We start from the raw sequence: 103091 nt of genomic DNA, 5'->3' as shown, positions 1-103091 counted from the left end.
TAACATCAGCAAACTCTGCTTATAACCAAGGAAAATGTTCTCCACTAGGGGGCGATATGGGAAAAATATGTCAGGTTCTTTTATGGAAGGATCAGGATCTGGATTTTATTAGGATTGTTTCTTCAGATTATTTTTAGACTATTTGACCTTCAAATAACATTTTGGCCCAAAATATTTACTATTCTGCATTCTAAACTAATTATATGCACTTTTTAATTTCAATTGATTAAATTATTTATTTATTTTTACCTTTTCTGCATTTTGCAATTCTAAACCCCAACTGAGACACTCTTACAAATGCAACAACAAAACAGACTTACTATTGGAACAATTTGCTATAAATAATTTAACACACAAATAAAACTTAAATAATGACAAAGTAAAAGGCTCCTGTGTTACAGTTAAAATGAAAGTGCAAAGGTGGGTTTTATGTGGGATACAAAACTGGGGAGAAATATTTTAATTTTTTTTGTGCTCTTGACAGAAAATGTAAAAGTGCTCGTAAATTAGAACATAACTCAATTCAGTGCTGTTATTCACTGTGATAAAAGCTGAGAAGGACCCAGGCCATGATGGCTCCTAGGCCTGCTTTCAGTCGTGCCTGATGTAAGCGGTGACTTTTCCCCCACACAAACTGTTTCTCACTGTCTTGTAATAACCAAACTTTGAATAACTTTTCAGAAACAATCATTTTTTATTTAGACAGCCTTGTTGTTTTTGAAGTTTATAAACAGACAGCAGAGTTTATTTCAGTTTTGTTTAAACCTCCTTAATAGAGCTATAAATATGACTATTTAAGGCTATGAAATATGACAGGAACAGAGTGGCTGTGGCTAAGTGGAGTGGGTAGTCTCTCAATCAGAAGGTCAAGGGTTTGATCCCAGGCAAGTGTCCTTGGGCAGGGCTTAACCCCACAATGCCCTTGATGTGTGAATGTGGCATGGTCAGTAGTTCCACTGGGGGGTGCTACACACCAATACCCAAAGTGTAAAAGATATTTCAACCAGTGTTCTCCAACTGAGTTCTGCCCATGTCTGAACACCCAAAGCTGCCTGGGAGAACGCTTTTCAATTAATTTTCTTTTTCAAATATTACTGTTAACATCTGTGGATGTATTGGTACTTATAATAATGGGACTAATCCTTTAATTGTTGAAACTTGGTAGAAATGTTATATTAAATACCATGACACCAACAGAAATGCAAACTGCACGTTTGCAAATATCTAACGTTAGTTTAAAGCAGATTTTTGTTGTGATTTTTGTACCAACCCTTTTTTTTTACTGTCCCACTAACTGCAGACCACTTAAATTAAGTCTTGTCATTTGCTGAGAGAAACAGTCATCTGTCTGTAATTAGGAAAGTGCTGTGGAGTTTTTTTTCTTTTCTTTTTTTTTCTTTTCTTTTCTTTTCTTTTCTTTTCTTTTCTTTTCTTTTCTTTTCTTTTCTTTCTTCTCATCTTATTTTTTTAACTGAGGACATGGGGGATGTACACATGGACAGTTTCTGATACTCACGTCAACACAGAGACCTTAGAGTTTCCAAAGACATATAATGTGAGAGGATTTTGAGTTGGAATGGACAAGAACCGATACCAGGTATCGGTATTGGGCCGATACCAGCCTTTTTTCAAGGTATCTGTACTCATGAAGGCTGTTGATACCAGTTGCCGATACTCAAGGCAAGAAAATCTTTCGTTGAGCAAGTCCTCTTCACCACTAGTTGCTGCTAATTGCTGCAGTTTAACACCACAGCAAATGTGCGTCAGGTCCTGTTCAGACAACATGATTGAACCAGGGACAGCTAACAGTTAAACTGTTTTATTTTGCATTTCAGATTTACTTTAGAAATACTTAAACTCTGACAGTTTTTAGATTTATTGTGCACTTTTAATATTTTTTTTTAATATTTATCAAAACAAATCATACACTCAGATAGATTTATTTGTGTTTTATTTTAGACCTAATGGCAGAGTGACTGTGCTGTCTTTGATCAAAATGATGTGTCACTGTTAATTGAAGTTTTATATATCAAAAGTACCAGTGGTACTTTCTCACTACTCGTACTGATATCAGTCTGCAAAAAAGTGGTATTGAACATCCCTAATTTTGAGTGGTCAAAAGAGAGAAAGGGCCTTATTAACAGTCCGTTTACTCAAAGGTCAAATTTATGTAGCTTTTTCTTTGCTACCCATGTGTCCATTAGCACGACTCTTGATATTTGGACTCAGTGTGGTTAAGTGGGCTTCTTCTGGGTGGACACAGCCACGGTATAACAGTTTTGGGCACTCCTCTAGCCCCACTTACAGTAGCAAGATGCCCCCTGTCATACACATTCATCTATTTGTCTAAAAATCATCATAGTTTATATTTTCCCTGATGAAATGTACTTGTTTTGGTTTATCAAACTATATTTAGAGTACAGTCATACTCAAATTACTATTTAGATATCAGGCCACCGAAAACAGGATGCGATTCATATTGTCAACACATGGTGGCGGTAACAACCAGTCTACTGGTTAGTTCTTCGTTAGTTCTCTTTCATCAGCTCTGAACAGAAAGATGGTGCTGCTGAGCATCCTTCAAACAAAGCAATATTTTCCATCTTTTATTATTTTATTAGAGAGTAAACAACAACTGTGAATAAAAACTAGGTGACATTATTTTCCAGACACAGACTTCGAACCAACACGCGAAATGCCCTGCCAATTCTGCCAGGGCTGAGTAGATGGAGTCTGTGCTGCTGTGCCACTTTTTTTTAAGACCACTCTGTTATTGGCAGAGGTCCATACATCTAATGATGAAGCATAAAATCCTAAATGTGTTCCACTTGAACTCTGTCCCCTTCCATCTTTTTCACTTCAGTCCTTTTGACATGGGCGCAAAGTCACTTTGAGATCGGATCATAAAGCAAAAGAGAAAGAGAGGAAAGAAGGAGCTGGATTATGTTGATATTTTTAAGCTCTAATATATTCTGAAAAACTGAAATCCAAGCAAGTGCTTATGTCTTATTTTTTAAATGTGTCTATTAGACTGAATATGAGACATATTCACCTGACTGGTGCAGAAAGGTGTCTAATCTTAAGCTATTGGTTGCCGATTGGTATGAAAGCATTTCTAGCATCTTGAAATAAGGATATTTTCCTATTTAAAGAAACTGCAAAGGTCATTTCTTCTTCATATTACTCATTACAAGCAATACAGGCTGTATTTTGACTTATGATATCTTGAAATTAGACATTTTTCTGGACCTGTCAGGTGAATCCAGCTTGAACAAGGCCTTTCTGACATTTCTCATTAGACATGAAACACAAACACTTGATAAGTTTTGACTCAGTGCAGTGTTAGCACAGAGCCAGGAGTCAGTCCCTGTGATGTAGTCCTGGTTTCTTACAGTAGCCGTCCTTGTATGGTGTTGTGTCCGGTATCACAGACCAGCTCTGGAACATCTTCAGACAGAAGATCTGTGAGTGATCTGGTAGCTTGTATCGTCACGTGTGCTGTGTGAGAAACATCATTCAATACGCACACCAAACCTGACAACTGATGCATCAGTGTCAACCTATAAGAGTCACATTTTTCTGTGGTAACCAATGAAGGCTGTTGTCATTAATCTGAGTTAAATCAAATTAAGCTAAGACTGCAATCTGACTTTCCTAGAAACCACGCAGAGTACTGAGTCAGACCACTGCTGAGCAAAGACATCAGTTCCTTCCATTCTTATTTGGAACAGTAAAATAGATGAGCTCACAGTTTTCATCACACAATAGTCTTTTCTTTGTCCATCTATAACAGCTTCTGCCTGGGAAGTCATAACACGTCACAAACAGCCTGCAAACTCACAAAAACTACCCTCTCCTTTGACGAGAAGCGGCCTGTAAGTGTGGCCCTAAAAATTCCTCAGAGAGATGGTCGGAAATATGCTCTGAGTAAACAACCATCTCTGGTTCATCACAGCCAAGACGCTCATCCGGCGCTCTGACCATCTAGGTAGAATATTTGCACTTGGTCCAAGATGACAAGTGTGAGGCCGGGGAGTAGTCAAACAAATCTCCTTCTGTTGAAGTCTGTGTACAGACAGTTGAATAAAAAGATTACAGTACTGTTAAATAGATTTTATTACAACATAAATGTTTATGATTCACATTAAAGGTCTATAAAAGCATCAAGATAAGCACAAGTTATAAATCTAACCACACTCAGAAAAAGTCATTTACATAATTCATCTGTGTTTATCTGTGTGGATGGTTCATTTTTGTTTGATGAAGATAGTTTTCAGAAAATTCCAGTGACTTAAATCAACTTATTAGTCCCTTAAGAAAGACATTCATTAAAGCTATGACTCTTAATCGTCAGCTACTAATGAGCATGCTCCATAACCTCGATCAGATGACGATGAAACAGTAGTTGCAGTTTTTCTTAGTCAGGGTTTAAATTCCTGTGTGGTATGACGCAAAATATAAGCACTGAGCATAAGATGGTTAAAAGTGATAAACAAGGATCCAGGCATCAATGCGTTGTTGCAAAATGTGAATAAAATTGTGCATTTGATTATGTGGTTGCTGTACAGAAAGAAGGTTCCTTGTCTGATTCCCTGGCTGGGAAGTTGTCTTTCTGTGTGCATGTTCACCTTGTGCATATATGCTGGGTATGGTATCAACTAATAAGCAAGCTTTGTAGAAAGTAGAAGCGTGCATCTGTTTGTGATGGAGGATGCTGTGGGCTAATGCCATGTCATGAAGGTGGAGACAGAGGCAGGATTTTGACACAGGTCATAGGTGGACCTTGGATGCTGAAGCTGCTTTTGGTAGTTGCAACAAAAGGTTGCCAAAAGACCCTTAGCTAACAGTATCGCCATTTTGTAAGCTGTGGGACTCGATGATGTGCCCAGGTCTACTGGATGTAGATGGTGTGTGGTAGAAGTCCAAAAGGCAAAAGACAAAACCTCTACTGACAGAAAAACAACAGGAATGAGCTTCACAACACATGAAGGCTGGCTCCTCTAAAGTGAGTGTTAGGGAACCCTAGAAGGGGCATCTGGTTAGATTTCAAGTAGCCATGCCACTCCATTTGAACTGCTATTTACACAAGGCAGTGTCATGTTTGTTGATAATGAACTTGTTGGTCCTCTTCAGGGTAAGGATGGTGTTGAAGAGAATTCTGAGAGCTACTGCACAATTTCCTACTATGGTGGAAATGACGTTTTTGCATTTAGAGTCTGTAATTACTTAACGTCTCATTTGTTGGCCACATTCCTCTACCCTATTTGTTTGTTTGTTTTCTGTTTGTTTGTTTGTTTTTTCTATTTTTGTTCCGTTGTGTGTCCGGGATCCTACAAATAACCATGGTCACACTGTTTGGACACAAGATCAGCTGTTAGCAGCCTGTAGCATGACAATACTAATAGGTGCTAGGCCCAATGTTCCCCACTAGTAGAGGGGAAGGAGGTGTGGACAATGTGTGGGCACTGGGGTGTGAGCTAAGAAGAGACAGCAGCACCAGAGGAAATACTAGCTGAGTAGCATCAGAGACAATATCAGAGAGACATGGCTAACAGTGCTAACAGCGGATATAGAAGTAAAGGAGAGCAAGACTGAACAGTCTTCTGAAGAGAACCAGCTCAGTCTTTAACTGCCCGCTGGACTCAGTGGAGGCGGAGACTGGGTTGATGGCCAAGTTGTCGTCTCTGATGCACCTTTCTGTTGTGCTTAATATGTAAACATATTTTTTCTTAGTTACTCTTATTGTTCTAATTGGTATATTTTTTTTCTAGTGTTTCTCACTGTACACGTTCTTCTACGCTTCTGTATCTCTGTAAATTTCCCAGCTGTGGGACTAATAAAAGTGAATTTTATCGTATCTTATGACAAACAGCCAAAGTGCAGAAGGCGAAAGTGTTCATGCAAATCAATGTACATGCCTTGTGTTATTCCTAAGAGTGGTTCTTTTAAAAAAAAAACAAAAAAAACAAATAGGGTTGTGAGGAGTATCATATGGTATAAAGTCATCCACACTGAGTCATCCACAGATAGGAATTACTGGCTGAACTCCCATTTCTAGTCTTAAATTCCTGTGGGCGTGATTTGTCCAAGTTTTTGTCTACAGTGTCCAGGAGGGTGAGACAGGCATCCTCCACCCCCTTTTTTACCTTGTAAGCCAACTGGAGAGGGTCAAGCCTACCTGCCACCATAAGTGGCGAGGTGATGAGTCCCCACACTCTCCATACACTTACAGAGTAGAGATGGAAACGCCACTGGTCCTGAAGTCCTCCATCATGGTGACATATCAGAGGAGGCAGACTCATTAAGAAAACACAGGTTGACTAATTTTCTACACATCAATATCTCAGAGAATTTTTTTTAGTTTGACTTGGGAAAAGGCAAATGAATCAGATGTGGACATGAAAAACGAGGCTCCACTTCTAAATATCTAGTCTGTTTGAATAGAGTCAAGATGTGCTGGTCTCAATTGGTCTGTTTTGATTGATGGAATCACACCCTGCCAGTGAACTATATTTTTGGGAGCACTTAGAAAACCTCATTGACTCAAAAAGTGTCTCTTCCGCTTGACATATATTTTCCCTGACATACCCGCTCATCATTACCTGCCTCACTGACACTATTAATAAACTTCCTGGTCCCTGTGAAGCCTTCTAGAGATCTATGCTTCCAAATGGTGCGAGCTGAACATCTGTATTTTTCACTTTGCACATTTTTGCTCACTGATCCTGCAGTCCTGGTCCTGTCAAGACGCCTGAATCACTCCCTGGAGCTTTGCATGAGGCCACACTCAGACCCATATTGGAGCCATTTCCTGTCTCTGGAGTGGGCAAAGGGGTTGACCCTCGGTGCCCCTGCCTATATAAAAGCACAAGAGCAAACTCCCACACACATGCACACACTCTTTAAAGACAACACCCCCACTGAGAGGACTCTGGGAGTCACTTTCCGTCTCAGTGCTGTAAGTGAATTACTGAATCTTTCAATTTGCCGCTACACAACATCCCACTAGAGACTAATGGCAGAGAAAATATAATTACATTTAACAGCTTGTGATACTCCAAAGCCCATGTGGATGCCAGAAGTCTGAGAAAAAGCAGAGTCTCAAATTTTGGGATTGCATGAAAACGGCGTGAAATTGAATATCTTATCCATTTTCTCACACTTGTTAGAAGAAGATGAAACAAGATAGGAAAATAGGCCAAACCGTGTGCAAATAACTGGAAAACCAAAGGTCACATCTGCAAATCTCTGCTTTTTCATGTCTCTATTTGGAGCTGGAGAGAAACAGAAGCAAGGTTTGATTATGATCACGGCACATCCAAGGGCATGCTAGATCAGAGGTCTGTGCGCCACAGTGAGGAAACTGAAAGAAAGAAATTACAGAGAAAAGAAAGAAAGAGCAGATAAATGATCATTTCAACATCTGCTCAAACACTGAACAATTACAGGAAGCGCTTAGCCTTCGCCCCATTCACAGTGACATGAATAATAAACACAACAATGAGGCCAAGCATGGACATGTACAGTTTATGAGTCCATCCAGAGCAGAGTGATTTCACGTCATGTCAGAGGCTTGAATTCATGTGCTGATAGGCTCATATCTGGGGCGGAGATCAAGCCATGGGCTGAGGAAGTCTTTTATCACGTGTGTTTGGCTGAATAAAGTCATTGTTTGAGAATCAGACACAAATAGAAAATAAACACTGGAAAGATGAATTTTCGCTTGTTGGGGAAATCTTGTTTAACATAACCGAACAATGAAAGCTCTGTCCGACACCACAGTTTGATTTGTATACACAGAGACTGGTTTTAACTGCACTTTGATTCATCACAGCTTGTGTGAAACAGTTGAAACCAGAGTTGTCCTGAGAAAATATATCGAGTGACACTTTGAAAACTGTGTGACAGCGAAAGGAAGGTGGAAAGGGAAAAAAACCTTCAAAGGTATTTGTCTTAAGAAAAACTGGACCACACAGCTTCATCTACTCACACTTTAAAAAGACAGGCCACCACACTATCATTTTCACTGGGTTTTCAGAGCTGTAGATCATTACTTCATTCATTTATGTTGTTTGTTTGTTTGTTTGCTCATTTTTGGGGTAATGGTATTTTGGAAAATGATAAGGTATCTTGATAAGACATCTTTTTTGGGGGGACTTTCACTTATATTCATTAATTTTTTTAAGTGTAGAATTTTATTTAACAATGAGGGCAACACAGACAATCAAGCAATACATAAATTTTGAGTCTTAGTAAAATTAATATATAACAAATACAGTATTATTCATAACTTTTAATCATAATGCATCCGTATTGAATGGGAAAATAACATTAAATGAAAATAAGATTACATAAAAATACAATGCATAGGATCATGATAAGACATCAGCCAGTATTTTAATTTACTATCAACATCAGGGACAGAGCCGGGATTTCAGTTTTGGGTGGGCCAAACAAATTCTGGCTTGACCTCAAATCACAAAAGTTGGTGGCTTGCTATTTAATTCATAAAAACAACTGGCTACCACTGTGACTATGTGGTTTCTTTTTGCTTCTTTGATTTGATTCTATCTTATAAAAGTTGTTGTTCATTGGACAAATCTACCTGTGATCCCTCTACATGGTACTGACCAAAGAGTAGGGCTCTACCACCACAGTGGACTTCACCACTACAGCTTTCCATTTATTAAGAGTTTTAATTGCCTGAAGATTAATCATAATATTATTAAAAGTTAAAGAAAGGACAAAAAATCAACAGTCTTTTCCAAAATCAGTCCCCACTCATGTGACATGAATGCTTCATAACGAAATATGTTGATCTGTTTGTTTCCTAACGGACTAAAAAGATTGTCAAACCCAGATTGGCAAAAACAAACTTGAATTGACAAAATAATTGAAGTATCTCTTTAAAAAACAAACAAACAAACAAAAATAAAATCAAAGAAAAGTTTTGAGGTGGCCTGTTGAAAGTGGGAGGGACTGTAAGGCCCACCCATAAGACCGCCCCTGGTTGCCATCATGTAGTTTTGTGATACGGCTGTTTCAAAGTCTTTTTCTCTTCAAAGACTTTTGACAACATTATAACAGAGGATTTTTATTGTGAAGCATTTTTATTGTTTAAAAGTTTGTCAGAAATTAAATGTTTGTCATCAGATTAGCTTGGCTACAGCTGGGAGTGAAGATATTTATAGCTTCAGCGCCATCTCACTCATCTCGGACTTTAGATACTGAGTTGAAACATGTCCAAGCAGACAGACCTGTTGTGACAGAGGTTACAGAAGTTAGCAAAGTAAGGAGCAGCTGCTGTTTCATGCACGTCTCTGCTCTTTAGTGTCACAGCCTTCCCATCAAGGGTCCGATGTATGCTTTGTACTGTATATTTATCTGATGGAGGAGGCATGTCTCTGTTTATGTGCCCACTTTTTCATCATTGGCCTTTAAACAGAAATACATAGTTACACACTGATATTTAAGAATGACCCGTGTCTCATATGTGGCAAAAGGAAAGGCCTAATAGACTGAAGTTGGTCACAAAGTGGAGCTCTAGATGTTCATGGCTCCACTTCTGTATAAGTTGTGTGATCAGTTTTTTAAAGTCTATAGTCCCACCATGCAGTAAATTTCCCGAGAATTCACTGTTACTTTTCTAATTACCTTTTCTCACCAGCAGCAGGCAATAGTAACCAAGTGTACACTTTCAACCCAGCATCAAATAGCAACTGTGTGTCGGCGCAAACATAATGGAGCATTTAGCAGCAAGAGTGAAAGATTTTGAAGAAGAAATGAAGAAGTTGGTGGAAACCAAAAACAGAACTGAATCTTGGACTTGTGTAGACACTCTGTTCATCAGTTGACCAATAGGCTACATCCAACTTCAGCGTTAGTATTAAATTTAAGTTACAGAAGCAATTAATAAGTCAGAGCAGTGAGAAGGACTGTGCTTTGATAAACACTGTGCAGATTCTAACTCAGACCTAAAAACAGAAGAAAAAGTCTGTGGTTTCTTAATAGTCTACCCGTATTTCTGGGTAAATCTGAAAATGTTGTTTTCCTATTTAGCCTCCAGATTTTTATGTTTTGGGTTTTGATCCTCCCTTTCCTCTGTTCCCCCTTGCTAGACTCCTACAGGAAACCTTTAACAATGGGCCCTCTCCAGAGGTTCAGAGACCCAGCTGTAAGAAAGTCGACACACATTTCAGAGACACACATGTGACCTCATTTATACTTTCACATTTAACGTATACACACATCTACGGTCTGCAAAGAGAAAGTCAACACACAGCCATCCATTATCATGAACATTAAATATAACCCTCCTCTGTTGGTGAGATAAAACCAGAGAGCTGACAGCAGGCCAACATTGTTCAGGCTGGAGACTCCTGATTAGCGTGTAGAGACCAGGAACAAGTGATGAACCTGCAGCTGACCCCAGAGCGAACATTTGGTTTATTTACTCTGCAGAAGTGATGGAGTATCCCCGACACCCCAAAGTAAATGAGCCAGTGGCTGGGAGTTAATATAAATACACACATTCACAACATTAGTTACAGTTTGAGGCTCTTTCTTGCAGCTCTCTACTTTTGATATACCACACTGGTCCAGCCACAGGAGTATCTACCATTAATTACCCTTCATATCCTCTTTTTTTAATTTGTACATGAAAAAGTATATATATTTACCTTAGGTGTAAAGCTCTGTAACAATCTGGGGGAGGAATTTAAGCATTGTCTAAATATTAACCAGTTCAAAAAAACTGTACAAAAAAATGGTACTTTGAGGGTACAGTGGCTAAGGAGCATTCATGATTATTATCAATAATGAAATGATATTGCATGGGGATGGGAAGCAGAGAAGTCAGTTTGAATGTGGGTATGTATGTGTGTATACATGTGGGTGTATTTAGGTGCATGCTTTTGTGTATGTATATATTAACATATATTATTTATGAGTAGCTAAAGGGGTAAGAGCTAACAAGCTATGCTTCTGCTCACTCCTTTTGGAATATGTAATTTACTTATTTTGTTCTTTTACTTTTTTTTTTTTTTTTTTTTTTTTTTTTTTTTTTAGTTTTAGGCTTCTTTAATTTTCATTTATATATTACATTGTGTAAACAAATAGTTGGAACTGGGTATTGCATATTCAAAATAAATAAAATAATAAAATATAATAAAATATAATAATAATAATAATAATAATAATAATAATAATAATAATAATAATAATAATAATAATAATAATAATAATAATAATAAATAAATAAAATGAAAAAATAATAAAATAAATTTAAAAATAATAAAATAAATTTAAAGATAATAAAATAAATAGATTAAAATAAAATAAAATAAATAAATTAAAATAAAATAAAATAAAATCAACAGTACAATAAAATAACCAGTAAAATACAACATACTTTCACTTTTTGTTTGTATCTCAACTGAAATATTGCATATTGCATGAACAAAATCCTAATTTCATTCAATCGTTTCATTTTACTGCAAAAGAGATACTTTGGATACTTTAACTTTGTTGCCAGATTTTTCCATCTTTAGAATCTGGACTACAAACATTGGCATGCAGCAGAAGACTTATCTTTAAAGGTAGGGTCTGCAGGAATTTTTGTTACTTGTTAGTTAACACAACGTTCAAACCGTCTCCTTCTCCTTGGATCAGTGCCAGCAGCAGCACACACCCACAGTCTCCGACAGAAGCTTTGTGAACATGCTCACTAGCCCAGCAACCACCTGTAGCATGGTGTTTCTATGTGGGAGAGACTTGAGAGTCATGCACCTGACTTGGCATGTTAGCACAAGCTAATAACATGAATTTGTCACATAACTGGTTAGCAAAAAGCCAACACGCCCTTCTTCATCCCGTACTGCTCTCCAAGTGGCCAAAGCGAGTGAAAGTCAAGCCCAGCTTCACCATCGTTTAGAAAAAAGCTGTTTGGCGTTTTGTTTCACTTTGGTTATTTTTGTTGCTCCGTGCCATCGAAGCCGTTCAAATAGCTTCTTCCACTGGCTAATCAACTCACAAAGTCACTTCCACACTGGGAGTGTTGTGATTGGTTGAAGTAATCACACTTACTCTCTGCCCAGAAACCTCCTGATATGACCAAAACATCAACATACAGTCAGGGGAAGGGGTTGAGGCAGACACAGACACTGACACACATGTATAGAGGCTCAGAAGTGACAATTGAGCAGGATTATTCCTGTAAAAATTTACATTTTATCTTTTAGGAAAGTTATAATTTTAGCAGCAATTTTAACTTCAAGATGCAAGAAAAACTTCAAAAAATAAATGCGGAACAAACTGTGAAGTAGCTTTGCAGAATAATGAGAGTAATGAATAAATAAATAGTTAAGTGTCATATAAAGAACCAAACCAAAAAGATGCCTTTCTCCTGCTGACTTCAGACTGAACCATGTGTTGCCAGCTAATAATCCTCACCAGATGATTCTTCTGCCGTTCACGTCTTGAAGTCAGAGGCCGACCACAAAACACGGCAATTGTGGTTAAAGAAGTCAAGTGAAAAGTGAACGTGATGAGGAGGCAGGAGACCTTGTGATCTTAATCATCATCTGGTGACTCAGAGCAGGAACGGGTCAAACACACATGATATTCCCGCTGAGCAGCACAGCTCCTACCTGAGGAGATCTGACCCCCTCGAGGGCCTGAACTGGAGCTCTGCTGCCCTCTAAACCCCCTTAATTCATATTCACAGCAGGAGAGCTGTCACCACAACTAAATCTATCACAAATTAACTCCCTCACTGTTATGACAGGAGTATTCATAAACTAAGGGAAACTGGCAGCCCTCAGGACACAGTTTAACCATCGGAGACTGAATTAGAATCTCCTGTTAGGGGGCTGCACCTGTGACAACCAAACAGAAAACACATTTTCTGACAGATGGACAACAAAAAAAAGAGCAAATTTATAAAACTCTGACATATCATTGAGGATGACAACACTGACATAAGGCTGGTTGAAGTATTTGACAAACTGCTGATCTAATGGGATTTTCACCCACAACCATCTCTAGGGTTTACACCCCAATAGGAGGAAATACCCATTGAGCAACAGTTCTCTGGGACTTAACGCCTTGTTGATGCCAGAGGTCAGAGGAGAGTGGACAGACTTGTTGGAGCTGATAGAAAGACAACAGTAACTCAAATAACCACTGGTTACAACCGAGGTCTGCAGAAGAGCATCTCTGAACACACAACACGTCCAACCTTGAGGCAGATGGGCTACAGCAGCAGAAGACCACACCGGGTGACCCTCCTGTCAGCTAAGAACAGGAAACTGAGGCTACAATTCACACAGCAACACCAAAACTGGACAATAGAAGATTGGAAAAACGTTGCCAGTTCTGATGAGTCTGGATTTCTGCTCCACATTCGGATGGTAGGGTCAGAATTTGGCGTCAACAACATGAAAGCATGGATCCATCCTGCCTTGTATCAACGGTTCAGGCTGCTGCTGCTGGTGTAATGGTGTGGGGGAGATTTTCTTGGCTCACTTTGGGCCCCTTAGTACCAACTGAGCATGGTTTAAAGTCCACAGCCTACCTGAGTATTGTTGCTGACCATGTCCATCCCTTTATGAGCACAGTGTACCCATCTTCTGATGGATACTTCCAGCAGGATAACGCTCCATGTCATAAAGCTGGAATCATCTCAGACTGCTTTCTTCAACATGACAATGAGTTCCCTGTACTCAAATGTCCTCCACAGTCCCCAGATCTCAATCCAATAGAGCACCTTTAGGATGTGGTGGAACGGGAGATTCTCATCATGGATGTTCAGATGACAAATGATGCTATCAGGTCCATATGGAGCAAAATCTCTGAGGGGGTCCAGCATGGTACTAGCAAGGTGGACTTATTAAAGTAGTATGTGAGTCGAGTTTCTTGCATTATATAAGGAAATCTTTTTGATTCTATTGGCTTGCAATGTCTCTTTATATCTCTGGATATCAAGATCATATTGGAGTGGTGACTCTTCACAAGTTATTGTTAAGTTCCTGTGGGTTCAAGAAATTTCTTGGCCTGGAAGCTGTTTTCTAGATACTTGTGGTGGTTGAAAACTACTAAATTGTAAATGTAATGTCAACAACAATAACAGCATATCCAGTGTATATCTCTAACAGCTACTGGATATTTTCTTTTACTCTGAAGAGGCTCCTTGGAATTTCCCTGTCAACCCCTACAGCCCTGATTCTGTGTGGAAATACCATTTTCTAAAATAAGCCATCACTATAAAACAAGGTCTTAGTACTCTGGGATGGTCAGATGGAGAGGGCATTTTTTTTTATTTATTTATTTTTTTTTTAAATCATGAATTCCCTCTTTGTTCTTCTTTCTCTCAGAAGCAGAAAACATTGACAGGGCCTGGGGAAACTTTCACACCATCACTAGTTTGGATAGACTGAGATAAAAAATTAAATAATAAATCGGGAAAAAAATAAAAAGATGAATGAGCTAAATTATAGACATGTAATTAAAACAGTAGACAGCAACTAAAGGTCTGACTGACATCAACGTCTTAGCCTCTGTGTTCACAGCTCTCTTCAATATTTACCAAACTCTTTGAATAAATATGAAACGTTTCACCACTGAACAGAGCTCTTTGTGGACAAATTTGAAACAAAGATCCAGCTTTGTCTCCATTGATGTGATCTCACAGCACTTGAAAAGTCAATGACTGTATGGGTCAAAGGTCATCTTATTCAATATTCAGTAAACTGGAGCTCTCAGTTTTTTCCTGCCAACACAACTTTCAGGCGTGTCCTCCACTCAGCACCCCCCTTCACGTTCTCCTCCCGTGTCAGCCGTGCTGACCTGTCAGATGTCACGCCAAGAAATGACTGCACCCTGTTCAGAATATGATATCCTCTAATCACAATGGACGTGTGACACGCCAAGAATGTGATGTCACATGTCGCAAACAACTGTGGGTGCGTGTGCACATGTGTAGCTCGGTCTCACTGAAGATTACGCTGGAGGACGCCTGTTCACTGGGACAAAAGAGAAAGCCATTAAATGGATCCAGTCCTGGATTCTCACAGTACCAAGGGTCACATGCTGTAAATTTTTCAGAGAAGTAGATTGGTTCGACATTGCCTTCAGGGAGTGACTTTAGTCCAGTTTTGGCACCCATCATTATTAAAACAATCCCTCCACTGAGCAAAGCTCCAACAAATTTCCTGTATGCTGACACCAGGGTCCGGGGACAAACTTTGACAGAAGTCACATTCCTCTCATTGTTAGGCTCTCACAGTCACACACAGAGGGAAACCCAAAAATAAGAAGACTTCCTTCAACTCTTGACTCCAGTTTCACAACAATGCTGCTCAGTCTCAGCTGGCACAAGGGTCCCACCTCAAAGAGACACTTCATTTCAATCCATACTCATCTCAAACTTATGTCCTTTCTGTATTCTCTACCTTAGCACATGTGACATCAGTAACTGGCAGCTAGAAACAGATCTTCAAACCTCTGCATATCCTTATGTTGTAGAAGTCCCTGAATCTGTCTGTAGAGTGATCAGCACTCCAAAAGTCACCTGAAATCTTCACAAGAGATACTGAAATGATGAAGTCAATGCATACGAATCTCTTCTAACTGGTTCATGATACACTGAAGGGGCGGGTCTCAAACACCAAGGTCTGCCCCCATAGACAGCATAAAATATGGACACAGTCTTGGCTACGTCTCCTGTCTGTGCCTGATGCAGAAATGAAGTTCATCGTTGGAGAGGGCCACATTGGATGATGTGGACTTTGAGCTTCCTCCTTAGCAGCTACAGGGCTGTAAATCATTTAAAGTATGATAAAAAAGCTGTTTTTTTTAATGGTGGTTGCAAAAACAACTAATACTAAGAGTGTGGAAGATGGACTGTGCCCATTTTTGATCTGTGACTAGGAGACATGCTGAACATTCTGCATCTCGAGAAACAGGGAAAGTGTATTCAATGAGATTTGGGACCCTTTGCTCAACTTTCTCCGTGGCAAAGAATAATGTTATGTGGCGTAACTGAACCATTGTTGCAAGAGTGTGCCTTGTTTTTTTTCTCTCTCTTTTTTTTAAAATCATTAATTACTGTTTCCTTTTAGAATTTGATTTAAGAATTTGAATTTGATTTAATGTGTTGCTTTTGCAATAGACGTGCTTTCTTTGTTTCTTAGTTTGGTTTTTGTTTTGTTTTTTTTCCTTCCGGGTGGGGTTAGGGGAATAGTCTTTTTTTTTTTTTAAGTTTTGCCATTTTTTGTTTATTTGCATTTTCTTTGTCTATAAAAATCAATAAATATATTTTGCCTTAGCTGCCTCTATGATTGGACAAACTCGTGATCCAAATATCTTCTGAACAGCCAAGTTAGAAAAAAAAAACAACTTCCGTACAGTGCGTGTCGATAGTGGAATTGGTGTCTGAGACCAGAGACATTTTTTTAACCAGGCTGTTAACATGTTTTATAATTACATAAAAGTCTTTTTGTTGTTGTTGTTGTTTTGTTTTTTGATTGGTGTGTACCATAGACTGTATAAAACCTGGACGAAGCATACAGGACGTCATCCATCTGGTCCTGGAACCTTGAAATGAAGCCAATCTGTGGACACAGCCACACTCGCTTTTACGCCAGCTGTGAGTTCTTCCTTGAGCAGCTACAGGGCATCCGGCGGTCACATGACCTGAGCTGTGTCTCTGATTGAAAAATCAAGTGATCCTAATAATTTCTAAACTTAAGAGTTAAAAAAAATTCACTCACCGTACAGTGTGTGTTGATAGTGAAATCAGCCTTTTAGACTTAAGCCATTTTTTGAACCAGGCTGTAAATATGCTTTTTAGTGCCGTAAAAGTCCATATTTTTGGCTGGGGGTCTACGTGACTTCGGGTCTTTCTGCAGCCAGCCTCAAGCGGATTCTCGTTGAACAGCGACTTTTAGCACTTCTGCAAAGGCTTCATGTTGCACCTTGGTGTGGATGTGGATGGTCTTTCTGCAGCCAGACTGAAGTGATTTCTTAATAAACAGCAACTTTTCTATTTACATTGATGGGTCTAGACCTGTCAATGTTTTTGGAGTCTTGAGATAATGCTTGTTATGATTTGGCACTTAAAGATAGATTGATTTTAGCACTTTTGCATCGACTTCATTTTTCTTCTCAGATGTCTCTCCTTGTTGCTTACAGCATGTCTTCAGAGAACTGGCCAATCAGGGGAAAGGGGGTTTGTGGTGCAGGGAGCCTTAAAGAGAAAGCAGCTAAAACGAAGGGTTTCAGGGGCAGGTGCTTCTTCATCTTTTTTAGGTTGTAAATCATGTCAAGCTAATAGAGGGACAGAATACAGCCTTAAAACAGCACAACACCCCCTCTTTAACTAATATTTTGATTGGCCTTATTTAGTGTAAAGTAAACACTGGACTAAGTGATTGAGTGCCCTGTAATGTTTCAAATAAACAGCTGCTGAATGAGAGCCTTGGTATGATTGATGTGATACTTTGAAGATTTTTAGATTTATTCTTTAAGGTTGGTAGGCATTTGATAATGTGGGTTATATCGAGGGCATTGATTTAGTCAACAGCACAACTCTCGAGCGATCTCCTAAACTCAGCACAGAAGAAGGATCCAGGTGTTGCAGCAGAGGGCAGAGGTGCCCGCTGTGTCTGTGGGAGACAGAGAGGCAATGACCAGGCTTTAACCTCCGCTCTGACTCAGTGTTGACGGAGTCAAAGGGTCGAGACCCTCTGCAGAGTGAAGAGAAGCTCCAGGTCCTGTCAGCAGCACAGAGAGGAGGAGGCAGAGGAGAGCGCTAATCGATGCCCACATGTGTCAGCTTCTTGTTTTTGTCCGCCTCCAGGGAACGGAGGGCGACTTTGAAGATGTGTGCTGATTTGGACTCACATGCTTCCAGGCGGGCACCACAGTCTAAGAGTGAGGAACAAAGGAGAACAGTTTAAACCTTATTTTTGGACTTTGGCATCAGTTTTTAAAAGAGTTAAGAGATCTGAAAATTAGGATTAAAATGTTTTGAAGACATGCTCTCTTGCAGAGTTACATTTACAGGATATCCCTCTTTAATAGACAGAAGGAATTCAAAATGCAGATTATCATTTAGGTTTCCATCTGCTCCCTATTATGAGGCATTTCCTGTTTGTTGATGTCTCTGTGATCATTTGTCAGAGTCACATCCTCAGAACACGAAACGACAGAGAACACAAGACAAAATAAAAAGTCAACTCCTGACATTTTCGGTCTCCCACCAAGTTCTGGTTAATGTTGGAGTTCAAAACAAAGTCAAAAGCATCAAAGAGGAATACGTGAGGATGGATCTGCTTCCTCTCACACTGAGCTGACAGATGAGTTCATCCCCAGTGGGATTGCAAAGTCACGCAGGCGACTACCCGTGTTACAACCAGCAGCAGCAAAAACATGAGAAACGAGTCTTATCTCACACATTCGTTCCCTTTGCTGCTGCAGGGAGATTATAAAACAGAAGCAAATTTGGACAAATTCCCATACAACAGCAGAACAGAGACAACATGTCCTTTTAAAGCTGTGGCAGCGTTTTTATCATTAAGAAAAATACTCCTGAGAGCTGAGACAAAGACAGACATATCAGCTTTACTCTGTTCTGCTTTCATCTGTCGTTTAAATGAACATGAAGTTATCTGTGAAGACAAACTGAGTCATTAAACATGTAGTTTGGTTTCTGGAGACATCAAAAGTTGAAGCCTGTGGTTAGAGCTGTGTGGTCTTCAGCTCTGGCGAAGCTTTGCTCAGTCTGAGAAAAGAACTCCTGATGTTGTTATCAGGGTTTCTGCCGCTGGAGCCCAGAGAGGAATTTACAGCAGAAAACTCAGTTACAAGCTGGCATCAAGGCTGAAAAGTACACAGACATTTACCAGATCAGACAAACAAAATATGACTGAATTAAAGGAAATGTGGGATCACATGGCTCTGAGTCTTGTTATAGATTCGCCTTTTGCTGCTCTGAACTTCACCAATTTTAAAGACCTGCGAGAACAGATATTTTGGCCACTTATGGTCATTCATCAGAATATCTGATAGCGATGCACTTACGAGACATTTCAGTTCAAATACTTGGGCTGTGAGTATTGGCTTCCACAGAAAAACAATTTAAGAGAGTTTTATTAAAAGTGATGGCCTCACATACTGGGAAAAATGGACGCCATTCTTTACGATTTAGGATTAATCTTTTTTTAACTTAAACTATGACTAGGGATCAGATGGACTGCCCGTTTCATGGACCTCTGTACCTGGTTGATTCAATTTTAGAGAAAAACTTGCACCCACAGATCAAACCAGGCTTTATTTCATCCCTTTTTAAGAAAAAAATGTGACCACAAAGAGAGAAGTGAAACAATTTATCATCAAAGCAGGAAACAAATGCTTTTGAGCACCTCTTGTATCTAATTATTACCTATTGATTAATATTCTCAACAAACTCAAGATGGTACCAGATCCAATACGTCACAATATTTTGGTCAGGGGATGAACTTCTCATGTCTATGTATATAATATAACATAGGGGCTGTTTACACGACAACAGTTTTAGGGTGTAACGCAAACGTTTTGTTGCGTTTTTGGCATTTCAGACCTAAAACGCAAACTTTTGAAAACGGCCTCCAGAGAGGGATTTTTCTGATATGCTGCCGACACCGTTGCCGTGTAAACAGTAAGCTGGTGTTTTCAGTGGAAACGCTGACGTCACACCCAGCTTCGCTGGAGCACATACAATAGGACAACAGTACCGTTGTTACGATCAACACGAACTACCGTGTTGTGCATGTGCTGCTCAATCTGCCGTATCTGCTGACTGTCTTTATACAAAATGTGCATCTGTTGCTCCACTTTGCAGTTAGCATTCCCCAATACACCAGATGATCAGCTCAACTCTACTTCAGTGGAGACCTAGCAAAAACTGCTTCTGGACAAGACAGTTATAGCACCACCTGCAGGCCTGGCATGCTTAGTGCTTACTTCAAATTAATCGTTGTCATTTAAACGGGGCCTTAGTTATAGCTATTGTGTGTACGATACCCAAAGGACAATCTCCACTTAATGTAACATCTGTAAGAATGAAAAACACATAAAAACGATCTGTTCCTACAATTATCAATTCAGGCAGTAAGGGGTTGAATAAGGAAACACAGAAGGAAGAATAAGATCTTAAAACTCAAGATGTTAAAAACCAGTCAAATTAAAAGAAAAAAAAATAGCCTCTGTCTTTTTAAGGCTTCCCTCCACAAACCCCCTTTCCTCTGATTGGCTAGCCCTGGGGTTTAGCTAAGGACAGGCCTAGGTGTTTGAGGCCCACCCCTCCTACATGTCAGGAAACCATTAACAGATGCGATGACGACCTCATCGTTTCATTAAGGATCTGATCAGTTAGATTCAAGGATTTCTACAACATATAAATGTGAAGAGGTTCGGAAATCTGTGCTTTTAAGTCTGAACATCCAGGATTGTTACTTTGTTTCATGTTTGGCCTCATAGCATTATTGCTGAAAACATATTTCAAAGTTTTCAGAAAAGAAAAAAAGACACATTTTTGGATTAATTATTATTATTTTTTTGAATTACTTATTATAATACCTTATCTGTTGTTATCATTTACTTGTCTTTGACCTGGGCAATGGTGCCATGAGGCTAATAAATATAGCAGAATACCCTCTCTTTAAAAACCAACAGAATTACTTAAAAGATACTGAAAGTGAATGAAGAGACTTTAAATGGGTTTACTGTTGTCTCCCTTTCTGTTTATTTTGTTTTCTTTTAATTTTCTATTTTTTTAATTCCCTTTTTCCTCCATCAACCAAAGAAGGAAATCCTTTTAGGATGATCAGAAAAAAAAGAGCTTGAGAGAGAAACTTTTGTTTTTAGGTGATAAAATGCGAAACTGTATGAGGTCATGGAGCCACACAGCCACTCCTATTAAAGAAGGCTTTGTTGGCCGGCACAACCATTTTCTTGATAAAGGTCTGTGACCGAAACGTTGCATTACAGTTTTTCTCACTGGAAGTTGGCCAGTGTGCAAGATTTTTTTTCTTCTTCTTCATCCAACAGCCCGAGGAGTAGATGTGTGAAGATCTGTGCTGTTTACGAGGTCATTAATAAAACTAAGGTCTGGATTAAAAATCCCCCAATCAGTGGGGCATCAGTGAATTTTATCAGCTTTTGAAGCTGTTAAAGCTACATTTTGAAACATCAAAGTAACATAGAGGGTTAGCAGACTTTATCTGGGGGTCATGTTTTTGTCCACATGATAAATGCAAGAGAAAGAGTAGCTCTGTTTTTATCTCTGTTTTTGGTCTCCACCAACTCTCCATGTGAATCTGTAGCCATACAATGACACTTTGCTCTGTGTATTTCTGCAGTTTGATGCTTTGATTGTGGTTTATGATAAGTTTACAGAAAAGCTCCACTGGTTTATTTATGCTAGCTGATATTACTGAGTCGCCACACATTCCCATTTATTAGCTCAGCATTTAACATAATAACAGAGAATACCTTACATAGTATATGTTTACTGTGAGCTGCCACCTTTACACAGAAGCTCTATCCCTTTGTATACGTTACAGATTCCTGAGATGCTCACTGTAAATAGCTCTCACTGGACGGGAGGGGTTGTTATTGGAAGTGGAGGGTCTGCCGCTTTGGCTGTAGCATGACTCAATCATTGACTCAGTCTGCAACGAATATTGCTCTGAACAAAGCTAATTTCCTTCACTTAAAAGGATTTACTGGGCCTGGAAAACACAGTTCATCTTCATTAAATCCACCACAGAAAGAGCTCAGCAAAGCTTCAGTGATCAGAAAATATTAATGTTTGTTTCAAAAAAGAACATCTGTGATATTGATAGAAGATGCCTTTGACTCATTAGGGACCCTGAAAGCCTTGTATGCTTCTAGTGCTGTCATTATATCTGGATGTATACAAACATTTATGGGATGCAGAAGAAGAAAAACACATTAGAATAGACTTCCAGAGGAGTGTGGTGGGCCAGGATGAAAGGTGAATGACGGAGCGAGGGGAGGAAACCGCGTGAGGGTAAGAAATCAAAACACGGAGACCCACCTCTACACTCTCTATACATTGTTAACACAAAGAAAATAAGCATGTGAGCTGGCCGAAGTGTGTAAGAGGATGAGGAAAGAGAGGGGAGATGGATGGGGTGGGGTTTGAGGAAATACATGGAAACTAATCAGGGTCTTCCTGAGTCTCAGTCTGAGATATCTGCAGGGCTGAAGACAGGAAGGACTCCTGTAAACCGTCTCATTCACAGGGAGTTCCTGAGATCCCCGTCTGATACAGATGCATGTTTTCCTGTTGGTTTAAAGCGTGCACGTTTTGCATGTATGTGCATAGATCATTACGTAATGCGGAAAGCTACAACAGGATATATTGTAAGAAGCTCATTCTGCTCTGAAGCTTTTAAATGATCTGCATATTTGCTCTGCTTTGTATAGATACATTCATAATATTTACACTCAGACATGGAGAAGGATAACTGTGGCTCTACTGCTCAGCGATTGAAGAAATGGATACACACTGGCAGGTGTGTGTGTGGGTGCAGTGACATAATCCAATAACATTGTCTATTTGTAACTAATACTAGAGACAATCCCTGAGTCAAGAGCAATGAAATGTTTAGTAAAAGTGTTTAAAGTAACTCTACACTGAAAAAACAAAAGGAGGATAAAAAATTTTTTTTGAGTCTCTGAGGTAAAGTTAAACTGGATTTGTCATCTTCAGTTTTTTTTTTTTTTAGCTTCTTTCCAACCCAAATTGTTTCTCTTTTCTCTTTTAAATTATGACCATGATTATTCCACAGCCACAAATAGACGTTTGTCATCCTAACCAAGGCTGCAGACAGCAGACCAAACTATACCAACAATCATTTCAAACAGACCCGTGGTCTTTCCATAAACGTTACTAAAGCTGTCTTGTGCCTAAACTTAACCAAACCTTGAACCACAGATTGGCATTAATACTCAGATCTGGGAACCCTTCTGTCACGAGCTGGGGCTGGAAAACTTGAATTGTGCTGCAACTATTTATATTGTTGTCCAGTCTGAGTCATTTAATCTTATTAGTGAGGTACACACCGCAAAGCAGCAACCATATCCCTTATGTGAAATTACAATTCTAACATAAACTAAATGAGTTTAAAGAGGGGGACTGTGCTTTTTTAGTCCTTAGTCCCTCTGGTTCCTCTTGCAGTACATGAGTCGCAGTTTAAAAAAAAAACCTATTTTTCTCCAACTGGTGTTTTCAAAAGCATTTATATCAGCCTCTGTCTGAAACACTTTGTTTAAGCTGCTGTCTCTTTAAGGCTCCCTGCTCCACAAACCCCCTTCCTTCTGATTGGCCAGCCCTCTGGAGGCCTGTCAAGGGTGAAGCAACTGACAGACCTTAGTGTTTGAGGCCTGCCCCTCCTAAGTGTCATGGACCAATTAGAAGATCCTTGTGCCACAACATCATCATTTCAGAAAGTCTCATAGAGACCTCATGAAAACCAAACAGAGCAGAGCATCAGCAGATTTCTACAGCATACGATAATGTAGAAGTTTGGAAATCTGCACAAGTTTAATCTGAACATCCAGCATTGTTACTCTTTACCAACGTCATTTGGGGAAAAAAAAATCTCTTTAAAGTGATACTCCGGGATGGAACAAGTTGGGTCCTATCACAAGGTTTAGGGCAGAAATTACCCCTACAGCAGTGTTTTTGTGCAGCAGAAGCCCAGAGCGCTCGCACCAAACACCCCCTCCCTGCTCCTCTGCAGGTTTCCTCTGCATTCAGACGGGGCCATTTTTTACTTGACCAAAAACACAAATTAACAGACTCCCACCAAAAAAGTCTGATATTGGTCTGCATTCACGCTTGATGTAGAGAATTTTTAGCGAGTTACTTTCACACAAAAACACCTCTAAATAAGGCTCTAGTTCTCATCGTGTCTCTTCGTCCTAGCAGACTGCCTTCGTTTGTTTAAATCTAGCATGCCAGATACAAGGATACTGATACACTAAGCGGCGAGCGCCTCGTAGCCAGCTGTGGCTCTGCAGCCGAGGTAGCGCCGTTTTACGACACAATGAGAACTAGAGCCTTATTTAGCTGTGTTTTTGTGTGAAAGTAATGCCCTGAAAATTCTCTAAATAAAGCGTGAATGCAGAGCGATATCAGATTTTTTCGGTGGGAGTCCGTTTATTTGTGTTTTTGGTCAAGTAAAATATGGCCCCATCTGAGTGCAGAGGAAACCGGCAGAGGAGCAGGGAGGGGGTGTTTGGTGCGAGCGCTCTGGGCTTCTGCTGCATAAAATCACTGCTGTAGGGGTAATTTCTGCCCTAAACCTTGTGATAGGACCCAACTTGTTCCATCCCGGAGTATCACTTTAAAAAAGCCTGACATGCAGTTTTTGCCATCAGGTAAATGAGAAAAAAAAGGTAAAGAGATGCAAACTATTGTTGAACCAGGCTGTAAATATGTTTAATCTGCTGTTTTATGAGCACCAATGGGGTTTCTTTGTCTTTTAGAGACAGCCTCTAGTGGACACACAAGGAACTGCAGTCTTTTGCACTTTCAGAGCAGAGGTATAATTGTTTAACCCTAAAGGTGGCAACGGCATCATAACAAAGACAAGCTGCAAAGCAAACTCTGCAAACGTAAATAAAACTCAGATGTAAACACAAGATATTGCTCAAATGAGACAAAAACAAAGACCCTAAACAGCCAGATAATACCAAAAAGAGAGAAGAGAATATGTTAAAAAAAACATCAGTGCCAGAAATATCTTCATTCACCCCTTACGCTAGACATACCGCTTGATGCTCGCTGCAGTCTGGGCTTCTGCAGAAACCCTCTTGGGAGATAGAGCTCTATTCACTGAGTCCTTCTGAAGTGATTACCAGTCCAGGATGTCAGGAGACATTTATTAGTTAAATACTGTGGAATACTCAGGTGTCACAATGTTGTTTCCATATGGCAGTGAAAGTCCAGCATTTGTTTTATCCACAGCAGTTAGATGTACGGCACACCTGCTGTCAGGGGGTTTGAACGCTCTACTTATTCACTGTCTCAAGGTAATTTTGATAATGACATCAAAATAGCTGCAATTCAGATAATTTTACACCTTCATTATGTGATCACTGCGAGTGTCTGCAGAAATGGTGTCCAGAGTATCACATAGAAGCAGATCTATGAACTCTTACGCTTTAAGCCCAGTTTGTTGTACTCAGACAGCTCCGTTGGCCCCCTTGAACAAATTTTTGCCCACACCCTTCCTCCAATAATCCCTCGATAATCTTCAGAGGATTTTCCTCCAGCGGGGTCTCTGAAATTGGGAGCACTTTTTGGGCTATTTGTAACCCTGTGTTTCTTACAGCAGTGTCAGTCACCAGGGGCTGAGTTTGGGTTTGAATGGAGCTACTGGGTAAAGACAAACCTCTTCAAACAAAACTGAGACATCTTAAAACTAAAACTAAAACATGCCAAAACTGTCATGTGGTGTTTTTGCTACCTTTTTGGTTCCAGTTTTGGGATTTGTTTTGCATTTTCCTTTTTTTTGGATTCCAGGAAGTTTTTGTTTGATATCCTGGTTCAATTTAATGAACATCTTATCTTATTTTATTTGCACTTGGGTCCTTCTTCATCTTCTGTTTTTGCCTGGTCATAACAAAAAAGACTCTCAGGTGAGTAGTTTTATAGATTTAAATAATCTTTGAATAATTTTCATTTCCTAACTTGTTATCTGCCAAAAGACAAAGAGTGTTGTAAATGTGGAGATATTGCAATTTTGTTAAAGAAAAACACATTTTAGCAACAATTAGCTGCATCCAAACAAGAGCTAAGGTTAATTTTCAGCAACCTCTCAGCTAGCTAGCTCGGACCTGGAAACTGCTAAATGCTAAAATTGTCCTTGTTGGGTTGACAAGATACAGAAGTGCTGATTTTGGAGATGTGTATATTTTTTAATATCTATCATTTCTTAAGCACTGTGAAAAGTTTAAGTAATGCGTTTTGTGTGATTAAAAGTAACTACGTACCTGTCTACATTACAAATGCTAGCATGCTTCTGTTGCCTATTCAGTGATTTTGTCGCTGTGTTTAATAAGTTTTCAGACCCCTCTGGCAACTTTTTTTTTTTTTTTAAAAAAAGCAGTGACCCTGTTCCAAACAACAGATAAGTGCTCTTTGCTCACGGGCAGTCCCTCCCAGCTGCAGCCAGAGCGGGACACTGAGTGCAAATGATTCGCGCATGTACTCTGTCACTCTATCTCTTTTTGAGTAAATGAGGGGGGATATTATGTTGACATAAAAATAAGAAAGAATAGACAGTAAAAAGTTGATTTGTAGAGCTTAACATCTAATTTATTTGATTTTTTAATAAACTTCACTCTGCCAGTGTATGTGACAACAACAGGCAAAAAAGAGTTATGGAAATTGGGTAGTGGCATCATTTAGTCAAAGCCAATAGCTGCTTTCTTTATTGATGAGTTAGCAACATTTATTTTCCATCTTTAGTTATGCGAAACACAAAGTGCTTATTTCATGACAGTGGAGTGGAGATTTTCATTTATAGTCACTAAAATATGTCACTTCCTTTCAGATTTTGATGTCCTTGGACTTTTCAATCGATGACAAATGTTCTAATTTTTATAGTTGATTTAAATTGACTCAACACTGCAGCAAAGAAATTTACCAGCATCTGAACTTCCATATCAAAAGAAACATTAATTTCCTGTGATGTGAGAATGGTAAGTGTAAACACCTCCCTAATCATCAGAGAAAAGACCAAGACATACTGCAGAGCTTCTGGGAAATGATTCAAAGTAATTCTTCATCTGGCTGATGAAAAATGTCTCCCAGGTGTTTGTAACTAAGGTGGTAGATGACATCTTTTGAATAAAGTACAGTGGCCCCAACTTTCAACACGAAACCACAGCTGGGGGAGAAGTGTGGACCCCTGGGAAATAAAGACCAGGTCCTTATATGGAAGCTGAGAGGGGCTTTTGAAGAACTTTACAGAATTCATCTGAGAGGAAAACCCATAGTGTCAATGTTTGACACTCATTTACAGCTCACCCCTGAATATTTTCATTTGAAAATTCATGTATGGCCCGTCTTAAAAAATGAAAATTCTATGTGTTAATAGTAGAAACAAGTATTTTCCCTCCACGATTTAACGCATTGACTTTCATGACTTGGGCAAATTTGCGCATTTTCGCCTCTTTCCTCACCTCTCTGAAACTGTTCTGATCTCACTGTAACTGGTCTGTGATACTTCAATAAGCCATCCCATTATACAAAAATAGCTATAAATAGATAAAGTAAGCGCATGATCAGCTGTTCCAGGCTGAAATCTGCGTATTATAACCAAACCATTCCGGTCTAACAGTTTAATCGCTGACAGACACAGACATCACTGCGCTGAAGTTATTTTTACTGCTCACATTTTCCCATGAACCGCCGGACCAAGCCCCCGCAAACGTAGCATATAAGGTCCTGTGCATGAGTGAACTTACAACGCTCCCTCCCGCCTTCCTCCTCCTCCTCCTCCTCCTCCTCTTGCCTCCTCCTTGTTTCTGTCTGTCCCGCACTGCTCAGCACACTCAGCTGTACGCAGTGGAGATCTCATCCCGAGCCGTGGAGTCACTTTGAGTCGGGAGCTCAGGCAGTTAAAGTGTGGATGCTGCTGCTGTTAAACAGGAAATGCCTTGTGGACTGTTGTTTGACATTTAGCGATTCTACTTCTCTGGGGATCTCTTGTTTATTCCTGCAGAGAGCGTGAAACGGAGAAGACCGGGTAACTGAAGCTCTACCACGCGTGAGGATGCTCGGGATAAGACAGCATTTCACTTTGACTTCAGCTGCAGTTCTTGGTGAGTGAATTGCCCTCAAGGACTGTGTTTATTTTTCTGTGAAATTTCACTCATGACGGTTTGAAAGAGCAGCCGTTTCCCCCAGCGTCAAGGTCCCCGGCGCGCATTTTGCGCACACGCTTGACAGCAGCTCACGACAAAAAGCATCCGTTAGGTGTGTCGCTCACGTTGCCTGCACGCCCATTATGAGCTGGTGGCACCACTGTGTCCTCGTAAACTGACCTTAAATACTTTCCACACTGCTTTTGCCCAGCTGTTATTCATTCTGACTGCGGGGAACCAAAGAACACGTAATTGTTTCTACGTTACAGAAACGTGCTCGTAGAAGCATGGCATCGCCTCATAAAACAGACACATTACAGACACTCAAATTACTCTATGGGGCTCTAATTGGATGTTGCATGATGGGGTTTGCAGTGAAGTGCCAAAGCACACAGGGGGAGTATGTTTTACTGCTTCTAAGGGAACGTTTCTGCAGTGTCATGTAATCTAATTTCGTCATGTTGCTGCAGAAATTTGGTATTTTGCAAAAGCATGAGTCACATCCTGAACCAAAACATGCCCTCAAATGAAACTTGGTGGGGTTTCATCTGTGATAATTAGATTTAATTTTAAGAGGGTTAAAGTGAAGTGAATATTATCTTCCCACCAGCTTTTGGAGGCAGAGAGGCTCTGTTTTAGTAATGGATATGGAGAAGTGTTGGTGTTGTGGAGTCCCTTTGGTGAGGCTCAGGTTTGGCTCCGGAGCAGAGGAGCTGAATTAACTCTTGGGTCATGTCCAAGTGGTTCAAACATGATGGAAAGTACCGGTGAAGTTGAGTGAAAGAAGAGAGAAGAGGAGTCTCTCAGATTTCTACGCTTACATGTGACGCTGGCTTGTGACAGTCATTAGAGAACTGAGCTGGAAAAGGAGATGAATGTATGTGTGTGTGTGTGTGTGTGTGTGCATGTGTGTGTGTGTGGTGTGTGTGCGCACAGCAGACCCTGAAGAAGTCAGGTTTACTCACTGGATCCAGTCTGCACTTTCCTCCCCTCTCACTCTGATTGTCTGTGAATGACCTGGTGCTCCGTGTGTCTCATGTCACACACTCACACCAGCGCTCATGGAGCTAATGTAATGTAGTCTGAGTTGTAGCCGACCATGACCTCAGCTGGGTTACACAGGGGGAGAAGCTATCTGTTTGGAGACCTTAGTGGGAGATCCCGTGTTGTGCTTTGGGAGCTGGCCCTGCCCGCCTCAGAGGCCCACATGTGGTTATTGTAGTGGCAGCATTTAATCTGGCTAAATTCCTAACGGAGATGGGGCTACAGGTGGTTTGAGTTTGGTGCTGCTGAGGAGGAGGTGGAGGAGGGCATCTGGCTTCAATCAGCGTGAGCCGGACCGGAGTGACCGAGCTTAGGAGGGACGTGAATGGCATCAGCATGCAGAGGAGTGCTGCAGCTAATGGTTATCACAGAGCTGGTTGATACGCTTGTGTTGGTGGCTATTGATTGATTGATCACTAACTCATTAAAGAGATTGGAGAGTGTTTGCCAAAGACCTACTGTAACAAGACAAGCCTGAATTTTTAATCCTCGCAAACATGGTGTGGATCCTGCCTCCTACATGTCAGGATTTACCTGTTTCATCTTCTGTGTACCACATGCAAACATTTCTGAATATTGGACCACTCGTCTGACATTTTCAGACACTGCTGTTTCTGAAGAGTAGCATTGGACAGATATTCAGATGTACAGTAATTTGATATTTTCACTGATGGGCCTTTTTCAGACATATGTCATGAATCATGGTCAAACTATCAGATTTTTTGTCTGGTCTTTTTAACCTTACAGTTAATGATCTCAGAGCTGTCTGGAAAAGCTGAAGTTTAAGAAAATTGTTTTTTAAGTACCTCATATTCTTCATTTAAGTCGAGGGATGGGTATCTTTCACATTTGAAACGATACAGTACTAATGCTCGGTACCTGGCAATTGGTATCGATATCAATTTTCAAATCGCAAAGGCTGCAATAAAAAAAAAAAAAAAATTGAAATGCATTCAAAGAGTGAAATCCACACATTTTTACATATTTCAGTAGTTGAGCCAAAACTTTATTTATATTTCAGAGCTTTACTTTCTTTTTTGTTCCTGATGAGAGATCGACGATATTTTATATATTTGATATTTTGTCAGAGATTTGTTCTTATTTACATTTCTGAACTTTATTTAGTGAGATTCATTAGAGAGGGGATTCACATTTATTCTTCATATTATTGTTAACACCAGGTTACCAGGTTCTGCAGTAATTTGTTTCTTTCTGATTTTATTTAAGGTTGTTATTGATAATTATATTACACGTCTACAAGACTTGAAGTTCAATCAAACAGTCAGTATTCTACTGTGATTGTGATAGTTAGATAAATATACATTATCCACATCAATTCATCTTATTTCATTATAACATGCAGGCCTGGCCTACAGGAAAGGATAGTTTATATGTTAACAGTATTTTCTGTCATGTTAGTCAAACTATAGAACGATTTTTTGCTTGTGTTAAGTGAATAATGCAGAAGATACCCCCCCCCCCGAAAAACAGAAAAACAAAAAAACAAAAAAAAAAACAAAAACAACAAAACAAAAAACCTGACCTTACAGTCACAAGGATGGGTTTAGGTACTGAAACATGGTACTGTTTGATTTTACATGAATCGGTACTTGGTACTACAGACAGAAGTTGGTCGGTACCTATAAAAGTACCTAATATGTTACCTAGGGATGGGTACAGATACATTCATAATTTCTGTATAATTAAACAAATTGATGTATTTTTACAACACAAATGCACAAAAGTTCTGAAAATTGGTACCATTGCATACTGATACCAATTGCCAGGTACCAGACATCTGTATCATATTGTTTCAAATGTAAAAGGTGACCATCCCTACTGTAAATGAAGGCAGCTGTTGAGTCAGGTTGGGTACCAGTCCAAATTGATTTATCAATTCCTGACTCTGACTCCAGCGTTTTGGGGAGTAAAAATGATGAATATCACAAAATAAAATGTCAGCCTATCTTTATAGTTTGGACATTAAGGCTCCCAACGGTTGACCCTCACCTGTGACATGAGTTGTACTCACAAAGTCTCATCAGTTTTGGTTGGCTCCTAAGGTCTAACCCCTTCAGCACAAATCTCTCCCCTGCTCAGAGACTCTCCTTCACTTTCTCCTCATTCATCTCACCCTTCATCTCTAAGCTGAACAGAGTTTCTGCTCCCCGATGACTCGTAAGAAACCAGGGTCAAGGGTAAATCTCTGAACTCACCCCTTACAGAAATATATCTGAAATATTTGTAGACATGTTTTTCTTCTTTCTACCTCTTTATGAGTAGGATTGCGGGTTTCTTGCTGTGTTTTGTACCTGAGATGAGATGTTAGTGCAGCAGTGGTGGAGCGTTTTTATGAACAGGAGACGGTAGCACAGCAAAGACAGGGTGACACTGTGTTGAAGTTAAAGTCATAACGGCGTGCTTTCTCTTTTTCTGTCAGAATCAGTTTGAACGTAGCTTAGCCAAACATCAGATCAGCTGTTGTGGTCAGTCATCTGTTTTTTCACAGGTTTGATGACATAATGCTTCACATGTGACGTAGTGTTACGCCAAGGTAGCAGGTCCTGGCATAACAGAAGAACTTAGTGTACTGCTGAATTCTCACTGAGGTTTAATCCTGAAATATTCATGTGAAATGTAGTTCACAAAATCAAAGAAAGGCCCCGCACACTGTTTCACTATCAATCATAGTTTCATTTATTGTAATGTTTTGGTTGGTATTAAGGTCTGGCGTGTCTGATGAAGGTCACACCGACCAAAACGTTACATGAATAAAACTATGATTGAGAGTGAGTGTGGGATGCTTTCTTTGATTTTGAGGATTTTATATGCACCTGTGCCTTCAGGTGTGCTGTGATTCTGCTTTCACCCTGTTACATTTAATTGAAAAAAAAGTGCAGCATTGAGGCTGATTCATCCTGTTCAACAAAATTCAGCAAAGTCCCAACTTTTTGATGGCTAAAGGATGACCTCGCCAAATATTAGAATGAGTATAGCCAAGATTAGCTGTGGATGTCCTCTGTGGGATCTGGGACAAACAAAGGTCATTCAGGAAATAAGCTGACTGAAGGAAGAAGAACAACAAACACAGACAATAGTAAAGGATCAGCTGATGGATTTGAGGCAACAATACGAGTGTTTGTGTAAAATGTTTATGAAAAACTGAGGAAGTAGCTGCAGTAATGGATGTACAAGCTAGCTAAGCAAGTAGCAGTATTTAGCTTGACAACCAGCCACTCGTTAGCTTTGTTTGTTTTCTGTAAAGTCACGTCTGTCCATGAAATTTTTTGTGAGATTTCCAGTTTATAGACTCATTGTCAGTTTATCTATTCTTAGCATCCAGTAATAATTTGAAGCACTTCCTGAGACACTCTGTTTTCTCGTCCTCTCTGGTCTTAGTTGTCATAAGTGGTACATGGTGAAGCTGTGTGTGTGTGTGAGCCTGCCTCCGAGCTCTGAATGCATCACAGACGTCACACATGGTGTCTGAAAGCAGCTGCAGGACAGTGTGGAGTTCAGATGGTGATTTATTACATTAGATGAAGCTGCCTCGTCTGACAGTCAGGACATAAATCACCAGTCAGGATGTTTCCCTGAAGTTTGAAAATAGATTTGAACTCTATGTCGTTTTAATAATTTGTCTTCTTCTAGTTTCTGTGAACTGCCGCAGCAGAGAAATGCAGACGTGAAATCACTGAGTTAAGGTGTTGTAAGTCACGGGATGTGAAGTCAGTATAAACTCATGAACCTTTTGTGATTTGTCTTCCTCTGACCCCCCTCCTCCTCCTTTTCCTCCTGGACTATCTGTACTATCTTTCAAATGAATCAGCTCACTCCCTGAGTCACAGCAATCAGCGCTGATTGAAGCTAAACTGTCTGCTGGCACAGACAGGCGGATTTCCTGAAATGTTTCAGGAATTAAGATTTGATCGGGTCAGTTTGTTTTGGCCTTTTTGACGCATTAACCTGAGCGTCATTATTAGGGCGTGAGCTTGACCACAAGAGTTGAACCAATGAACCCTGTCCTTTATTATTACCATTCTCACATCATCTTTCTAGTTTCTGATCTGTCACCTTGTTTTTTTTTATTATTATTTTCAACACCAACACCACAGGGTAAATACAGACTGAAACTCTGCTCTCACACACATTTAGACCTTCACTTCTCTGTGAATCAGGGGGTGTAGAGTGAGAGGGTGTTGAAAAGATGTCAGTGAGATCTGAGCTCCAAATTCAGTCAGAACATCTCTTCCTGTGCTGATAGTTGAAGTCTAACCAACAGGAGAGCATTAATGTGAGAACAACACATGCTTCAGCTGAAGTTCCTGAATGTTTGAGTTTCCTCTCTGTTTTTATTTTGCACTTTGTACAGACGCTCCCTACATTTTTGGAATTTTCAGCATTCAAAAAATGCAAGTCTCAGTCTTGCAAAATTTAAGGTTTGCAAAATAAGATCACGTTTTCCCTCCAACACAAATATGTCTGATGATTCAGATGATGTCTGGTTGCCTCACAGCAGCATCATGTCCAATTTCAAGAAGTTCTAATGAACTCTTTTGTGAGAGGTGAAATGTTGCAGCAGAAGCACCAAACATAACCTGAAAGATCATATGGTAGAGAGAAACTTAAGGAGGGTACACACTACAGGATAACTGGGGATGGTTTTTGTACCGTTCTCCCCCTTACATTTAAAGGTACCATATTATACAACAATCACTTAATTAAGTCTTTTAGTGAAATTTGTGGGTCTTTGGCTTTCCTCCCAGCCCACAAAATGTGATATTTAATGACAAAACCTGTATTTAGTAGAGCTTTTGAATGTAAAATCCTGACCTAAAACTAGCTGTTTGGATTTTGGGGATTTGCTGACGTCAGCGATTCCCTTTTTCGACCAATCAGGAGCAAGTCTGACCTGATTGGTCCTCCAGAGCAGATACCCCCACCCCTGAAATGTGCCAGCTACACTCAGTAAAACTGTGCATGTGTGTGCTAGTCACTCAGTGACGCTGAAGAGCGGGGCGGTATCAGCGGTGGCTCATTTACATATGAAGGTCACGCCCACTAAATCAGAGCGTTCTGAACAGAGGGGCTATGAGAGCCTGGAAACAATGCTGCTGTGCTTGATTTATTGGCTCTTTGGACCAAAACATGTAACTACCATTTCATGAAGACATCAATGATCTATATTAAACTGGGGAAAAGGAGCAGAATATGGGACCTTCAAAGGCAGCAAAGGCCTGATTGTCTGATGTCTGCAAACAACACAGTGTATGATTTTCCTGTGTGAGGTGAATTAAGAGTAATTTTGTCTGGTTGGAACCGTTCAAAATGCCTCCCATTGGAAGATCATAGATAATGAACATGTTTAATATTTGCGACTAAAAATCCTGCAGTGTGTGGGGCGCTCTGAGAGGAGCCGAGCAGGTACAGTGTGTAATGTTGCGTGTACCGGAGCAAAGCCAATCAGGACGCAAGCTGACTCAGCTGACTGACCAAAGAGGAAGTAAGAAATTTTTCTGTGATACTTGAAGACTTTTGATAACCAACTCGCACCGTAGTGCATACAGCCCACATTCTCACTGTCTCCATGACTCTCCTGAATTGTCTTTCTTTTGCGTTATTAATCTAAGACGCTGAAACAACCATCACTTTTCCTCCAGTTCATCTGCCATGTTTGTTTACACCAAGGTCACACTTTACTACGCAACATTTGCAATGTTGAGCATGAAGAAGCTGATACTTTGCTGAAGAATCGGTTAGAGTGTGGTGTCCTCTGGTGTGAACACCACACACTATAGGATCAGATCTGTCTTTAGTTATCATCAAGTGTGTGGTCTCTAAATGTGTGAAGGTTTGAAGGATCCTGTCATGTGTGCCAGCCTTAACTCTTTCTTCTGTCTTTTGTCTTTTGAGGAGACCAAACACTTATCCCATAGTTTACATTTCCAGTTTTATTGTGTGACAACCTTCGAGTGTGGTTAACTGAGGTTAATGGGTCTCTGAGCTCTTCAGCTTCACCTTATTTACACAAATGTCAGAGAACGTGATAATGAGAAAACTGGAGAAGGTGGTGTTTGTTTTCATCTGTTTCATCAGGAATCTTTTCATTGAATGTCCTCAGGCTAAAGTAGCTCCTGAGTGAGTGCTTCACTTCTTTTTGGGGACCAGAGTTCAACCGTGTCCATATATTAGTCAGACATTTATTGGTCTACTGTAAGGGGTAACATTAAACAGCTACATATGTTTTACCTCTGTCAGCGAATTTCTTCTGTGAATGAACTAACATCAGTGAATCAGAGTTTATAAAATGTAGTTAATTCATGATGGTTAATAATGAACTCATCGCTGCATCCTGACAAAAGCGGTCTGAACAAAGAAAAGTATTATTTAACTGAAGACCTTTATTACATCATAATTTCTCTTTGGAAAGGAATAAGTCACTAAAAGCTGAGATATCACACTTTATTTACTGCCTTTCTACTGTTGTTCAATTGTTTGATGTTTATTTTCAGTGTAAAACTGTAAAATTAGCAGGTGTGTTTGCATTATTTTGGTAAAAATTGTTTTATTAGACTTGATTTGAGACACGTTTACCTGACAAGTTTAGGAAAAAATGTCTCAATGCTAGATATTTAAGACAAAAATGAAGCCTGAAAAATGCCACTTGTCAGGTATTTTGAAATAGAAAAAAGTCTGAGTACAAGAAAGTATACAAGTACACTTTTCTGTCCACGTTGGCAAATTTAGTTTATTTATTAATTTATTGCAAATGTATTTTTCAATTTATTTATCTATTTATTTATTTTAAATTCATTTTTTTATTTATTTATTTTAAATTCATTTATTTATAATAAATTTATTTATTTATTTATTTATAGTAAATGTATTTTCTTATCTAATTATTAATTTATTTTGACCATAGGAAATTATAATTTTTAAAAATTGTAATATCTTAGAATTAGAAATTTCCTAAGGTGAATGTGGCTCATATTAAGTCTAATAAGACTTTTTCTGTTATTAATAAAAAACAAACGATTGCAAAGATTTTTTTTTTCAGTTCAGTGATTGTTCGAACTCTTTGATACAGCAACTCTCAGAACAGTGTGTTGAGTTTTAGTGAAACTTTTGTGGTATTTCTACCAATTTGTGACACATTTATATCTCTTTTAGTTTCTCATGGACTTTGTAGGAGGTATGTTTAGAGTTTGTCAACCCCTCTTTGCCTCATGGTCCAGCCTGTCTATCCAGACTGAGCCATTAGGAGCTAGTTTTAGCCTGAGGATATTTAGTGAAGCTCTTCCCGCTGAAACAGACATAAAATAAACACCTACAGTTTTCTCATTAACACTTTCTCTGATGTATCTGTCAATATGGTGAAGTTGAAGAGCTCAGATACCCGTGAACCTCGGCTTTTCAGAGTCAGACTGTCACACGGTTAAACGGGAAATGAAAACTATGAGGTAAGTGTCAGATCTCAGATGAGAGGTGTGAAAGTGTGTATGTGAGCCACAGCACCAAAGATAAACCGAAAGATCAAATGAATGTGAGAAACTGACACCTTCTTTTTCTGTTTTGAGCTCTTTGAGAAGCGAGATCTGTTGTTTTCTTTCTCTGCCAAAAAGAATATGTTGGATTTATTTAGTAGTGGTCTGTTCTAACAAACAATAGTGATATGTAACTATTAAGTAATACTATTGTTGCTTTGCATCCTGGGAAAAGTTGTCTTGAAAAGAAGATCTGCTTTCCAAAACAAATGCGCGCCTTGGTAGGGGTCTTTGCAAAAGTGGGTGATGGTGCTTATGGGAAACGAAGTCTGTATCCTGGAAAAAGACTACAGCTTCTTCAATCAATGCAAACAGAAAGTCCTGAGAGTGTGGTGATATATGACACTCGATACAGTGAATTTAGCAAATAAATACCCATCGAAACCGCTCATCTTTTCTGTCTATCAGCTGTCAAAGGCACAGAGAGACTCATTCATGAAAAATGAAGTGATCTACTGTTACATTTTTCAGAATTGCCCTGATCTTCTAAGCTCAGTGTTTGACTTTGTTCCCCACCAGGAGAATTGACCTTTAAAGGAAAAGCTTCACTGGGAAATGTTAGCACCATTTTCTCCCCATGAAAAGATTCGTTGTCAGAAATCCTCCTCTGAGGATGACTTATTGCAGTGACTAAACACTCACAAGGAGGTGAAATGTGAGGGCATTTCTTCAGAGCTGCTGAGTTTTCTGCATTCTGCTGAAAGTTTTGTGAACCTGAGACAGGAGCCAGCGTACCACCCCGTACCACAAAGCGATCGGTCGATCCAAGCCCCGACAGCCTCTGACTGAGTTTGTGTCACTTCTATGGATCCCGATGGTGGAACACCGAAACTTGTGGTGTTTTTTGACTCCAAACATGTACTTGATGATAGAGTCTTTGTAAACTCTGACACCACCACAGCAGCCATCAGGCAGGAACTGAAACTGTGTGGTTCCCCAACTGCAAATACATGTGGTTGCTCCGGGTCAGTCAGTGCACGCTCGAATCTGCACCTACAATTACAAGTCTGTGTGTTAACATCCACTGGCTCTTACTTTTGGAAAACAGAGACGACAGTGATGATTAAAGACAACGCGGTCACATTCAGGGGCATAAAGAATATCGTGAAATGAGGAAATATTGAAAATGTTGGGCTTTTTCCAACATAAATTTTGGTTTGGTTTGACAGATTTTAATATGAGTATTCTCAAGGTCCAATCTGTGAAATGTGAGGAAGAAGTTTCAGCTTTTCTTTGCTTTAGTAGACTGAAAACTTTAGGTACAAAAGAGCAATCAAGACACTGAAATCAGTTGTATTTTGCAACAGTTCTTGTTTGTCTTTGACCCATGAAAGACTCTCTTCTGAATTTAGTCCTAACAGTTGTACATGTTTTTATTTTTGAAGGGAAAAGGTCAACATGTCATTTTGACCTTCAAAGAAGGACAAACAGCGTCAGAGGAAGTAAGACATGCAGCTAGCAGGGCTGGGTACTGAACTTTGGTTCTTTTATGGCACTGATCGAAATCATTGACTGTAAAAAAAATGGACGTCCTCTTGCTCAGTTCAAAGTGAGGTCCCCATGAAAACTGCTCCCCCTGGTGGCTGGCTGCAGTATAGGTCAAAAAATCGGACTCTCCAGTCATTCCAGATGGGCTGTGGTCAAACTTTAAAAAATTAATACACCTCGTAGAAAAGTTTCTCATGCCCAATTGTTATGTTGATTTGAAGATATAATTTGGCTGTCTTGTATTCAAGTCCTCTTTTTCTGAAAAGTTTCGTTTTCATTAGTTATACAAGGTTAAAAATGAGGCTTTACGTAACGTCTAATGATGATTGGCAGCTGCCATTCTTGTGTATTTTTTTCAGGGATTGTAAAATATGTCGGGAGGTAGAGTCAAGAAGTTATTAGACTCTCAAAAGAAAAAAAAAAAAACATATTATTTTTGCCACCTGGCTCCACTCAGATTCTCCCAGAATCCCTCACAGACTCTGGCTGCACAACTGCTGCCAATGGCTGCGCCTGTGACGGGGGAATTTGGCTTCAAAACCGTATAATGCTGTCCACTCTGCCAAGTTTTGGTACTTAAAGGGTCAATCACGTGATCAAAATCTGACAATGCCACCTAGGGACTGGCTGTTACACGTGGTTGCAGAATGCAGGTTGTCACCCCTTTAGTAGCTCAAGCAACATGGATTCAGCAACTTGTCAAACCCCTATGGTGTCTTTTTTTTGTGAAAAAAAAAAATGATTAGAAACATTTCCAGAGTCTGGAGACTGACCTGAAACTATATATTGATCCCCTGCACACGCTGCTTTTCAACGAGTAGCTCTGAGCGCATTGCTGAGCCCCTCCCCTATCAAAAACAGACGGACCTGTCCTCCTCACTGACACAGCAACTCCTCTCAGAGCACAGTCACACTGGCCATCCACACTGTGCCCAAGCGCACTTCAACTAAGCGGCAACCTCCGGTCTTAAAAAATGAGACAGTACTGAAGTGCTAAAACCTGCTGTTTCTTGAGTGACAGCTTGTGGCTGGCTCTGGAAGTACAGGAAGTCACATACACTCCAAGCCAAAAAATAATCCATAATTTCACTATCGGCACACACTGTACAGGAGGTGATTTTTTTTCTAACTTGGCAGTTCAGAGGATATTAAGATCTCAAACTTGCCCAATCAGAGGCACAGCTCAGGTCACGTGACTGACGGGCACCCTTTAGCTGTACGCGAAGCCCTTGCCACTTCCAATATGGCTGTGATAGCTGATCTGCTTCGTTTTCCGTTTCAGAAACAGATGGATGAAGTCAGGGAGACTACGTCCATGTTTTATACAGTGTATGGCTTTAACCCTAAAGTCCAGTTCGTTTGACCAGTGTGACCGCAAGTGTGCCGTGCTCAGGCACAGTTCACTTCTCTGCTTTGGCACGCTTCAGAGAGGTGAGCTTAAACGTGGTACTCTTTCATGAACGAGCACAAGCAGCGAGCGTGTATGATCAATAACGTATGCTGCAGCCTGAGAAGACAAATGCGTGCAAATAAATTGTGCTTACTCTTGGCTCTTTTGGACATTTTTGGCCATCCCAACCCCGGATAAAGGAGGAGGATTGTTTTTTTGTTTGTCACTTGTTTGTAGCAGTTATTTTGCACAAGCAATTATTTGTTTTTTATTTTTTATAAGAAAACTGCTCAGTGGAAAAATACTACATCTGAAAAATAAGACTCAAGATTTTTATCAAAAAAGTTTCGTTCAGGAACCGGTACCACTATCAAAGTGAAGGTATCCGTATTGGTACGGGTATCGAAAATTTTTGACTGATACCCAGCTCTGCATGCAGCTCATTAAAACAAGCTCATGGTTATATTTTGTGTGCATGTGAATGTTACTGATGTTCAGATATCTCTAACCAGGCAGGAAGTTTAACTCTGCTCATACCAAACCGAAGAGCACAAAGATGTTTGCTCGTCAAATGAGGGTTCAAAGATTTACCCCCCCTGCCTGTGTAACCACAAAGGCCACCCACAGGCCTCAGTCCCATACCCGACTGCTTCAAACCATTACAGATGTGTAACTGATTCTGCCGTCTCTGCAGCATGTGGTAACCATGACACTCACGGTATCATTTCCAGGATGAAATATCTTCATCATCAAGAATGGTTTCTTTCTGTGTCAAAAGTCAAACAGGCTCCACTGAGACAAGGTGGTGACGCCGTCTGAGAGGTGGATTTTATCTTTAAGAGCACATTATTTAGAGATTTCAAAGAGAAGTAAGATGAATCTCTACTTTGCTGGTGTGTGATCAAGACATTAAAATACAGCGCCTATGTAGAAGTGTTAAAAAAGTGCATTTTTTTGCATCCACTTGAGGCTGGGTGAAGAAACACCAGAAACCACATACACACTCATTCAAAACAGACCATCTTTACAGCCAAAATACACCAGAGCCGCCTCGCTCCATCACAGCATCAGATCTGATAGATTTGAATTCAAGTCAATGTGTTTATTCACACCAGCTCTGCTCTGTTGTGTTCAGGCTGCTTCTCTGATCTGGCAGGTCTGAGCCTTCAGGGTCAGATATGAGAGACTTCTAAACTCATATCATCTGTGCTCATCGATTTGCACAGAGCAGATCAAGCAAGACAGGAAGTTGTGCAATGAAACCACATTTAAACGTCTATTTTATTTAGTTTGACGACAACAACAAGCCGACATACTGAGTAGTCCCAGGTCAGGAGTCTACAGGTTTGAGGTTTCACAGCCAAACATGAACGAGAGGCTCGCTGCTATGCCAGGAAAACACCAGATTCATCTCTGGTTCGGCTCTGATCTATTGTGTGTTAACACAAATAGGATGGTTGCATACCTGCTGCGACCTGCTGGAGCAGGGAGGCAGCTGGACAGCAATAGAGCAGATCTAGTGTCAGCTGACACATTGACTTAAGTGGAAACCTATCTGATCTGGTGCCTTGACAGAGGGGAGCCGGACCAGGGAAGGATCTTGTGAATTCTGGCCTTTAGGTAGGGAAACGTGAGAACTCCTCAGTTTCCCGCCTCCAGTTGTCTAGTGGTCCTTCTATGTGCCAGAGTGGACATACAGCCTGTATGAGTTGACAAATGTGAGCACGCAGTCAACCTGCAACAAAGTGGAAACTGACACAGATCCGGTGTGAGTCTGGCATAAGGCCTGCCTCTTTACCTCTTCCTAGCTTGAACGAAGTTGGGTGAAGTTCAGCATTTCCAGTATGGTCTCTGTCAATGATAGGCTTCAAAACTCTGCATCAGCAACAAGTGGATGACCTCATGAACCCTACATATGTAGGTCTGACATTACTGATTGATCACACATTATTGCCACCTGCTGGCCTGGCACGCTTTTGACAGCATTTCCAACTATTTCTACATTTTGTGTAGAAAAGGATGCAGTTTTAAGTATTTTCAGTGTTCAATCTTTGGAAATGTAAACAATCAATTATCAATTACTTATGGGCAAGATTTTGACTTTTCCTCTGTCAAAGACACTACCTAATTCATGTTTTCCATTCCATAGGAATCAGGCTTTTCCTGGCAACACAGTACACATAACTTATGGTATTGAATTGGGTATCGGGCCGATCACGGCCTTGTTTCAAGGTATCTGTGTGGAGTTTTCCTATTTTTCAAAATATGTATGTTTATTGCGCCCTCTAGGGGCAGTATTCCAACTTGTGTTTGGATGATAATAAGTCTCTTTTGTTGTGCCTTGTGTTAACTGGTAAAGCCGAGCTGGTGAGTTATTGTTTCCAATAAACAATTATAACTTGATATAACTTGGGATAAAACTTATAAGAATACTTGTGCCTTTTAACATCCTACTTTGTTGTTATTTTGTGTTTTCTAGTTGAAAACCTGTTGCTGACGGCACGATCTTTCACTGTTTAAATGCCTATGGAGAGCATGTGTGGAGTTGCTGAAGGCCACTAAACAAGTTATAAAGCACAAAGATTGTGTCGGAGCTGAGTATGACACTGTTTCGCCAGTCAAGCACACCCCGTGTGGTGGGATTATTGGTTTGACACAGTCAAATCCAGAAAAAAACAAAAACAGTATCGGTACTCATTAAAGCTGCCGATGCCAGCAGCAGCCGATACTCAAGGCAAAAAATTTTATGCTTCAGTCCTCCTCGCCAGTAGTTTATTTTACTAAAACTCAGAAAATTGTTAGTTTAATTTTGCACTTTTATTATTATCAGTACTTGGAAATGGTCAGTATTAAAGAGGGAGTGCTTGTTCTGGTATCGGTCTGAAAAAAACTGGTATCGAACATCCCTTATATTGAATATCTATGGATCATATACAGGTGTGCTTCAAACACTTACTATGAACTCATTAAATATACGGCTCATTAAAATCTCTGCTGACATATCATATGGAGCAAGGCTAAAATACTGAATGTAGATCTGGTGCACCAAGATCAGAAAAACATGTGTCCCAGTGTCTTAGAGTCTAGTTTTATACCTCTTCATTCTTACTGAGAAAAATACGCATGTCCACATGGTCAGGTGTCAGTTGAACCACTTCACTATCAGTCTGGTGGTAGATAAACACTCAGACAGCCCTGATGTATCTGGTCTGCAGATGTGCCCGCGTTCCAGCACCATCTGACATTACTAACACCAGGGTGTTGTATTTATCAGCAACATTAAGATGTTTTTGAACATAATCTAACATTATTTTTTGTAGTGTTTTGATTTTCCCAGCAGTTTGGTTTTGTTTGCAGAAGTTTTCTGTCTTTTTAAGCGCTTGCATGTGTGTGGAGCCTTAATCTGGTTACATTGTAATTTGCAAATAAAGGAAAGTATATGAATGACTGTCAGCAGCACACACACTGAGGCCGGGCTCTCCCACAGGACTGAGTCATCGCTGAATCATCGCTCTCTGTCTGTCTGTGCCATAGCAAGAGAAAAATAAAGATGCTTGCCAAGGTGGTGCTAGTGCCAGAGCCTGTCTCTTCTTTAAGTATGAAGCCTGTTAGTCTTTTAGCTGGAGCAGAACTCCGCTTCCCTGCCTGTTTTGTGGTTACAGCATGCTCTTTTTGGGGGTAATGAAGACACACAGTTTTCTTGTCATTAGCTGTCATCTGTTTGAAGTTATCTCCCTGACGTATTTAAAGCCTGAAGTGTCCCCCGAGCTGAAAGAAATAAACATGATAGTGAGATAAGTGCAGACTAATCCTGATGACACACAAGAGTTGTAGAGAAACTGATATCCCTCTGAAAAAACAAGACACCCGTGAAGGTGGGACATCACATGTTGTGTCAGCTTACACAGGTCTTAACCTCTGGGAGGGGTCGAGCCACACACAGATGCTCACGTTGGACACATGAAAGCTGCTACGTGCTTCACACTTCATCTCTCCTTTACTACAGTTTTTGATAATTAACCTTTTATTAAAAGACAATGATTGCTGTTTTTACACCAAAAACTGAGATTTTGATGACTTTAAGGAATGAAATCTATCTCACGCCGCTGTGTCACAGTCAGCTTGTGGGATAAGCTATTTTTTGGTCATGTGACCTCTGGTGTTGCTGTTACAGTTGTTGTGCTGCATCAGGGGCCAATAAGAGAGCAGACAGGAAGGTGAAGTGCTAAAGAAAAGGAGTTGAAAGGAAACAGTTTTCAGAGAACTCATCATGGGGTGAGTTCACACTATCTCAAGTTTGAGTGAAAACATGAGAAAAGTGAGAAGAGCAGAGGTCACTACTTCTGTTAGTGCGTTATTAATCACGCAGCTTCTTCATGTCATGGTCCTGTACCAGCTTTTACATGTTCTACCACTAGAAATAGGATGATCTACAGGTTTCAGGAATGAGCACACATGGCAGCTTGTTTTCAGTCATCAGAATTAGATTTTCATCTCATGACACACGATTGGAGTCACTACGACTGTCCACTGAATGAGCTTCTTGTCTGTTTTCTGGGTTTGTTTATAAAAAGCATGTCTGGATGAAACGCTGACCAGAACTGAGAGAGTCTGTCTGTCACGTCTTTTTTTATTTGTTCCAGACCAAACGGACCAAACAGACCAAACCAAAGGAGTGAAAGAATCTGAAAAACCACTGTAGTGAAGGGCAGAAAAAGCCATCATGTTAGCTCTTTCACTATGACAAACTAAATGTTTCCATTCCTGTGAAATAAAGCTTCTCAGACAAATTTGGCCACACACATACACATACACATACACATACACATACACATACTCATACAAATACACATACACATACACATACTCATACACATACACATACACACACACACACACAAATAAAAAAAAATAGTTTGACAGGAATAATAAAAAAGATATTTTGGGGGCTTTTATTCAGAGAGAGGCCAGAGCCAGCAATGGCATGCCATAAATGACAGGAATTTTAAAAGCTGCAGTTCATTGAGTGTCCACTTGAGGCTGACTGCAGGAGCCCCAGAAACCACATACACACCCATTCAAAAAGCAAATCTTTACATCTTGACAGATGATGAGCCTGAGAGGTATTTTAGTAAGATTTTTTAGTTAGATTTTGTTAATAATGTGTGTGAATCTATGCGTGTTTCCTGCAAGTGACTAGTTATTCGTCTTGTTGCTGGGTGGTTGATTTGGCGGCTTCACCTATGAGAAGCAATGTGTAAATTTACAAAGTTTGAGTAGGTCTGTTTGCTTATTAAAGGTAGTGAAAGTAGTGGATCACTAATGTGTGGATACCTAATGTGAATGCTAAACATTTACCTGTCCCCACTCTCAGGGTGCGCACATAAAAGAGTCCCATGGGAAACAAAAAGTATCTTGATTGAGAGGGTTCCAACCATAGACTGTATAAAACACAGACATGCTCCATGACGTAGCCTGTCTGTTCCTGGAACTGTGGTGCAGCCACATTGTATATGATGCTGGCTTTGAGCTTTCTTTCTAACAGCTATTGGGGGCACCCGTCAGTCACATGACCTGAGCTATGTCTCTGATTGGACAACCAAATTATCCTAATAACTTCTAAACCACAGAGAAAAAAAATCACCACAGTGTGTGCTGATCGTGGATTTAGCATTTCAGACCCAAGCTGTTTTTTGAGCCATGCAGTTAATAAGTTTTTAATGCCGTACAAGTCCTTTTTTTCGCTAGGTTTGTACGTGACTTCCACTCTTTTTGCAGCCAGCCTTAAGCGGATACTCGATGAACAGTAACTTTTAGCACTTCTGCATAAGCTTCATTTTTCTAAACTGGATGTTACCCCTTGGGTCCAACACATAGATTTTGGGTGATAAACAGTGCCACATGTACTGTTCCTTTGTGGAGTTTTTTCTTTGTCTCTGATATGTGTATTTTAAGGTTTGGGGTTTTAAATGGTAAGAGCTCTGTAAAGTTCTAGCACCCTGAATGTGGTAGCACCCAATTGGGAAGGGTATATAAGAGTGGTCTTATCTCTAAGTTGGATCTGTTATGTGTACGATGCTGTGAATGTGGTGTGTTCAAGTGGTGCTATGTCAATTATCTCCCTCCAAATATGGTCACGACCACTTTAGGATGATTTTCACAATGTATTTTGCAGTCTGTGATTTAAACAGAATTTTTAATTAGAGGTTAATTTATGCATTTCTAACCCTTGAGGAGTTGCAGCAGCTGAAGAAGGCTCCACTAGATGTAGTTGAATAGATTGTATTGTGCTCATTTTTTGGCTTAGATCCTCCTTTGATAGTCTTGTAGTAGTTCAACATGATCAACAGCTCAAAACCTCAATCTTTGTCAATTTTATGCCCCCTGGCACTCTGGGAGCTTCCTTCACTGTTGTTATGCAACAAAGTAATGTAATGTAAATTACAAACCATGTGATTTGATATGAATGTATGTGTCAGACCACGAATCTGACCTGGAAAACTTTGAGAGGAACAGAGCAGAGCGTCTCTGTTTGATCAGTTTAAAGTTTCATGAGGTTTCTGACCCTGTGACCCTGTAGCTGTCCGCAAAGACGCTCAATTTTGTTTAAGTTAAGATGAAAATACGCGCTTGGTTTTGAGATTTTGTGGTGTGGCAACAGGTGAAGCTGTCATTTCAAAATAACTTGTGCTTTCTTCAGGCTAATGTTCTTAATGACTCGGGGGGGTTCTTCATATCACGTATCAAGGCATTTTGGATGACATGTAACCTGTTACCTTCAGAATACATGCATATCATGAGAGGTCCCTCCTGTGATCCTTAAACTTCTTTTAGAGACAGTCTTGAACTTCTTTTCCTTGTATTGATGTTTCTCTGAAACACTTTCTCTCTTTGGGTGTAGTTTGTTACAGACTGTTTTCTTGGTATAACAGGATTTAAGCCTTTCAGGAATCATTTCCTTGTTTTTGTTGGTGTGTACCACTCACGATCCCATCACATCTTGCCAGAAGAAACACATAAAGAAGTCCTGCACAAACACACATCACCCATGCACACACAAATACTTGTACTCCTCTGGGGCCTCACTACCTGCTAAGTGCTGATAGGCTGGGATCTTGGATGCATGAGTGTGTGTGTGTGTTTTAGAGTGTGTGTGTGTGTGTGTGTGTGTGTGTGTGTGTGTGTGTGTGTTTTTGCAACCAGAGCAATGCTGCATCTGTGCACCAGGCTTGCCCCCCTCCAGCCCCCCCAGCCTTGTATCTCTCCCAGGCCAACAGCAGGCCAGAGCCATCAATCACGCTGGCATCATACAGGGAGCAGTCTGGAGCCTGGAGCAACATGCTCACATTAACCTCTCAGACGAGAGGCCAGCACCAGCGGCTCCACGAGTCATGATACTCTTCTCCAAAGTCATGATACCCTCCTTCCAGAGAAGTTTCCGAGGATATATATGAGTGTCCGTTTTCTATGTGTCTCTGTTTCGCTGTCCAACTTGTTGAACTTGTTTTAAGAACAAGGAAAGTGTGAGCGATGAAACATTTTAGAAATGCCAAAAATGCTTGACTTATAGTAAAACCAAAAGAAATACCATCTTGTTCAGTTGGTAGTTTATGTGATGGGTTCTTATCAGCCTCAGGCGTCGTTGGTAAACTGTATCTCTGTCATCACATCAGTATGATCTTTGGTTTACTGTTTAAGCTCTCCCTGTGTTTTTCGTCTAATTCAGCGTGTTCAGAGCAGGCTCTGTGCCCTTTGTGATGTTTTTCTTTACTGTGCTGGAGTAGCCTTGAAATAACAGCAAAGGAACCAAAATAAGGAGGAGCTATGACCCTGTTTGAGCACAACTTGACAGGGAGTGTAGAAGGGGTGGACAGGGTGATGTTCACTCCCACTGATTCCATCAGTAAGCTCATGTAGACAAGTGAAATAAGTCATTTTTTCTCCCTTTTTAGCTTTTAGCTCAGTTTTTCATCCTCATGTACCCTGTGTCTCTACTTCTCTATCTACTATTTTTCTTGTTGAATGTTTAGTATTATTTGAAGAATCTAAGTTTTTGTAAAATCAACAAGGAAATTAGTTGCTCTGAACTTAAAGAGGGTGTATTCTCAGACTTATAGTGTGCAGATTTTTAAGCCTCTACATATTCATACATAACAGAAATCACTTTATCTGTCTGTAGGCTGACTTACTGAAATCCTGCTAGCCCCTCACCCAGTATACCTCCATAGAGCTGGCCAATCAGAGGGAAGGGGGTTTGTGGAGTGGCAGCCTTAAAGAGACAACACATAAAATGAATTCATGATTTCATATAAATTAACAACATGGGAACCAGACAGACAGTTTAAAGCCTAAAAATAGCACATTACCCTCTTTTAATGTTTTATTCATCTTTTTCAAGAACCCCATAAAATCAGAGTAAAAATGCTAAAAATCCCTCAATAAATGCAGTTATCTTCTTTTTGATTGGTGACAAGAGTTAGATTCAGCCATCATTTTCATAATTATCACGCAACAAATAAGACATTTAAAGTCTTAAGCCAGTAACATTTGCCTTTCATATTAAGGCCCATAAGCCAAACACTGTGATCATTGAGAAGAATTATATACAACAGCTATGCAAACACATTTACAACAATTATAGTTTTACAGAGCAGCATTAACGCTAAATGTATGGTTCTAAATTAGCCAAGACAAGGTCACATCCTAACTTGCATACATATGTTTAGCTTTAGCCACAAGTCTGCATCCTAACATTTACAGCGCCTAGCTAGCAACAAAATCTTTTTACCTATCTTGTGTGTAGATTGAACAAACAAGGAATCTCTTCATTTTCAGACGCTGACGTTAAATATTGATTAATTTATTTATTGTTTTGTTTTTGAGACAGCTAGGATAGCTGTGCTACAGTCTTGAAGTTTAACTAAGCTAACAGCTAATGTCAACTTGAGCCACCAGACGTGATTCCAAACCTGCTGCACAGACATGTGATTTATCTTCTATCTCTTGGAGAGTAAAACCACTGTTTCTTTAAAAAACAGTCTTTTTGTGATCACCCTTATCAGCATTAAAACAAACAGCTAGCTTAAAAGCACCACTTAGCCAACACCCACTTGTTTTTCCTATAAATTAATTGCATTGATTTGATTGTAAAGCAGGCCATGAGCAGAAAGCACTCTACTGCTCTTTGTTTTATTTACCTCTAATTAAAATTTCAGTGACATACAAAGTTTGGATCGATGTGTGTTGTTTTGTTAAGTGGGAGTGTGGCTAAAGGCCAGATATCACTGGATTATTTAAACGACTGCAAACACATCCCATGGGGCCTCATGGAGCTCTGATTACAGAATAATTGTAGATTGATTGTTATAGATGATGGTATTAACTTCACACACATATTTATTATCAGTAATAACTGTTAGTCTTTGAGTCAGGGAGCTGTACAGGATCATTTACTCCATTTTCTCTTTGTTAGATTCTCGTTTCTGCCTCCCTTTCCCTCAAAGTTCATATTTGCTTTCTCTGACTTTGCAAAATAAACCTGCAGTGATGTTTTAAGACTCTTTGATTAGCAGAATATGGAGGCTGTAGTATTTTCTCACTGTTAATCTCATAGCGTGAGGTATAGAGTGATTATTTTTGCATGTTGAATCTGGAGGAAGGTCGTTCTTTGACCCTTGGGTGTGCGTATTTTTAGTTCCTCCAGAGGTGTTTGATCTATCCCAGAAGCCCCCTCCTCCCAGCTGCTCCCTGTGTGTTCAAACTGTAATGATCAGCAGATATGACAGCCATACTATGTGTACACGGATATGGTTAGGAGAGCGTCAACCACCCCTGCTGTATACAGAGGAGGTTGAAAGCTTTGACAACCATCGGGGGGGATGATGTCATGCGTGGGTCTCAGCTTGTACTCCGACATGTTTTCTGCACCGGTGAAAAAAAAAGACGAGCTCCAGAGGATACATCTGGAGGTTTCACAGAGTGGAATCCGACACCATCGAGCCGTCATGTTCAATCAATGAAGGAGAGGAAGCATGAGGAGAGGCGAGAGGGATGCTGGGACACATGGTGGGAGAGGTGGAGCGACAGAGATGGATGGAGGGGAGATATTGTAAAGTGATGTTCCTGAGGGAGAGTGGGAGGGGGGATGAATTAATGAACGGGTGGAGGAGAGGAAACAGACTGAATAGCAAACAGGGTTAACGGAAATGGACTTAAGTGATTTTGGGCCGTCTGTGGGTCGCTCTACTTTGGTCTAGACTCAGAAATTTTAGCAGCTAATGGACGGACTGGCATGAATATTCTGTTACCTTAACTTCCTCTTATGTTTCAACAGTCTGCCAAAGTTTCACTTCTCTTATCAAAAAACTCACTTACACCGCAATTGATTGATGGTTGGAAATTTGACGTACAAGAGATCCCTGCACACTGTTCTTTTTTTTGTGTAAAAATCAATGTTTGCATAAATCCTGCTGTCCAACTTGCAAAAAGATTTATAAACAACTTAACAAATATTTGCAAAACATTGTTAAAGTCTGTCCCTCCGGTACCCTCATAATACATGGTTTACAAAACAAAAGAAATCCCTGTTTTTCTTTCACTGGTTTTTGCAGCCTCTTGGTGGGTCTTCAGGTATTTTTGTTACTTGATAGTAAACACAACATTCAAACTGAGCTCCGACTTGGCTCAGTGCCAGCGGCAGCACACACCAACAGCCTCTGACAGAAGCTGTGTAAACACACTCACTAGCCTACCAACCACTTGCAGCATTGCGTTTCTACGTGGGAGAGACTCGGGAGTCGGGCACCTGACTTGGCATGTTACCACAAGCTAATCACAGGTATTTGACACCTACTCAGCAGAAAGTCACTCTCTGTCCTGAGCTGATCTTCAAGTTCCCAAAAGCGAGAGGAAGTTGAGCCAAGCTTCACCCTCATTAAGGAAAAAGCTTTATCTGTTTGGAGTTTCCTCTCACCATCTTTTTCTTGCTCCATGTTCCTTCCACCATTGAAGCTGTTCAAATAGCTCCTTCTACTCCTTCCACTGGGTGTGTTGTGATTGGCTGATGTAAACTCAGTCACTTTCCACCCAGAAACATCCCGAAACAACCAAAACATCAACATACAGGCAGAGGAGAGGGTTTGAGGCAGACACGGGCACTGACCCACACGTATGGAGGCGATTGTACAGGATTTTTCCTGTGGAAGTTGACATTTTATTTCTTTAGGAAAATCCTGCTGACTCTACTTTCAAATAAAACACAAATCAACAGAAAGAGGAGTTATGATTCAAGGAATGGTTTTAACTCCCAAGATGCAAGAAAAACTTTGAAAAGTAGACACAGAGCAAACTGTGGAGTAGATTTGTGGAATAATGAGAGGAACAAACAAATAAATGTGTGTCATATAAAAAAGCAAACCAAACAGATGCCTTGCTTCTGTTGATTTCAGACTGAACCATATGTTGCCAGCTAATAATCGTCACTAGATATTTTGTTCCACTTTTGGTAGTGCATTTCTGCTTCTACTGTACAAACCCCCTTCCCTCTGATTGGCCAGTCCTTAAAGTGATGGAACAAGTTGGGTCCTATCACAAGTTTGAGGGCAGAAATGACCCCTACAGCAGTGTTTTTGTGCAGCAGAAGCCCAGGGCGCTCACACCAAACACCCCCTCCCTGCTCCTCTGCTGGTTTCCTCTGCACTCAGACGGAGCCATTTTTTACTTGACCAAAAACACAAATAAACGGACTTCCACAGAAAAAATCTGATATCAGTCTGCATTCACCCTTTATTTAGGAAATTTTCAGCGCGTTACTTTCACACAAAAACACCGCTAAATAGGGATGCATGATATTGGATTTTTGCCGATATCCGATATGACGATATGCCGATACATTGAAACCCCTTTTGGCCGATACTGATACCAATAATCACAAGTTTGTTTGTTATTTTCACTGTAAAGAAAGCTAAGTCTATCCTGTACTGGAATTTATATGTGACGGTCTTATTTGTTTAAGAAACACACATAAAACGAGACAAAAAAAAAAATGATTTTACCATAAATAAGAAATGTATTATTTTTTCAAACTCAAGACATTCAGTATTGAAATACAGAAAAATAATTTCTTTAGATCACATGAATTTTAAATGTACAATGCATTTTTAAACATAACCAAGTTGCATTTGATTATTTTAGAGCTACTGTAACAACCTGGTGACAGACACAGAGCTCTGCAGTGCAAATAAATGAAGTGCTACATTTTATTTAAGGAGCTTATTTTTCAGATGGAAAATAATAATAACCCTACCTGAATAGCACCTTATCGGCTGTGCTTATCGGCAGAAATTTTCATATCTGCCGATACCGATAAACGTGTTTTTAAGCTTTTATCAGCCGATACTGATATTGTGCCGATAATATCGTGCATCCCTACCGCTAAATAAGGCTCTAGTTCTCATTGTGTCGTAAAACGGCGCTACCTCTGCTGCAGAGCCACAGCTGGCTACGAGGCGCTCACCGCTTAGTGTATCAGTCTGCGCAGCGTGCCAGATATAAACAAACGAAGGCAGTCTGCCAGGACGAAGAGACACGTTGAGAACTAGAGCCTTATTTAGCGGTGTGTTTGTGTGAAATTAACGTGCTGAAAATTCTCTAAATAAAGCGTGAATGCAGGCCGATATCAGATTTTTTCTGTGGAAGTCCGTTTATTTGTGTTTTTGGTCAAGTAAAATATTGCCCTGTCTGAGTGCAGAGGAAACCGGCAGAGGAGCAGGGAGGGGGTGTTTGGTGCGAGCGCCCTGGGCTTCTGCTGCACAAAATCACTGCTGTAGGGGTAATTTCTGCCCTAAACCTTGAGATAGGACCCAACTTGTTCTAACCCGGAGTATCACTTTAAGATATTTTCTTAGAGTGGAGTGTTTCAGTCAGTTCACAGAGATTTCTATAATATGTTAATATGTAGAAGTTGGAAAATCTGTGCATGTTTAGTCTGAACATCCAACACTGTGACTTTATATCCATGATTAAGATACGGAAAAGCAGGATACGCCCTTAAGGACTAATTTCTGTAATACAGGCCTCAACCTTGACCATTTGTCTGCTGAGTGTTAGCCTACTTTACGGCACCATCTGCAAACAATATCCAGGGAATCATGTCTGGACAATATCTGGAATTGCTCTTGTTCAAATGGGGCGCTGAACTGAAATACAGACAAAATACTGCAACACAGGAAGCTTCAACACACAGTTCAGCATCTACAACATGTTAACCATGCCCTCTCATTTACTGTGAGCTCTCCTGAGAATGTCGAAGCTTCTCATCTGGACTTCAGAGAAACTTCTTACATGGAGTTGAGTCTGTTGAGTGTCCAGTTGGTCTGACTCAGAGATTTGTGCTCTGACATGCAGATTTCTTCTTAACAGTTTAATGCTGATATGAAAGGGGCTTTAGTCAGCCTGTAGTTCAAAGCACTATTAACTGCCTTCACTACGGCTTCACAACCACATTTTTGTTCCACATCTCTCTGGGTTTATCTTTTTGTATCTTTATCTCCCTCTGCTTGCAGACATTATCACTAGAATTGAAAAGAATGCCGTCTCTTGTGATTCCCGCGGCATGTAAAAACACAAACGCGCCTACAGTCATGACCTCTGGAGTCTGCTGCACGCCCACATGCAGCACATTAAGGAATAAGAAGACGGCAAGAGCGAGAAAAGAGCAGACGGCACAATGATTAAATTATGTTAAGGTCAATGAAGCTAAAAGGTTTCAGTCTTTTAAAGTTCATCTTGTGACCCACCATTCCTAAGATGATTAGAGAGAAGAGTGTAGATACTGTCGGAGCAGAAAATGAGGATAAGCTGAAAGTTTGACGGGCAAAGAGACTTTCCAGCTGACTCTAGTTTCCAGCGTAAACGATCAGGGAGGAGTTTCAGCGTAACTTAAAGACTGTTACCCTCAGGTGCTGATTTGTGTAAATCTTTAAAGCTGTTTATAACTGGTTAGATATGTTACAGATGAGCAGGTGGCAGTCAGGTGTGTGGTTACTCTGGCTGAAACAGGCTTTGAAGCCTACAGGTGCTGACTGGAGGTCATTTTTATGGCTGGTTTGATGTCTCACAGAGCAGCAGGTGCTGATGGGTGCTGCTCCCTGCACCGTGGTATCAAACAGATCTGACTTTTGCAGCTTGGTTTTGATGTTAAGTTAAATGCTGATCTGCAGTCCTTTTGGTTTGGAGAGCTGCTGCAGAGGGCGGCAGGGTTTTATTGTGGGTTAGTGTGGCTGACAGACTGACAGGGTCAATCAGGTCCATATGGGCAGATCAGGAACAGGCTGACTGGTGGGTGATTGTGGTCTTGTGGCTGTGATATTTAAACAGAATTAGGTTAGACATTTCTGTTGTTAGCATACCAAATTTAAACACTGAGTTATATCTGCAAGTCACCTTTATCAGCTCAGAACAGAGTAGCGGTATCAGCTCCTTGTGTCGGAGTAGACTCAGTGGTGCTGGGATCCCACTGGAAATGAAAGCATGCTGACTCAACAAGAGGTCACAACGTTAATCCACTGATCACAGCTATCTCCAGAGATGTGTCACAGGGGTGGCCTGAACTATGATTGGCTCTTCACCTGGTCATAGGCGGGGCTTGATTTAAAAATCAGCAAATTGCTCTGTGATGTTACATACTGCCTGTAGCTTCCTTAGCATTTAAATAAAGCACCTGTCTTACTTTAAGGGGGTTGATGTGAAGGAGAGAAATTTATTTAAATTACCAAACAAATTCCTGCACATTACCTGCCAAAAACGTCGTTAATAGCTGATGGAAGAGTGGCAAGTATGTAGTATGTTAGTTGTTCCAGAGTGCATCCATGTTTGCACATGTATGGTTAACATGTTGAAAGTTTACATAAAATTAGACAGCAGTGAAAAACACAATGTAATTATTACTTCAGCCAAGCAGGTTATGTATTTGGGAGAGTTTGTTTTTCTGTGAAAGACATAATCCAAAAAGTAACAAACAGATCTTGATGAAATTTTCAGGAAATGTTCAAAATGGAATAAGAAAGAAGTGATTACATTTTGGAGGTGATCTGGATCACTTTCTGGATCTAGGACTTTTTTTTAAAAGAATTCTTCATCATTGTGAGATAGGGCCATTTTCACCATATGTGTATATAACTCCACGATGAATGGTTGGATTGCTTTGCAATACAATACAAGACAAGGTCACCATAATTTCTGACAGATGTAAAAGTACAATCCAGATCCTGGAAATATTCTGGATACTAAGATCCAGAATATGAAATATGTACTGGGTCGTCATCATTTTCAACACTGTCAGGTAACAAATAATCAAACAAACCTGCAACTAACACCAAATTGTAGCAGACAGTCTGCTGAAAGAAGGTATAACATAAAAGTAAGACTAAAGTGTTGGTGACAATCACAATATGCTTGGTGGAGGTCTGTGCTCTCTGAATGCTTTTCTAGTTCTTTATGAACTTATCAATCAAGTTGAGCTTCTAAGCATGATGATCGGTGATGCACCTTGCGAAACATCTTAACAGTGACTGGTATTCAAAATAACAGGTCATGTCTGATAGTAGCCGCCTACCTGTTTATGTGACAATAAATAATTTAAAAAAAAATCTCAAATATTTTTAATTCAACATATTTATTTCTCAACATATAAACTTGCAATGCTGTGTTCATGTGCAGCATGGAAATTTCCCTACTCTCCCACTCCCGAACAGTCACAAGGATACGTTGAGGTACTGAAACATGGTACCATTTGATTTTACATGAATCGGTACTTGGTACTACAGATGGAATTCGGACTACAGTAAGATCAGATCTACCCACAAGGATGATAAACATGCGATAAAAATGTTAAAATTCATTGTAATAATAGAGTGTGTCACAGAGGAAGTGTCTCGTAGACATCTTTTGACATCTGTCTCAAACACTGATTTGAAAAATGCACTTAGCATAAAATCCAGACTGTCTTCCTATTTATCTTACTTCATATTAGCAGGCGAGGGACTGACTCTCACTGAGCTTCTTTGGAGACTGTGCGACACTCTGCTTTGCTTGTTCACTCTTGCCTAAGAATAAGACAAGACAAAGACACTTGGATAGTTTGTTTAGCTATAGACCTGAAGTGAAATTTCCAACATTGAACCGGATGTTATGCTAAAAGCAGCACTTGCATGAGTGCAGGAATAAAAAAGTGTTACTTGAATGATAGGGTACATGGCGAGTACTTGATTATTCATGCCCATCCCTACTAAATAGTCATGTGTCAACTTGAATACATGAACGTAGTTTGCTTCTAACACATACTCTGAGCGGTTTTCATCACTTTGGAAGTCATGAATACAAATATTGATGTAAACAAGGCTTTTATGCTTCTCTACGATTACAGATTTGATTCTTGTCAACCGTAGACTTTGACTCAGTGACTTAGTTTCCCATTGGTTTGTGGGTTTCCTTTGAAACCTCAAGTCTGATGTTTGCCTGCCTCTATCTCAGATCTTATTCAGAGGGGAAGGGAGGCTTGTGGCACTTGTGCAACCATCATCTGTCTCTACTTCTGATATGCATGTTGTACAGATTTCATGGGAATTCATCTCATTGTTTTTGATTTATTCACCAGAACTCCTATCTTCATATGGAGTAAAGTGGTGACGTTGTGCTGTGTCACTAACATGATTCAATCTCACCTGCTCCCTCCGCTCCTCCATGCTCCCCATGTGTAATGGAGTCCAACATGGACCCTTCAGACAGTGATGGACAGCTTTATATGCCAGTGCCTCAGAGGCTCCAGAGGCCGTTTCCATCCACAAAGGATGAAGTCCAGTTATTGGTTTTTCCAGGGCAGATGTTACCCCAGCTCATGAAAACAGCCAGTTACATAACTCACTGGTTTTGATTTAGGCAGAACGGGATAAGGAGACATCAAATGCAGCAAAATGAGGTGGGTAAACACAGAAGACGTGTGTTGGAGGACATTTTGGTATAATTTACAGCTCAGGCGGGCTTGACTCTGAAATGTACTTGAGCTCAGGCTGTGATAAATGGAAAAGGCCTGGTTGGCCTAAAGCCATCTTAAATCAGCTAAATTAACTTTGTGCCTCTCTGTGTATGTGTGAGTTTTTGTGTTTGCGCGCGTGTGTGCAACGTCGGATTTGAAGGGATGTGTATAATCAGGTTAATAGGAACAGGAAATGGAGATTCTCAGGGAGATGGAGTGGGGTAACACAGGAAGTAGAGAAATGACCGAGGGAGAAACAGGGGGGATAATATTTCTTGGCTGGGATTCCTTTGTATGACTCTGCAGGTCCCCTCCTCTCTCTTTCTTCCCCGTCTCTGTGTCTCTCTTAACCCGGGGGAATGTAAAGAGCATAATCTTTTATTTGATCAACATCTAAACAGCAGGATGATGACTGGCAGCAGTGTGTTTTCATAAGTTCTGTGTTTATAAAGAGCAGAGAGAGCGGCTGCTAACAGACCTAATTGGATGTAATTCATGCATTTCATCCTCCATGAGTTATGGTCCACACACATGTGCACTGATCCCTGTTTGTGTAGCTAACATGTGCAGGAGGCTGTAACACAAGATCAGCAGCACACATGGTGTATGAACAGTAAGTGTATAGTTTCATAGTGTATTAAAAGATAAATTAATCCATGGTGAGTGATTCATTTGTTATGAGTTGGTAGACATATTGAAGACCTAATGTGAGGGATATGACATATAACATGTTATGATATGAGTGATGTTGTGTGACCTTACCTGCCCTGAAACTATAGAAACTATAGAAATAAAGTATCCATTCAATCTGTATGTCCATGGATGTTTGGTTGAAATATAGCACAAAATAGTCTGATGTAACATGGTGGAAGACTACCATTATACACCACAAATTATGATGTAACATAATAAGAAACTATACCATGAGATACAACATAACGGGATATAATATGATGGAGTAAAATGCGCTGATAAAAATGGATGAAAAATGTTAGGATGTATGATGTATCATGATACTATGATAATATGTTGAGCCATGATACAGAGCAGTATGAGAAGATATGATATGGTATGAATTATAATACAATCTGTCAATACACTATACAATATGATCCTTTACAATAAGATATGATATGATAATGACGATATGTCATGGTTTGTTGTTATGATATGGAATGATATATGTTACAGTTTAATACAAAACATGTATGACATGTTGTGTTACTGTATGATACGTTATGATGAGGAGACACAAGGTATGATACATTATGATACAATATCAAAATCAAATTAAACTTTATTTATTAAGTGCTTTTCATACAAAATATGTAACTCAAAGTGTTTTACAGCACAATTAAAAACAATTAAACATGCCACCACATTACAAACAAGTATATCAAGATTCGATAATAATGATTTGATATGTTGGGATACTGTTATCACGATAAAACATGATATGCTAAACACATCACAATACTCGATGATGATACAATATCATAGACTATAATACAAGAGAATATTATGGTATGTTGTGATACACTGCAAACCAATCGGATGCAATGCAACTGATTATAAAATATGATGGGATATAATATAATATGATACATTATTTTTGGAGATGGGTACCTTTCACATTTGAAATGATACAGTACTGATGCCTGGTACGGTATCAGTATTGGTACTCAATGGTACCAATTTTTGGTACTTTTCTGTGTTTATGTGGTAAAAAATATAGATTTGTTTGATGATAAAATATATATACATGTAAAAATGTGTATCTTATTTTTTCCCTTTTTGTTTGTTTGTTTGTTTATTCCTAGTGGTTCGGGATGGGTACCTTTCACATTTGTAATGATACGCTGATGCCCGGTACCTGTCAATTGGTACTGGTACTGAACGATACCAATTTTCTGTACTTTTTGTGGTAAAGAATATCAATTTGTTCGATAGTAGAATATAAAAAAAATTTGATTCAACACATTTGTTCTTCAATAAATAACTGTGTAATGCTGTTTTCATGTCCAACATGAAAAATCTCCTTCTCTTCCACTCCCTCACAGTCACAAGGATGCATTTAGGTACCTAAACATGGTACCTTTTGATTTTACGTGAATCGGTACTCTTTGGTACCCATTCCTAATTACTTTATAGTACAACACGATATGATGTGATGTGATATGATACACTATATTGTGTAATCATACAATATGGTGCAGTATGGTTGGTGATGATAAAATATGATACAGAAGAAAGAAAAGTTATTGTGTTGTTGACACAGTATGGAACGGAGAACTTTACCATGGAGTTTGTTTTATCGAGGTTGAAATAAGAATAATCTGGGCTGCAAGCAGACATTGATGTACTGAAAACTGCTGAAACAGATCTGAAGCAAACAATAACAATGCTTACAGACCGTTCTTTTTAACAGTATACATTGCAAGAGTCCCTGTGTCAGTTGACTTTCAGTTTCAACAGTTTCAATTTAGCAAAACACAAAGGACTTGGTACATGTTGTATCTGGTGATATGAAAAGATCATAAACTACAAGACAAAATATAGATTTGATAAAGTCATTGATAAATACTCAGAGGACCATAAATGTTCTTATAATTTAATTTGAGAGGGATGCACGTTTTATTATTATTGATTTTTAATTTGGTTATTTGGGTCCAAACCACAAAGATCACTAATGCTGACTGTCTGAGAACCTCAGCAAAGATAGTCTGTCATATAAGGTCAGACACATTTCAGAGCCATGCACAGACTGGCTGAAGTTTCATTCCTAAAACTCAAGCCATAGCATGGCTAAAATCTTTATAATTACTTTGACAGCACAGTCCAGACTGCATACAGTTGTTGTCTTTATAGTTGAGTCAGACCAGACATGTCAGCTACGAAGCATGATCAGAGGACAAAAAGCTGCTTTTTATTTGCGTCTCCATGTATGTGGTCTGTGTCTGCACGGCTCTTTTTTATTCCAGTTCAGCTCTGACTCCTCTGCACTCCCTCACAAGTCTGAGAATTGAATAAATTACAGCAGAGGAATTCCCTGGCTCAGTAGATATAAAGAGTGTCATTGTAGTGGCAGCACAATGAGACAAGGATGGATTTATATAGAGCCTCTGTGATATATACTCAGGCCAGTGACAGACGGGTGCAGACTGGGTGCAGTGCAGAGAGGAAACCATTGTCCTGCAGGTCGGACTGAACTCTGACCAGAGAGCTTCACACTAATGTCTGAAACTCCTCCACTGATCTCCAGTGTGTGTGAGTGAGTGTGTGTGCGTGCATGTGTGTGTATAGGGGCGATGGAATAGTGCACACAGGTTGTTAGTCATCTCAGTGCAACACCTCGAAGTACAGTATTTTTATTTCATAGGTGCAAAAAACATTGATAAAGTTCAGAAATACAACTCATTTTTGCATTCTGTATTAACTTCCAAACATCTTTGAAAAAAATGAGAGACAGTTTTGCTTTTAAATCATAGGACAGCTGAGGAGAGAAAATGAGGAAATCTGGGGAGAAGACAGAAAGGTGTCCAGCCAGCAGCCGGTCTGACCAAGGCTAGAGCTTCCATTTATGAGACATGCTGAAACTGCAAGACCAACAGAGCCTTAAATTCCATACATTTAAAAAAATATATAGATTCTTGTCAGCTTTAAATCTATTTTGATAGAAATATGCTTTTTTAGTGGAAAAAAACCCAGCATTTTCTATTTCGTAGTAACTTCATTCAAGATATCTCAACTTTTTGGTGATGCAGTGTTTACAGTAACAAGGTCCCTGGTTTGATTCCCTGGCTGGGCAGATACTTTTCTGTGTAGAGCTTGCACATTCTCCCCGTGTATGTTTGTTTTCTCTCCAACTTTCTCCAACAGCTTAAAAACAAGTCTATTAGTGTGATTAGGAAAAGCAGTGGCTAGATGGATGTGGCTCTAATCCTCTGTTATTGTATTCCAATACAGTGAATCAAATCTTGTTGTGACTCCTGTATCATGACAAATGCTCTGTCATCAGCTTCTGGTTTAATGAGTATTAATAAATATCCTGGACTGTTTATCCTGAATGTGTATTTTTCATTTCCTGGTCGTATTTTGAATATTCTCTAAATACTCAAAGTGATTGTTTTTAATCACTGACATTCTGCTCAATGAGAACACTAACATAGGTCTCGAATTTCCAGATTAAATTATTTACTATAAAGTGAGGTCATTTAATCTGAGCAGTAAACAACAGTCCCTGGCAGTCATCCATAACCTTCCTTTCCCTCTGTCTCTGCAGTGCTGCTGGCCTGCGCGCTGTCCTTCAACGTGGACCAGAAGAATGGTTTGTCGTTTAACGGCCCTCTGGAGGACATGTTTGGGTACACTGTGCAGCAGTTTGAGAACAGCGAGGGGAAATGGTGAGTGTCAGTAGCTACTGTGCTTCAACCCTGATCGACATTTTTCACCACTCCCCACTCCTCATCTCATACTAGAACAAGATTCATGTGTCTGACTAAATGCAATGGCATCTCAACGTAGAGCTTGTCAGTAACATGTCAGTAAAAGACAGAGAAAGGAGTTGAACAAATGTTGAAGCTAACAGGCTTTCAATATCTGGTTGTCAAATGTATAACAGCTTTCCCCACCTCCAAATTATTAAAGAGGGGTTATTCAGCTTCCCTATATTTTATATATGGATATAAAGTAACAATGCTGGATGCTCAGACTGATTGTGTGCAAATTTTCAAATGTCAATATATTCATATGGTTTAGAAATCCTTGAATCCGTCTGTAAACTGGTCAAAACGCTCTGTTCTAATAAATAAATCAAGATCTTCACGAGACTCACTGAAATGATGAGGTCAACACATGACGATCTCCTAACTGGTGTAATACGCACTGGGGGGACAGTCCTCACCAGAATCTGCCAATAGCTCTGCCTGTTTTAGGCCCCCAGAGAGCTGGCCAATCAGAGGGAAGGGGGTTTTTGGAGTGGGGGGCCTTAAAGAGACAACACAGCATTTCAATCAGAGGTTGAAAAAAGGGTTATTGAAAAAAATGTGTGAGAAAAATAGTCAGTTTTGAGCTGTAAATCCTACTACGGGGGCACAAGAGGGACAGAATTGAGATTTTAAAAGCTCAATCCTTCTCAAACTCAATTTCACCCAACCTTGACTGAGTCTCCCATGTTTACTTTGATAGTTGAGATCTTGTCCCTGAACTCAGCCTATCCAGTTCTCATGTGAAACAGATAGCAGGGTGACGCAGGCCCGGTCACACCACCACCACACACCTTTGACAGGCTCCCTGCTCCACTCTGCCAAAGTGGAGTCACCTGCTTTTGTTTCCTACTACTTCAGCGGTCACTGCACGCTGTCAGCTCTTCAGTCCTTTCACAAACACACTGCGCTAGCAGGAAGGAGTCATTTTTGATCTTCAAAACAGGGGAGCCATGTGGTGAGATCTGTGATCTGTGATCTGTGACTACTTAAGCTTCAACTTTGTATCTTTAAGCTGCAACATTATGATTATGACTTCAAACGTCACTCATATCAGTGCAACATGTATTTATATCCTGCGTATTTTTACAGATTTCACGCCTTTAAACTACTTCAAGTAAAGTTAATAAGTTCCTCTTTCCTTTGTTTAAGAATTATACTGAAATGATCAAGTTAAACTATTAAGGAACACAACACTGGAGTATGTTGGAAAAAAGATAAAACGTAAAAGTGTTTGGTTCAATCTTGACCTAATGAAAAGAACTAGGCTTGTGTGACTTCTTCAAGATGCTTCACCTTTTCTTTGAGGGGCTTCTTCAGTTCTAAGGAGACGTTTTAAAACTAAAGACGCCTTTTAGAGGAGAGGTGAAGCATCCTCAAGAACTCTACGGAAATTGTCATGATTTGTGTCCAAGCCTTTTGCCTTAGTTGTAGTTTTATAGTATTTTGCCTTCCATCCCTGCTTCACAACAAGACAGGAGAAAAAACATTGGAAGGAAACAATACTTTTAATTTTCTCAAGATGTCTTTCAGAAAAATTGGTTTCAACGGAAATCATATGATATTGACCCTGAACATAAAAAATATTTATTTTATTCATCCCCTTTTGGGGTTGTGAAGGGGGCTGGAGCTAATCTCTGCTGTCACTGGGCCCAAAGCTGAGTACACTGGACAGGTCACCAGCCTATCACAGGGCTAACATGTAGAAACAACCAATCACATACACACTAACTGAGGGCATGCAGACTCCACACTGAAAGGCACCTGCACACCTGGGATCTGAAACCAGGAACCCTCCTGCGGTGAGGCAACAGCACAACCCACTGCACCGCCGTGCAGCAGTTTACTTGTAAGATAAATATAAAGTGTAATTTAAGATTTAAGAGTCTGGCCAGAAAGACTCCCGTTTGAGTGAGCTTTTTATACTACATATAACTTTAGTTTGTTTAATTTCAAGCTAATTAATTATTACTAACACAGGCAGGATGTCTTAATTCACCTGTAAAACCATAAAAGTGAAGGAGAGTGCTCCAGCTGCTGCTGTAATGAGGATCTTTGTCTTTACGACTCTGGCTGTTGACTTTAAACTGCTCACCAGAGTCTCCTCATACCCAGCCTGTAAATACACCGAAACCAAGCATCTGTGACTCCTTTCTCTAACTGTGTGGGAGCACGATTTTAAAACCATTTAAAGCTGTAAGAATTGGTTAATAGCTCTGTGAGTCATTGTCTTCTCTCCTCATCTCTTCTTCAGTTTATTTTCCCACCAACCTGTTGCAACACTACAGCTGATGATTTCCCAATGTCCGTACCTGCTGCTGTTTTGCCCCCACATGAGATCAGTTACAATAATTCACCCCTCACTAATCAGTGGAACCAGCTGTTTCCCAGCCTACAAACTGTTCCCTGAAAACATGTTGGCTCGATTTGGTTCCAGTTCAGAGCAGAGCGATAAGAGCGCGATTAAAGAAGGTGGACCAGAGAAAGATCATGGGCAGAGCAGGACATCATATCAAAGGAGAGAGCCAGAACAGATGAAAGAAATAAAACACGAGTTTAAGAGCAAGGAATTAAGGACGGGGAGGGGGTTATAAAACTGGAGATGATATGTAGCCCTCAGTAGGAGAATACCTCATGAAAAAAGAGCAGGACCATGAGGTGATGTAACATACAGGTTGCCCTTAACGGGAGCCGACTGATGAGGTACAGATGTCTCCTCCTGACCTCCGCCCTTTAGCTCCTCAGTGCTCCTCAGCAGTGATGAAAGGTGGATGAACTGCGGAGAGAAAATGTGGTACATTTAGCAGAGACAGCTCAGAGGTAAATCACCAGGAAGTTTTTTTTCTGTGTTAGATCTGTAGCACTGTTTAATGAAGAGCTAACGTTAGCTTAGTGTAGCACAAATGCTTGCACGGGCAGAGGAACACATGTGGCTCTTAATGTATAATATTACCAATATCTAACTGGCAAGACTGAAAGTATGAAACTATTTTTTGTTGTTACATATTAATACAGAATTTGAAAATATAACTTTTAAATGAAAAAGTCAAACTATTAATACTCTTAAAGTAATATGGCCAAATAAGTTTAGTTCTTCATTTAAATTCATTTCGCATAAAAAAAGTATATTTCATTAAGGCATAAATAATGAGTTATCTTGATGCTAGCAGAGGGCTGGCAGCCCAGAAGCCACACACACAGAGTCATCTTTGTAGAGTGCTTCAGTCTTTAATCAGCTTAAGTTGTAAATCAATTTGCTTAAGGCAAAAGCTGCTACAGATCACTACTAAGAAATCATTAAAGAGGGAGTATTGTGCTTTTTTAAAAGTCTTTATTCTGTTCCCTCTGGTGCCTCTGTAGTACAAACATGATATACAGCTTTAGAATATCCCCTCTTTTCTCTTTCTGGTGTTTTAGAAAACCCTTTTCTCAGCTTCTGTTTGAAATGCTTCATTTTAGCTGCTGTCTGTTTAAGGCTCCCCACTCCACAAACCCCCTTCCTTCTGATTGGCCAGCCCTTTGGGCAACGTTCATGACATGTTGAAGAAGTAGAAACATTTGCAGACCTTGGTGTTTGAGCCCCCTTCCCCGTTAATGTGTCATGAACCAGGTAGGAGATCCCTATGAGATGACCTCATCGTTTCAACAACTCTCCTGAAGATCCCGCAAAGGCCTCATGAAGATCCTGTTAAGTTTCAGAACAGAGCGTTTTGATCAGTTTACAGATTCAGGGATTTCTACAACAAAGTTTTAAAATCTGCATATGTTTAGTCTTTACTTTATATCCATGTTTAGAACATGTGTAAGAATAACACCCCCTCTTTAATGTTGTATCTTTCTCCCATGCAGCAGAGGTCAGGCTGAGTGGAGAGTGTGTTGTTGTTGTTCCTCTCTGAGTTTCACTTCAGAGGACCAGGGCCCATTAGAGCGCAGGAATGTTAATAAGCCTGAGTGTTTGGAGGAGGGCAGATGACAGGCTTTTTTTAGCCTCAGTTTACTGATGCAGTGAGATGATGTGATGACACACAGAGACGTAGATGTGCGTAACATGAGGCAGGAAACTGATACGTGAATCAGCTCTGCAACATCTGTAACATGTCATGGGATGGTCATTAAGGTTTTGTCTTACTGGGAGCTGTTTCCATGTAAAGAACAATTTGATGGTGTTAATATAATGACCTGAAGGCTACATAATGACGAGCCAATTATAATAAACTTTAACAGATTTATTAGCCAATCAGAACCTGCTGTTTATGTACAATTTAACTCCACAAGTGTAATTAGACCAATCTGAGTGGTTGGGAAATTAGATAATGTGTTTAACTTGCCAAAGCTTCATTTCTGCAACAATATTTGAGCGGTGCTTGTTTTCATTATCGTTTAAAGTGTGGTTGTTGGCAGCGTTTCTAACCCACTGATCCGATCTGTTGTTTATTTATTCAGGGTTCTGATTGGATCACCGCTGTCGGGACAGCCAGCAAAACGGACAGGAGACGTCTACAAGTGTCCTGTGGGGACGGGGGACAACACATGTATCAAACTAGAGCTGCCAAGTAAGTATACTGCCCAATTCTGATGATTACCAAACAAGGAAAAACCAAATGTCAGTACTTTAAGCCTCAGATGCATGAGTGACTGGACCATACATGGGTCACCCTGCACGTTAAAGAATACATGTGTTTTAAGTCATTTTTGTCATTTTGCTTTAGAAAATCAAGTGTATTACTGTGTACATAACATTTTGGTCCACACAATAGTTATTTAATATTTGGAAAATGTTATTTTCCCACTTTAAAATACAAATAAAAGGCATAAAAACAGAAAGATTCTTTTATGGGTCATTTTTGATCCACTTTTGGAAGCATGGAGTTGTAATACAAATATTACTATTCTTCAAAAAGTATAAGAGGGAACTTCAAATATTTAACAAAATTAAATCCAAAACATGTTTTTTTCAGGAATTCCTGAAATATTAACTTAAAACAACTTCTCAATACAAAGATATTCTAGAAAAAAACCTCACCAAGTCTCCTTTGACCCACTGAAAAGTCTAAGGATTAAAGGTCCTATAAGGACTTTTAAAGTCTCATTTTTAAATATTTGTCTTCTCATAATCTACGATTTTAAATGAGACTAACAGTGCTAAATTAGTTATTTCTTAATGCCATGTCTTGAGACAGGAGAACACAAATCCTTTTATGGCGTACAATCTGAAATCCCTTTCATGATACTGTGTTGGGTGGCTTCTTTTTAGCAGTAATAATCACAATGTGTCTTTTTTCTAGAAGAAAATAATCTCTCTGATTAAATTTGTAGTAATGGTGGACACTAAAGCTGGACTGACAAAAAGAAAAAAGGGGAAAACACCTCTATAATTTTATGATGGACACTCAGCGAACAAAAAGATAGAGTGAAACCAATTAACTCATCTTGTTCAGGTTGGATTTTACCAGGAGAACACAAATCCATTCACAGCCGTAGACCGAAAGTCTCTTTGATAAAACCACACAGGCTGGCAAAGTTTAACAGTGAGAAGCAACATCTGTCCTTTTCCTTGAAGAAAAGGATTTCTTGGGTTTAATTTGTATTTATGGTGGAGACTCAAAGCAAAAGCTAAAAGAAAGCTAAACAGGAGAGTGATAGAGCACGAGCTAAAACACAGGCTAACCTGTTTGTGCTAATGTTGACTCCAACCCACAGTCAGCAGTTATTCTGCAGTGGTCTGTTCAAACTTGAGAGTCTATCAATAAAATGAAGAGTGAGGTTACGTTAGCTCTGCTTTGTGGATGACTGGCAGAACAGAACCAGGATTCACTGACATTAGTGCTGCACGATTTGGGGAAAAGGTGCAATTTGCGATTAGGTGGACAATAATGCGATTGTGCTTGCGATTTAATAAAAAAAGTTGTGTCATGATGAGTCTACAGACTTGCTTGGTTATCATGGAGAAAAATCTGAATTGCATGTGCTGACATTGCGATTGCGATTGCGATTGCGATAATTGTGCAGCCCTAACTGACATTACACATTACAGACACGTCTTAGAGCACTGGGCAGTGGGTAACAGTAAAAAATAGTTTGCTCACCTTCTGGACACACAACTACCAACTGAGTTTACAAAGTTTGAGAAAAGTAATGTTAAAAAGGAGACCTGTGCTCCAAAACAAATGCACGCTTTGGTGAGAGTCATATCCTTACGGCATTGGGTGATGGTGCTCATGGAAAACCGAGTCTTTATCAACAAGTGTAGAAAGTTATCACAGTGCTTAACAAAAGAGTGAGATCATTCTTTGCTTCCAGCTTCTGAAATCTGAGTATTTGCTTCTTGTTATTCTTTAGGTTTTTGGAAAACTGCCTGACGAAACAAACCATTCAAAGACGTCTCCTTTTTTTCTAGAATATTATTAACCGAGTTTTTCAAAAACTAAACAAATCAGTTTATCATGAAAATAATCAAATCATTATACCATAATGAAAATGTGTGTTTTCAGCCTGAATACGTTCTGCTTTGTTGATGTTTCTGTGTATTTCAGTCTACTGTACATCTGATAGTGCCTCTTGGGGGGAAATGAAACCCATCTGAATGGGAAGACAGTAAATAAACAAAGTTTTAATGTTTCAATTATCTAATTCTATCTCAATTAAACAGATAAACATAGCTCAGCTCCCGGTCAGCAGTCCTAAAAGCCTCCATTAGTGCCTGTCTGTGTTTGGATGCAGGACCCTGAGAACCAGTAAATCTGAAAACCAGCTCTCCACTCAGGGATTTAGATTTTTCAACACAGCTGTTCACACCTCAGAGTTACCAAGATTCAGGAGTCATAGTTCACCTACTGTGGGTAAACAATTGGCTTTACTTACTGTAAGTGCTGATAATTTGCAGACAGGCCTGGAAATGAGACTCTCTCTATACCAGGGGAGAGTATTTGTTTAATGTTGAATAAGTCCAGCAGGCTAAAAGCAGGATCGCACAAACTCAAGCTTAGTCTGGAAAATATCCACAGGGAATCGATTGAGGCTGGCAGTCGGAGCCAGACCACTCAGCAAGCATCCAGGAGGGGTTTGAATGAAGATAAGATTCAAGAGCTGTGTTTGGAAACTGAAGCTTCAACTTCATGACCACTTATTTGGATCACACATTTAAGTATATTCAAATGTATTTTTCTTTAGCACCCCCTTTTTTTAAAAAAAAAAAAAAGTAAGGTTATCCTGTTGGAAAAGGTTCATGTTAATGTCTGATTAGAGCTGAACTCAATTTGATCAACGTCCACTGACGACACTCACACTCAGACCCAGACCTGTTACCACTTTGGGTTTACATCCCAGCCCAGGAGAGCGATCTGCCAAACCATAATGAGCAATTTAAGCTTGTGTGGTAATGTTGTAATTTTTAATCAGGTTTCCATCAGAGCAGTTAAATTGGAAGGTGGTTATGCCATGGTGTGTAAAGTCCTTGCACTCATTATAAACTTTTTTTTTTGTTGACGTCTGCAAAACAGATCTGCAGAATGTTTTTCATGATTTTCAGAAAGTTTATCCAAACAGCAAACATATTACATGATTTGTGTAGATTTAAGTCTGGATGAGTTAACATGGTTTGTAACGCTTTTAATTGGAACAGTTGTCAATTTGTAACAGTCTCTTCCCCATGTCCCTTATATATATATATATATATATATATATATATATATATATATATATATATATATATATATATATATATATATATATATATATATATATATATATATATATATATACAGTGTAATGGCTCTTGTCACAGTTCCTACAGCTGCATTTTAAGCGACTTGTTTTATTAAAGTGGTCATTTTTAGCCATGAATGTGTGAGAAGTGTGATTTGTTCTGATAGTTATCAGGACTTCACAGTTCACTGAGGACAAAGCTTGTATTCTCCTCTCAGGGCCACGAGGAGCCGTCAGGAGGTACAGGACTAAAGACTGTCTCAGTCATGTAAAGTTAGTCAAACAATCAGCAGAGTGATATGTTAGATAACAAAGACAAGTAAAAACTTACTAGTCATTTTAGTCATTTTAATATGTCTATACACAAATATTATCAGTATCAATATCTGTTTTCTTTATGATAAATGACTGTCTAAGAGCACTCTTTAGAAACTTTCAAACTGCTTAAAGTTTATTGCAAGAAAGTTAATAAAAACAAGTCTTTAATTCAGGGCCTCTTCTTCAGCGTTTACAGAGAGAGAAAGAGTTCAATAAACCCAGAAGAAAAATGGAGCCAAACTTAAAGAGGGGGTATTCTGCTTTTTTGTTGACATACTGTCTCTCTTGTGCCCTTATAGATTTACATAATGTTTAGTTAAAAGTCTCTTTTTTTTCTTGAGCTGGTGGTTCAGAAAACCCTTTTTTCAGGCTTTGTCTGAAACTCTGTTTTTTAGCTGCTGTCTTTTTAAGACTCCCTGCTCCACAAACCCCCTTCACTCTGATTGGCCGATATGTAACAACCACCTGAAATGTAACCAAAAAATGTAATACACCCAAAAGTGGAACAACTGACCCAAAATGTAAAAATGTGTTAATCCCCCACGTTTTTTAAATAACTATTTTTTTTTATTTTTTTTTACTTTTTTTTTCAATTACATTTCAAGTTGTTGTTACAAATTGAGCTCTATCAAGCCCTCTGGAGGTTTGTTAGGGCCGAGTTATGACCAGACCTTGGTGTTTGAGGCCCAACCATCCAACCTTTAATGAACCTGTTAGGAGATCCTTATGCAACTTCATCTTTCCAGCAAGTCTAGTGAAGATCTCAGGAAGATCTATTGAAGATCTTGGGCTATTTTTAGAATTGAGCGGGTTGCTATGTGTGTGAACGTCCAGTGTTGTTAATTTTGAATGTGAATAAAATCTTTATACCCCCTCTTTAAGTTATCAAAAGTCCTCATACCACAGTCCTGATAACTAACAGCTCTGCTGCGTGTGTGTGTGTGTGTGTGTTTGAAGGAGAGAACATGCCAAAGTCATAGCATTTAGTGACATTCAGGAATAGTTAAATTTCAAAGTGGCCCCTGGAGGATCTGTGATGATTTTGATTCAGAATTGAAACGGCATGTGAATGAGTTTGTGAGAAATATGTGGGTCCCTTGGCAAGGAGCAGATCCAGAGCATTCTCAGCAGTTTGCTAATTTTAGCCACATGTTGTGATTTCTTCACGTTTGGGGTTCTCTAAATCTTCCTTCCCACAATTGGGACGTACAACATTACAACATTTTGATGCATTGTGTCCTTTATTGATTGCCAAAGGACACACACACACACACACACACACACACACACACACACACACACACACACACACACACACACACACACACACACACACACACACACACACACACACACACACACACACAGGAATAGTGGGTTGAAGGAAGAAGCTCTCTGTCAGTTGTTAAATTGTAAAGAGGGAAGAAGAAGAGTGTGTGGCTCTCTTCCTCTGGGAAAGTACAGAAGAGGAATTTGTCCAGCTGTTCTTCCTCCGTGCTGCTCTCTTTTTTTCTCACCCTGTTTATTCATCCCTATTTCTCTTAGAAAACACAACAATTCCCAACTTGCATGAAGTCAAGGAGAACATGACCATGGGAACGACACTGGTGACCAATCCCGACGGAGGGTTTCTGGTAAGTGGTAACATATATGAAAGAAATGTAAAGAAATGCTAAAAATGAGAACACAGGAGAGAGGAGCTTTGCATACTTCACTGAAAGAAACTGGGCATAAATATACTCTCAGCAGACCTTTGCTCTGTGTGGAAACTGTGGGCTTGACCCTCCATGTTTCCCAGAGCCGTTCCATGTCCTGGGAATTTAACAGGATACTGTGAATCAACTGTGTGAGTGCAGAAATGTACGAAGGAGGTGGTGAAACCTGTTAGGTTTTATGGCTATAAACTCATGAAAAATCTGATATCACATAGATTATGGTGTAAAACATTAGAGAAATGATAGACTCTAGTGGTCAATAAATGTATTTTTATTGACTATGACTTGATAATTGGCCCAAGAAAATATAGCCTCAGCCTAATGTCTGACTGTGAGGGCTGATCCTTCGAGGCGTTAAACAAAGCAGTAGTTTCACCTAAACACTTCATCTTAGTATGTGTGAAAGATATGTTTTAACTTCATACATCCAGCAGAGTAAACCCAACAGTTGATCATTATTATATCTCAAAACAAACAGAATCAAAATCACTTCTGAGGTAAAACAGGTGTCGTCTTATAAGAGAAGTATGGAACAATGAAAGAGAGTGACCAAGATGTCACAAACAACAGGAAAAGTTAAGAAAAACACCTGAACTTTTAAATATCTATTCAACCTTTCAAATGGCTTACATTATCTTATGCTTAAAGAGGGGGACATCCCTGAATCTGACTGTAAACTGGTCAAAAATCGAAAAATAGCACAAGATCTTCATGAGACTTGCTGAAATGGTGAGGCTGTCACATAAAGATCCTGGACTGGTTCTTGACATATCGGAGGGATGCCCCTCAAACACCAAGGTCAACCTGTAGCTTCACCCCTGACAGTCGCCATCTGTAGCAGCTCTGTGTAGCTACTCCGGTTCATGCAGGTATCCTTTTGGTTCCAAAGTGAATGAAACTTCATCGTCGCTGTCATAGTCACTTATTTTGAATTTCCTACGCTGCCTCACAATCCTTAGAGTACAAACAAAAGAATTACGATACTTGATCAAACTTACACGAGGCTACAATCGGCGCCTGAAGCATAGCTTGTTTACATTCCCTACAGCTGAAAGGAGGAGGGGGGACGGAGCGCACTAGCGCTGCGCGTAAGGACACATGAGTTAGTTAGGTCCAAATAAATGTTTATATTTCCAAAGACTTAATGCACTTAAAACATATTTTATGTAGTGCACTCTTAAACTGTGGTATTACTTTTTGATTTTAGTTCTTGTAGGCAGAGAAAATATCCTTTGAATTTGGTACGGTCTCTCCCTGTTAGCGTCTATTTCCTCGTCACCATCGATTACAGTTTGTGTCTTACTGAGGGAGAGGAGACAACTTTCTACTGTATCTAATGTCCTTAGTGGTCACATAGAGCTCATACAACCCCACTTCAAAAAAACTGAACTATCCCTTTAAGTACAGCCTTCATATCTGTGGATTAGTCTTGTTCTTGTACAGCTCCATCCAGGGTCACCTCTCTGTCTGTCTGGATGTGATGTCTGTGGTGAGGCTGTGGAGCACACAGGGAACTCTGATGAACTATGACTGTGAGATGATTAGATGTGATCCAGTTTTCCAGTTATTGGTGGTCATTTTAAAGCTCTCTGTCCTTGCTGACTGAGTTTCTCTGTCTCTGTCTCTGGAGATGTAGGAATAGCTTCTGTGTAATCCTCACTTTGAGCACTTCTTTCCTCTCTGCAGCCCTGAACCTCTTTTCACCCATGATGTCACGCTGGTGGAAAGCTCACCAGTCTCAGCCTTTGGGTTTGATGTTCTGTAGCAGTCTGGGTTTGTTTACACGTGTGTCTTGTCTCCACAGGCCTGTGGACCTCAGTACGGCTACATGTGCGGGCAGCAGCAGTACATCTCTGGAGTCTGTGCGAATGTCAGCTCTTCCTTCCAGATCCTCAACTCTGTGGCTCCCGCCGTGCAAGGTACACAGCCTGACAGCACAAGACGCAGGACGTGACAGCAGCTGCTCAAATTGGCTGTCAGGATAAGAGATTATGATCTACCCTTCTCAGTAGTACCACCCAGGATCCTGACATCAAACACACCCTTCCTCGGCGAGGAGGGAGATTAGAGCATTCCTCTTAATGTAAACTTGTCTGTGACACTCATTCCTCCGTGGCTCCGCCCAGCCCAGCCCTTCAGCTGTGCTGCATGCCCAAGTTAGGAGACGCTTTACTGGGCCTGCACTGTGTTTCCCAGGAGAGCCCAAGAAATCCAGACAACAGCCCAAAGCCTGTGTCTGTGTGTCTTCTTTCCCTCTACATTTTACTTTTAGTACAATCAATTGTATGCTTCTTAGGTTTTAATAACTTAGTGGAGAATACTGAAGGAATTCTTTCCTAAAGACAAGAAGAGCTAACATTGGCAGCAGCTGCTAACATCCCCTCTTAAAATGATAGGTTAATTGTTTTATTGACGATAAAGTGCTGCTTGTGTTTTAACAGCCACTTTATCCACCTTGACTTTAAAATAGTAAAAAATAAAATAAAATTAAAAATAACAAAATAATAAAAAATAATAATTGATTAATTGATTTAATGGAAAACACCATATTGACTTTAAAATACCCCCCCCACAAAAATTATAATAATTAATCAAAAAAATATAATAATAATAATAATAATAATAATAATAATAATAATAATAATAATAATAATAATAATAATAATAATAATAATAATAATAATGTAAAACACCAAATCATTGGTATTTTTCTAGTATATTCTCTCTGCTGGGGTTGTCAGTCTCCCCTATTTGGGAGTCATGGGCTGAAAAATTTGGGAACCCCTGGTGTAGCACAAGGTTATTTTAGTGAACAAAAAATAACAAAATACCAAATACCTGTGGTCAAAAAACATTTTCGCTAGCTGAAATAAAAACGAGGCTTGAGAAAAAAACAATGACTAACTTAATCTGAGTTGTGAGTTTACAGAACTTACTAAAATAAACAAAAAGTTGAGGAAGTTGTATTTAGTATTTTTATGTTTGTCAATCTGTCTTATACATAAACTCAGTATTTTAAGTGGATATGAGATGTCTTTGTTTTGTTTACACTTGCACAAGCAAGCACACATCCACACTTTGCAAGCAGAGTGTGAACAGCATCAGAAGGTGGGAGGAAGCTGTAGAGCTCCATTGGGATTACTTTGAGTATGACTGTCTCTGATAGGAGCAGGTGCCTCACAGAGGGAGATGATAAAGTATGTGGAACATTTCTCAATGGGAAAAATCTCCACTCATCTCAAAGTCCATGTGAAAAGCTCACACAGGGAGGCTCACCTAGCTCACCTTACCAAGGTAAAGAGGAGAATCCAACCCCCTTCCCATAAATTGATGCTGACCCCCAACACAAGACAATTGTAGGACAGACAACACTGATGCAAAACTTTCTGCTTCTGTCTCCAGTGAATATGTTTTCTACAATGGTTTGAGTTTTTATTACCCAATGCTTTTACTGATACTGTGAAATCTCGGCCCTGACAGCGACCCCAAAAAGACTAAAACTAATACTGAAAGCAATAAAAACTTAACTAAATTAGAAAACCGGCTTTAAAAACTAAAACTAAACTGAAACTGAACAACAAGCGAAAGCGTAGTAAAATTAAAGTCTAAAGAAAAATGCAAAGTTATATTAACTCTGGTGTTAACTGGTTCACCATCCAGAGACAAGTTAAGCATCAAAGTTTTAACGTGCTTCAAAAGGAGTTTCACTGTGAGATTTAATGATGCCTTGTTGGCTAGCTCAGCTAACCTGGAGCTTAGGTTGTTATTATTCTGATATACTGTTTGAGTATTTGTGCTGAGGATGAGATAATTCAAAGCTGTCTGCTGCGGGCGGAGAGACGGAGCCAGAAATGTTCACTTTCTCTGAAGGATTCAACCCAGAAAGTGAAATAGTTGAAGAATATTCATGTTTTAGTAAAACTGTGCCTCAATGCTGAGGAAATAAAAATGATGCATTAACCATGAAGCAAATTCTGTTTTATTCCAGAGTGTGCAAAGGAGCTGGACATCGTGATGGTTCTGGACGGGTCCAACAGCATCTACCCCTGGAAAAGTATCATCGACTTTCTGCGACGCTTCATCGAGAAAATAGAGATTGGACCAAAACTCTCTCAGGTCTGTTGTCTGCTTTTTCTTGTTCATAGTATTTGAGTGTTAGCAGTGCTAACTTCAGTGTCTGGAGTCCTTCATGGATGTATAAATACTCGGGTAAATGATTGGGTTATATAAGAGCAGACTGACTAAGCAGGAGGATGAATGAAGGAATATAATTATTGCCAGCTCAGTTTTTTGCCTGCTGCTGTATTAAATGACTGAACTGCTCTTCATGATGGAATTTTCCACATGTTGCCAGCCCAGAAAATAACTGTTAGATGTTTTTCATAAAGCAGGCTTTATGGGGTGTATCCGTTTTAGTCTTCAGAGTAATTTTAGCCTTTCCTCAATGACTTATACCTAGAGTTTATTTCTGTTCACGTGTCTTGGATGGCTCCTTCAGCTCGTGGTTAGTTTTATTATGGTTACATCGATCTGGCGTGCAGCATGTGGAGTTTTCCAGAGGGAAACACTGGAAAGTCTTCTTACAGTGGAGCCACGCGGTTGTTGTAAAGTCACATCTTCCATCGCTGCTGAAGTCCTCTGCCTTCTGTTCAAAGAACATTGTGTCACATCAACTCCAACGAACCCAACCACATCCTCAGCAGACCGTCCAGAAGGGACGCAGAGGACAGAAGAGGAGAAAAGGAAAAATGGTGCTAATGTTGTTTATAAGAAGAGTGTGTGTGTGTTGGTGTGTGTTCTCCAGGTGGGCATCGTGTCTTATGGTGAGACTGTGACTCACCGCGTCAACCTCAGCCAGTTTGAAAACACTCCCGATCTGCTGGAATTTGTGCAAGAGCTTCCTCAGCAGACCGGTTTCAAGACCATGACCTTCGATGGCATCGACACTGCCAGGTATTTATCATCACCTGTCCCTCAGGTGTCTCCTGATCCCAGATGATCAGTGGTTGGTTTTCTGCAGTGTTACGTGCTGTGTAAACATCAGCAAACTCTGTTTCTGACCAAGGAAAATGTTCTCCATTAGGGGGCGCTATAGGGAAAATATGTCAGGATGTTTTTGTGGCAGGATCTGGGTTTTATCTGGAATGTTTTGCAAAATCAGACTATTTTGACTATTTTGAAAAAACATTTTTTGGACCCATATTTTTTCTGATTTCTTCTTTCTTATTCACCAAATTTGTCTTTTCTGCTCCATTTCATAACTTTGATCACATCTTTTGTCCTCAAACATGTTTTTTTTTTAACTCTTCCTTTCCACATAATGATGAACACATTTATTTAAAGGTGTCATCTGTAAAAGTTGTTGAGTTTCTGCTGAATGTATAGAGCTTTAGCTTTAGACAAGTAGCCTATACACAGTTAAGATGTGGTTTATTAATAAACCTTTATTTAACCAGGAAAAAGACTCATTGAGATTAAGTTTAGTGAGACGTTACTGGATTTACACTGGTTTGGTTTGTGACCTTGACAGAAAATGTAGATGTTCCCATAATTTAGAGCATGATTCATCTTTGTAACATCAGTAAGACATTTCAAGAAAAATAACTAAGATTTTCTACCAAGCAGTCCGGTTCGGTTCGTCCCGGTATGGCACACATTTTGTGGTGTTTCCACTGACTTATCCCGGGACAGATCCCCAAATAACCTATGCCGTCCCTCTTTTTGAGACCCTTTCGTATGGGTACCAGACTGAACCGATCTGTGCTCGGAAGGTGGAGCAACAACACTGAAGACCGTTGATTGGTCAAAAGAATCGTCACTTACCCCGACAGCAGCTGCATTTCTCCTGGCGGCACACAGACTTCTCTGAAACAAAGCTTGTTTGCACTTTGTATCAAAGCGCTACATGAAAACCACAGAGAGAATGAAATGCTGCATGTCTTCCATATGTGCTCTTTGTTTACTGTGTTGCGTTTTTCTTCTCCGTTGGATTTATTAGCGGGGTAAACTATGCCACGCTATTGTTGAACAGCTGCGGCTTTCGGCATCTGGCTTACACGCCGCCTACCACTAGAGGGCACAGTTTTGCTGTAGAAATGCAAATTGGATCAGGCTTAACTGTACCAAACTGTGCCAAACCGTATTGTACTGAACCTGACTGCTTGGTGGAAACGCAGCTTTAGATGAAAATGGACCTTGGGTCTGACTTTGCCTGCTCCAGGATGTGGCGATCTCACATTTACATGAAACTAAATGTTATTGATGTTTTGTTATTCATGAATTTACCTGAAGTCACCTGATCTGTGAATATTCCCACCTGTCAGGAGAGAAGCCTTCATGCCGGAGCGCGGTGCCCGACCTGGAGTGAAGAAAGTCATGGTGATAGTGACAGACGGAGAGTCACATGACTCCCATAATCTGAACAAGGTCATGGCAGAGTGCGAGGAAGATGACATCGAGAGGTTTGGCATCGCTGTGGGTACTAACTACCTTTGTATGAATCGTTTTTGAATGCTTGTGTTTCTTTCTGATCCAAGAAAAGGTTTTAGTTTTGACAGAAATGCTTACATAAGACCCAGAAAACCCAATTTGTAGAAAATCATAAATGGCTTTTTCCTGACTGCTGTGTCTCTGCAGAAAAATAAAATCAGTACTGTCAGCCAACCAGTGCATCAATGTTTGATTTAATGATAAATCAAATGAGGAGCATCTTTTAAATTAAATAAAAGCTGGTTTTACTGAATTGCCTCTTTGAAATTGTATAACTGTAATATATATATTTTTTAAATCAGTGAAACAGTTGCCCTTTGTGATGTTTAAACCTTTTTTTCCAGGTTTTGGGAGATTACAATCGTCAGAACAAAAGTGCAGAAGATGTGCAGAAGTTCATCAAAGAGATCGAGTCCATCTCCAGCAAACCTGTGAGGGATCACTTCTTCAACGTGTCTGATGAGGTGGCGTTGTTGACCATCGTGGACGCTTTGGGAAGCAGGATTTTTGCCTTAGAAGGTATCATTGAAAACGTTCATCAATGAATGTGAACACTTTACGTTTAACTGACCTGAGAGTTCATACAGCCAACAAGACTGATGGATGACTAAAACCATTGGCTTTTCCACTGAGGGTAGATAGAGTACGGATGTCCCGATATTACATTTTCACTCCCGATACCGATACCGATACTGCAGCATTAAGTATAGGCCGATATCGATATTAATCCGATACGATGTCAGCATTAAACATGCATACTTTTATTACTTATTTTATTGTATGTCTGTCATGTTAGAAAAGGCTTGATTAAGTGATATTATTCAAACAAAGAACAGTTGTCAGCAACAGTAGGTATGAGGAAAGACTGACCCATTTATTATTAACCAATGGGTAACAGAAACTGCTCATATCGGAGATTTTAGATGCATTCCGATACGATACCAATACTTGTTTTTTTTTTGCTGATATCGGACCGATATCCGATATCAATATCAGATTGGGACACCTCTAAGATAGAGTACAGCAATGTTGCGTGTCAATGTATAGAAGTGTATTACATCCACATTAGGGTAACAAAAACTTAAGAAAAGTGTCCAGAGAACGGGCTCTATGACTGAACACCACTACAGGGGCCAACACAGAGTGGACAAACTAACAACATTATCAGCTATTCTTATTAAAGGTAGGGTCTGAAGGAATTTTTGTTTCTTGTTAGTAAACACAAACATTCAAACTGGGCTCCTTCTCCTTGGCTCAGTGCCAGCGGCAGCGCACACCCACTGCCTCCGACAAAAGCTGCGCAAACACATTCACTAGCCCAGCAGCCAACTGCAGCTTCACGTTTCTATGTGGGAGAGACTCAAGAGCCGAGCACCTGACTTAGCATGTTTGCACAAGCTAAGGTATTTGACACATACCTGGTTAGCTGAAAGCTAACTTGCATTGCTCTTCATTCCAAGCTGCTCTCCAAGTGCCTAAAGCGAGTGAAAGTTGAGACAAGCTTCGCCCTCGTTTAGTAGAAAGCTTTATCTGTTTAGCATTTCGTTTAACTTTGGTTGTGATCATCTTTCTCTGTTATCTCCATTATCTCAGCTGATCAGGTAGACTCAACCTTTAAAGATACTCATATCTTCTAATGTCTTGAATGCAAAGCAAAATAGAACTGGATTAAAATCTACCAGACAGGGCATGTTTGCGTCCTTGTGTGGTGATGGGGTGCAGTGGGATTTTGCTGTAGGGTTATGTTGTTAATTCCGGGTAAAAAAAAAAAAAAAAAAAAAAAGATTTTAATATATTCATAATTACATGTTTTTGTTCATTTATTTTTTTCAGAAAAAGCAACTTTTTTTTTTTTTGCTTACATGAATGTGGTACACTTCCATCTCAATGCAAGCACTCCCTTGTCTTTAGTTTAACACTGATCATACAGAAAAAACTTAAAAGATGTTTTAAGAGCTTTGAACATGCTGGCACTCTGTGGTGCTGTTTGCTAAAATATCACGTTCTTTAAATAAAACTGCATTTTCTAAATAAGCAACAGATATGACTTTGACTTGCTAACAAGATTTCACTTTTTACTTTTCAAATGTTTATAAATATGTTAAAATCTGTCTCTGTCTTCTCTCAGCTACAACTGGAAACTTCACGTCTTCCTTTGAGATGGAGATGTCTCAGGCTGGGTTCAGCGCTCATACCTCTAAAGTAAGTCTAAATCACATTATCTACATCCTAACACTGTAAAACCTCCTGACTTACTTCGAACTCTGTGAACCAGACAGATCTGAGCTTACTGTCACATCTTCAGATCACATTAAGGTTCACATGTCTGCAGGAATCTAGCAGTAGCTGTTTATTCAGTGAGCGTGTGTGAGGGTGTGTGTGTGTGTGTGAGCGTGTGTGTGTGAGTGTTTGCTCGACTAATGAACTCATCCAGACACAACGCCACAGAGTTATCCTCAGTGCATCTTCAAGCCTTTGGTGATTCACCCGGTCAGCAGACATTTTCAGACACAGCCTCTCTGTTCCTCTGCTGAAATCTTCAGACTGAGCGTGTTTGGTCTGATAGCTGAGAGTGTGTGAGCTAGAGAGGAAGTGATCATGAGGCATGAAGAAGACAGGTTGAATCAGATGTTTGTATACGAGGGTAAAAACAACATTTTGGCCTCTTGTGTTCACTCATTAGGTATTTCCTACGTCTACTGGAAAACAAACAGACGCCCCTCCTACGTCTCTCTTCCTGCTCTTGACTCACGCTTATCCTCTCCTCTATCTCTGCGTAAGCTAACTCTGAGGCTCAGTCAGTTCATGAAACCAGACATAACCAAACTGAGATGTTTAACTGACCCTCCTCTTCATGTTAGATAACAGTTTCCTACAACACAAATGTTCCTCATGTTCTTATATGTCTGTATTTGACAGGATAAAAGCATTCATTCACATTCAAAGGTTCCTTCAACTTCAGCAAAGTTAGAAAACAAAGACACACGCAGAATAATCCAATTTAAAAAACCTGAATCCACTAAATGGTTTTATTTGTTCCTCTGACATTTGAATCATTTGTTCCTAAGTGTCTTTTTATGTGTTCTTTGTTCATTTATCAAGCAGCAGTAAGTACTGTTTGAAGTTAGCCGAGCCAAACTTTTTGTCGTTGTCATTTAAAGTTATACTTTTTGGACTTTTTATGTCTTTATTCAGAGAGGACAGTGGATAGAGCAGGAAACAGAAAAAGTGTAAGAGGTGACATGTGGGAAAAGGAACATGTACTGACAGCTTGAGGACTATTGCCCTTTTGTCATACGTAGGGATGGGTAATGAGGTACTTTTTCAGGTACCAGTGGAATTCTGTCTGTCATACCAGGTACCATTTTGTGTAAAACTAAATGTTACCATGTTTAGGTACCTAAACAGATCCTTGTGATCATGAGGGAGTGGAATAGTAGGTAATTTTCCATGCTGAACTTGAACACAGCATTGCAAATTTTTATATTAAGAAATAGATATGTTAAATTGAAAACTGCCAGAATTTATTATTAAACAAATTAATATTTATTACCATATAAACACACACAAAAGTACAGAAAATTGGTACTGTTGATCACCGATACCAATTGCCAGGTGCCGGGTATCGGTGCCATATCATTTCAAATGTGAAAGATACCCATCCCTGGTCATGGGACCTCACGGCCAAGCCATAGTGGCACCAGAGCCAGCACTTTCACTTTGGCAGCCAAACTGGGGCATAATTTTTGGATGATAGTGCTGAATCATTGTGCACCAGTTTTGTCGTCATTTCATCAATCCTCAGGTCTGAGATGAGCCTTAAATCGTCACTGTTCAAGTCCAAGTTGAGTCTGAGTTTAGTCAGGTCCTCACTGTTTTTATTAAACATCACAAGGAGGACAGCTGTTTTTTTCTGCTCTTGTTTGCAATTACTATAAAATCTTTGAAAACAACAAGTGCTGTTTGTTGTGTCTTGGTCTGAGCAGTGACTGCAGCTGCAAGTCACAATCAAAAGCCCTCACTCTCAGCTAAATGGATTAAATAAATATATATATATATATATATAAACTCTTAATCAAATATTAAAAAAAACTTTTTTTCCAACCATATCTTGGAGTCCTCCTCTTTATCTCTATCAGTCCAGAAAATGTCATATTTCAAGATAGTTAAAGAGGAAAAATGAGCTCTGAATTGGTTGAAACAACTAAAAAAAAAAACTGCCCATGGAATGATAGAAAAGTAACTTGTACTGAGAAATTATTCTAGTTTTAAGTCATTTTTCTAGCAATTTTTTCTTAGTCCATTAGCAGATTTTTTTTCACTTGTTACTAGCAATTCAGACCTCTGTTTTGTCTTTAAATAACTTGAAATAAGACATCTTTCTGGACTGATAAGTTAACTGTGGCTCATATCAAATGTAACAAAACATTTTTTACTTAAAGTAAGACAAAAACACTTGATAAGATTTCAGTTTTTTTGCACTGTGTGAGTCCAGGTCGAGTCACGAGTTCTGAAAACAGAATTGTGGTGAAGTCGAGGTCTAGTACAACAACACACAAACAAATGAATGAGTGTCATTTATTACCACAACAGAGGTCCAAGTTACTCTTAGTTCAGTTTACCAAGGGTTAAAAAGACGGATTTGTCTCTAATTAGAACCTCGATCATCCAACAACCTTCTGAAACACAGCCTGTCGTTTTCACACAAGTCCCACCTCCCATGAGCCACAAAGCCAATCATTTTTCAGAATACCTGGGACAGGGTTTTATTGGATCACCATTTAATTTTAATCTTTAATAATCAAAAAAAAAACATAACAAGCATTTCAAGAAAAAACCACACTGCGTTTTTTCTTTTTTAATGATTTCCATGTTGTGTCCTGTAGGAGGGGGTGATACTGGGAGCAGTGGGAGCATATGACTGGAACGGGACCGTGGTCATGCATACAGCAGGAAGAACAGTGCGTCCAGAGTACACTCAGTTCTACGACCCAGAGACTGAGGCAGGGTACGAAGGACTGGCTGGGTACCTTGGTGAGTAAACTCAACAAATGATCTTTCATTTTTTCTGACGACAAGAATCATTGGCATAGTGACATCTGAAAGCTGAAACTCCATCTGAGCTGGGGTTTTAAACACAGACATAAGTTTGAAAGTGATGTCAGATGAGATTTGTCGATGTTTTACATCTGCGGCATAAATATTGAGCCCTCTTCATGGAGGAGTGAAACATCATGTGTCTATGACAGCGGATGCTTTGTCTCCGTCACATAAATAACACGTGCAGCCTCTTCTCTCCGTCCTGCTGCCTTTTATGGCCCGTAGAGCAACAGCAGCATCTTAATATCAGGTTATTTAATCAACATGTCATAAGACAGAGCACTGGTAGGTCCAGGCCCACAGACTATAAACTCAGCTGTTGGCACATGCTCGTGCTCAAAGGTCTCCATAGATCGCCCCTGTGTGTGCTGGACTCTGACTGTGTGTGTTTTCCTGTAGAAGTGTTTTATAGCTTCCTTGACGCACAAAGATCTAAACAAGAACATTCAGGAGTGTCAGAGTGTTTTTCCTCATGGTATTGTGACGTTCACATGTTTATGTGTGCATTGATTCATGTCTGTGTGTTCTGTAGGCTATGATGTTCAGTCAGCCTCCACCCCTGACGGAGTGCTCTACATCTCAGGTGCACCGCGGTACAACCACACAGGGCGGGTTGTTGTCTACAGGCTGAATAGAAACAACAACGTTGTCGTCTCACAGATACTGAATGGAGAACAGGTGAGAGTCTGTGTTCTTCTGGTGTCTTTCCCAAATTGGACCACAGAAGTAATACTTGGATCAACCTATCAAAGATACCTCAAACAAAGTATGCTGTCTGTACGGGATGCCCAAAGTCAACAAAAACAGACAAAAACAAGATTGGTTTTCGTTTTGTTTGATTTTGAATTTGATTTAAAGATCTTAAAGGTAGGGTATGCAGGAATTTTCATTACTTGTTAGTGAACACAAACATTCAAACTGGGCTCCTCCTCCTTGGCTCAGTGCCAGCGGCAACGCACACCCACAGCCTTCAACCGAAGTTACTTAAACACACACACTAGCCAAGAAACCACCTGTAGCATCGCATTTCTATGTGGGAGAGGCTCAAGAACTGTGCACTCGACTCGGGATGTTAGCACAAGCTAATCATGAGCATTTGACACATACCTGGTTAGCAGGAAGTCAAGTTGAGTCCCTCTTTGTCCCCTCCTGCTATCCAAGTTCCCGAAAGTGGATGAAACTTGAGCCAAGCTTCCTCCTTGTTTAGAAAAAAAGCTTTGTCTGTTCGGTGTTTTTTTTTTTTTGTCATTTCGGGTGTGTTTTCCTCGCTTCATGCTCCGTCCACTCTTGTAGCCGCTCAGGATAGCTCATTCTTCCACATGCTAATCAACATGCAAAGTCACTTGCGCACTGTGTAAGCTGTGATTGGCTGAAGTAGCCATGTCTGCTCTTGGCCCAGAAACGTCCTGAAACAAACAAAACATTATCATTCAGGCAGAGGAGAGGGTTGGAGGCAGACAGACACTGACACACAGAGTCCCAGAGGAGACAATTAAGCGGGATTATTTTTATAAAAGCTGAAATTCTATTTTTTAGGAAAATCCTGCAGACACTACCTTTTACCAATTCAATAGCTTCATCTCAGTTCTCTGTGTGTTTCAGTTTGGGTGAGCTATTACAGTGTGGCTATTCTGCTTTCCTATATTTCAAACATGTATATAAAGTGACAATGCTGGATGTTCAGATTAAACGTGTGCAGATTTTCAAACCTCTGCATGTTCATATGTTGTAGAAATCCTTGAATCTGTCTGTGAAATGATCAAAACACTCTATTCTGAAAATAGCACAAGATCCTCATAAGACTTCCTGAGATGATCAAACCAAGCAGCAACCTCTGAATCTAAAAATACAAGACAATGAGGAAGTGCTGAAATCTGCAGTTCGTTGAGTGTCGCTTGAGGCCGGCTCCAGAAATTCACGATACCACATACACACACCAAGCCAAAAAAGTCATAGTCATAGCAGAAATAAACATGTTCAGCATGGTACACAAAAAGGTCTCCTCTAAAAGGCTAATTCCCTAATGGTAAACGCTGTACGGGTTGATTTTTTTTTTCCAACTCAGCAGTTAAGAGGATATTAACAACGCGAGTTCTCCCAATCAGAGGCACAGCTCAGCTCAGCAATTGAGCGGCAGGCAGATGTCAATGAGGAGGCTCAAAGCCCACCTCATTTCCAATATGGCGTCTGTTGACACTTTGCTTCAAAAGTCAATTTCATAAACAAATGGGTGATGTCATGGTGACTATGTCCATTTATTTTACAGTCTATGGATAAAACTTCCAAAACATCATCTCTCATCTGGCTTCCAGAGGGCTGGCCAATCAGAGGGAAGGGAGTTTGTGAAACAGGGAGCCTTAAAGAGACAGCAGCTAAAACACAGCTCTTTGGACAGAGGCTTAAATAAAAACACCAGTGTGAGAAAAATTATTGTTCTTTTTTTTTAGCTGTAAATCATGTGAATCTACTACAGGGGCACCAGAGTAGACTACAAAAAGCACAATACCCCCTCTTTATGCAATTCATTTGCAGTACTTTCATTATTCCCATATTCAAATACCAGGAGACAAAACAATGACTCCGCTACAACATGCTGCCCTCTTTCAGCTTGTTCCTTTTGGACCTTTGTCACACACCCAAATAAAAAAGAGCGCTCATTTGAAAACCTGTGCTCTCTGGTGAGGCTCTGACAGCCACTGTTAGTTAAGAGCACTGTAAATATTTAAGTGTGAAAGAAAACATGTCCAGATGGTCAGATAGCTTGGGCTCCGAATGTGACAATCACTCAGATTAGAAATGTTTGTTAGAGTTCTCACAGCACCACTTGAGTGGAGTGAAAAACATGTTTGGTTTAGTATTAGCGTCATTCAGAGACCTCGGGTTCAGTTCCTGCTGTAGAGAAGCAGCTCATCTCTCCTGGAGTGAAGGTTCAGCTCTGAGTATAAAGTTCAATCCTCCTGTGATTTCTGGTTCCACTGTGCAGATTGGTTCCTACTTTGGCAGCGTCCTGCAGACTCTTGATGTTGACGGGGACTCGTACACCGATCTCCTCTTGGTTGGAGCACCAATGTTCATGGGGAAAGAAAGAGACGAGCAGGGACAAGTCTACGTCTACAAACTCAACCAGGTTCAGAAAACAGACCAAATTTTTCAGTTTTATTTTAAATGATGGAGTCAGCGTCACATTTTACTGAAATTTCACTTTGAACTCTGAATTTTCTCTTCACTCTGTCACCAGGACGGCCAGTTTGTCCACGAGTTCACTCTAAAGCCGATCAACCAGTCGTGTTGTTCTGCCGGCTCAGAGACCTGCACGAATAAAAATGAACCATGTGGAGCTCGGTTTGGCACGGCCATTGCAGCAGTGACAGACCTGAACCTGGACGGGTTTAATGACGTGGCTATTGGTGCTCCTTTTGAGAATGACCATCGAGGTGCTGTTTACATCTACCATGGAGATAAGACAACGCTGAAAGAGAAATACGTACAGGTAAGAAGGACCAGGCAGCTCACACTGTCAAATGAAAAGAGAACTCAGGGACTTATTCACCTCATTTATTTCCAAATGATTTGTTCACGTTACTTTGTGAATTAGGCATTGAGATGGGGCAAATAGCGGGGAAAATGATGCTCAATTCTTGGTGCTGTTAGCTGTTGCAATCCCCTTAGTGAATTCCCCCTTAAGTGTTAAATTCAGTATGTTAAGGTCAATGTTTTCCGATTTTACATCTTGGCAGAGTTAGCCGTGCTAGCTAACTTCACAGGAATCTTCTTAGTAACTGTTTTTCTCCAGGCTAAGAGAGAAGAAAGATAAACAGGAGAGTGATAGAGCATGAGCTAAAACAGAGGAGCTAACCTGTTTGTGCTAACGTTCATTCCAACCCACAGTCAGCAGTTATTCTGCAGTGGTCTGTTCAAACTTGAGAGTCTATCAATAAAATGAAGAGTGAGGTTATGTTAGCTCAGATTGGTAGATGACTGGCAGGACAGAACCAGGATTCTCTAACGTTAGAGACACGTCTCAGAGCACCAGGCTGTGGTAAACAGTTAACAGTCAGACTGCTCACCTCCTGAACACTAAACTACAAACTGAGTTTAAAAAGTTTGACCTAACTACAAATGAATTTGTTTCATTAACTTGTTGCTTTTCATGATGTGAAAAGTTTTCTTGCACAAAGAAAAGTGGTGTTAAAAAGAAGACCTGCTCTCCAAAACAAATGCACGCCTTGTTACGACTCATAACAGCGGGTGCAAGTCCTCACAGACCCTTTAAGTCTGGAATCAAGATGTCTGACACATTGAAGCAAAATGTTCCTCCTCAGATGTTTTTTGTGAGAATTGAACTCAGAGTTTGCTAAAATGTGTTACTTCTTTCTTTGATTTTATTTTCTGTGTTCCATCCAAAGTCCCACTCAAGTTTTGACTGGTACAAGCTTTAAGTTCTTCATTGTTCGTGAACTAAAACTTAAATTGGAACAGTTCATCCTCTTCTCTGATTGGTTCTTGTCTCTTCAGCGTATCCCTGCAGGAGGAGATGGTGAGACGGTGAAATTCTTCGGTCAGTCCATACATGGAGTCATGGATCTAAATGGAGATGGCATCACTGATGTAACCATCGGCGGTCTGGGAGGAGCCTCACTGTTCTGGTGAGACACTTTCACTCATAAAGACCTACTTTTACATGATCAGCAGCAGTGTCTGTATCCTACAGAGCCTTTGCATCGTGTTCCTCGGGTTTGGACAGCTGTTGAAATCCTGCCGGGCTTGTAGGCTGGAGACCAGCAGCTTCCTAATGATCTCTCTGTTAAAACCTTTGGCTCTGTTCCTCCCTGCTGGACGCCTGCCTAAAGGCTTCCACCCACAAAGTTTTGAAACATCAGCCCACAGAGTGATTTAACTTCTCCCACAGTTTCGTCTGGCAGAGGCTCAGCTACGCTGTGTGAAAACTCCAACTCCCAAGTGGCTTAGAGTTTTAAACAGGCTTTGGCAGCAGATGGCTGTTCTTCTTGAGCTCTGGTTGTGTTTTAGAAGCTGCTTTGAGAGACTCAAGGCCAGGTTTTACACCTTAGATACGTCTGTTTCTTTTTTTTTCTTTTCCTTTCACATGTTGCATGAATAAGAAGTTCGTTTCCTCCGCCATCAGGTCCCGAGACGTTGCAGAGCTCCGTGCCAACATGACCTTTGATCCTGTTAAGATCAACCTGCAGCAGGCGCAGTGTGTACTAGGGGAGCAGAAATCTGTGTGTGTGAAAACCAAGGTGTGTTTTTCCTTCAACATCAAATCTGAGCAACAGGACCCAAACGCTGCAACAGGTGAGCACGTCTAAAATCAACCTGCTCCTTCGTCGCTTTTACCTTCACACTGATTCTAAATATTTCGGTGTTCTGCAGAAATCCTCTTCTATCTGACTCTGGATGCTCTGCGTGCAAAAGCTCGGGCTTCCTTTATTAATATGGATAAAAGTGATCGCAGGATCAGCAGGACACTCACCATCAAAGACGGGGAGTCAGATTGTGTGGATGAAACCTTTGTAATGTCGGTAAGTACTCTTTTTGACCAACATGAGGCTGATCATAGAGTCTTACTTTTTGAAAATTCCCCTCAAACAACATTTTTACCACAAATCCAAAAGTCAGAGCACACAGACTGACTTAAAAATTTCAGATTTCATTCATGGCAGTTGTATTCTCGGCCTGTCCAGGATGTAAATAGTGTCCGGGGCCAGAAAGGAGACAGGACAAAGCAGTGAGGAGTGTAATGCAGAGCAGGAAGACATTGATTCTAACATGAAACAGACCCGTCCTGATCAAAGCACGCCGAGTTCAGGCCTGTGCCGCTCACTGTGATAAATTATCTGCAGGCACTCGGGGAGTCTGAGGGAAAAAGCAACAGGAGAATGAGCCTGAATAAGGTGTTTGAAGACAATGACATTCGAGGACGAGGATTTTTTCCACAAAACAAGCACGTCACAGACTTTACATCAAAGCTGAAACCTTTATTCTTCACAGGAACTATAAGTGGTTTGTTCCTCCAGCAATGAGACATAAAAACCATGTGCAGGAACTTTCCCCTCCCAGACGTTGACTGCAGCGATGGATTTTTCTGATTAGCTGCCTCTGGGCGAGAGCTGGAGGAGAACTAATCAGTGAAAACAGCTGCTGGTCCTGTGTGTCCAGCATGAATACCTGCTCTGTTCCAATGTGCCACTCTGGACAGAAATTTCCCACAGACTCCAGGTCAGAGGTTTGGAGAGGTCAGAGAGAATTGTACTGAACACAAAAACCATCTCAAAGTATCATACCTGAATTTAATACGGATCAAATCTGAGCAGCAGCTGTGTGAAGTGAACAAAAACACCCTCAAATGCAGCATGTGTTCCTCATGTTCCACTATTTCCCACAAATCAGGCAAATAGTAAAACAAAAGAGATGTGTTTCGACTTTACCAAACAAATAAAACGCTAATGCCCTGCACACCCACAGGTTTCTATTCCTCTGATCTATCAGAGCTCACATTAAGTGTCTGGAGGCATCCGTAGTAAACCCTTTTCAGCTCAAAACGGTGGACAACACCACTCTAATCCCACCTGTTGTTCAAAAGTGAAGCCAAGATACCACACCGACATGTTGGACTTGTGATGTTGGTAAAGTCAGAGTCTGCAGAGAAGCAATCTGCCCTCACAGCTGTAACATCGTCATCGTAGTAGCCAACTTCACTCAAACAAAAGCTCCCATACCACTTCATAGCAGGACAAAAGGGAAACCAGTTCAACGTTTCCAAAAAGGGGAACATTTTTGTTCCTCAAGAAAAGGGAAGTACAGCTGCAGATTACAAATATCATTACGTTTGCTAAGCCCAGTCTTTCTTAAACAAAAGTTAGCATTTTAAAATGGTGCCCCTTGTCCTGCTTGTAAGTATTTCTGACTAGCACTTGACTCCTCCTCTGGCTCCTGCTAGCCATTTACGACATTGATCTACATTATATGGTGGTCGAAACTAAGTAGCAAGACACATAAAAACTGAGAAATGCAGCCACAAAAAACTACTATAACACAATATTTCAATATTCTTCAAAATAAAAAAACAAGCATATTATTTATAAACGTAAATTCATAAAATTATTCAAAATAATGCAAATCATGAACTTATATTTCATTCTGTCTTTAGCGGCTCCAATAGTCATACTTAACAAACCGAAACTCAGCCTGTTTCTAACAATAAGGCGGTGTATTTAAACACGTCTACACTCTCACTAACTCCTGCTATACCTACACTGCTGTCGGTTAAACATCACCTCCTCCATCCCAGCCTCCTCCTGTTACAGCTATTTCTATGTACTTATCCGTGTTGGGGGGATTTTGCAAAGTACTCCCTGGAAATCCAAAGCAGGCCGCTCAACTAACCCAGGAGCACTTTGAAAAGCTAGCCAACTTTAATATCACCTATAAATGTATTTGGCAATAAATGATTAAAATATCTGACAAAAGTCCTACTGACTAAACTACACTTCTCAGAAATATTAAATAATGTGCAAAAATCAGTCCCCAGAGGGAGCTCTAAATCTCTTGGCTCCAGTTTTGGGGAGTTGTCACGTGCTCTATCTTTTCATACATCCTTTATTCCTGGCAAAAATACTTTTGGATAAGTGTCCATAAAAGTCACATTACTATAATAATCAACTTTATTTATATATAACTTTTCTAACAAAGTTACAAAATGCAGGGAGATAAAGAGAAAATGGTTGAAACAGTATCATTAGGATGTAGGAGGGAAAAAAAAGATATCAGAAAACAGAAAATAGCAGAAAAGGTGACCCAAGGATTCAGAAAAGCTTTCCATTTTTAAGATATCTTCAAAAGAGGGGATTTAAGTTAAAGGTGTGAACTGTCTTATTTTGAACGGCACTGAGCACCAAAGTCTTAGAGTTTTAACAGAAAAGGCTGATCACCTGAGTTCATGAGATGGGATCTCTGAACATCCATCAGAGCTGCATCCACTGAAGTTACTTAAATATTTTTGGAGCAGGTCTATGTAAAGCTTACAGTAATTAATAAAACCTTGTGTGTGAACCTTGTGGCCGCCCCCACCCTCTGGAACTCTCTCCCCGCAGAAATCCGCAACTCTCCCACCCTGGACTGTTTCAAATCACTTCTCAAAACTCACTTGTTCTCCCTGGTTTTCCCTGTTTAAGACCTTGTTGTTAATTTGTTTATCCCTCTACTGTGAAAGCGACCTTGGGTTCTTTGAAATGCGCTATATAAATTTAAGTTATTATTATTATTATTATTATTATCTTGTGTGTTAAAAGCAGTTTGTAACTGTGTTAAAGCCTGGTGTGGAGCGAGGGCAGAGTTAACATTATCATCACCATCATCAGCATAAAGTGGAAATTTGCCTTGAAAACGTCATGATTTATATAATTGATGTAAATGACAAATGAAAGGGGTCCAACGACCGATCCTTGAGGCACACCTTTGGAAAGTAAAAGTGTACTGGAGACAGTTCCACAGGCCATGCAAACGTTGTGATCTTCTTTGGAGGCAGTTTACAAACCAGCTGATTGATCAGACATCCCTGTAAAACCCCCTGATGCCTGTTGTCGAATTTGCAACATACCCTGCCAGGTCTTGACACAGCTGAAATGACCTTTGTATCTCATTATTTCCTATTGACTCATATTCTACACAAACCAAAGATCGCATTAGATCCACTATGTCACAATATATTGGTCAGAGGATTAACTTCTCATGTCTTTATGTATAAAATAACTTAGTTATAACTATTGTGTGTAGTACACTCAAATTTAAAATCTCCACTTAATTTAACATCTGCAAGAATGCAAAAACACATAAAATAAATCTTTTTTTAATAGTGTTAATTAATTCAGGCAGGAAGGAGTTAAAATAAGTATATGCGTTAGTAGCTTGTGGTTGATTGTGTCAAAGGCTTAGACCAGTTAACAAAAAGGGGCTGCACAATGCTGCTTATAATTGACAATTACAGTCAAATCATGAAAAAAAAACTTGAAGAGATGCTATAACTGTGCTAAACCACAATGAGGTAAAACTAAAATGTTGTTTTCATCAAGAAATTAAAAATCGGACAACTAATGTTTTTATGCTGGTGAGCTCAAGAGAGATGTGCTAGTTTTATTGGTGAACTATCTGAAGTCTGTGGAAGGAGATCTGACTGATACTTGCTGGAGGTGCAGCACAATAATCTCAAGGAGAAAAAATAAAAACATGATTAAGTTGGTATGGATCAGAAAGAGAAAGAGATGATTTCATTTTGCAGATTCAAAATTCAATAGTTTTTTGAATAGTATCCAGAAAGTTATGTATTACAAACATTGATGGATCCTCTGACTGTCTCTTGGTATCACCATGATGTGGTTTATTGCAATACACAATGTAATGATGGTATGTCATGTTTTGGTTTAACAGCCAGTGATGAGGCTTTGTGTCCAGTCAGACATTTTTGTAGTTCTTTTCACCAATGAACAGTTCCCCTTGTTTTTAGTGTTAGCCCATGATAACTGTTTGATAAATGCAGCTTGAACTTGGCCTCCAGCACTGAAGCTGAAAACATGTGGAAGTTACTCAATAACTGATTCCCTTCCTTTTCCTCTGTCCCTGAACAGCCCCGTCCAGACTTCCGAGACCCCCTCATGGTGTCGTTGGAGTTTGGACTCTCTGATGAGGACCAAGGCCCCGTCCTGGATGAAAACCTCCCCAGATCCATCAATAAGACAGTAAGAAAACCGTTACATATCCCCGAGCTGACTTTCTCTCATCACTTTAATGCCAGAGCCCAGGGAACAGGCAGGAAGGATTTGATGTGGGCTTTTGATTCTGGCTCCAAACACACTTCTGTTCCAGCTCATTAGCTCCTGTAACAGCTGACTGCCATCCTTCAGAGTCTCCTCAAGGCTGCGTTCAACACCAACAATCAGGACAGCATTCCCACACTCCCTCATGCATAGTTCTTCTAACAAGAGGCTGTCCGGATAATTGTTTCAATGAGTGATGTGTTCAGATAAAGAGGTGAAATACTACTTGAGAATTCGGTTGAACACGTAACACAAAGAATGCCATAAAAGCTCGAGCGTGTGAACACACAGAACAAACACCCAGCGCCTCCTCAGACCCTGAACAGGGACCACATGTGATGTGTTTATGAGCTCCACACTGGAGTGAGGAAGCGTTGTGACGACCTCTCCTGTTTTTGTTATTGAAAGGAAGAGAAGGGACACACACACACACACACACACACACTCTGACAGAGACACACACCTAAAGGGGAAGTCATCAAACGGAAGCAGCGGTTTTTCTTCTGACATTGTGCTGTGCATGATATTCTAGTCTCTTTTCTTGGGAGAGTTTGGAGACGCTGTTGATCCAAAGGTCCAGTGGGAGAGCCTTGAGAATGGGAACAAATGTGACTGTGACCCCCAGGGGGAGAGAAGGGAAAGGAAATTAAGGTCAAATAAACACACCCTGTCGAATTGAAAGTGGTAACAAACAAACAAACAGCTGCATGTTTAGATTCTCATCATCTGCTTATTTCTGTACCCGGGGTTAAAAAACCATCTGAAGTAGTTTGAATAGATTCAGCATGATTCTGAATGGAATGATGCCTTTGTGTGCTAAATTGTCTCCCAAAATCTCAAAGGACACGCTCTTCCTGTTGGAGTCACACATCCTTAAACAGTCAAGAAACAAAGCCCCACGAACAGCCTCGCAGAAACAAGCCCAAATAAACATGTTGACAGCCATGTTTGAAAAATGACTCTAGACTAAAAAGCTCATTTCTCCCCCTCATTTCACTGATGGATGCAAAACTTTTCTTCTGCAAACATTTAAACAAAGTCAAAACTGAACTTTTTCATCTAGAAATTGTCCGTCTCTTCTTGTAGATTCCTTTAGTGGACTGTGGCAGCGATCAGAAGTGCATCTCTGACCTCTCCCTCACAGCAGAGCCAAGTGCAAAAAGGTAAGAGGCCAAGAAAAAGTTTCTCTAACGTCAAATTCTGCTCTTGGAAAATTCACTGAGATTTGGTTGAATTGGTTAAGAGCATCAAAAAGTGAGCATCATTTGACCCAGTTATCTGCTCCACCTCAAGGACAGAGTCAATAAGCAGAATCCTGTAATGATGTTAAAGCGCAAAATCGCCCTCAGAGATCTGCACAATCCTGACATGAATCAGGCCCTCAGTGTGAAGTCCACAGATAAAACACTGGAAGAGTTTCTGTCATTGCTCATCACAGACTTTGTTCACCTATTGTTTGGTATGTGGTGTTCCCTGTTAGACCAGCTCACTCAGCGACTCCTCCAGTGCTTGGCTGCCCTCTTGTGTGCAGAAACTGCATCACAACCTAAGCAAACTGACCCTTTTCATTTCCTTCCCCAGCTTGCTGATAAAAAACGAAAAAGACCGCCTCGATGTGGACGTCACGATTAGCAACAGCAAAGACAACGCTTACAACACGAAAGTGACCCTCAGCTTCTCCCCAAACATCAACTACGTCAAAGTGGAGGTGAGGTTTCCAGAGCTCACCTGTCGACATCCTTCACTGCTTATGATCCAAAGAGTTTCTGATGATTTTCTGTTTTTTTCAGCCGGAAAAATCATGTGAATCGAATAACACTAATGTGGAGTGTGGAGTTGGATATCCCTTCTTGGGAAGCAACAGAGTGGTAAAACTCAGCACCTCATCAAAAACAAATCAGTCATTCTTCTGCTCACTTCTACTCAGTAAATACATGATGTGATCCACTGTCCACAGGAACGTTTCAAAGTCAAATTCCACATGAACCTCAAACATGTTCTGCCCGTGATTCAGATAAATGTAACAGCTACAAGGTAAGAAAATCAGCATGGTGTCTCACTGTTTTCAGTCTCTTCAGAAGCTGTTTGTCTCATTTCATTTCTGATATTTCTCCACAGTGACAGTGAAGAGCTGGATTCCACCCTGCACGACAACACGGTACAGATCTCCATCCCTGTGAAGTATGAAGCAGGACTCATTTTCTCAGTGTGAGTAGCTGATCATGTGACAAGTTTTTCTGCCACGCTGTAGAATAAAAACAAATTGGATATTGAAGCGCCTGCATTAGGTCTACACTCCCTCTCGTCCTCTACACTCTGCTTGTGAAAAACGCCTGGTGCTCCCAGCCCAGTGCTGCTCTAAATCTCGAGCCAGACTCTTCTTCTCTGTTGTTCCCTAACTCTGTACGATCCACAGAGTCCCTTTCTACTTGAAGGAGGGATGGTACCTTTCACATTTGAATAGACACAATACCGATGCCCGGTACGTGGCAATCGGTATCAGTACTTAACAGTACCATTTTCCTGTACTTTTTTGTGTCCATGTTGTAAAATATCAATTTAATAAAATTTGACAATAATAAAATCTCAAATTTCTTTAATTTACCAACTTTTTTCTTCCATATATTAAACTTGCAATGCTGTGTTCATGTCCAGCATGGAAAATCGCCTATTCTTCCAGTCTCTCACAGTCACAAGAATGGGTTTAGGTACCTAAACATGGTACCTTTTGGTTTTGTGTGAATCGGTACCCAGTACTTTTGACAGAATGTGGTTGGTACCTTCAAAAGTACCTAACTCGGTACCCATCCTTAACTTTAAGAGATGTCTGAAGACTCATCTGTTCAGGGATCACTTAGGCCCTCAATCTGACCCTTCTCCTCTTTGTCCTCAGGGGTAGAGTGAGTCTGAAGGTCTCAGACCCAGCTCTTTGTAAATTTTCAGCACCAATTACTGAATGTTTGAAAATGGTTGAAAATTGTTGATTATATTGTTGCAGAAATTTATTGTGGTTAGTTGGCTAGATTATTCTGCATTATTAAAAAAATAATAATTCCTGCACTTAATGGCAGCACCTGCAGCCAAATAACTTGTTGCACTTTTTCGCACTAACTAGGTTTTCCTTCTGTCTAAATTTCTGCTTGTGTCGTACGTCACTTTGAACAAAAGTGTCTGCTAAATGAAACTGTAGAACTGTACATTGAGTATAATCAAACCTCTGCAACTGATACTGCCTTCAATCTGTTATAGTCGCCTCAGGGGTCATAGGGCTACATGCAAAACAGAATAATGTGTTCTCATGGTAACATGCCCTGCCGGCCAGGTCTAAGACCAGAGCCACTGAAACTGTCAGCCATGTGAACGTTCAGCAGGGCACCCACAGGAGGGTGTGAGTGAGATGCTACACCCATGCTCAGATCTCTTGCTGACATTCCATATAATCAAACCTCAGCAAGCACTTATTTGAGAAACCTGTACTAAAAACCTATGCTTTAAGCTCTGGATCTATCTGGAGGCTGTGTCCTGTCAGAGAGATCCAGGACCGGAACCGACAGGCAGGTGTCGGCACAAGGAGAATCGATGACAGCTCCAACACCAGATTCTTTGGCACACACTGATCAAACCATCACCCAAAATTTATGTACTAAGGAGCAGAGCTTAACTCTAGTGATGCGCGCCAGTCCTATTTATAACCTCAGCTCTGAATCCTAATCCCTTATGACATCATCAGCTGTGTGGTTTCCATGCTGACAGATCATCTCCATTCATTTTAATGGGCCAAAACAATTTGAAAAATGCTGAATATCTTAAAAAGTACAAGGGTTAGAAATGTGAAATATGCACACAAACTTCTCTTGGACATGCTGAACAGTTTAAAATTCATGCAGTAAAAATCAGTGAAAATTTGTTGGAGGGGTAGCAAGCCAAAAACCAGAGATAAAACAAAATTTAAAGTTATTCAAAGTTGAACTTGGGTATTGTAAGCTCAAAACCCCAACTTTGGGAACCGAACACACATGACCTCAAATCTTTACATCTGTTCACACCAGGAAATATGTGTAATGCAGTTTCAAACTCAAAGTCTTCAACCTTAATGTTCACATATATGAAGTCATTACAGCATAATACAGTCTGTCATTTGTCAAATCACTGGATCTTCTTGTTGTGCTTTGGTACTCACAGTTTGTTCCTACATCCAGTTAAGTGAATTGCAGCCTGTGTCTGAAATCATATGATCTTTGTTTACATGCCCCTTCCAGACGACCTTTGGATGAACACATTGTTGTAAAAGAAGGCGAAAAGATTCCCGCTAAGATCAACAACACCTCGATGATTGGAGAGGAGGTCAACATCAGCTACACGGTAACATCTTTTGTAAATCAATATCGTTTTACTTTAATGTTTATTTTCCTATTCCTCTATCTTTTGATCAAAACAAATGTTTCTGTTGTGAAACTGAAGTGTCCGTCTCTCTCTTCTCTTAAGGTGGAGAAATCAGGTGACATGTTGACTTCACCGCCCCTTCACCTGACAGTGATGTTCCCTCACCTGTCTCCTCATAACAACCACTTACTGTACCTGACAAATGTCAAGTCGAGCCCAAAAGTAAAGTGCCTCTCCCTTGCACACACACACATACACACATTCATAGCATTTATGGAAGAAGTGACAGACTCACCTGTGGGGCCTTTCTTTCCAGGTGTCATGTGATGCAGATCAGTGGATCAACCCTCTAAAGATCCCCCCTGCTGTCATAGAACCCAGTCCAAAGAAAGAAACTCTCAGTGTTTACATTTTGGTAAGAATGAGCACTGCTTTGTGAAGTCTGTGAGGTTTTTATTTGGGCTTTACCCAAATTTACCTCAACAGCTGAACATGAGCAGGTCTATCATATTTTGATCTACGGTTTGTCTGGTCAAAGAAATCAGAATCTGATTGTTTTAAACTAGAAACAGGGCTCATACATGTGCAGGACAACACAAACAGGGATCAGACTCAGTGTGTTTTTTTTTTTTTGTATCTCAGGGTTTAATTTGTCTGATCAGTGGATCTTTTCTCCATAATCAAGTCGAAACTGTAACTTTGGAAAAATCATCTTTGGCACAACAGCACCTGAATAAAATGATGTGTGTGTGCTCCTGCCTGACAGTGTGTGTCCATTTGCTCCCCAGAGCTGTGAAAAATACTCCTGTGCATCGTTCACCTGCCTGATACCTGCGTCTACTTTTGGCCAGGTCAACGTCACCTTTAGAGTGTGGAAACCTACTTTTATCGAGGTCGGTTTGAGGCGACACATGGACACTTTCTTCCTTGTGTTGTTTGAATAAGCTATATAAAACAAAGAACTGAGGGAGAGAATGAAAAGCAGTAAATGTTTGATGGTTATTTTTCTTACAGGGTGAGTTTTCCAGTCTCTACATGTCGGTGAATGCTACGCTGGAAACCAAAAACACAGACCTGTTTCAGCTGAGCAGCAGTGACAGAAGCAGAACTGTAAGTGTCACTTTGTGTGTTTGTGTTGTTTCGTTAGTTATTCAATGTTTGTCTTTGTTTAAATTCACAATGTATGTGTGTTAATTCTTAGGTGAAGATCCAGGTTTCAAAGGAGACTCTAGGAGGAATCCCTATATGGATCATCATCATCAGTATCCTCATTGGACTGCTGATCCTAGCACTTGTAATCTTCGCTCTCTGGAAGGTAACATTTCCAGGCCCTGATTTACAATACACTGTTACGGCTGGATGAAACAGTTTAAGAGGAGTTTATTCTTTTCAGAAACATTTCAACAGCTTTGTGAAGTTACTTTCCCAGCAATGATGAGATGATCATACTACTGGGAAACAGATGTATTCAACTTACTTTTGTATACATAAGCAAGAGGGAAAACTTGTCTCTATATTGTATAATCATGTTTTGTATGATATTTACCTTTGACAAGGAGGTTATGTTTCTGGGAGAGTTTGTCTGTTTGTGAACAATATAACTCGAAAAGTAACAAACAGATCTTGATGAAATTTTCAGGAAGTGTTCAAAATGGGATAAGGAAGAAGTGATTAAATTTGGGAGGTAATCTGGATCACCGTCTGGATCCAGGATCTTTTTAAAGGATTCTTTATCATTGTGAGATAGGGCTGTTTTCACCATACATGTAACTCCATGATAAATGGTGGGATTGCTTTGCAAAACAATACAAGACAAGGTCAGGATAATTTCTGACTGATGTAAAAGAACGATCCAGATCCTGGTAATATAAATATAATATTAATAATATGATATAAGATCCAGAATATGAAATGTATACTGGGTCAGCATAATTTTCAACACTGTCAGGAAAAAAATTATCGTACAAACCTGCAACTAACACCAAACTGTAGCAGACAGTCTGCTGAAAGGGAGTATAACATTAAAGTAGGACTAAAGTGTTGGTGACAATCACAATATGCTTGGTGGAGGTCTGCGCTTTCTGACTGCTTTTCTAGTGTTGGATATGGTATTATTCTAAATCAGGACTGCACGATATTGGGAAAAAATAACATCGCAAGATTTTTGTTTCCTGCGATATATATTGGGATATTTTTTAACAGACTCTCACCCAATTTCCTCTGTCTCCCTCTGCCTAAGTTATGTACATTAGGAAAGAGACTTAATCCTGTTAATATCTATTAATTATTGATAGTGGTGTATAATATTTCCTGCAAGTGATTCGTCTGACATCAGGTCAGACTTTTTAATAACACACTCCTGCTCAAAGGTTCTATCATTTAATTTTCCCTAAGACCAAATATTACAGGGATATTTATCAAATATGTTTACACACTGCGCCCCTCCAGCCTGGGTGTGAGAGCCAGAGACATAGGCTGATTAGACGGGCAGTGACTCTCAGAGTTTGTCCTCCTGCTGTGTTTTACCTTTTTTGTAGGCTCAATTAATGTTTTGCCAGAGATGCAAATCAAAAAAGTAAAAAGTAAATCAGAAAAGTAATGTTGAGAGACATTTCACTTATGAGCACAATGCATTTTATAAAGATGATCTGCCATGGTAAGAGAAAAAGTATGATGTCTGCAGGAAGCAAACTTTAGGCAACAACTTACTACAACATTAAACTACGACTGTTTCTAGTTTTATGTCAGCTCATGAAATGTGATAAGTTGTGGGAAGGAGAACGTAAAATAAACAATAAAATGGGCAATCAGTAGATTCAAACCTAGACCTTAAAAACGAACTGAGAGCCTGTTCTGACTGAAGACAAAGTTGGACCCACAGACCAGGATGCTGCCTTTAAGCCTGAAAGTGTTGATACAGCACCTTATGTGATATTAACTCAGCAAACTGTCATATTGTCCCCGTTATGCTCCACTCACATTCACTCACACTGCACGTGAGATGACAGAGCGCAGAGAAAGTGCTCCACCTGTGAGAGTTGTTGAATTTAATGTGGTAAAATATACAAAAGGATGCTCATTTAGACTGATAAGTCATGTGACTTTTCTTTAATTGAAAGGCTTATATCCCATAATCCTGCAATATAACATATTTTGTATATTAGTCCAGTCTATTCTTATACATTGTAATGCACCTGAACACCCCTGGTATCAAGTCATAAATCCAAATATTGCATCAAGTTATATTCTCACACCCAATGTTGTATGTCCAACGTATTAAGATCCCTGATGGTATCAAACTAATCAAATTTTAAATCACAAACTGTTCCTTTAACTGATTACAGTAACTCACATCTAGGGATAGGTACCAGATTAGGTACTTTTATAGATACCAACATAATTTTGTCAAAAGTACCGGGTACCAATTCAGATAAAATCAAATAGTACCATGTTTAGGTAACTAAATGCATCCTTGTAACTGTGAGGGAGTGGAAGAGTAGGCGATTTTCCATGCTGGACATAAACACAGCATTGCAAGGTTATATATTGAGTAATAAATATGTTAAATTGAAGAAAAAAAAAACGAATTGATATTTTTACCACATGAAATAAAAAAAATACCGAAAATTGGTACCATTGAGTACCAGTACCAATTGCCAGGTACAGGGTATCAGTACCATATTGTTTAAAAATGTGAAAGGTTCTTATCCCTACTCACATCTGTAGTGAGCAGCTGTTTTGGGTATGTTGTTCTCTGACTGAGCTTTCTTTCCCTCCAGATGGGCTTCTTCAAGAGAAAATCCAGGGACTACTCAAAGGAGGACATGATGGACTGACCCAGAAAGCAGCAAGCAGCTCATTGACTGACTGCTTCCAGAGCCAGCAGGTCGCACAACAGACAGGAAGGGGAATGGACAAGTCGCCAAAAGACCCATAGACTCATTGATGCTGCGACTCTGACGTTCTGGAAAAGATAGTTACCAATCACTGTTTCCTATTAAGGCACAGGTCAAATGATGTTTGCAAATACTTTCTAAGCCTTATCCTTGGGTTAGGAACAGGTTTCAGGTGGTCTCAAACAAAGGATAAACATTTTCTTTCTATTGTGACTTGATGTGAAGTATTTGCAAACACTGTTTGTTCCAGGTCTGCTTCTTTCCTGCAGATATAGTGTATAAATAATGCCAGCTGATCAAGAAGAAGATCCAAAGATGAGGAAGAATGATGACTTTGCAGGCATCTGTTAGAGAAACATTATTTATCTGTGTCACAGCAGAACAAACAAACAACCTTAGAGCAACAATATCTGCACTCAAGCTTTAGAGAGAAAAGTACTCAGGTTTTTCAGTCTGTGCCCAGCTATCTTTATACTTTCCATGACATCACAGACACATCAGGCCTTTTCTCTTGTGTGATGTCAAACATGTGAACTTGATATGTGTTGAAGCAGTCTGTCAAACAGCTTAGACTTTTTTGTGCTTGATTTGTTTCACACAACACTGAACCTTTTTGCATTTTATAACTTTAAGCTTTTTTTTTCTGCTGCATTTGAACAGTTTAACATGGCACATCCTGACTCCTGATTTAGACAAAAGACACAGACCAACAGTCTGTTTCTGTATTTAATGCCATCCAATCTAGTTTAACCAATCATCCAACAAAAACTTACCAACTCTGATGCTAAATGTTTGAAGTTAGTGTCACCATGGCCTCATACAGCTGCGCCCTCTAAAAAGCAAAACTTTGATTGTACTGTAAATAGAAGTAAATGCTCAATAATGTAAAGCTTAAAATGTACATAATTGTGTTCGCTATTTTTCATGTAATTTAAGAGATCTTATCCATGTATCTTTTTTTGTGATCAAGATGGTTTTGCTCAGGTGCTACAGGTATCATTATTATGACATTAACATTTGATAGATTTGAAATGATCAGGCCTATGTCACGAGTTCAAAGCTGATGCAAATACGTAAATATTGTTATATTTTGAAGAGAAAAATGAAAGTATATGTATTCTGTACTGCAAATATACACAAAGATGAGGGTTTGTATCCACTAATTTTGTTTGTTTTGATTGAAAGTGAACTTTCAAGACTTTTAGATGACTGTGTTTTGAGTCTTTGACAGGATTTTAATGACCTTACAATGTCTTCACTGCAAAAACTGAAATCTAAGGCAGTGTTAATGTCTTATTTCTGGTATGAAAAAATCATATCATGCTCAATATGAGCCACATTTACCTGACAACTCCAGCAAAATGTCTTACTTAAAAGACAAAATGAGGCTTGAATTGTTTTAAGCGAATGAAAAATAATCTATCAATTGGGCATGAAGACTGTGCTTTTCAAGTTTCTTGAAATAAAAAACAAGGGAAACTGTTTTTTTCTACTGCACTTCAAACTACTTAGGCCTTTTTTTGTCTTTTCGTATCTTAATTATTTTTCATATTAGAAAAAAAAGACAAACCCTTGATTAGATTTTAGTTTTGCAGTGTTGATACAAGTTTTGAACTTGGAAAAACGTCAGTTAAAAGTAATCCAGTGTGGAAATATCTGTATCACCATTCACCAGCAGTTGTCATATAGTTTCTGGGGTGTATAGGTTGGTGGATTGTTGTGAGAATGAACACAACAAATTAGCATACAGAAGCTCGGTATCAACCCCCACAAAGTCTGGTCTTATTTTCATCTCTTATCAAGAAGGTTGCACAGCTACATGATTCGTGATAAGAGATTATATTGTATATTGAGGAAACTTCTTAAACAGCCCTTAGCTCTCACTCTCCACTGCTGACAAGAAGCACATGTAAGTGTTTGTATGTACTGAATGTGTAACTGATAGTCTTTTTAAGATTGTATGGCTACATCAGGCTTATGCACGAGGGTGGAGTCATAGGCCTCGCTTTGTTCACTAGAAGTGGTCCACAGATGTCGCCCTCTGTAGCAGAAAGTGTCAAGTGAGAAATGTGAGCTCCACCCCAGCCTTCTACACTGCTGTGAAGTCTTCATTGTAATGCACTGGTTTGTCAGACTGTATGCGTCCTCATCAGCACAGAAATGAAGTTAAGTACAAAAATAAAAACTTTTTACTAAGATCGCCTATCATTCTCCTTTTGTTCGGATGACGGAAAGATATTTTTTAATTTAATTAATTCTCTATCATAACACATTACCTGTGTTTTCCTCTCCTTTAAGGAAGTCCTCAGAAAATATGTATGCAGTTTATTTACACTGTTTGCCAGCAGTAACCACATACTCTAAGGGGTTCAGGTGAGTAATTAAAACGCAAGGATGTGTGTCCCCTCAAGGCATCCATAGTTTTGTGCTTTTGTGTCCCTGAGTATACAAATTGGTCATCTGTGGTGCTCTCTTTAAAACAGGAAAATAATCACTACTTTTTTTCATAGGCGCAAATCCCTGGGGGGACGCAAGGGTCATGTCCCCCCCTTCCATAAAGTTGTCCCCCCAAGAAAATCCAGTTGTAATTAATTTTCTAATAGTAACGTTTTTTTAATAGTGTAATACAAGTCATGCTACTTAAAACACACTGTTTGACAATTTGACAAAAGATTTCACACACACCCAGTACAGTAACTTTTTTGCTCACCGGCCACTGTGGCTAGTGT

At 39.9% G+C, this 103091-nt stretch overlaps 1 protein-coding gene across 1 annotated transcript; it reads left to right on the top strand.

The window, feature by feature from the left end:
• Positions 1-27638: 27638 nt before the first annotated feature.
• Positions 27639-102529, top strand: itga1 (integrin, alpha 1). Its single transcript, XM_074691014.1, has 30 exons — positions 27639-27903; positions 60726-60846; positions 65371-65480; positions 70495-70583; positions 72469-72583; positions 74653-74780; positions 75469-75617; positions 76988-77138; positions 77498-77672; positions 79282-79355; positions 82040-82187; positions 82786-82931; positions 85237-85380; positions 85492-85743; positions 86769-86899; positions 87397-87566; positions 87645-87793; positions 91895-92005; positions 93170-93246; positions 93665-93791; positions 93874-93951; positions 94041-94117; positions 94202-94291; positions 96343-96445; positions 96569-96688; positions 96783-96881; positions 97255-97359; positions 97481-97576; positions 97668-97781; positions 100246-102529. The coding sequence occupies exons 1-30, from the start codon at positions 27855-27857 to the stop codon at positions 100300-100302; spliced, it is 3555 nt and encodes a 1184-aa protein (XP_074547115.1). The 5' UTR covers positions 27639-27854; the 3' UTR covers positions 100303-102529.
• The last annotated feature ends 562 nt before the right edge of the window (positions 102530-103091 follow it).

This window comes from Halichoeres trimaculatus, unplaced genomic scaffold (assembly GCF_033239565.1).
Source record: "Halichoeres trimaculatus isolate MK-OKI-2021-1 unplaced genomic scaffold, fHalTri1.1 fHalTri1_scaffold_16, whole genome shotgun sequence".
Classification (NCBI taxonomy): domain Eukaryota; kingdom Metazoa; phylum Chordata; class Actinopteri; order Labriformes; family Labridae; genus Halichoeres; species Halichoeres trimaculatus.
The sequence above is the reverse complement of the archived record's forward strand: the minus strand, read 5'-3'. Positions and strand labels throughout refer to the sequence as shown.

Bases quoted from the DNA above. Each gene is read 5' to 3' on its own strand.
- itga1 (XM_074691014.1), top strand. From the start codon at position 27,855: ATGCTCGGGATAAGACAGCATTTCACTTTGACTTCAGCTGCAGTTCTT. The intron at 87,794-91,894 runs GTAAGTACTCTT...GTCCCTGAACAG, and splicing joins ATGAAACCTTTGTAATGTCG to CCCCGTCCAGACTTCCGAGA. The intron at 93,247-93,664 runs GTAAGAGGCCAA...TTCCTTCCCCAG, and splicing joins GCAGAGCCAAGTGCAAAAAG to CTTGCTGATAAAAAACGAAA.